The sequence below is a fragment of the Oryctolagus cuniculus genome, chromosome 19 (genome assembly GCF_964237555.1).
Source record: "Oryctolagus cuniculus chromosome 19, mOryCun1.1, whole genome shotgun sequence".
Classification (NCBI taxonomy): Eukaryota; Metazoa; Chordata; class Mammalia; order Lagomorpha; family Leporidae; genus Oryctolagus; species Oryctolagus cuniculus.
The window spans coordinates 5,494,433-5,621,993 of record NC_091450.1 but is presented as its reverse complement, the minus strand read 5'-3'; the positions used below and the strand labels follow the sequence as shown (position 1 = coordinate 5,621,993).

The window sequence follows — 127,561 nt, the reverse complement described above, 5'->3', positions numbered from 1 at the left end:
ACATTCACCTGCAGAATCTGTGGACCTATCTGTATTCTTCTGCCTTGGGCTTGTGGCTGCCAGTTATCAATCTCCACCACAAAGAGTTCGTACCCTGTGAGACTGAAATGAAATAGTGGTTGAAAACTCCTCAGGTATTTAAAGAGGTAGAGACATTCACATAAGGGAACTTCAAAGGACCCCAAGCTCATTCAAACAAAAAGACATTCTCTGACACTGCTATAGTTTAGTTGTTAACAGTTAAAGACATGGGGAAAATCTTAAAGACAGTAAGAGAGAAGTGTCAAATTACATATAAAAGAAAACCAGTTAGACTAACAGCAGTCTTCTCAGCAGAAACACTACAGTCCAGAAGAGAGTGAGATGACATATTTAAGGTCTTGAAAGAAAGTAAGAAAAAAAAAACCCTTCGAGCCAAGAATATTGCTTCACCTGGTAAAGCTATCCTTCAGAAATAAATGGGAAATAAAGCATGTCCCAGACAAGCAAACACTGAGAGAATTCATCACCACCAGACCAGCCTTACAAGAAATTCTGAAGAGAATTTAACTTTAGAAGCAAACACTATGAAAACACATGATACTACCAAATTCACTAACAAAGCAGATACAATCAGTAACCAACCAACAAGATGACAGAGTTCATTCTTATCTATCCACAGTCACCTTGAATATAAGTGGATTAAATTCCCCAGTCAAAATATTTAGGTTGGCTAAATGGATAAAAAAAACCAAGACCCCACTATATGCTCTCTATAAGAAAGTCACTTCACAAATAAAAATACACATAGACTGAACGTGAAGGACTAGAAAATGATATATCAGGCAAGCGGAAACCAAAAGTGAGCTGCAGTAACTATACTCCTATCAAATAAAAGTCTTTAAATAAAAAAAGTAAGAAGAGGGGCTGGCACTGTGGCACAACAGGTTAACACCCTGGCCTGAAGCACTGGCATCCCATATGAATGCCAGTTCCTGACCTGGCTGCTCCACTTCCATTCCAGCTCTCTGCTATGGCCTGGGAAAGCAGTACAAGATGGCACAAGTTCTTGGGCCTCTGCACCCATGTGGGAAACCCAGAAGAATCTCCTGGCTCCTGGCTTCAGATAGGCGCTCCTGTGGCGGTTGCAGCCAACTGGGGAGTGAAACATTGGATAGAAGACCAGTCTGTCTCTCTCTCTGTAACTCTGACTTTCAAATAAATAAATAAATCTTAAAAAAAGTAAGAAGAGACAAAAAAGGCATAATGTATTGATAAAAGGATTGATTCAGCAAGAAGATATAACAATCATAAATATAAATATATATGTACATAACAGAAGACTACCAAGAAATTACAGCAAATATTATTAGAACTAAAAGGAAAGATAGAACTCTAATAAAATAATAGTGGAGGACTTAAATATACCTCTGTTATCGATGGATAGATCATGCAGAAAGGAAATCAACATAGAAGCTGAACCATACTGTCAAGAAAATGGACCTAAAGGACATTAGCAGAACATTTCATTCAACAGCTACAGATTACACATTCTTTTCAACAGCACATGGAAAATTTCCTAGGATAGATCATATATTAGGCCACAAATCAAGTCAGTAAATTTTGAAAGACTGAAATCACACAATGTATCTTCTCAGACCACAAAGAAATAAAACTAGAAAGAACAAGAAGAGCAACACAACATTTACAAAAACATGGAAATTTAACAGCATGCAACTGAATGACCAATAGGTCATTGAAGAAATTAAAAAACAAACCAAAAGCTTTCTTGAAACAAATTAAAATGAAAATACAACATATAAAAATTTGTGTGATACAGTAAAAATAGCATTAGGAGGGAAGTTTAGGACCAGTGCTGTGGCATAGCAGGTAAAACCACTGCCTGTGGCCCTGGCATCCAACATGGGCACCAGTATATATCCCAGCTGTTCCACTTCTGATCCAGATCCCTGCTAATGTACCTTGGAAAGCAGTGGAAGATGGCCCAAGTACTTACCCTTTGAACTCACCTGGGAAACTCAGAAGAAGCTCCTGGCTTTGGATTGGCTCAGCTTTGGCTATTGAGACCACTGAAGGAGTGAACTGGAATATAGAAGATTCTCTCTGTAGCTCTGCCTATCAAATCAATGAATCAATCTTTAAAAAGAGGGAAGTTTATAGCATTAAGCATAGAGATCTTAAATTATCTAAAGATGCACCTTAAGGTCTCAGAAACATAAGAATGAGTCAAACCCAAAATTAGCAGGAGGTGAGATAATAAGAGTCAGAGTAGAAATAAATAAAATTGAAACAAAACTAGAAAAGATTAACAAAACAAAAAGATAAACAAAGTAGACAAACTTTAGTCAAACTAACAAAGAAAATAAAAAATTCAAACAAATAAAATGAGATATGAACATGGAGACATTACAACCAATACCAAAAAAAAAAAAAAAAAACGGAAGAAATTGCTATGAACAACTATATGCTACAAATTTGGAAAACCTTGAATCAATGAATATATTCTTGGATATATATAACCTACCAGGATTGAGTTAAGATAGAAAATCTAAACAGACTCATAATAAGCAATGGGACTGAAACAAAATTTACAAATATCCCATCAGAGAAAATGCCAGAACCTGGTGGTTTTACACCTGAATTATACAAATAATTAAAGAGGAACTAACTTCAATACTTTTCAAACTATTCTTAAATATTAAACAGGATGGAGTGTTGCCAAACTCCTTTTATAAGGCCAGCATCACCCTGACCCCGAAACCAAAGACACAACACAAAAAGAAAACTACAGATCAATATCCCTGGTGAACATATATGCAAAAATTCTCAATAAAATACTAGCAAACCAAATCAAACACTATATCAAAAAGATCATATATCATCATCAAATGGGATTTAGCCTTGGGATACAAGGCTGGTTCAACATGCGTAAGTCAATAAATGTCATAAATCACAGCTATAGAATGAAGAACAACAACCATATGATAATCTCAATATATGGGCAGAAAGAATTTGGTAAGAGTCAGCATCACTTCATGATAAAAAACCCTCCATAAATTAGGTATAGAAGGGAAATATGTCAATGTTTAAATGCTAGATATGACAAACCAACAGCCAATATCACACTGAATGGGGGAAAGCTGAAATAAATTCCTGTCAGATCTGGAAAACAACAAAGATGTCCACTTTCACTGCTCTTACTCAAGTAGTATTGTAAATACTGGCAGGATAAATTAGGGAGGAGAAAGAAATAAAAGACATCAGAATTGGAAAAGATGAAATAAAAATATCCATGTTTTCAGATGATATGATTTTGTAATGGAAAAACCTGCACACTTTGCCAAAAAGCTGTTAGAACTGATACATCAATTCAGTAAAGTTGCAGGATACAAAATCAGCATACAAAATACAGAAGCATTTTTATACACCAGTAATAATCTTGCTGACAGAGAAGTCAAGAAGGAAATTTCATTCATGATAGCTACAAAAATTTTAAATATTTAGGAATAAATTTAACCAAATAAGTAAAAAGATCTCTACAATGAAAATATGACACTAATGAAAAAATTGTAAATGTACAAAAAATGGAAAAATAGCCCCTGCTCATGGATTGGAAGAATCAATATCATGGCTGGCACCTTGGCTCACTTGGTTAATCCTCTGCCTGTGGCTCTGGCACCCCAGGTTCTAGTCCTGGTTGGGGCACTGGGTACTAGTCCTGGTTGCTCCTCTTCCAGTCCAGCTCTCTGCTGTGGCCCAGGAGGGCAGCGGAGGATGACCCAGGTGCTTGGGCCCCTGCACCCGCTTGGGAGACCGGGAGGAAGCACCTGGCTCCTGGCTTCAGATAGGCACAGCGCTGGCTGTGGTGGCCATTAGGGGAGTGAACCAATGGAAGGAAGATCTTTATCTCTCTCTCTCTCTCTCTCTCTCTCTCTCTCTCTCTCTGTCACTGTCTATAACTCTAGCTGTCAAATAAAAAAAAAGAATCAATATCATTAAAATGTGTATAATACCTAAAGCAGTCTACAGATTGAATGCAATCCTCATCAAAATAAGACAATCCTATAATTCATTTGGAATTACAAAAGGCTCAAAGTAGGTCCTGAGTGGGAAAAATCAAGTTGGAGATATCATAATACCTGACTTCAAAACATGCTACAAAGTTATAGTAATTAAAGCAGCATGATACTGGCAAAAACCCCAGCACATAGATCAATGGAACAGAATAGAGAGCACAGAAATTAGTCTACACACACACACTCAACTAATTTTTGATAAGAAAATATACTGGAAAAAAGATAGTCATTAATGAATGATGGCAAAACTAGATGCATATACGTAGAAAAACGAAATTAGATCTTTACCTCTCATCATATACAAAAATCAACTCAAAATGGATTAAAGACCAAAATACAAGACCTGAAACTATGAAATTGCTAGAAGATAACAGGTGAAAGACATTGGTATAGGCATTGATCTTTTTGTATAAGACCAGAAAGCACAGACAACAAAACAAAACTAGACAAACTAGACTATATCAAACTCAGATGTTTCTTTATGGCAAAGGAAACAGTCACTAGGGTGAAGAGACATCCGACAGAATGGGAGAAAATATTTGCAAAGAATATGACAAAGAATTAATATCCAGAATGTATTAGGAACTTAAAAATTTCGATGACAAAAAACCCACTAATCCAGTCAAGAAATGGGCAAAGGACTTGAACAGATAGTTTTTAAGAGAAGAAATACAAATGTCTAAAATATATATGAAAAAAAAATGCTTGGGGCTGGTGTTGTGGCACAGTATGTTAAGCCTTCTGCAACTCTGGCATTCAAATTGGAATGTGGTTTGAGTCCCAGCTGCTCTATTTCCAATATGCTTGGGAAAGCAGCAAAGACGGTCCAAGTACTTGGGCTCCTGCCACCCGTGTGTGAAACCCACCTGGAGTTTCAGGCTCCTGGCTTTGGTCTGGCCCAGTCCTGGCTGTTGTAGCCATTGAGGAGTGAACCAGTGGATGGAAGAGCTCTCTGTCACTCTGCCTTTCAAATGAATGAATGAATGAATGAATAAAGTATTCAAAAGTAGAAAAAATGCAATATGATCAGTTATCAGGGAGCTGCAAATGAAAACCACAACAAGGTCATTCCAATGGCTATTATAAAATATACAGAAAATAACAAATGCTGGTGAGAATATGGAGAAAGGGGAACACGTATACACTGTTGGTAGGAATGTAAATTAGTGTAGCCACTGTGGAAAACATTATGGAGATTTCTTAAGAAACTACAAATAGAACTGCTATATGACCCAGCAATCCCACTACTGGGTATATGTACCCAAAGGTCGTGAAGTCATTGTATTTAAGAGATATCTGCCCTAGCATGTTTATTGCAGCACTGTTTGCAGTGGCCAAGACATGGAATCAAGGAAGGTGTTCCATGAGATGAATGGATAAAGAAAATGTGGTGTATATACAGAATGGAATATTATCCAACCATAAAATGAAATCCTGCCATTTACAGCAAAATGGATTGAACTAGAGAACATATGTGAAGTGAAATAATTTTGACACAAAAGACAAACACCAGGGGGCTGGTGCTGTGGCTTAGTGGGTAATGCCACTGCCTGCAGGGCTGGCATCCAATATGGGCACCAGCTTGAATATTGATTGCTCCACTTCTGATCCCACTCTCTGCTATAGCCTGAGAAAGCAGTAGAAGATGGCCCAAGTCCTTGGGCCCCTGTACCCACGTGAGAGAACAGGAAGAAGCTCCAGGCTCTTGGCTTTGGGTTGGCCTAGCTCTGGCTGTTGCAGCCATTTTGGGGTGTGAACCAGCAGATAGAAGACCTCTCTCTCTCTCTCTTTCTCTCTCTCTCTCTCTTCCTTTTAAATACATAAATAAATATAAAAAAGAAAGACAAACACCATATGGTTTCCTTTACATGTGGTAACTAAAAAAAAAATCCCTAAATATGAAACACAGAATATTGATTCCTATAAGCTAGAAGGGATGGGAGCTACAGAGTAAAAAAATTAGGGAAAGTTGGGTATGGTTTATGGATTGTGACAAATGCACTCATATGAGTACTAATAACAGAGGAAGCTGGGTGTAGGGTCTATAGGAACTCTTTGTACAACACTACAAGTTTTGTTTTACAAATTGTAAACTACCTGAAAGAAAATATTTAAAAAAAACCTCATCTGTATAGAATAACTTCTTTCCAGTTTTGTTAGATCACAGAGGCATTACATCCATAACCAAACATGCTGATGTCCAACTCTGCTCAGCATACTGAAAAGAACCTAAATCGTAGTCATGCCCTAAAATGCTTCTGTGGGAAGAGCTGAATTATGTTCATCCCACACTTGGAACTGGCATCCCAAGCAGCGTGTCATCTTGTGGGCTCTGCACTAATAAAGGTTGGAAATGAATCAGATTTTAGGGCCCCCAGTTGGTGCCTTGAAGGACTGGAGTATGATTTAGTGTGCAAAACACATACATTTGATTTCAAAAGCTTTGTGAGGAAAGAACATTTTCTCTTAGAAGTAGAATAATTTAACAATTTCCCTACTGTGTATCATTTAGAATGTTACCATATTTTCACTGTAATATATACTTGTCCACTAAACATCTTCATACAGGTCTTTTTTTAAAAGATTTATTTATTTATTTGAAGGGCAGAGTTACAGAGAGGCAGAGGCAGAGGCAGAGGCAGAGAGAGAGAGAGAGAGAGAGAGAGGTCTTCCATTGGCTAGTTCACTCCCCAGATGGCCTCAATGGTCGGAGTGTGCCCATCTGAAGCCAGGAGCTTTTTCCAGGTCTCTCACGTGGGTGTAGGGGCCCAAGGACTTGGGCCATCTTTTACTGCTTTCCCAGGCCATAGCAGAGAGCTGGATCGGAAGTGGAGCAGCCAGGTTCTTGAAACAGCGCCCATATGGGATGCCCACACTGCAGGGGTGGCTTTATGTGCTATGCCACAGTGCCGGCTCAGTACAGTTTTTTTAGTACATGCATGGTTTTCTTACTAGATTACTAGCATAACTATATTGAAGGCTTCCTGAACTAGGATGTCTCTGTCCTTCTCCAAACCCGGAAAGTTCTCTGCTAGTATCTCACTAAAAAAGCCTTCTAATCCTTTCTCCCTCTCCATGCCTTCAGGAACTCCTAGAACCCGAATGTTGGGTTTTTTAATAGTATCCTGAAGATTCCCGACAATATTTTTTAGGTTTATAATTTCCTCTTCTTTTCTTTGGTTTGACTGTATATTTTCCTGTGCTCTGTCTTCTAAGTCCGATATTCTCTCTTCTGTTTCACTGACTCTGTTTTTAAGGTTCTCTAATGTGTTTGTCATTTGATCTATTGAGCTCTTCATTTCATTTTGATTTCTCTTCACTCTCACACTTTCCTGTTCTACTAGTTTCTGTGTTTCATTTTGGTTCCTCCTTAATATTTCATTTTCACAAGAGAGATTTTCTATCTTGTCCATTAAGGATTTCTGTAGTTCGAGAATTTGTTTTTGAGAACTTCTTAATGTTCTTATCATAAATTTTTGAGATCCGTATCTTGCATTTCTTCTATTTCATCATCTTCATAATCTTGAATTGGGGTGTCTATTTCATTTGGGGGCATCATAGCATCTTCCTTGTTCTTGTTACCTCGGTTTTTGCGTTTGTTGTTTGGCATATTGGAGATATGCTTTGGTTTCTTCGGTGTGGCGTTTTTTCTCGTTATACTGTGACTCTAGATTAAGTGGACTGTCTGCTTTTGATGGATCCTTAGAGGCTGTGATGGGTGTGGCTAGAGAGCTCTGTTTGGTTCTTCAGGGTTAAGGGTGTGCCAAAGGTGATTCACCCAGATTGTTCTCTCATTCGATCTCTCTCTCTTTTTTGACTCAGTTGGGAAGTAATTCCACACAACTGAGTGGAATTGAGAGTAATTGATGTATGAAATCTGGCCCCTGTGGGTATTCGTCTGCTTACCACTGGGACCACACAAAGAGTTTATGCAGCCCTCAGTGTGGTCTCAAATTTCTCTGCAGTCTCTCACCAGGTTGCCCAGGCTACCAAGTTTGTGTACTCGGTGAGTTCTCTCACCCTCCCTCAGTTTTTCACAGTCTCAGTTGGTTAACTCCACACTTTCATTAGGTGTTAACCTCCTGTTATTTCTCCCCATCAGAGTCAGGTTTTTCTGCTTGGCTAATGAGGGGCAGCCGTTTTACAAAGGCAAAATGGCACGCGCCACTCTACATACGTAAAATGGTGCCTGTCCTTTGTCTTTCTCGGCTTTGTAAGGTGAGTGGAGAGAGAGGCTAATGTCCATGCTGGTTCCCCTTATTTATTCGATTTTTTCTCTCCTCCAGTTAACCTGGTGAACTTTCCCCAGTGGGGTTTCAGGCTTCATTCTCTGCAGGCTCTTTCTGCCTTTCCCCGCCAATGTCTCGGGTTACCGAGAGGTTTTTGTCTCACTTCCCCTTCCAGCGCTGGTGCGCAGACTCTGTGGCTTGGCTCCCACGGCTCCCGCGGCTCGGCTCCTGCAGTGGCTTGGCTCTTGCAGCGGCTTGGCTCCCGCAGTGGCTCGGCTTCCACATGGTGGGCAACCTTGCTCTCCCTGTAGGTCCTCCATGTCACATCCACTAGATCCAGAAGAGTTTCCTCTGCAATTTTTTCTTGATCCTTTTCCTGAGGCTACCGTAACTCCACTTTTATTAAACTATCTTTTCCCGGACTATTGGTGCGCGCCCTCACTATTCCACCATCTTGGCTCCGCCCCCCGAGAATGGACATTTTGAAGATATGAATTCTTCCAATCCATGAACATGAGAGATTTTTCCATTTTTTGTGTCTTCTTCTATTTCTTTCTTTTGTAATTTTCATCATAGAGATCTTTGACATCCTTGGTTAAATTTATCCCAAGGTACTTCGTTGTTTTTGTGGCTGTTGTGAATGGGATTGATCTTAGAAGTTCTTCCTTGGCCACGGCATTGTCTGTGTATACAAAGGCTATTGATTTCTGAGCATTGACCTTGTATCCTGCTACTTTTCCAAACTCTTCTATGAGTTCAAATAGTCTCTTAGAGGAAATGTTTGGATCTCTTCTATATAGGATCATGTCATCTGCAAATAGGGATAATTTGACTTCCTCCTTTCCCATTTGTATTGCTTTGATTTTTTTTTCTTGCCTGATGGTTCTGGCTAAAACTTCTAGGACTATATTGAATAGCAACGGTGAAAGTGAGCATCAATGTCTGGTGCCAGTTTTCAATGGAAATGCCTCCAACTTTTCCCCATTCAATATAATGCTGGCAATGGATTTATAATAAATTGCCTCAATTGTGTTGAGGAATGTTCCTTCTAATTCTGATTTGCTTAGAGTTTTCATCATGAAAGAGTGTTGTATTTTGTCCAATGCTTTCTCTGCATCTGTTGAGATAACCATATGGTTTTTCTTCTGCAGTTTGTTAATGGGATGTATCACATTGATTGATTTTTGAATATTGAACCATCCTGCATATCAGGGATAAATCCCACTTGGTCCAGGTGAATGATCTTTCTGATGTGTAGTTGGGTTTGGTTGGCCAGGAATTTGTTGAGTATTTTTGCGTCTATCAGCATCAAGGAAATAGGTTTATAGTTTTCTTTCTCTGTTGCATCTTTTCCGTGCTTAGGAATTAAGGTGATATTGGCTTCATAGAAAGAATTTGGGAGGATTCCCTCCCTTTCAGTTGTTTTGAATAATTTGAGAAGAACTTGGATTAGTTGTTCTTTAAATGTCTGATAGAATTCAGCGGTGAAGCCTTCCGGTCCTGGTCTCTTCTTTTTCAGTAGTGCATTTATGACTGATTCAATTTCTTTCATCATTATGTGTCTGCTTAGGTTTTCTGTATCTTTATGGCTCAGTTTAGGAAGGTTGCATGTGTCCAGGAGTCTATCCATTTCTTCCAAGTTCCCCAATTTGTTGGTATACATCTCTTTTAGTGGTTTCTGATGATTCTTTTTATTTCTGTGGTGTCTGTTGTTACATTTCCATTACCATCTTTGATTTTACAGATTTGGGTCTTCTATCTCCTTTTTTGGTGTGTTGGGCCAATGGTGCATCTATTTTGTTTATTTTTTCAAAGAACCAACTCTTGGCTTTGCTGATCTTTTGTATTCTTTTTTTTGGTTTCAATTCTGTTTATTACTTCTCTAATCTTTAGTATTTCTTTTCTTCTGCTGGGTTTGGATTTGGATTGCTGCCATTTTTCTAAATCCTTAAAGTGCATGGAGAGGTCATTTGTTTGGTTCTTTTCCTGTTTCTTGATGTAGGCACCATTTGCTATAAGCTTGCCTCTTAGTACTGCTTTTGTTGTATCCCACAAGTTTTGATAAGTTGTATTGTCATTTTCATTTGTTTCTAGAAATTTTTTGATTTCTCTTTTGATTTCTTCTATGACCCACTGTTCATTCAGAATCATGTTGTTCATTCTCCATGTGTTTGCATATGATGCAGAGATTCTTGGGGTGTTGATTTTGAGTTTCATTGCATTATGATCTGAGAAGATGCATGGTATAATTTCAATTGTTTTGAATTTGCTTTATGGCCTAGTGTATGGTCAATCCTACCGTATGTTCCATGTCCTGGGGAGAAACATGTGAACTCTGTGGCTGTGGGGTGGAAGGCTCTGAAGATGTCTATTAGGTATATTTGGTCTATAGCATCAATTAGCTCTGTTGTTTCCTTGTTGGTTTTCTGTCTGGTTGACCTGTCCATTGGTGAAAGTGGGGTGTTGAAGTCCCCTGTTACTATTGTATTTGAGTCTATATCTCCCTTTAAGTCCTTTAGTAATTCTTTCAAGTAGCCAGGTGCCCTGTAATTAGGTACATATACATTTATAATAGTAATGTCTTCGTGTTGGCTTGGTCCTTTAATCATTATATAATGTCCTTCTTTGTCTCTTTTAATAGTTTTTGTGTTAGAGTCTGTTTTGTCTGATATTAGGATGGCCATACCAGCTCTTTTTTGGTTTCTGTTGGCTTGGAATATCTTTTTCCATCCTTTCACTTTCAGTCTGCATGCATCTTCGCTGATAAGGTGTATTTCCTGAAGGCAGCAAATAGATTTTCTTTTTTAATCCAATCAGCTAGTCTATGTCTCTTGGTTGTGAAGTTAAGGCCATTTACATTCAGTGTGACTATTGTTAAATACTGTCTTTTTCCAGTCATGCTTCCTTAAAAGAGCTGTTTATGTATTTTGAGATTTCTTTGTAGTTTAGCTGGGTCATTTTCTATATTCGTCTTTTGTTGTAGTAAAGTTCTTGTTTTTGTATTTCTTTCTTTCTTTTTTTTTTTTTTTTTGACAGGCAGACTGGTCAGTGAGAGAGAGAGACAGAGAGAAAGGTCTTCCTTTGCCGTTGGTTCACCCTCCAATGGCCATGCAGCTGGCGTGCTGTGGCTGGCACACCACACTGATCCGATGGCAGGAGCCAGGTGCTTCTCCTGGTCTCCCATGGGGTGCAGGGCCCAAGCACTTGGGCCATCCTCCACTGCACTCCTGGCCACAGCAGAGAGCTGGCCTGGAAGAGGGGCAACTGGGACAGAATCCAGTGCCCTGACCTGGACTAGAACCTGGTGTGCTGGTGCCGCAAGGCGGAGGATTAGCCTAGTGAGCCGCGGCACCGGCCCTTTGTTTTTGTATTTCTGTGTGTGCAGCACGTCTTTGAGCCAGTGTTGTAGGGCTGGATGCCAGGGTACAAATTCTTTCAGTTTCTGTTTGTCGTGGAAAAATCTTTATTTCCCCTTCATTCCTAAATGACAGCTTTGCAGGGTACAATATTCTGGGCTGGCACTGTTTATTTTTGAAAATTTGGAATATATCATGCCATTGTCTCCTTGCCTGTCGTGTTTGCAATGAGAAGTCTGGGGCGAATATGATTGAATCAACTCTGAATGTGATTTGTCATTTCTATCTGGCACATTTTAGGATTAGTATTCACTCTTCTATTTCATCTGTTTGATTTCTGAGGGATTCTTTCTTTTTTTTTTTTTTTTTTTTACAGGCAGAGTGGATAGTGAGAGAGAGAGACAGAGAGAAAGGTCTTCCTTTGCTGTTGGTTCACCCTCCGATGGCCGCTGCGGCTGGCGTGCTGCGGCCGGCGCACTGCGCTAAGCCGATGGCAGGAGCCAGGTACTTCTCCTGGTCTCCCATGGGGTGCAGGGCCCAAGCACTTGGGCCATCCTCCACTGCACTCCCGGGCCACAGCAGAGAGCTGGCCTGGAAGAGGGGCAACCAGGACAGAATCCGGCGCCCCGACCAGGACTAGAACCCGGTGTGCCGGCGCCGCAAGGCAGAGGATTAGCCTAGTGAGCCGCGGCGCCGGCCCAATTTCTGAGGGATTCTACAGTGGTTTTTATATGGTCAATTGAGTATTTCATTTCCCGTATTTCATTCTGGCTTCTCTTTAGGATTTCTAATCCTTGGGCATGCTTTTTGTTCAGATCTTGAATCTGTTTCTCATTATTTCAAAGTGAACTGATTATTAATTTTCTGAATTCTTTTTCTGGCATGACTTCAGATTCTTTCTTCAGCCTCTTTATGGATGGTTTAGCCTGATCCATTGGCGAGTTCATAGGTTCTTCTATCTTCTTATTCAGGATTTTTCCTTCGTTCTTTGGCATTTCTGTTTGGTTTAATTTTTAGGTTGATTTCCCTCTACTATGGACTGCTATGGGTCTGTACGGATAGCCAGTGTAAGCAGGCAGCTCCACCTTCTAGTGTTTGTTTATTTCTGGTAACTTGAGTAAGCTGGTACCAGGGCTTTGAGGTACCTAGATCCGGCCCCTGGGGCTGGTCTCCCTGTTCCTTTGTTCACCCAAAAGCACCTGGGCCTCCGTTGTTTGGCCCCCAACACTGTACCCCCTGTGCGACAAGTCACTGTACCCCCTACGCGATGAGTAGGGAGTTGCTTCGAACCCCTGTGGTCCTTGTTCCCTGGGTGGTATGGTCCCCACCACTGAAGTTCGAATTTTAAGGAGGCAGAAGCAGAGCCACCCTCTTTCACGCCCGAATGTAAGCAAACAAGATGGCTGCTCTCTGCCCACTGCAGTTCTGGTTTTAGGGGGGTGACTCCGAGGGATCCTGGTGTGTTCAATCTCTCTGTTTGTCCCCCTGGATTGCACCCTCTAACTGCGAGCGCTATCACTTTGTTTTGATTTTCTTCCCCATTCAACCATGCGTGTGCCTCACCTGTCCATCCCAGGGTGGGTCAGAGGTGGTGGCAGTGGTGGCGGTGGTGGCAGTGGTGGTGGTGGTGGTGGTATAGGCAGTGGCAGTTGTCATCCCACTGGTTCTCTGTTGCATTCTCTTTCTGCAGTTCTGGGCACCTCTACCTGCCCTAGTGTGGAACCCAGCACTCTCTGGCATGCTCCTGTGTCACTATGTGCCAACCTTTTTGGTTCTGTTGCCTGACTGTCCCCTCTATTCATCAATTTCTCTCTGTGCGGCTTGGCACACCTTGCTGCTATACCACCAGCTTGAGGCCCTCTGATTCTAGCATATTCAAAGATGGCATTTATATCACCAATTTTCATGGGTTTAGAGCCCCATGACAAGTTCTTTTTTTTTTCATGAGCTGCTTTTTTTTTAGAAAAGATTTATTTCACAAATATAAACTTCGAAAGTACAATTTTTGGATTGTAGTGGTTTTGACCCATAACCACCCTCCCACCCACAAATCATCCATCTCCTACTCCCTCTCCCATCCCATTCTTCATTAATATTCATTTTAAATTATCTTTGTATACAGAAGATCAACCCAGCATATACTTAGTAAACATTTCTACTGATTGCACCTACACAGACACACAAAGTATAAAGTACTGTTTTAAGACTAGTTTTACCATTAATTATCATAGTACAACACATTAAGGACAGAGATCCTACATGGGGAGTAAGTGCACAGTGACTCCTGTTGTTGATTTAACAATTGACACTCTTATTTATGACATCAGTGATCACCGGAGGCTCTCATGACAAGTTCTTAGGTTGTACCATTGGAGGTAGTTCTGTATGAGTGTATTCAGAATTCGGCTGTTTTGCAATTATGACTACCTCCTCCATCTTTTATTCTCCCTCTTATGTTTAACAGGAATCTTTTTCCAATTGCCTTAAAATACATATGTTTAACTATATGTTCCATACAGAGTTCAGCATATAGTATGAGGAAGAGAAATGAGAGAGAAGGAAAGAAAACAGAAGAAAAAACAAGCAAAACAAAACAAAAAGTAAAAAATCACAGTGGTAAACTGTCCGTCTACAGTCAGGTCAAGGACTATTGAAGACATTGATTCTAATAGTGACAATTTCACTTCTATAGCTTCCTTTTTAAGCAAGCTATCAATTCTCACAAACCAGGGAGAACATCTGGTGTGCGTTTGGGAATGGGTTATTTCACCCTAAGTATGAGGTTTTCCTGCTTGCTCCATTTTGTTGCAAAGGACCATAAAATTGCCTTAATTGTGTTGAGGAATGTTCCTTCCAACCCCAATTTGCTGAGTTTTCATCATGAAAGGGTGTTGTATTTTATGTAATGCTTTCTCTGCATTTAATGAGATAATCTTTTTTTAAACTTTTATTTAATGAATATAAATTTCCAAAGTACAGCTTATGGATTACAATGGCTTCCCCCCAATAATGTCCCTCCCACCCACAACCCTCCACTTTCCCACTCCCTCTCCCCTTCCATTCACATCAAGATTCATTTTTGATGCTCTTTATATACAGAAGATCAGTTTAGCATACATTAAGTAAAGATTTCAACAGTTTGCTCCCACACAGAAACATAAAGTGAAAAATACTGTTTGAGTACTAGTTATAGCATTAAATCTCAATGTACAGCACACTAAGGACAGAGATCCTACATGAGGAGTAAGTGCACAGTGACTCCTGTTGTTGACTTAACAAATTGACACTAATGAGATAATCTTACATATTTTGTATCTCAGTTTGTTAATGTGGTGTATCACATTGATTTATTTTTGAATATTGAACCATCCCTGCATACCAGGGATAAATACCACTTGGTCCGGGTGAATGATCTTTCTGCTGTGTAGTTGACTTTGATTGGCCAGGAGTTTGTTGAGTACTTTTGCATCTATGTTCATCAGGGAGATAGGTCTATCATTTTCTTTCTCTGTTGCATCTTTTCTGGGCTTAGGGATTAAGGCGATATTGGCTTCATAGAAAGAATTTGGGAGGATTTCCTCCCTTTCCATTGTTTGGAATAATTTGAGAAGAACTGGGGTTAGTTCTTCTTTAAATGTCTGGTAGCAGTAAAGCCATTTGGTCATGGGCTCTTCTTCATTGGGAGTGCATTTATGACTGATTCAATTTCTTTCATGGTTATGTGTCTGTTTAGGTTTTCTACGTATCTTTGCTGGTGTGGTGTGTTTCCTGAAGGCAACAGATAGATGGTTTTCTTTATTTAATTCATTCAGCTAGTCTGTGTCTTTTAACTCTGGAGTTGAGACCATTCACATTCAGTGTGACTATTGTTAAATACTGTCTTTTTCCTAGTTGGAAGCATTTCCACTGAAATCTGGCACCAGGCAGGGATGCCCACTCTCACCACTGCTATTTAACATAGTTCTGGAAGTTTTAGCCAGAGCCATCAGACAAGAAAAAGAAATCAAAGGAATACAAATCAAGAAGGAAGAAGTCAAACTATCCCTCTTTGCAGACGATATGATTCTGTACTTAGAGGATCCAAAGAACTCTACTAAGAGACTATTGGAACTCATAGAGGAGTTTGGCAAAGTGGCAGGATATAAAATCAATGCACAAAAATCAACAGCCTTTGTATACACAAGTAATGCCATGACTGAGAAAGAACTGCTAAGATCAATCCCATTCACAATAGCTACACAAACAATCAAATACCTTGGAATAAACTTAACCAAGGACATTAAAGATCTCTACGATGCAAATTACAAAACCTTAAAGAAAGAAATAGAAGAGGATACCAAAAAATGGAAAAATCTTCCATGCTCATGGATTGGAAGAATCAACATCATCAAAATGTCCATTCTCCCAAAAGCAATTTATAGATTCAATGCAATCCCAATCAAGATACCAAAGACATTCTTCGCAGATCTAGAAAAAATGATGCTGAAATTCATATGGAGGCACAAGAGACCTCGAATAGCTAAAGCAATCTTGTACAACAAAAACAAAGCCGGAGGCATCACAATACCAGACTTCAGGACATACTACAGGGCAGTTGTAATCAAAACAGCATGGTACTGGTACAGAAACAGATGGATAGACCAATGGAACAGAATTGAAACACCAGAAATCAACCCAAACATCTACAGCCAACTTATATTTGATCAAGGATCTAAAACTAATTCCTGGAGCAAGGACAGTCTATTCAATAAATGGTGCTGGGAAAACTGGATTTCCACGTGCAGAAGCATGAAGCAAGACCCCTACCTTACACCTTACACAAAAATCCACTCAACGTGGATTAAAGACCTAAATCTACGTCCTGACACCATTAAGTTATTAGAGAACATTGGAGAAACCCTTCAAGATATTGGCACAGGCAAAGAATTTCTGGAAAAGACCCGGGAGGCACAGACAGTCAAAGCCAAAATCAACTATTGGGATTGCATCAAATTGAGAAGTTTCTTTACTGCAAAAGAAACAGTCAGGAGAGTGAAGAGACAACCGACAGAATGGGAAAAAATATTTGCAAACTATGCAACAGATAAAGGGTTAATAACCAGAATCTACAAAGAGATCAAGAAACTCCACAAAAACAAAACCAACAACCCACTTAAGAGATGGGCCAAGGACTTCAATAGACATTTTTCAAAAGAGGAAATCCAAATGGCCAACAGGCACATGAAAAAATGTTCAAGGTCACTAGCAATCAGGGAAATGCAAATCAAAAGCACAATGAGGTTTCACCTCACCCCGGTTAGAATGGCTCACATACAGAAATCTACCAACAACAGATGCTGGCGAGGATGTGGGGAAAAAGGGACACTAACCCACTGTTGGTGGGAATGCAAACTGGTTAAGCCACTATGGAAATCAGTCTGGAGATTCCTCAGAAACCTGAATATAACCCTACCGTTCGACCCAGCCATCCCACTCCTTGGAATTTACCCAAAGGAGTTTAAATTGATAAAGAAAAAAGCGGTCTGCACCCTAATGTTTATTGCAGCACAATTCACAATAGCCAAGACCTGGAACCAACCTAAATGCCCATCAATGGTAGACTGGATAAAGAAATTATGGGATATGTATTCTTTAGAATACTATACCGCAGTAAGAAACAACGAAATCCAGTCATTTGCAACAAAATGGAGGAATCTGGAACACATCATGCTGAGTGAAGTAAGCCAGTCCCAAAGGGACAAATACCATATGTTCTCCCTGATCGGTGACAACTGACTGAACACCAAAAAGGAAACCTCCTGAAGTGAAATGGACACTATGAGAAATGGTGACTTGATCAGCATAGCCCTGACTGCTAATGGACAACTTAATACATTATCCCTCATAGTATTTTTTTTTTGTCTGTTCTACTTAATATGACTGGTTTAATTCTGTAATTATCACACAGTTATTCTTAAGTGTTGAAAATTAACTGAAATGTGATCCCTGTTAAACATAAAAGTGGGAATAAGAGAGGGAAGAGATGTATAATTTGGGACATGCTCGGGCTGACTTGCCCCAATTGGTAGAGTTGGAAACATACTAGGGGATTCCAATTCAATCCCATCAAGGTGGCATGTGCCAATGCCATCTCACTATTCCAAGTGATCAATTTCAGTTCACAATTGATCATAATGAAAGGACTAAGAGTCAAATGGAGCACATAAACAAGTCTAGTATCTGCTAACACTAACCGATAGAATAAATAAAGGGGAGAGTGATCCAACATGGGAAGTGAGATACTCAGCAGACTCATAGAATGGCAGATGTCCTAAATAGCACTCTGGCCTCAGAATCAGCCCTAAAGGCACTCGGATCTGGCTGAAAAGCCCATGAGAGTATTTCAGGCATGGAAAGCCAAGACACTCTGGCAAAAAGATCTCTGTGAGTGAGATCCCAGTGGAAAGAACAGGTCTTCAAAGAGGGAGGTGCCTTTCTCTGAAGGGAGGAGAGAACCTCCACTTTGACTATGACCTTGTCTAAACAAGATAAGAGTCGGAGAACTCAAGGGGCTTCCATAGCCTTGGAAACTCATGACTGGTGCATAGGGAGATTACTGATGCCATAAACAGGAGTGTCAATTTGTAAAGTCAACAACAGGAGTCACTGTGCACTTACTCCTCATGTAGGATCTCTGTCCTTAATGTGCTGTGCATTGAGATTTAATGCTATAACGAGTACTCAAACAGTATATTTCACTTTGTGTTTCTATGGGGGTGCAAACTGTTGAAATCTTTACTTAATGTACACTAAACTGATCTTCTGTTAAAAAAAAAAAAAAAAGAAAAGAAACTATCAATTCCCAACTTGACTCTCACTGGGATTAAACATGACAATAGGTCTGATCTGATTTCATCATCATTTAAAAAAATCATCTATTATTTTTCACTTTATGTTTCTGTGTGGGAACAAACTGTTGAAATCCTTACTTAAGGTATACTAAGCTGATCTTCTGTATACTAAGATAATCGAAAATGAATCTTGATGTGAATGGAAGGGGAGAGGGAGTGGGAAAGGGGAGGGTGGTGGGTGGGAGGGACGGTATGGGGGGGAAAGCCATTGTAACCCATGAGTCGTACTTTGGAAATTTATATTCATTAAATAAAAGATAAAAAAAAAAAAAAAAAAGACTCATGGTATAGCAAAACTATGTTTGACACTATGTTGATTTTCCAAAATTCAAAGAAGAAACTTTTTGAGATGTAAGTATATTCTTATGGAAATCAATAAACACGTTTAATAATCTCTGCAAAAAAAAAAAAAAATACTGTCTTTTTCCTGCCATGTTTCCTTAAGTAGAGCTGTTTATGTATTTTGGCTGGGTCATTTTCCTCATTTGTCTTCTTTTGTAGTGAAATTCTTGTTTATGTGTTTCTGCAGGTAGCACATCCTTGAGCCAGTGTTGTAGGGTTGGGCATGAAGACACAAATTCTTTCATTTATGCTTGTCATGGAAGATCGTTAGTTCCCCTTCATTCATAACTGATAGCTTTGCAGGGTACAGTGTTCTGATTGGACAGTGTTTTTCTTTTAGGACTTGGAATATATCTCGCCCTTATCTGCTTGCCTCTAGCGTTTGTGATGAGATGTTCGGGGTGAGTCTGATTGGATTACCTCTGAATGTGATTTTTTGTTTCTCTCCGGCACATTTTAAGATTTGTTCTTTGTGTGTCACTGAGCTGAGTGTTGCCACAGTATGTCATGTTGAATTTCTTTTCTGGTCCTGTCTGTTGGGAGCTCTGTGTATTTCTCCTATTTGGACGTCTCTTTCAATCTGCCTATTGTGGAAGTTTTCTGATAGTATTTCATTAAGAAGGCCTTCTAATCCATTCTCTCTTTCCACTCCTTCAGGGATTCCTATTATCTGTACGTTACAATGCTTGATTGAATCTTGTGAGTCTCCAACAGTGATTTTTAATTTTTGGATTTCTTCATATTGTGTGTGGTCTGGCTGTATTATTTCTAGAGTTTGTCTTCAAGTTCTGATATTTGCTCTTCTATGTTGTCTGATTTCTGAGATATTTCATGGCATTTTTTATTTGTTCAATTGAATTTTTCATGTCCTGTATTTCATTTTGGCTTCTCTTTAGAGTCTCTAATTCTTTTGTGTGCTTTCCATTCCGATCTTGCATCTGTTTCTGATTGCTTCTAAATAATCTGATTATTAATTTTCTGAATTCTTTTTCTGTCCTGACTTCAATTTCTTCTTCTTAAGCCTCTGTTTTTGAAGGTTTAGATTGCTGCATTGGTGAGTTCATAGGTTCTTCCATTTTCTTATCCAGGATTTTTCCTTTGTTTTTTGGCATTTGTGTTTGGTTTCTGTTTGGTTTAATTTTTAATTGATTTTCCTCTGCTGTGGGCTGCTATGGGTCTGTGCCAATTGCCAGTGCAAGCCAGCAGCTCCACGTGCTAGAGCTTTGTTTATTTCTGAGAGCTTAAGGTACCCGGGCTTTGATGTAGAAAGACCCACTCACCCACTCACTCGGACAAGTCTCCCTGTTCCTTTGTTCACCCAAAAGTACCTGGGCCTCCATTGTTCTGCTTTCTCCATCGCTGTGCCCCTTGTGCAATTAGGGGGAAGTCACTCTAAACCATTGTGATCAATGTTCTCAGATGGGATGGCCCTTGCTACTGATGTGTGTGTGGGGGAGGTGAAAGCACATTCCCTGCCTGTGCTGGATATTTTAAACGCTCAAGATGGGCACACCTCTCCTGCTTCAGCTCCAGTTGTGGGGGAAGACACCAAGGGATTGTGGTACGTTCAACTTCTCTGCTCATCCCCCAGGATCTCACTGTTTACTATGTTTCCCCACTCATCTGTGCCTGCATCTCCATGGGCTTGCACCCTCTCACCCGGTTCTCCCAGGGTGTGGTGGTGGTTGCCCCCTCACTGGTTCTCTGCTCCTTTCTCTTTCTGAAGTTCGGGCACCCCTCTGTTTTCCCTGGCGTGATCCCCGGCACACTCTGGTGAACTTCCAGGCCACTCTGTGTCAAATTTCCCTGGTTTGATCACTTATTGGTATCCCCTCTTTTCCTTACTCATATACCTTTCTCTATGTGGCTTGAAACATCTTGGTGGTATATTCCCGATTGTTGTTCTGCCCAGAACATTCAAGTCAGAATAAAAGCCAGTTCCTTCCTGGCTTTGACCAGAGGCACAACCTCATGCATTCCCATGAGCAGCAGAGTCTTGGTGCTTGGCAGGGATGCATGGAAGGACAAAGTCCATGCTGAGGTCATATTGATGGTAACAATTTCAGTTCTTGATCTTTACATGCAGTTGCCTCCCTTGGCCTTTTCTCTGCCTTGCACATTGTATGCTATCTTTGCTGTGTTTTCCATTTTTCAAAACCTACAGGTCTATCCCTTCCAAGCTCGGCATCTCTGGTGGTGCCTCCAAAAGCCCTCAGTACTTAGAGGAAGAAAGGCCTGAGGGTATCTAGGTTGGATTCTGGAAATCAGAGGAACTGGGTGGCACTGAATTCTGGGATTTAGTTCTGTGAGCTCCCATACTTGGGGAGGTGGCCAGGTTACATTTAATTGTTGGAATAAAATACTTCCTTTTCTATTTTACTTACATGGTTAAACTAATGAGAAATCTGTTGGAAGCATTATACCTGGGAAATGTGAAAGCTCATCCCTCCAGCATTGCTTTATGAGTCCTGTGAAAGTCTGAATGGTCTTGGGTACAGGAATTGTTTCAATGCATCACCTTTCTCTTGGTAAATTTGTGATGCAGATTCAGGGAGTGCCCCTGATAAATTATTTCCATTTATTTTGAATTTAATTTTCTGTTACAATAACTAGAAAGCTATCCTGCATTACATTGTTTCTATCTGAAAGCTCTTTGCAGTTCCCCTGCCCAGCCCTGGAATCTGTGTCATGCCAGATATCTCTGTCTGTGCTGGAAGGAAGAAGAGCATTTGTCAGGGTTGAAGGAGAAGGGAAGGGAAGGGCTAGTAGGAGGAGTGGTTGTCACCAGCTCTGCTTCCTGAACTGGCTACAGTGGATGAGGTTTCTTGTTACCCTGGACACCTCTGCTCTCTGAGATTGAAATTTTCTGCTAATATTTCACTAAACAGGCCTTCTAATCCTTTCTCTCTCTCCATGCTTTCGGGAACTCCTGGAATCCGAGTGTTGTTTTTTTTTTTTTTTATAGTTCCTGTAGGTTCTCAACAGTGTTTTTTAGATTTCTAATTTCCTCCTCTTGTCTTTGGTTTGACTGTGTGCTTTCCTGTGCTCTGTCTTCTAAGTCCAATATTCTCTCTTCTACCTCACTGATTCAGTGAGGTACCTCACTGCATTTTTATTTGTTCTACTGAATACTTCATTTCCTTTTGATTGCTCTTCAATATCTCAATTCCATGTTCTGCTGAATTCTGCATTTCCTTTTTATTCTTCCTTAAGATTTTAATTTCTGAAAGATGTTTTTTTATGTCCTGCATGGATTTCAGCAGTTCATGTATTTGCTTTTGATTCCTTTTATGTAATCTTATGATCAATGTTTTGAGTTCCATTTCCTGAATTTCTTCTATCTCATTCTCTTCATAAACTTGTATTGAAGTGTCATGTTCTTTTGGGAGGGTCATGTTGTCTTCAATCCTCTTGTTTCTTGGATTGTTGCATTTGTTGTTCAGCATTTGTGGAGATACCCATTGGTTTCTTCTTATTTTCTTCTTCTACTACTTCTCCTCCTCTTCTTTTTCTGATGTGACAGCTTTGATCATTTCACTACAACTCTGTAGATAAGTGGTCTATCTGTTTTCAGTGAATCTCTAGAGGCTTGTAGGTATGGCCAGAGAGCTCTGTTCAGTTCTCCAGGGTCAAGGGCATGCCTAAGGTGACACACCAAGGTTTGGTGTGGTAAATCTTCTCTCTCTCTCTTTTTAAACTGAATGGAAGTATATTCTGCTCAGCTGAGCTCTTCTCCTTGCTGGAGACCAGTGGCTGAGTGCTAGTCCCGGTGGGTATATTATTCATCTGCTCTGTCCCAAGGAACACACAAAGGATCTGTGCAGCCCTCAGTGTAAGTTCAGAATCCCTAGCAATGTCTCTCACCAGATAACCAGGACCTTGCAAACTTGTGTCATATCCCACTGAGGCTGCTCAAAGTCCCAGACACACCATACGTTCTCCCATACACCCTTAGTTGTTTTTTTTTTTTTTCCACAGTCTGGTTCAGAAGCTTCACACAGTCATAAGCTCCTAGCCCCTTGTTATTTCTCCTCTCCAGAGTCAGGAGTCTCTGCTCGTCCTGTTTCCAGGCACACACATGAGCTTGCACAGCTGTTATGTATGTCCAAAATGGTGCACTGTTATGTATGTCTAAAACTGTACGCCTTTGTAACATGATAAAAGAGAAATGTGTCTGTACCGTCCTTTTTATATCTCTCTGCTCTGGTTTGGCTGATACACTTTCCCTCACGGTGTTTTTTGACTCATTCGCTCTAGGCCCTTCCTGCCACTTGTTTTCTAGTGGCTCTGGCTACTGCAGTCTCATGTCACCTCACTTTCCAGGAATGGTGCATAGGCTCTAGGCTGTCAGAGTCCCAGGCTGTGTGTGCCCACACCCTCCATGTAGGTCCACTGTGTCCCTCTAATTTCAGTAGTGTTTCCTCTGCCATTTTTTCTCTAACTCTTCCCTGAGACTACACTATCTCCATTTTTTAAAACTCTCTTCTCCTCGCTAGAGCAATAAGCTCCCTCCTTATTCTGCCATTCTGGAATCACCCATCTGTCTTTTTCTTTCACTCTGCTATTCAAATAAAAATAAAGTTTATAAGAAGTTTGTGGTTTTTTTTTTGTTCCAGCAGTGTGTGTGAGGAACCTAATCTCTCAAGCTCTTGAGAAACTGCTGAGTTGATTTTTCTCTTCCTTAACAGGCAATATATCAGCCTCCACATTGTCCACAGTCTTAGTACCTGCCTGCCCTTTGGTTTACCAGGAGCCCCAGCAGCATTTCATGAATCCCCTGAGCTTGCCATGTGTTCACCCCTCTGGGCCTTTGCATCTGTTGTTCCTGGCATGCATTCTTGGCCTCACTGCCTGGAAAACTCCAACAATTGGTTTTTGTCACCACCCCTGTGAAGCCTACCCCTGCCCCCTGCATCCAGTCACGTCGGCATTGGTCCCCTGTGTCTCGACCTTGTGGTGTAGTCGGGACTTCCGCATCAGGGACAGCTGCCAGGGCTTCTAGTGCAAGTGGTTTGCTGAAGAGCTCAGGCTTTGAGTCGAGAGGTCTGGGTTTCCATCCAGTGTTGGTCCACATGTGCTTTGGTCCTTGGTTGGCAGCGTTACTTTTGGAGCCTGATTAATAATCTCTGAGTTGGGGTTTGTGATGTCTACTCCAGCTTCTGATGATCATTTAAGGACCTCAGGGACAGTCTGTGGCACAAATAATTGGTTCCTGCCACCCATAAGGGAGACCCAGATTGAGTTCCTAATCCCATGCTTTAGTGTTGTCCTGTTTTGGCCATTGAGGGCATTTGAAAAGTGAATCAGTTAATGGGAACCCCTGTGTCATGGTGGAGGGGGGTGGCGTTTTGGCATAGCAGGTAAAACTTCCACCTAGGAAATCAGCATCCACTAAGAGCATGGGTTTGAGACCCTCCTGATCCATTTTCAGTGCAACTCCCTATTAATGGCCTAGGAAAAAGAACAGAGGGTGGCCCAAGTGCTTGAACTCCTGTCCCCCATGAGGGAGACCCATATGATGCTCCTGGATGCTGGTTTTGGCATGGGCCAGCTCTGGCCATTTCATGCCTTCTGGGGAGTGAATCATCAGATGGAATCTCTTTCTGTACCACCCTTTCTCTTTGTACCTATGCCTTTCAACTAAATAAATAAATCTTTTAAAAAATAATGGGAAATACATATGATGAGTAAGGTATGCTGAGTTTTCAAATTGTTGCGCCAAACTTTGTTATTTTCTTTTTCCCTGAACTTTTCATACAACTTGCACTTTTTACAGATGCATTTATTTGAAAGGCAGTGTTACAGAGAGTGATATACTATGAGAAAGAGAGAGCAAGCACCCACTGTTTTGATCCCCAAACGGCCACAATGGCCAGGGCTGGGCCATGTTGAAATCATGAACCAGAAGCTCAATCCTATTTTCCCAGTTGACATCAAGGGCCCAAAGACTTAGGCCATGTGCTGCTTTCCCAGGCACATTAGCAGGTAGCTGAGTGAGTAAAAATCCTCACAAGAGTGACCATTCTGGACCCTGGCTAGGCCATGGATTTGTAGGACTCTTGTGCACTGTAAGTCATAAGCATGCTGACCTCTGGCTTGGGGACTTAGTGAGTGAGTGGTGTAGGGGCCTGCTTAGGGACTGTGCCCTGGAGGGCACATCACTGGGTGTTAGGAGTGTAGGCCGTTCAGTATGTATCAGGAGGCTGAAGGTGCTGGGCTGCCTGGAACTGCAGTATGGGATGGGAGCTTCTACGCTGAGGGGAGGGACAATTTGGACTAAATCCAGAGAGAGAGGGAGGCCTGCTGAAGACCCCTTCTCTAGCACACACAAGGCTGTCCCCTGGTTCCTGACAGGGTTGGGTGTTCTGAGAAAAGGTATTCTACAACTTCCCCAACCTATATTTGGTGGAATGGGGATGAGATGAGGAGGGTAGGAAGCTGTTGCTGCCCCTCAAGTGGAGATGACCTGACATTATGGGCCAGGTAGTCCTTTGCAGCCAGAGCTGAGGTGCTTGGGTATGACTTCCTGGCTGACATATAGCCATTGGGTATGGCTCACTTGTGCTGTTAGCCAAGGCCTCAGCAGGCAGATGAAAGGTAGCTTCCCAAGCAGTGGGTGGAAGCAGTTCACCCACCATGTGCTCAGGAGAGTGTGTGGGATCCCGTTCCCCACATCCAAGACAGCCAATGTCAGCCATACATCTATTCCTGTATCCTGCACACTGAGTTCCACATGCTCACACATGCTCACATTGTTGAGACATCTGCTGCTGGTTTCTCAGACACATTAGCAGGGAGCTTGGTTGGAAGTGGAGTAGCCAGGACTAAGATCAGCACTCATACAGGATGCTGGCCTCGCAGGTGGTAGCTTAACCCACCCACGACAGCAGCCCCAGGCATGCTGAGACGTCTTAAGAAGGCCCTTCCTTGTGAGAACACCTTAAGAAAGCACCATCTTATTCTGAAATTAACATCTGGATGTTGGACAAAGTTGTAATACTTGTGCAACCTTTTGACACCTACACCTAGGATGAATTGCCCACACTAGGCCATCAGCCTTTTCATTTCCTTATCCTTTTTTTTTTTTTTTTGAGAAGGCACCACCTTAAAAGCATAAAGTGAGACTTTCTCAGATAGTAAATCTGCTGGGCCTTGACCTTAGACTTCCCAGCCCTCAAAACAGTGAAGAATCAATATGTGTTCTTTTTTGGTTACCCAGGTCAGGGCCTTGTAACACTAACCTAAAAGGAATCATGGAATGACTTTGCTTTCTCCTTACGTTTTGAAGCACAGGTTTGGGGCCTATGAATTTCAGTTTGCTGTTTCTTGGCCTTCTACTCTGGACTACATCAGCCCACTCTAGGGTTTCTGAGGAGCAAAGTGATGATGAACTTCAGGGTAAATGATGAAAGACACTTCCCTCTCAACTCTATGATAGGAAGAATGCACCTGATGGTGCCTTGGGCAACGTGACATTTTGTTGAAATGTCATGATGCCCGTCTTGTGGTACCAACATGCTGAGACCGCTTGTGTAAGATATTTTGAGTATAGACTTAGGAGGTCTATAAAAGCCGAGAGTTATTACAAATTTTTAAACTAGAAAGGCAAAGTCCATTGAAACAGCCTATAGTTATTAATCTCTCCTAAACTAAATGTCAGCCTCTAGCACCGCTTTAAGCAAAAAGCTTTTGGGGTCCTTTCCCTTTAACCAGTGGTCAGTTCTTCAGAAAACCACCAAGGAGTGTTGCCAGCTGTGATTGGTCTATCTGTTGCCCTGACATCAGGAGAGCCATTGTGATGTCATTCCAACTGCCTAACAGCTCCCTGGCTTGGCCTAGGTTCTTGTTCAGTTGGCCCAGGAAGCTCTTTGGAGGCAGCCTGAAGGACTTGGACGACATTACTGGTTTTCTCTTGTCTTGTTTTTGTTTGCTTTGTTGTTTTGTCTGTCTGGTTTATTTGTTCTTTCTACTACGTTGGTTCTTATTTTCTATTTTGCTTTGTTCTTTTTTCTATTTTTCCATCTCTCTGCCCCTCCCATTTTTACTTTGTATTCTGTGTATTTATTTTCCTTAAATATTCATTCACTTATTTTTTTTTATTGTCACAGGCTAAATGCATTTTGTTGTTTTCATTTTGTCCTTTTTGCTGTGTTTCCCCCATTTTGTGATTATTTTCTCATTTTTGATCCTTTGATCTAAATAGGACCATTATAAGACTTATTGATTAGAATTGTTACCATAGTTAATATAGTTGGTATTGTTTTACTTTTTAGCATTTTTAGCATTCTGTGTGTTTTCTAACTTGTAATTCTTAATTTTGATACAATTGGTTTAGTGATTAATATACTGTAGTTCATATAGTTAGCATTCTTGGTTACAAATATTACCATACTGAATCTTGTTAATTTTAATTGTGTCAGTTTTGTTTGTTTGATTTTCATTTGTTTCCCAGTTTTCATTGTTACCTAAGGTGACTGTTAAGAGTTTCTAGTGTAACACTGCAGGGGTGGGTACCTCCCACAATGGAAGGCCTCACAGCCTTCAACAGTGAGGAGGAGGTCCTGGATGGGTACCAGGTCCTCAAGATCACCGGCAAGGGCAGTTTTGGGCAGGTGGCACTGGCCCATCATCTGGAAAGTGGGACCCAGGTGGCTGTGAAGATGATTGCGACAGGTGGCCAGAACTCCCGCAGGTTCCAGCAGTTCTGTGCAGAAGCAGAAATAATGAAGGGACTGCATCATCCTCACATTATAAAACTGTTGCAGCTAAGGCACACGGCACAGAGAGGCTACATTTTTATGGAGTATGCGATCAAGGGAGACCTTAGATGTTACCTGATAGAGCGAGGCTGCCTACAGGATGAGGAGATACGCCCGATATTTTACCAAACATTATCAGCTGTGCATTACTGCCACGAGCAGCGCATCGTGCACAGAGATTTAAAGCTAGAAAATCTCCTTCTAGATGACAATCTGAATATCAAGTTGACTGATTTTGGGCTCAGCTGCAAACTGGCTGATGGAGAACACCTGAAGTGTTTGCGTGGGACCCTTCATTATTGTGCCCCGGAAGAATTCCGAGCTGAGGCGTTCAATGGGTACAAGGCTGATGTGTGGAGCCTGGGCGTGGTCCTGTACACCATGGTGACCAAGTCACTACCTTTTGAAGGGAAGGATTTTGTACACCTGAAGGAAACCATCCTGTCCGCATACTACAGAATCCCCAGCTATGTCAACATTGAGCTTGAGAACCTGTTGGACAGGTTACTGACCCGAAACCCTGAGGAGAGGCCCACAGTGGCAGACATCATGGGCCACCAGTGGCTCCGTGTAGGACATAAAGCACCTGAAACAAGTGAAGAGTTTCTGTTTCCTCCCAAGGAACAGGAAATATGGGAATTCCCATGGGGCCCACGCTCTCAATCGTGCCTTAAGGAAAGGGATGACCCCTTGTCCTCTGTGCCACACTGTGTGAAATCCCCACAGAAGGGCTACAGCATGCAGGAACTATGGGGACACAGAGAAGTGGAGCCTGTGGTGTCTCCTCAGGGTCCCGAAGCTCTAAGCTGCCTTGAGGACCTTGGCTTCCAGCTGGACCATAAAGCAGGCTCCCTGCCACCCAGGCTCCAAGCCACTTCCTTGCCCGCTGTGCTGCAGAAGGGCCACACCAAAGTGAAGCCCATGCTTCAGGCCACCCCCGCTGCTCAAAGCTGTCCCATTCTCCAGTGCCTCCCTGGTCACTCAGACGGCAACATCAGAGCCCATGAGTGTGCCCTTTGCAACTCCCAACCACTGCTGCTTGAAGAGGAACAATCAGGGCAGAATGCCTGCCACCGTGCTCCCAGTATGTCTAGCAGTGTGTCCTGCAGACCAGACAGTCCCCAAATGGCCATGTTGCCAAGGATCCTCGCAGCCTGGGCAGCCCCCAGCAAGGACTCTCTGACCTCCCTCTCCATGCTGAACAGCAACAGCAGTGACGATCATTTCGAAGTCAGGAGCTGCTCCCGGGGAGCATCAGAGAAACAGAGCATCCCAGGAATGCAACAGGAGGAGGGGACCTCAGACACTCAGGCGAAAAAGAGCAAGAGTCGCCAGGGGATTGGCAGGAGGATTGTCAGATTCTTCACCTGGATATGTTGTATCCTGCCAGCCCCAGAGGAAAGCCCTTGAGTCCAGAGTGGAAAGTGGCATCTCTGTAGCCTCTTGGGAGATGCCCAAGAGGAGGAGCTCTTCCATGAGAAGTGAAACAATTAAGAGGTAGTCATGGAAACTTTTCTGGGAAGTGGGGAGGTGAGGAAAGCAGTAAGAGAAATGACAGGCATAGAGAGAATATACTGTCACAGCTTTCAGATAGTCAGCAAGGTAACGTGTTTTCATTGTTAGGCGCGATGGCCATTTCCCAAGAGAGAGAAGAAACGGACACGTGGTGTTCAAGTGTGTTTAGAAAATGAATCCATTAATGTCACTCCCTAATGAAACTCCCTGTACCCAGGCCTTATTAGAGCCCTTCCTTAGACCCCCTCCTGGCTAGCAGCAGGAGTATCAGTTTCTCAAGAATACCTGCTTTTGTTTTTGCTCCCCCACCCTCTTGATCCATGTTGTGATTATTTATTGCTGTGAGACAAGGAAAGGACTGAAAATTCCTGCAGCGTCGTTGATGCCATGACTTGGATCGACTCAAATCCATTGGAAGGGCGAGTAAAGCAGACTGATCGCTTCCCTGGTTTTTGGAAAAATTCTAATCTTCTACATAGTCAAATTTTCTTTTAAAACACCAGGTCTCTTTGATCCGGTTAAAAGCAATTTGTGTGGGCTGCTGATTTTAAGATACAGGGCCTAAGGTGGATGGCACTCCTTGTCTTCCTCCCACTTTATTCTTGGGTTATTGTCTGCATTATGTGCTCAGGTAGCTCTCTCTGCCCTGTGACCTCTCCTGTTTCTGAGTTTCATTCTGCAAGCCCAAGTTCCCAGTCCCGTGGATGAGAAACTTCTGAGACAATTCGTGGCTCCTGGATCAGAACTGAGGAGCCTGCCTTGCAGACCTAGGTGTCCTCTCCCATTGAGCTGCCTTCTTGGCTGCCCCAAAGTACTCATGACCCGCATGTATGGCAAGAAGTCATCTGGCACATTAACCAGTGCCCACAGTTTCCATTTTCCTGCCCAGGTTTTTCTTTGCCAAAGAACATGTTTGAAATAAATCTTTCCCAGAGCCATGCTCTTAAAGCTAACACATTGGAGAAAATTTCTATCATCATACCACCCCATTTCCCCCTCTGCACATTCAGCAGTCTTGGCAGCAAGGACCACTTGCCCTCCTTCTAAACTTTGGCACTGAAGGTGTTAATTGAGACCCCCGTTGTAGAAACTCATTTCCAAATTCAGACATCTAAGACAAGTCACTTACAAGTGGCTGTGCTTGGGCTGCCTTCTCAAGCACTGGGATTCCTTTGACTGCCAGAATTTTAAAAAAAGAAAAGTTTGTGCTATTTCTGTACCATGTTTGTACCATGATACAAGCTAAAGGATGAAGAAAATTGGTTTCCTAAGGAACCTATTTTGCCTAGCGTCTGTCTCACTTTCTGCTACAATATGCTCCCATCTCACATCTTTCCTCCTGAGGATTCCTTAAGAATCCATTACCAGGTTGTGGAGCCAAAGTTCGGTTGTCCTTATAAATGGTCCCACTCCACTGTGGTGGCTGGTTTCAAATTCGTTTGTGGTTTGTTAACTTCACCCTTTTCTCTAGTGTGAGATGGGAGGAGAAAGTGTTTCCCTCTCTCAATACAGTATTCCTCTATAGGAAGGAGTCTCCCTGACGACTCCCCTCCCTCACTATGGCATTTGGATGTTTAACACCTCATGCCATGATGATGCCAGACTAATGTATCTTGTAGTAATTTAGTTCAGCTGTACCTGGACATCGGCTTTAAAGTGATTGCTGCCTTTTGAAGCTTAAATATCACTGCCTTGAGAAAGTTACTTTGTAAGTTTCCAAACTGTTTTGCAATTTGGTGAAACTGGTTTGGATAACACAACAGTGAGTGACTGGAGTCAGATTTTATAACCTTTCAGCTGTATTTTACAAAATAGGAAATGTAAGTTTCAATCTGTGAAACAAAAACATGGTGTTTCCCTGTGACAGTGCTTGGCATTGGTACTCACTGAGATTGAATGCTCACTCAATGGATGCCTTGTCTACGTCATTGCTCTCCAGCTTAATGCTGTTTAATAGAAATAATGGGACTGGGTTCTACGTATCCAAGTTTTATGCTAGTAGACCAAAGTGAGCCAATACAGAGTGGCTTAAAACATAACTTATTTGATGTGATAAATCTTCTATTCAAGATTTTCACTTTGCTTTTTGTGACCAACAAAGAAAACAAAGAGTTTTTGAAACATTTATTTTTGAAATGTTATGCATGTTATACAATTTTCATATAGTTCCTATATACAGATTTATAGTGGGAACATAGTGAGACTCACATTCCAGGCTCCTCCCCCATCTTGGTTTCCTATTCTTAATTTTGACAGTGATCTATCATTGTTATAATTAGTGATCATATAGTTAACCCTAGTCTAAGTATAGGAGTTCAGCAAATAGTATGAAGAGAAAGAAAACAAAAGAAACTAAACAAAGATCACTCCTCAATGGAAGAGACAGCACTCTAAACAATCATCCACTCTCAAAATGTCAGGTAACCTGTGGGTCAGGCCAAAGTCAGGAGCTAGGATCTCTATCCAGGTGGCCCACACAGGCAACAAGGGTACAAGTGCTTGGCCCATCTTTTGCTACTCTCCTGCATATGTTAGCAGGAAGGTGGATCAGAAGTGGAGCAGCTGTGACACACACAGACACTCACATGGGATGATGACATTGCAGGCTGTCTTAACTCGTGTATCACAATGCCAGTCCCACGGGTTGTTCTTTATCTGGATTGTGATAGCAGGCCCACAACTGTATACATTCCTCAAAGCTTACAGAAGTATATGCTTGAGTTTGACTTGAATTGATAAAGAAAAAGGGAAAAATGAGGCCAGGCTCTGGGATTTCTGAGAGCTTTGCAATCCTTGACTTTTCATCTTTTTCATCTTCCAGATACGTGTTTCTTGTCAGGAGCTCCCCTCCTCTGATCCTGTTTCCCCTGAGGAGAGCTAGAAGAAGAGTCTGAAAAGCCTTTGTGACAAGTTGGAGTCTGGAGTTCCCAGGATGATGAAAGCCAACCGTGTGCCTGCCCAGAGAAATTGTGCTTGGATACATCCACCTCCTCGTAAGTGTTAGTGATAAAGCTGCTTTCAAGCCACTGGCTGTCCGGGGGATGACCGACAGGGCAAGCTGTCCCCTGTGTCCCATGTGGCTACAAGAAGTCTGGGAGCCACTGTCAAGCCCCACAAGCTAATATTAGCCACAGGAGCCATGCTCAGGAACTTTTCCCTTGCATTGAGAAAAATGTTTATTTTTTTCATTTTATAAAAATTTGCACTAACATACAAAACACAGAATTCACCACCTTAGCCCTTTTTAAGTGTACAGTTGAATGGCCTGAAGTATAGTGATATGGTTGTGTGACCATTGCTTTCCATCTCCTGAAGTTGTTCCTCCTACAACATTGCAACTATCTTCATGAAACACCCAGTCCCCATGCCATCACAGCACCTTGCTTACCCCTAGTTCCAGCCTCTATGAATGGGAGAAGTTTGCCTTCTACATATTAGACTGTATTTGTCTCTTTCAATCCCATTTTATTTAATTGTCTATTGGAAGTCAGAGAGAAAGACAGCGCCCATCTGCAGCTTCATTCCCCAGATGCCTGCAATGGCCAGGACTGGGTTGGGCTGCAGTCAGGAGCTTGAAGTTCAACCCATGTATCATATAGGTGAATGGAGCCCAGAAATTTGAGCCATCGCCTGCTGCCTCTCATAGTCTACAATAGAATAGAGTTGGGTCAGGAGATGGAGATTGGAGTCAAACCCAGTTTTTGTGATATAGGGCACAGGTATGCTAACTGGCCTATTAACTGACTGCTAAGCTAAACATCTGCCCTCAGTATTTATCTTGCTGTGGCTGAGTTTTACTATAGGAACTCAAGTTTATTCATGTATCGGCAAGTGTTAGACTGTCCTTCCTCTTAAAGGCTGGATAATACTCCATTGGTTAGGTGGATGACACTGCTTATCTAGTCACATTCTGCTAATGGACAATTGGAGTCTTTCTACATATGGGTTACTGTGAAATAATGGTACTGTGAACGTGTGCAGATAACTCATTGAGACCATGTTGTCAATTCAGTTTATAAGATCTGTATATTTGAAAGAGAGAGAGGGAGAGAGAGAGAGAGAGAGAGAGAGAGATTGATCTATCTTCCATCCAGTAGTTGGCTTCTCAAATGCTGATAAAAGCCAGTGCTTGGCCAGGCCAAACAGGACCCTATAACTCCATGCTGTTCCCCCATGTGGGTGGCAGGGACCTATGCATTTGAGTCATTATCTGATACCTCCCAGGGTGTGCCTTTGCAGGAAGCTGAAATGAGAAGCAGAGGTGGGACTTGAATCCAGGCACTTGGATATAGATGCAGGCATCCCAAGTGATGTCTTAGTGGCTGGGCCAAACAGCTTGCCCCATCGTTTCCCCTTTTGATAATCTACATCTCGGGGCTTTTGTTCTCTTACGTACATTAGGAGCACATTCCAGGTCTACTACACTAAAGGCTAGGGAGCTGCACAATGATGAACTACGATGGGGCTGGCACGGAAGTGCAGCTGTTTACGTTGCTGCTGGTAAATCCAGCATCCCATATCAGAATGCCATATTGAGTCCCAGCTACACTGCCTCATATACAGCTCCTTGTTAATGTATACTCTGGGAGTCAGAACGTGATGGCTGAAGTGCCTGGTCAATTGCAACCCATGTGGGAGGCCAGGATGGGGTTCAGGGCTCCTGGCTTTAACCTGGTTCAGTTCTGGCCATTGCAGACATGGGGAGTGATCCAGTGGATGGAAGGCCTCTCTGTCTCTCCAAATGTCTGTCTGCCTTTCTTTGTCTTTGTCATCCTTTCTGTCTGATGCTGTCACCCTGCCTTTCAAATTAATATGCCTTTAAGAAAAATTAGGAGGTACCAGAAAGTGGGGATCAACAGTGGCCAATATTGTGGCACAGCAAATTAAGGTGCTGCCTGCAACCATGGCATTTGATCCGAGTGCATGTTTGAGTCCCATTTTCTCCAGATATGATTTAGGTCCTTGCTGACATGCTTGGGAAAGCAGCAGAGGATGACCCAAGTCCTTATGCCTCTGGTTCCTTATAGGAGACCTGTTGAAGTTCCAGGCTCCTTGGTGTGACTGGCGCAGCTCCAATACTTGTGGCCATTTGTGAGAGTACCAGCAGACAGAATCTCTCTCTCTCTCTCTACCTCTGTCTCTGTCTCCCTCCATCTCTCTCTCTCTGCCCACTCCTCCCTCTCTCCCTCCCTCCCTCCCTCTCTCCTTCCCTCTTTCCCTCCATCCCTCCATCCCTCCCTCTTCCTTCTTTCTCTGTCTCTTTGTAAATCTGCTTGAGATTAAATAAAACTTAAAAACTTTTATTTTGTCACTTTGGTGTGTGTGTGTCTGTGTGTGTGACTGAGAGAAATCAAGAAGATCTTCCATCTTTTGGTTCACTCCCCAATTACCTGCAACTTCTGGAGTTTGTCCAGGTCTAAGCCAGTCACCTTGGAGCTCAATCCAAGGTGTCACATGTCAGTGACAGGAATCCCAGTTCTTGAACCGTCTCCTGCTGCCTAGCATGTTATAAATTACAAGACTTTGGATGGGAAATGAGCTGTGAGAAATCTAGGGAGTCTGGGGGCTGGCTTTTTTTTATATAACCATTTAAACTGCTGCTTGGGATGTGATATCTCATGTGAGTGCTTGTTCCTGTTCTGGCTGCTCCACTTGCAACACAGCTCCCCACTATTGCACCTCGGAAAGCAGTGTAATATGGTCCCCTGGGACCCTGCACCTAATTGGTAGACCCAGGTGAAGCTCCTGGTTCCTTATTTTGGCTTGGCCCAGTCGAAGCTGTTGTGGCCACTTGCAGAGTGAAACTGCAGATGAAAAAGACCTCTCTCTCTATGTCTCAGTCTCCCTCCCTCCCCCACCTCTTTATCGCTGTCTCTCTCTCTTTTTTTAGATTTATTTATTTGAAAGGCAGAATTAGAGAGAGAGTCAGAGAGTGGTTTTTATCTATTGGTTGCCTCCCAAGATGGTTGCAAAATCAGGGCTGGGCCAGGAACCCATGGGTGCTGGGGCCCAAGCACTGGGCCATCCTCTGCTGCATTTCCAGTACACTAGTAGAGAGCTGCATTGGAAGCAGAACATCCAGGACTCAAACCACTGCCCATTTTGGATGCTGACACCACACTATGGATGCAAACCTGTACCACTATGCCATGGCATCAGCCCAAAGTAAATAGATAAATCTTTATCTAAAAAACATTAGGCATTCCGCGATGGGATGTAGGCATCCAAAGCAGTGTTCTAAACATCGTGCAAGGACCCTTCCCCTGGAAGCTATATTTCTCTAAGTCGGCCACTCATTTTATGGTGTGTTTTTTGCTAGACACAGAAACCCATGTAATACCCAAATATTCTTGAAGAGGTGAATGGGGGCAGGCAGAAGCTGAAAGGGTTACACAATTGAATACCACTCAGCAGCAGAACAGAGAAAGCTTTGGGGCCATGCGATAATGTGGAGAATCTGAAAGTATTTTGCTGAATACCAGAAACCTCTCTCATAAGGTTTCCAGAGTACCGCTGGTACAGTGTTCTCCAATATGCAAACCTTTTGTGTTGTGTCCCATGGTATACCTATGCCATAATTTCTTTATCCTGTCTTTGGTTGACAGACATCTGTGTTGATTCTATATCTTAGCTACTGCGGATTGAGCAACAATAAACATAAACATAGTGGTACAGATAACTCTTTAATATGCTGATTTCATTTCCATTGGGTAAATTCCCAGGAGAGGGATGGCTGGGCCATGTGATAGGTCTATATGGAGATTTCTGAAGTGTCTCCTTACTGCCTTTTTTTTTCTCTTTTACAATGGCTGGCTGATTTTTCATTCCTCCACAGTGGATTAGGGCATTTTTTTCCCCACATCCTCACCAGCATTTGTCATTTGTTGATTTCTGCATGAAAGCCATTCTAACTGGGATGAGATGGAACCTCATTGTGATTTTGATTTGCATTTCCCAGATGGCTAATGATCCTGTGCCTTTTTCACGTGTCTGTTGGCGATTTGGATGTCCTCTTTTGAAAGTCTGTTCACATCCTTTGCCCATTTCTTAGCTAGATTGTTTTGTTGTGGTTGAGTCTTCAGCTCTTTATATATTCTGGATATTAATCCTTTATCAATTGTATAGTTTGCAGATATTTTCTCTCATTCTGTCAGTTGCCTCTTCACTTTGCTGAGTGTTTCTTTGGCAGTGCGGAAGTGTCTCAATTTGATGTAATCCCATTTGTCAAATCTGGCTTTGATTGCCTGTGATTCTGGGGTCTTTTCCAAGAAGCTTTTGCCTATGCCAGTGCCTTGCAAGGTTTCCCCAATGTTCTGTAATAATTTGATGGCTTCACTTCTTAGATTTATGTCTTTGATCAATCTTGAGTGGATTTTTGTGTAAGGTGTAAGGTAGTGGTCTTTCTTCATACTTGGCGAAAGTGGAGTTTGTAGTTCTCACCGCAGCATTTGTTGAAGAGACTGTCCTTGGTCCAGGGATTGATTTTAGTTCCTTTGTTAAAGGTAAGTTGGGTATAGAAGCATGGATTGATTTCTGGAGTTGCTCTTCTGTTCCCTTGGTCAGCCTATCTGGTTTTCTTTGCCAGTGCCAGGCTGTTTTGATTATAACTGCCCTTTAGTATGTCTTGAAATCTGGTATTGTGATGCCTCCAACTTTGTTTCCGTTGTACAAACTGTTTTAGCTATTCTGGTCTCCTGTGTTTCCCTATGAATTTCATGATTTTTTCTAGATCTGAGAAGAATGTCCTTCTAGATCTGAGAGGAATGGCTTTTGGTAGTTGGACATTTTAATGATATTGATTCCTCCAATCCAGGAACAAGGAAGATATTTCCATTTCTTGGAGTCATCTCCTATTTCTTTCTTTAATGTTTTGTAATTTTCATCATAGAGATCTTTGATATGCTTGGTTAAATGTATTCCAAGGTATATTTTTTTGTACCTATTTTGAAAAGGAATGATCTTAGAAGTTCTTTCTCAGCCATGGCTTGCCTGTGTATACAAAGGCTATTGATTTGTGTGCATTCATTTTCTATCCTGACATGTTGTGAAACATTTTCATGAGTTCCAGTAGTCTCTTAGTGAAGTCTTTTGGGTTGACTCTCTGTAGAACCATCTTATCTGCAATCAGGGACAGTTTAACTTCTTCCTTCCCAAGTTGTACCTCTTGGACATCTTTTTCTTCTTTAGTGGCTCTGGCTAAAACTTCCAGGAGTATATTGAATAGGCATGGTGAGAGAGTGCCTCCTTTTCTGGTTCTGGATCTTAGTGGGAATGCTTCCAACTTTTCCACATTGAATGAGATGCTGGCTACGTGCTTGTCCTAAGTTACCTTGGTGGTATTGAGGAATGTTCCTTCTATACCCAGTTTGCTTAAGGTTTTCATCATGAAAGGAGGCTGTATTTTATCACATGCTTTCTCTGCTTAAATTGAATAACCACATGGTTTTGGTTCTTCAATCTATTAATGTGATGCATCACACTTATTGACTTGTGGATGATTAATCACCCTTGCGTACCAGGAATAAATCCTACCTGGTCTGGTAGAATGATCTTTCTGATGTATTGCTGGATTTAATTGGCTATTAGTTTGTGGAGGATTTTTGCATCAATGTTCATTAGGAAAACTGGTCTACAGTTCTTTTATTCTGTTGTATCTTTTTCTTGTGTAGGAATTAAGGTGATGCTAGCTTCATAGATGGAGTTTGGGCGGATCCCCTCCATTTCATTGAAATGCCTGGTAGACGTAGCAGTAAAGCCCTCTGGTCTGAGCTTTTCCTGGTTGGGAGTGTCTGTATTAGTGAATCAATTTCCTTCTTGGTGATTGTTCGGTTTAGGTTTTCTATGTTTTCATGACTCAATTAGGTTGGTTGTATGTGTCCAGGAATCTATCCATTTCTTCTACAATCTTGATTTTTTGGCATACAGCTCTCTGTAGTAATTCTAGATGGTTCTTATTACTTCTGTGGTATATGTTGTTACATTTCTTTTTTCTTCTCTGTTTTATTAGCTTGGGATTTCCCCCCAGCCTTTTTTTTTGGTTACTTGGGGCAATGGTGTATCAATTTTGTTTATTTTTTTGAAAAGGCATCTCTTCATTTTGCTGATCTTTTGTAGTTTTCATTTCAATTTTGTATGTTTCTTCTCTGATTTTAATTATGTCTTTTCTCCTATGGATTTGGGGTTTGGTTTGTTGTTTTTCTAGGTCCTCGTAATGCCTTGATAACTCATTTATTTGGTGCCTTTCAAATTTCTTGATGTAGGCAGCAATCACTAATCACTTCCCTCCTTTTTTTTTTTGACAGGTAGAGTTATATGCAGTGAGAGAGAGGCAGAGAGAAAGGTCTTCCTTCCGTTGGTTCACTCCCCTAATGTCCGCTTCAGGTGGCGCTTTGCCGATCCAAACCCAGGAGCCGGATACTTCCTCCCGGTCCCCCATACGGGTGCAGGGACCCAAGCTCTTGGGTCATCCTCTGCTGCCTTCCCGGGCCACAGCAGAGAGCTGGACTGGAAGGGGAGCAATGGGGACTAGTACCCAGCACTCCAACCAGGTTAGAACCTGGGGCGCCAGTACCTCAGGTGGAGGATTAGCCAAGTGAGCCCCGGCCCCGGCCAATCACTTTCCTTTTCACATTGTTTTTGCTGTTTACCATAAGTTTGGATAGGATGTAATGTTGACTTCTTTGGTTTCCAGAAGTGTTTTTTAAAGGTTTGATTATTTTATTTGAGAGTTAGAGTTACAGACAATGAGAGGGCGAGACAGAGAGAAAGGTCCTTCCATTGGTTCACTCCCCAAATGGCTGCAATGGCTGGAGCTGTGCAGATCCACAGCCAGGAGCTAGGCGCTTCCTCCTGGTCTCCCACCTTTATGCAGGGGCGCAAGGACTTTGGACATCTTCTACTTCTTTCCAAGGCTATAGCAGAGAGCTGGACTGGAAGAGGGGCAGCTGGGACTAGGACCGGCACACATATGGGATGCCAGCGCCACAGGCAGAGGATTAACCTACTGTGCCATCACGCTGTCCTTTCCAGAAGTTTTTGACTTCTCTTTTTATTTCTCTTATGGTCCACTGTTCGTTCGGGAAAATGTTGTTCAGTCTTCATGTATTTGCATGCATTCTAGTTGTACTTCATTTGATGATTTCCAGCTTCCTTCCATTGTGGTCTTGTGATGCATGGTATGATTTTTTTAATTTACTGAGACTTGCTTTATGACCTAGCATGTGGTCTATCCTAGAGAAAATTCCATGCACTTGGGCCATCTTCTACAATTTTCCCAGGCCGTAGCAGAGAGCTGGATCAGAAGTGAAGCAGCTGGGACTTGAACTGGGGCCCACATGGGATGCTCTCACTGTAGGCAGTATCTGCTATGCTACTGATCCAGCGCCACTGAATAAAATAAATCTTTAGAAGAATAAATTACAATTTAGAATATTGCATACTTGAAAATTACTCAGAGAGAACTTAAGTGTTCTGACCATAACCAAGTGTGTATGGTGGTTAATATGCTAAGTTGATTGATGGCACCATTTCAGAAAGTGCTTCTGGTTCACTCCCCAATGGCCACAATGATCAGGGTTGGGCCAGGCCCAAGTCAGGAGCCAGGAGCTTCTTCCATGTTACCTACATGGGAAGTGGGTGCAGGAACTCAAACCATCTTCTTCTGCTTTTCCAGGAGAATTAGCAGGGGGCTGGATTGGAGGTGGGGCAGCCGGGCTAGGAATTTCCCCTAGATGGGTTGCCAGCTCTACAGGCTGTGGCTTAACCCCTTGTGCCATAGCTCTGGCCTTTGATGATTGTTTATCCCTCTTCTCTATACTCTTGCGGAACAGTGGTTTTTCTACTTAATACTTGTTGAATTCTTTATTTAGTGGAGGTTTAAGCTTGTGATTATAAAGTAATTTTAGGCATGTCATTGTAAGAATTAAAAGATAGATGGGGCTGGCACCGTGGCAAGTGGGTTAACGCCTTGGCTGGGAAGTGTCAGCATCCAGTACAGGTGCTGGTTTGAGTCCTGGCTGCTCCTCTTCTGGTAGAGCTCTCTGCCGTCACCTTGAAAGCAGTAGAAGATGGCCCAACTCCTTGGGCCCGTACACCCACGTGCAAGACCTAGAGGAAGCTCCTGTCTCCAGGCTTCGGATTGTGAAGGAAGAAGTGAAACTATCCCTCTTTGCAGATGATATGATTCATTATTTAGGGGATCCAAAGAACTCTACTAAGAGACTATTGAAACTCATAGAAGAGTTTGAAAAGTAGCAGGATATAAAATCAGTGCACAAAAATCAATAGAATTTGTATACACAGGCAATGCCATGGCTATTTACAGTAATAGTAAGCAGCAGAGGATAAAGTTTCCTCCAATGTCCTTGCTTTTATCTCCTCTTTATGTAATGCACGTCTTTGATATCCTTTAGCACATCATGCCTTAGAAACAGGGCTCAGCTGATGCCACATTTTGTATGGAGCAGCTCTGTGGTAGTGGTAAGTTGTGGGGAATGAAGTGACTAGTCTTAAATCTCAAGTGTTACTGAGCCTGTGTCCTTGGATTGTAACCTTCACCTGTGCTTTTCAGTGTTGTTTTGCTTTTTCATTGGGTGGAGGAAGAGGGGAGAAAGGTCAAGTCGCTATTTCCCACCACACAGGTTCATGTGATGGTAGAATACAAGTAGAAGACCTGGACGCACTCTGGAGTCTGAGGAGAGAACTGATTGTCAGAGAAATCAATTGGACTGCCTGAGGTGCTGGTGAGTGTTACCCACCTGAAAGATGTAGGCTTCCTGCATGTTGTTCATGTTTATGGTAGGTGGTAACATTCTCATATTAAGGAATATTCTTAAGGATGAAAAGGCCCATCCCAGATGAATTGTGAGGTCACCCAGATCTGCGAGATGCTAAGGGGCAAGTTGAGGAATGCACCCAATCATGCTTGATCTGATAAGTGTGTTTCCAGAGCCTCTTCCCTGCTTCTTGTGAAACAGGGTTCCTCTGAAGAAGGGCTGTCATCACAGGTTTTTGGAGTGGCCAAGCAATTGGCAAGTTTAACATTTCTTTTATGGAATTCCAAAGAGTGGCTGGGAGTGGGACACACCTAATGGGATAAAGGTCTTTTTGGAAGGGATGTATTTATTTGTCTTGGAAATGGAAGATAAACAATAAGTCTAGATGCTTGATATGTGTATGTTTCACCTCTGATGAAGATGAAATTATTGGAAATGGTAGAATTTTCCATGTGAAATAGTTCCTACTGATAGCAGGGAGGTTAGGCAAAGATAGTTTCACAATGTTGGAAAAATTCAGTAGGAACTTCATTGAAATCAGATACTTATTTTCCTATTTTGTTAGATTTAGAATGCCACCCACTAAAGACACTTTCTTTGAAACCTATTTTATGTGCATAGTGCCAGCTAGTGTACAGTTGTTTCTACTATATTGGAGTAATTTGGATTTGTGGAGTGCTCATCAGTATTAGAGATTGCTTTTATCTCCATCTAGTTAACCTTTGGAAGAATTTTGAAAATATCAAGAATTATATGATGTATTATGCAGAAGTTGTAAAAATCCCATTTTGGAAAATGGTATCATTTTCCTTTCAATTTTTATTTCATTTGTGTTTCCCTCTGAATCATATATACCACTTATAACTTGATTATTTTGCTATCACTTCTTGCTATCAAGTTAATTTGTATATGATCTATCAACAGCCTATCGGCAAAGCAAGCTGCTCAAGTATAACATATTGCTGTGTTCATTTATGTATTTCAGTCACAAAAATAAAGATAGGTTTTGGACAAAACGAAATAGTGGAGAACTATGTTCAGAGCAATGGAAGGATGCGATTTCAAGGAACGCATCAGGACACAGAAAGGTAAACTGCCTAAGCTTACTGTAGGATTCCCATTGTACACTTCAGATTAGAAGCAGGGCAGTAGGTTCTATCTTAGAAAGTCCAAATGCTGTGATGTGTACATGGGATTTCCTGTTGGGCCTTAAGTCATGAGTGTGCATGTTTGACACTAGCGGTTCACATGTCAGGCAAGTGAATGTGACGTCAGAAGACGAGGAGGTTTAGCAGGAAAATCTCAGCTGACTATCAAGAGGGAGGAACTAACAAATGTTCCTCCTCTAGTTGACATAAATCTGAGAACCGAATAAAATGCCTTCCCTTTCAAGGGTCTTAAAGACTCGTTTTCTAGTAGGAAATCCGTGATGTCTGATTAACCAACCACTTTAAGAAAAAGCAAATTGAGACACTCAGGATGTTGTACAATCAGAACTTGTCAAACCTCTCTTCTCACCTTTGTCTTAATGTCTTGAGACGTAAACGAAGCGGAGCCAGAGAAGCAGAGAACCTGAAATGCAGTGTGCGGAAACTGCAAGAAGGTATGCTGTTTTTAGGGAAGAAAGCGCACGATGGAAAAAATGATGTTTTTTGACACGGAGAAGGTGGAGTATAGTTTTCTGTCACCACTACTCACACCCTTCTCCTCAACTTATTCTATGCAAATCGTCAGGTCCAAGTTGACCCACAATCCAAACAGCTTCAATATGTTGACAACAAGTAAATAGAAGCCAGAGTACAAATATAATGCGCTAGCCAAACAGGAAGCTGTATTCAACATAGTGGAGGCAAGAGTGACACTCTTTGGGAAAACTACACAGAAAGAAAGATGGCCAGAGAAGCCTAAGTTTTTCCTATCTTCATTGATACCAGGCCATAGTATGAAGAATGTGTGCATCAAACTAGGCAAATTCTTGCCAAGAGCTTCTACCAAAGCCAGGGCCACTGCAGTTCCAAACGCTGTTTTATAGCCTTCCTGCTTCGATCCCCGTAACTTGCTTTGCTACTTCAATGCTAGAAGCTTTTTATACTTATTGGTGTATTGTGGAGACTGAGACAGGGTGATTCACTTCCTTATCTGGATAGGATAGGGTGCATGTTTATTTTCCCTTTAGCTTTCCATCCCAGCACACAGTGCCCCCCAGCCACATTAGCTTTCATGAAAGACAAAACATTGGCTAAAATGCCTAGAACAACCTAAGTCTGCTGTGGTACTATCCTCCTACAGAAAAGATGGGGACTTGGTTCAGGTAGATGGTCATTGGTGCTGGCAAGTGGGGATCTTCCTCACCCAGTGACAAAATGAGATCATCCCCTGCAGGCTCCAATGTAGTCCAGTGCATTTCCTCCTCTCCTTTGTTCCTAGTGTATTCTTGGTGCCCAGCAAAACCTATGCAACTCTCTACAGAGATTCAAGATTTATGGACTTGTATTGGTTATGCAGATTCAAGACTCAAGTTTCGTATTACTCCTTCTCCAGCCCGAGGCAAGAGTTGCTATGTCCTGTCTAGGATCGTAGCTTGTGCCCAACTGTGAGCTTGTTAGAGTAGGGATAGTGCCTCCCCCTGCTTTGTATTTTGCACCTTTTAGCACATCCTTGCACACAGGGCCTCAGTAGAATACAATGGCTGGCTGGCGGGCTTGCAAGGGTGGCCAGAAGGGAAGGCATTCGCTATCTCCTATGCCTCCTTGAATTTTGTAGGAAATCACTATTGGGGCAGCTAGCAAATTGGGAATCCTTTCAGTCCAAACCACGGACAATGGAGTTCAAGGGCAACCTAGCAAATGTCACCTTCTAGAAAGTGGATCTTTGCTGCCTGCCCTATTGTTGAGCTCTACCTTAAGAAAGTCGTGACACTGAGACGGTTTTCCAGACATAGATCCCGGTTTCCTGGAAATGACACCCTAACCATGAGACAGCTCAACGGTCGTACTAATTCTACAGTGCCTTTCTGAAGTCAGTGAACCGGGAAGTATGTGTCATTATCAAAACCTGGGTAATCAGCACAACACTCAGCACTGCCTGGCAGCCTGCATGTAGAGACTGTGAAACTACATGTGGAAGGAAGAGGAGATCAAGCCAAGTCGAGCAGCCCCTACTTCTCCTAATAGAGAATAGGAACTTCTCGATGTGAACGGAGAGGTTGCCTTTTTTTTTTCTTTGCCTTTTTGCACCTTTCGGACAGTTTACTTGCGTGATTGGACTTGGACAATGTTCCACCTTCTTTCCTTTGCCCATCATCGAGTCCTCTATCCCTTTCCATCCTAAGCAGAAACATGGAGGATGCACTAAAGGGTCATGGCTCAAGGTGGTGTCTTTTTGTTCCTCACTTCTTTACATGCTGGACAGTTCTCCTATCCCTGACCTGCATCAAGATCTTTCCCCTGAAATAGAAAGCTACTGAGGGCTAGGGATCCTTGACCTTTCACGTTTTCTGTTTATCACCACGTGTTTCAAAGGAAATTTTATTCCATGTTTTCTCTCTCTCTCCTGTAATCAGATGGTGGAGAACTATGTTCAGAGCAATGGAAGGATGCGATTTCAAGGAACGCATCAGGACACAGAAAGGTAAACTGCCTAAGCTTACTGTAGGATTCCCATTGTACACTTCAGATTAGAAGCAGGGCAGTAGGTTCTATCTTAGAAAGTCCAAATGCTGTGATGTGTACATGGGATTTCCTGTTGGGCCTTAAGTCATGAGTGTGCATGTTTGACACTAGCAGTTCACATGTCAGGCAAGTGAATGTGACGTCAGAAGACGAGGAGGTTTAGCAGGAAAATCTCAGCTGACTATCAAGAGGGAGGAACTAACAAATGTTCCTCCTCTAGTTGACATAAATCTGAGAACCGAATAAAATGCCTTCCCTTTCAAGGGTCTTAAAGACTCGTTTTCTAGTAGGAAATCCGTGATGTCTGATTAACCAACCACTTTAAGAAAAAGCAAATTGAGACACTCAGGATGTTGTACAATCAGAACTTGTCGAACCTCTCTTCTCACCTTTGTCTTAATGTCTTGAGACGTAAACGAAGCGGAGCCAGAGAAGCAGAGAACCTGAAATGCAGTGTGCGGAAACTGCAAGAAGGTATGCTGTTTTTAGGGAAGAAAGCGCATGATGGAAAAAATGATGTTTTTTGACACGGAGAAGGTGGAGTATAGCTTTCTGTCACCACGACCCTCACCCTTCTCCTCAACTTATTCTAAGCAAATCGTCAGGTCCAAGTTGACCCACAATCCAAACAGCTTCAATGTGTTGACAATAAGTAAACAGTATCCAGAGTACATTTTTATTGCATGAGTTCTGCAATAGGCTAACAAGAAGGTCATTTTACGTAGTTGAGACGAATCTGACACTCTTTGAGAAATTTAGAGTGCAAGAAAATGGATAAGGAAGTGCAAGTGCCTTCTATGAAGAATGTGTGGATCACATTCTTGAGAAGAGCTTCTACCACAATCAGGGCCACTTTTGGTCAACACACTGTTTTGCAATCTTCCTGCTTTGATCTCTGGATCTTGCTTTGCTATTTCAATTATAAAAGCTTGTTGTACTTATTTATGGATTTTTGAGACTGGGTGCATGTTTCTTTCTCTTTAGCTTTCCATCCTAGCACACTGTCCTCCCCAGCCACATTACCTTTCATAAAAGACACATCGTTGGCTAAAAAGCATAGAACAGCCTAAGTCTTTTGTGGTTCTCTCTCTACATACAGAAAAATGGGTACTTGGTGCAGGTGAATGGCCAATGGCAGTAGCAAGTTGGGATCATCCTCACCCAGTGACATACTGAGATGATATCCTGTAGGCCCAATGAAGTCACATTCCATGTCTCAGGCTGGATCTCTGTGGTTCTGGGTTGTCAGTGTTGTTGTGCCATCCTCTGTTTGAGTACCAGAACTCCCCAAGAGGAGTGAAAGAATAAAGACCCGTCATTCAAATGAGATTAATCAGTCAGGCCTTGTTTTCCACCTTGAAGGAGAGTGAGTGTTCCTTGCATGAGGGCCTCAGCTACCATGCATGTGATGACACTGTGCGTACTCATTGACTTCTTAACTCATGAGTAGCAGTGCAGAGTTTTGAGGCAACGTTTTGAATTGCAGAGAATTTGCCAGCAAGCCACACTCTGATTTTCCACTGTCCTTCAAAGCAAGGCTTCAATTCTTCCTTGCACTGTGTTTTTGTGATTGTGTGTTTCTAGGGAATGCAAGGATAGGGTCTTGGAATCAAAGCCTCAGACTAATTGAAGATCAGAGTGGCAGACTACCACATGGGTTTCTGGGAAGTACACACTTTCTTGTCATTGTAGGGAGCTGGCAAGGGAACAGCAGGAGCTGCTGGAAAGGAGAGCAGCTGTGAGATAAAGGAAAATCTGAAACTGGCAGAAGAAGAAATGACAAAATCCAAGTGGGTTCAGACTGAACACCCAGCACCACAGGTATCTGTATTGGATTCTGTTTTACCTCTGTATAATGCATAGGCCTGATAAACATAGAAATGCATACAAATGATCTGAAGACAGAGAGCAAGAACACACACCAGGAAAAACAACACTGCAAGTGAAATATTACTAATTGACAAAGGTTGTTGGTTACTTAGCACATGCTGATCCCTAATGCTGGCCAAATGCTGTGGAGGCTTGGCTCACGTGAATGTTGCTGGGGGTGGTGAAAGCTGCCATTGTCCTTAGGAAGGCAGTTTTCTGTAAGTCAGGTGACATCCATGAAAAACGAAGGTGTCATTCTGTTAATCTAGGTGTTGGCACTCCAAGAAATATGGGAAGATATCAGAAAAAGGAGAACAGGGCTTTATGCGAAAAGCTATATGAGGGAAGATGCATTAGGGAGATAGAACAGTTAGGGAGACTGCATCAACTCAGAACCCTTGGAGGTTTCTATTCTGGAAAGGGAAATGGTAGAGCCACGGCATAAATTCCACTGTGTCTTTGTAATCAATATATTTGATCTGTGTGCATGTATTGTGCACATGTGTGAGGATAATGGTTACATGGGCAGATGATGAGAAATCATAGTGAAAATGTTCTTTTTCTGATGAATGTGAATTTCATTCACAGGAGAAAAACTCAAGATCTGCAGGGACATTGGAGCAACAGTTGTCCATTGTCAGAGACCAGGTAATCTGCATCCTGCCCTGTCATTGCAGAGTCCTTCATCCCCTTATGCAGATGATTTAGGTGCCTGTTAGTATCCATCAACTTCCATTTTCTGATGTGTTTGCTTCTTCAGGTGGCTGTTTGGGAAAAGGCTCAAGGCAGTTGGGTAAGAATTTTCCTGTTCCTCCTTAATTGTGCCCAGCCTTCCACAAGTAAACCTGCACAGGCCTCCCCCTCACAGCTGAAGGCTTGTTCTTTAGAGAATGATGTATGGAACAAATGAAGGAGTAATTTCTCTTGAACCACCAGTACTGTATTTGGCAGATATTTGAAGGGTGTTTCTTTAGTTCTGAAGCTAAATTATTGAGTGAACAAAAAATTGCTCGCTGTTTTAATTGATACATAATGTGTTCATTTTCTGTCCTCAGGATTGGAAATAATGCAAATACAGAGGGAGGCCAAGACATCCAGGAGGCAGAAGGCAGGGTCTCACCAGGAGAGGACCCTGGGAAGGTAGGATGAGCGGGAAGGGTTGAGCTTCACTTCCATGGCAGAATCCACACCCCTGCCTGTTCTGTAGTGAATGTTAGGTTTACAGAGAACAGTCCTGTCCACTTACTGAAGATAAAGTGTTGTCCTGCCTGTGACGAAATGCTGTTTTCCTCAGGTACCCTGGTTCCAAGCCAGGGCTGCATCCCCATGTGTCAGGCTCCTTGTCTGACAGGGGAATTTCCCACATAGCAGACATCTTGGTGATTCTTAGCAGTAGAGAAAAGCCTAGAGGGGAAGTGGGCCAACACCTCCTTCCCACCTTGAGTCAATGGTGGATACACCGACAGGATTCCAGAACAAAAGCTGTGTGTTCTGATGAATGATCCAATTATTTTTATTGTCTTCCAAAAATAATGTTTTTCCAGGTATGATTTAATGCATTAGGTGTTTACTATTTTTGCCTCGTTTTGTTGAATTTTATTGTCAACTACAGAACTCTATGAGTAACTTAAATTTCTCTTGCAATTTCATTCCTGTAACATAAATGTAACCCTTAAATATTACCATGAACTCCCATAGCACTTTTTATTTGGGCATCACACCAAATATTTGTTTAAGTCCATTTCTGTTCATAAATATTTATGTAACACAAGGTCACATAGGAAAGTTGATTTCATGTAGATTCAGTTTCTCAAATTTCACCTGTGGTTCACAGGCCTGGCCCTTCATCTGCACTGGGATAATTGATTTTCTTTCTATTCAAGGCTGTTCTTACTGGAGTTTTTAATTGGTTCTTGAATTGTAGTATCCCCTTTTGTTTTGGGTACCCATTTTTTCATGTAGGCTTCCTGTTGCACTGAGTCTGGCCCTGTCATCATTGGGATAACTGGCTGGGAAAGCCCCTGGCTGGGTTCAGGTGCTTTTATTCCCAGGGGACAGGTTGTTCCCTTCCCGCATTAGCTCCAAAGCTGAATTGTAGTACTCAGTAAAGCCTGGGCCTCTGTAAAATGGTTCTGATGAAGGATTGAGGGTAAGTTTTTTTTTTTTTTAGTTTTTATTTTGAATGCATTTTTCATAGATACTATTTTAGGAATATAATGGTTCTTTTCCATTTACCAGCCCCATCCCAGCTCCCATCCCACCTGCCTCTCCGTCTCCCATCTCCTTCTTCATTATGGTTCATATTTAGTATTTAGTATGTCTTTATATACAGATGGCTAACTCCATGCTAAGCATAGGTTTGAACAATTTGCACTCAGGCACATATAGAACATACAGTGTTCAGTTTTGGGAAGAATGTCTGCAGCTGATTCTCATATTACAATTCATTAGGGACAGAGTTCCTACATGAGGAGCAAGTGCACAGTGACTACTGTTGCTTTTTTTTTTAACAGTTGACACTTTTTTTTATGATGTCAGTGATTGTCTGAGGCTCTTGCCATTGGCTAAAGCTATTTAAGCCTTCTGTGACCATGGACTCCATTAGTATTTGAACACAGCTATAAGCAAAGTGGATGTTCTCCCTTCAGATTATGGTATCTTTCGTTGAAGACCCTTTTTTTCCCCTGAGGTCTCACAGAGATCCTCCATGTAGGATAGTTTTGTCACAAGTCTTGGCTTTCCATGCCTGCACTGATCTCACAGGCCTTTCAACCCAACCAGGATGCCTTAAGGGTTGATTCTAAGGTCAGAGTGTTGTTTACATTGAATGTCATTCTAGGCATCTGCTGTGTGGACCGCTTTCCATGATGGACTGATCTATATGTTGTTTTTTAAATTTTATTTATTTATTTATTTATTTTGACAGGCAGAGTGGACAGTGAGAGAGAGAGACAGAGAGAAAGGTCTTCCTTTTACCGTTGGTTCACCCTGCAATGGCCGCTGTGGCCGTCGTGCTGCGGCTGGCGCACCGCGCTGATCCGATGGCAGGAGCCGGGTACTTCTCCTGGTCTCCCATGGGGTGCAGGGCCCAAGCACTTGGGCCATCCTCCACTGCCTTCCTGGGCCACAGCAGAGAGCTGGCGTGGAAGAGGGGCAACCAGGACAGAATCTGGCACCCCTACTGGGACTAGAACCCGGTGTGCTGGCACCGCAAGGTGGAGGATTAGCCTAGTGAGCCGCGGTGCTGGCTATATGTTGGTTTTAACATTTAATATGATAATTTTAACAGTGAAGATGGCATTTATGCCACTGATTCTCATTGGTTTGGAGACCCATGTCAAGTTTATTTTGTATCCTTAGAGGTAAGTCTGTATGACTGTGTGCAGAACTTTACTATTTTACAGTTATAGACTACCTCCTCCATCTCTTATTCCCCTCTAATTTTTAACTGAGGTCTTTTTCCAATTGTCTTAAAATACATATGATTAAATCTATATTACATAGAGAGTTCAGCATATAGTATAAAAAATAGAAATGAGATTGAAAGAAAGAAAACAGAGAAAAAAACCAAACCAAATGAAACAAAAAGGATATACACAGTAAAAAGTCACAATGGTAGTCTGTCCCTCAACAGTCAGGTCAAGGACCATTGAATTCCCTACTTGACTCTCACTGGGATTAAACATGACAATAGGTCTGATCTGATTTCATCATCATTTTAAAAAAATCATCTATTATTTTTCACTTTATGTTTCTGTGTGGGAGCAAACTGTTGAAATACTTACTTAAGGTATACTAAGCTGATCTTCTGTATATTAAGATAATCGAAAATGAATCTTGATGTGAATGGAAGGGGAGAGGGAGTGGGAAAGGGGAGGGTTGTGGGTGGGAGGGACGGTATGGGGGGGGAAGCCATTGTAACCCATGAGTCGTACTTTGGAAATTTATATTCATTAAATAAAAGATAAAAAAAAAAAAAAAGGACCATTGAAGACACTGATTATAAAAGTGACAATTTCGTCTCTATAGCTTTCATTTAAATATGCTATTAATTTTCACAAATCAGGGAGAACATATGGTGTTTGTCTCTTTGGGACTGGGTTATTTCACTAACTATGAGGTTTTCCTGCTTGCTCCATTTTGTTGCAAAGGACTGTATTTCATCCTATTTTTACTGCCATGTAATATTCCATAGTGTACATATTGAACAAATTCTTTATCCAATCTTTGGTTGATGGACATTTATGTTACTTCCATGTCTTAACTATTGTGAATTTAGCTGCAATAAACATGGAGATGCAGATAGATCTTTTGTTTCTTGATTTCATTTCCCTGGGATAAATTCTCAGGAGTGAAATGGTTAGGTCTATATTCAGATTTTTGAGGTATCTCCATACAGTTTTCCACAGTGGCTTTAAAGTTTACATTCCCAGCAACAGTGGGTTAGAATGCCCTTTTCCACACATTCTCTCCAGCACGTGTTGTTTGTTGATTTCTGTATGAGGGCCACTCTAACTGGCATGAGGTGAAAACTCATTGTGGTTTTGATTTGCATTTCCCTGATGGCTCCACCTTCTAGAGCTTTGTTTATTTCTGGAAGCTTAAGGAGGCAGGTACTTAGGGAGGTAGCTGCCTGGGCGTTGATATAATACTAAGACATACCCCTGGGGCCAGTTTCTCTGTTCCTTTGTCACCCCAAAGTGCCTGGGCCTGCATTGTTCAGCCTTCCTCATTGCTGTGCCTCATGCCCGATGAGGGGGAAGTCACTCTGAACCACTGTGTTTTTTGATCCTTGTTGGGGTGGCCCCCACAACTGATGTTTGTGTGTAGGTGTTGAAGCACATCCTGCGCCTGCATTGGAGATTGTAAACAATCAAGATTGCGGCTCCCCTCCCACTGCAGCTCTGCTTCATGAACTGGCTGACTGTGGATGAGATTTCTGTTTCCCTGGCTGTCTCTTCTCTCTGAGATTGAAAGCAGTTTTTCTGTGAGGAAGATGAGACCATATATCATGCCCAATGTTCTAAGAACTAGAGACAGACCAGGAAACACTTGAGAAAGTTCTCCCTAGAGTAGATGGCACTGTCTATGTGGAGGGTGCCTTTTTTCTCTTCTTTTTCTGCTCTTAATATGAAAATAAGGAGCTTCAGTGATGAGGGGCTGTGTTGGTCCTGGACATGGATACCCTATGTCTTGGGATTTCTCTTATTTAGTTCACTATGACTGTGAGTTTCCTAGTATTGGAATGTTCCTTTCCCACATTAGCAGACACAGGCAGTGAAGGGTAGTGACAGTATTTTTCTGCCCTGGCTTCCAGAACGCCCATGCGTGGTCAGGACCCAGTGAAAAGGGGCAGTGACTGGCAGTGATGCTGCGGCAGTGAACCTGGTTGAATGGAAGAGAGCAGGGGTGGGGTCTGCTTCACTGCACTCCAGCTCTGGGTTTTGGTATTGGAGTTTTGCTTGGTTATATCAGTATTACTTTGTGATATGCCCTAAAGTTCAACTTGGTTGCCACAGGGCACCCTCTTTCCTCGATGGACCTCCATGCCCTACTTCATGGACAGCCCTGCTGCAGCATTCATGGACAATGGCCCTGCTACATCTTTCATGAACCATCAGTCACCACCTCCATCCCAGGGGGCCTGCAGCTCCAGCATTTTGTAAGGTGATCTGGATAGAATTAAATTGCTTTGCAAAGCTTTTCTTTCAAAGTGAGTCAATTCAACAGTATCCAGATGATACTGTAGAATATTGTAACTCAGTGGTGAGGCTTGCAGAGGGTCCTGACCCTCAGCACAGGTTTCCAACCATGTAAATGGATACATTATTTCCTTTGTGTACAGGCTGTTTAGATGAGGCAAGGTGGTTTCTAAAAGTCAAAATATCAGATTCACAGATTCCTATGGACCAGTATAGGGCATGTGCTTGCCTGTGTGATGGGTGAGATCTATGCTTGTCCATGCAAAAGAAGGAGTGAATCAAAGGGAAGTCAGCTAGATGGTAGAGAAGAGGGGTGGACATAAGCGGGGGCTCACGGGAGACTTATGAGCTCCCTATATGGGCAAATTCTGCTTGGTCAGGGAAGGCAGCATGAGCAGAGCACATGCTGATTCCATGAAGCCACACAGTCTCTGCAGGAGTGTCCCCATGACTCAGTGTAGGCCAGGACATCATCCTACTTGGAATTATTTTCCTACCTTGAATCCATTCCAGCACAATCTGAAGGAAGGATGAGAGAACCCTGTGGGGGTGTCATGTTTGAGAGTCAGTGTGGAAGAATTCCCTGAAGGTCTAAGAAATTGCCTTGGTCCTTTCAGGAGTTTACGATGTGCCAAGGTCAGAAGAAGAAAAAAGGGGGCATCTGTCCTGGGAATGAAATGTAGTTGTTATCTGCTTATCTATGAATGCTTCAACTGCAGTCCCTATCTGCTTATATGTAACCATTTCAAGTTCTGATCATTAATACTGAGCAATGTACTTACCAGACAGCTTACTGTTCAGTGTGTGTGCAAAACAAAAATTTCCATAACTACATTGGCATGCATGTGCAGTATTGTATCAATCCTGAGGGTGCCATGTAACATTAGAATATCCAATCAAATGCAGAAAGGTAACCATATAAGGGAGACAAAGGGAAAACCCTTCTTTGTTCAGGGCTCAGTATTTTTGATAATGAAAAACTGCTTCCTATGAAGAAACTTTGGTGTTTTGTCTTGTTAGATGAATACTACTACTATTTTCTGGGGCTCTTCTGGGATCAGAAGGTGGGTTTTCTACCTCCTTTGTCTTCAGGGGCATGTTCCCTGTCACCAGTTGGTAGAGTGAAATTCCTTGGCACCAATGGACCACTGTTCCTTGGGTGGTGGCTCTCCTCTGAGGTGCAGGACCCCAACCCTGAAAGCACAACGGAACCTAGTGGAGCACAAGAACTAGTCTTAGGGGCCAGCAGCACAGCTCACTAGGCTAATCCTCCACCTGCGTCACCAGAACAACGGGTTCTAGTCCCGGTTGGGGCACCGGATTCTGTCCAGGTTGCTCCTCTTCCAGTCCACCTCTCTGCTGTGGCCCGGGAGTGCAGTGGAGGATGACCCAAGTCCTTGGGCCCTGCACCTGCATGGGAGACCAGGAGAAGCACCTGGTTCCTGGCTTCGGATCAGCGCGGTGCGCCGGCTGCAGTGCACTGGCTGCAGCGGCCATTGGGGGAGTGAACCAATGGAAAAAAGAAGATCTTTCTCTCTGTCTCTCTCTCTCACTGTCCACTCTCCCTGTCAAAAAAAAAAAAAAAAAAAAGAACTAGTCTTAGGAGTACTGACCATCAGAACTGGTAGGATCCCAGGTTCAATTGGTTTGGAGGACCTGCCATGGATGGCAACTCCCAGAGTTGCTGTAGTAATCTTGTGGGACATCAGAGTGGAGCATTGAGATCAAACCACAACTGTCAGATACTGAGCGGTGGCCTAGAGACTTTCCCTAGGTCCTTCAGCTCTGACTGGCAAGGCAGAGCTTGGCAAGGAAGCAGGTAGATCATGGGTATCCTGAGGGCCTTACTGGGGCTAGGGCCCTATGAGGGGCAGGGCATGAGCACAGCAGGCTCTCTGCATTTATGAGATACATAGATAAAATTCCCATCAGTCACTCAGACTGAGTGTGCTGGGGTCATAGGCATGGCACGCAGCAACAGGTGGGAGGGCAGATTCAGGAATCTGGGGGAGGCAGAGTCTTCCCTACTTGGAGCTTCTCTGGGGTGTCTATCTTAGTGCTGAGTTTTCACAGATACTCTCTTTATTGATTATCATAGCCTCCCATATGGGGTTGGGTTGGTCTTGTAGAGCTAAGAAGCCCATGCCCAAAGAGGTTTGGTGATAAAATACTGTTAGTAGAGATAGTGGAATAGGTTCTTGTCTCTATGCAAAAAAAAAAGAGTTCTGATGTAAGACAGAGAACAGAGAACTGTGGTAAACAAGGTTACATGGTTTACTGGAAAAAATATACCTGGCATGTCAGTTAAGCAGCTCAAAAAGCTAAGGGCTCAGCACACAGTCTGTATTCAGACTGGGGCTTATAAGGAGATGGAGTCCAGTCCTTCCCATTGTTTCTCCTTCTCCTCCTTCCTTTCCTCTAAAACAGAGTTTACTGGGGGTAAATTAAGTGAAATTACCTATAAAATATCAAAAGGACTATTTTGACTCAACTGAGTCTCTGACCTTGGGACTTTTAGTTTGATTCATAAAACTGTCAAATAATAAATGTAGTATAAAATTGATGTTTTTGATTGAATAAGATCCTAAAGGGTCAAACTCTACTCTTCTCCTTTCTAGCTGTAATATCTTGGGAAAAAATAGAGAGTGGCTGTCTAGACTGTTTTGATCTTTTTGATTTGTGGTGTGTTAATTCCACACCTTTGCTGGGAGTGGAGGAGGAAAGCCAACTTCCTAGGGCAGTGTTTCTTAAAAGTTTCCTAAATGTGAGTTAACAACCACCAGTGGGCTTCTTGCCCATGTAGCACACCCAATCTTAGCCCACAGTCATCCGTAAAACTTTATGTTTTATGAAACAATTTGAATTTGTTGGCAAATAAGTTTTAATAAACTGTTTATAAATAAAAATAATTCAAAACTGCTTAAATGTAACTAAGGTTGTAATTGGGTATGTTCTTTTATTTTAAAATGTTTTCTTGTTTGAGATTTTAAAAGGATTATTTCAATGTAAATCAAGAAAAACAGCAGATGGAAAAAAGTAGTCCAAGATAAATATGTGTTTCTTAGTGAAAAAAGTTAAGATAGAGACTTTTTAAAAAATAATAAGGAAATAATAAGGAAAATAATAAGGAAATAATAATAATAAGGAAATAATAAGGAAAACATGGCTTATAAGAACTACTTTGAATAATTCTTACAATTAATGGCTACTTTAGACTAAAATGAGAAAGATAAGAAGGTTTAAGTAAGTTGCAAAAGGTGTTAAAACTCATAAAATGCTGTAAAACAAAGATTTTTTTGGATACAAATGCTATCAATCAATTTTATTTGATTGATATGAAATTAAAATCCTCTGTTAAGGCAATGTGATTTAAAAACACCAGTAAGTTAGTAGATATTTGAAAACAGTATTTTGTAACCTATTGAGATAATCTTTGTGTTCTCTGTCTCATTAAGTTAATTTTTTTAAAAACAGCTGAGTGCTAAAAGAGTTAGGTTTTGTATAAATATATACTTATATTAAAGGTTTGTATGATCATTTTTTAGCTGATTAAAATCTGATCTATATTTTCATGATTTTTTAGAATATTTATTTTATTTCTAAGAGTTACACAGAGGAGGAGAAGCAGAGAGAGAGAGACAGAGGTCTTCCATCCATTGGATCACTCCCCAATTGGCCACAATGGCTGGAAGCTGGCTGATAGAAAGCCAACAGCCAGGAGATTCCTTTGGATCCCCCACGAGGGTTCAGTGGCCCAGGCCCAAGGACTTGGGCTGTCTTCTACTGATTTCCCAGGCCATAGCAGAGAGCTCGATCAGAACTGGAGCAGTCAGGACCAGCGCCCATATCAGATGCTGGCACTACAGGTGGTGGCTTTAACTGCTACATCACAGTGCCAGCTCCATGTCATGATATTAAGAGGTCCTGTTTCAACCTGATATTTTAAGCCGTGGCATCCTTAACATTCAAAAACTCTAAATTTTTTTTTGGACTTAGTAAAAAGACCCAAAGGCCTAAAAGGGATACATGTTTTACAAAATCATACAGGTGCCTTCTAAAATGCTACATGAGGCCAGTGCGGGAAGGGGAGTCGATGTGACACAGACACCAGCGAGGAGAGGAGAGACGCCCAGGGCTCCGAGTCCACACATCGGCGCTGGAAGTGGAGGTGAGCTCAGTAACCGGAGACATTGGCAGGGAAACGGCGGACAGAATTTTAAAGGGAAGCAGGCTTTGAAGCGGGAAAGTTCAACAGACTGACTACAGGAGAGAAAGAAAAAAAAAAAGGTGGGGGCGTACTGGTACAGACAAGTTCCTCTCTCCACCAACCTTGCAAAGGCGAGCAAGAGACAAAGAGCTGGGATATACATAATAAAAGGGGAGAGTTAAGGCTACAATTCAGTAGCCTAGGCAACCCAGTGGGAGTCCGCAGGAGAAACGGAGCCTGCACAGACTCTTTGGGTAGAAGCCAGAGATCTGAAGCTAAATACCATCCATTCTGCTCAGCCTTGCAGTATTACTTACCTCCTGAATAAAAATAAAATGAAATAAATAAATGAATTAATAAATAAAGAGAGATTTACCACGCATAACCTGAGGGTGTCAACTTTGCACACCTGTAACCCTGAAGAACCAAGCAGAGCTCTCAGGCCACACCCATCTCAAGCCTCCAAGGCTCCCCCAACAGCAGGCAGTCCACTTAACACGGACATAGTATAAAAAAAAACACCTCACAGTGAGGGAAAAAGAATTAACCATGCCAAGCAATAAACACAGAAATCGAGGGAACAAGATCAATGATGACACTATGACGCCTCCAAATAAACAAAACACCCCAAGCCAAGATTATGAAGATGATGAGATAGAAGAAATGCAAGATACGGATTTCAAAAAATTTATGATAAGAACATTTAGAAGTTTTCAAAAGCAAATCCTTGAACTACAGAAATCCTTATTGGACAGGATTGAAAATCTCTCTTGTGAAAATGAAATTTTATGGAAGAATCAAAATGAAACGCAGAAACTAGTAGAGCAGGAAAGTGTGATAGTGAAGAGAAATCAAAATGAAATGAAGAGCTCAAGAGATCAAATGACAAACACATTAGAAAGCCTTAAAAACAGAATGGGTGAAACAGAAGAGAGAATATCGGACTTAGAAGATAGAGAACAGGAAAGGATACAGTCAAACCAAAGAAAAGAAGAGGAAATTAGAAATCTAAAAAATATTGTTGGGAATCTACAGGATACTATTAAAAAAAAACCAACATTTGGGTTCTAGGAGTTCCTGAAGGCATGGAGAGAGAGAAAGGATTAGAAGGCCTTTTTAGTGAGATACTAGCAGAGAACTTTCCGGGTTTGGAGAAGGACAGAGACATCCTAGTACAGGAAGCTCATAGAACCCCCAATAAACCTGACCAAAAGAGATCCTCATCACGACATGTTGTAATTAAACTCACCACAGTGAAACATAAAGAAAAGATCCTAAAATGTGCAAGAGAGAAACGTCAGATTACTCTCAGAGGATCTCCAATCAGACTCACAGCAGACTTCTCATCAGAAACACTACAGGCTAGGAGGGAATGGTGAGACATAGCACAGGTGCTAAGAGAGAAAAATTGCCAGCCCAGAATATTATATCCTGCTAAGCTCTCATTTGTGAATGAAGGTGAAATAAAGACCTTTCATAGCAAACAGAAATTGAAAGACTTTGTGGCCACTCGTCCAGCCCAGCAAAAGATGCTTAAAGATGTGCTACACTCAGAAACACAGAAACATGGTCATCAATATGAAAGAAGGTAAATGAAGGAAATCTCACAGCAAAAGATCACAGGAAGTTCAAAACATATATCAGAAAATATCTTTGGCAAATGGCAGGGCAAAGCTACTACTTATCAATAGTCACATTGAACGTTAGTGGCCTGAACTGTCCAGTTAAAAGACACAGACTGGCTGACTGGCTTAAGGAACAACACCCAACTATTTGTTGCCTACAATAAACACATCTCTCTAACAAAGATGCATGCAGACTGAAAGTGAAAGGTTGGAAAAAGATATTCCATGCCAACAGAAACCAAAAAAAGCAGGTGTAGCATATTAATATCAGACAAAATAAACTTTAATACAAAAACTATTAAGAGAGACAAAGAGGGGCACTATATAGTGATTAAGGGTTCAATTCAACAGGAAGATGTAACTATTATAAATGTATATGCACCTAATTACAGGGCACCGGTCTATTTAAAAGATATGTTAAGGGACTTAAAGGGAGACTTAGATTCCAATACAATAGTACTGGGGGACTTCAATACTCCACTCTCAGAAATAGACAGATCATCTGGACAGAAGATCAACAAGGAAACAGCAGATTTAATCGACACTATTGCCCAAATGGATCTAACAGATATCTACAGAACTTTCAGTCCTACATCTAAAGACTTTACATTCTCCTCAGCAGTGCGTGGAACCTTCTCTAGGACTGATCACATACTAGGTCATAAAGCAAGTCTCAGCAAATTTAAAAGAATTAGAATCATACCATGCAGCTTCTCAGACCACAGCAGAATGAAGCTGGAAATTAGCAACCCAGGAAACCACAGAAAGTATGCAAACACATGGAGACTGAACAACATGCTCCTGAATGAACACTGGGTCATTCAAGAAATCAAAAGAGAAATCAGAAACTTTCTGGAAGTAAAGGAGGATAACAACACAACATATCAAAACTTATGGGATACAGCAAAAGCAGTATTGAGAGGCAAGTTTATAGCAATAGGGGCCTATATCAAGAATTGGAAAGACACCAAACAAATGAGCTTTCAGTGCATCTCAAGGACCTAGAAAAACTGCAACAAACCAGATCCAAATCTAGTAGGAGAAGAGAAATGATTAAAATCAGAGAAGAAATTAACAGGATTGAAGCCAAAAAAACATTACAAAAAATCAGCCAAGCGAAGAGCTGGTTTTTTGAAAAAATAAACAAAATTGACACCCCATTGGCCCAACTAACTAAAAAAAGAAGAGAAAAGACCCAAATCAACAAAATCAGAGATGAAAAAGGAAACATAACAACAGACACCACAGAAATAAAAAGAATCATCAGAAATTACTACAAGGACTTGTATGCCAGCAAACAGGGAAACCTATCAGAAATGGATAGATTCCTGGACACATGCAACCTACCTAAATTGAACCAGGAAGACATCGAAAACCTAAACAGACCCATAACTGAGACAGAAATTGAAACAGTAATAAAGGCCCTCCCAACAAAGAAAAGCCCAGGACCAGATGGATTCACTGCTGAATTCTACCAGACATTTAAAGAAGAACTGACTCCTATTCTTCTCAAACTATTCAGAACAATTGAAAAAGATGGAATCCTCCCAAATTCTTTCTATGAAGCCAGCATCACCTTAATCCCTAAGCCAGAGAAAGATGCAGCACTGAAAGAGAATTACAGACCAATATCCCTGATGAACATAGATGCAAAAATCCTCAATAAAATTCTCGCCAATAGAATACAACAACACATCAGGAAAATCATCCACCCAGACCAAGTGGGATTCATCCCTGGTATGCAGGGATGGTTCAACATTCGCAAATCAATCAATGTGATTCACCACATTAACAGACTGCAGAAGAAAAACCATATGATTATCTCAATAGATGCAGAGAAAGCATTCGATAAAATTCAACACCCTTTCATGATGAAAACTCTAAGCAAATTGGGTATAGAAGGAACATTCCTCAATATAATCAAAGCAATTTATGAAAAGTCCACAGCCAGCATCCTATTTAATGGGGAAAAGTTGGAAGAATTTCCACTGAGATCTGGTACCAGACAGGGATGCCCACTCTCACCACTGCTATTCAATATAGTTCTGGAAGTTAGCCAGAGCTATTAGGCAAGAAAAAGAAATTAAAGGGATACAAATTGGGAAGGAAGAACTCAAACTATCCCTCTTTGCAGACGATATGATTCTTTACTTAGGGGACCCAAAGAACTCTACTAAGAGACTATTGGAACTCATAGAGGAGTTTGGCAAAGTGGCAGGATATAAAATCAATGCACAAAAATCAACAGCCTTTGTATACACAAGCAATGCCATGGCTGAGAAAGAACTGCTAAGATCAATCCCATTCACAATAGCTACAAAAACAATCAAATACCTTGGAATAAACTTAACCAAGGACGTTAAAGATCTCTACGATGAGAATTACAAAACCTTAAAGAAAGAAATAGAAGAGGATACCAAAAAATGGAAAAATCTTCCATGCTCATGGATTGGAAGAATCAACATCATCAAAATGTCCATTCTCCCAAAAGAAATTTATAGATTCAATGCAATCCCAGTCAAGATATCAAAGACATTCTTCTGAGATCTAGAAAAAATGATGCCGAAATTCATATGGAGGCACAAGAGACCTCGAATAGCTAAAGCAATCTTGTACAACAAAAACAAAGCCGGAGGCATTAAAATACCAGATTTCAGGACATACTACAGGGCAGTTGTAATCAAAACAGCATAGTACTGGTACAGAAACAGATGGATAGACCAATGGAACAGAATTGAAACACCAGAAATCAACCCAAACATCTACAGCCAACTTATATTTGACCAAGGATCTAAAACTAATTCCTGGAGCAAGGACAGTCTATTCAATAAATGGTGCTGGGAAAACTGGATTTCCACGTGCAGAAGCATAAAGCAAGATCCCTACCTTACACCTTACACAAAAATCCACTCAAAATGGATTAAAGACCTAAATCTACGACCTGACACCATCAAGTTATTAGAGAACATTGGATAAACCCTTCAAGATATTGGCACAGGCAAAGAATTTCTGGAAGAGACCCAGGAGGCACAGGCAGTCAAAGCCAAAATTAACATTTTTTTGGGATTGCATCAAATTGAGAAGTTTCTGTACTGCAAAAGAAACAGGAGAGTGAAGAGACAACCGACAGAATGGGAAAAAATATTTGCAAACTATGCAACAGATAAAGGGTTAATAACCAGAATCTACAAAGAGATCAAGAAACTCCACAAAAACAAAACCAACAACCCACTTAAGAGATGGGCCAAGGACCTCAATAAACATTTTTCAAAAGAGGAAATCCAAGTGGCCAACAGGCACATGAAAAAATGTTCAAGGTCACTAGCAATCAGGGAAATGCAAATCAAAACCACAATGAGGTTTCACCTCACCCCGGTTAGAATGGCTCACATACAGAAATCTACCAACAACAGATGCTGGCGAGGATGTGGGGAAAAAGGGACACTAACCCACTGTTGGTGGGAATGCAAACTGGTCAATCCACTGTGGAAGTCAGTCTGGAGATTCCTCAGAAACCTGAATATAACCCTACCGTTCGACCCAGCCTTCCCACTCCTTGGGATTTACCCAAAGGAATTTAAATTGGCAAACAAAAAAGCGGTCTGCACCCTAATGTTTATCGCAGCACAATTCACAATAGCCATGACCTGGAACCAACCTAAATGCCCATCAACGGTAGACTGGATAAAGAAATTATGGGATATGTACTCTTTAGAATACTATACCGCAGTAAGAAACAACGAAATGCAGTCATTTGCAACACAATGGAGGAATCTGGAACACATCATGCTGAATGAAATAAGCCAGTCCCAAAGGGACAAATACCATATGTCCTCCCTGATTGGTGACAACTGACTGAACACCAAAAAGGAAACCTGTTGAAGTGAAATGGACACTATGAGAAATGGTGACTTGATCAGCATAGCCCTGACTGTTAATGAACAACTTAATACATTATCCCTCTTAGTAGTTTTTTTGTCTGTTCTACTTAATATGACTGGTTTAATTCTGTAATTAATACACAGTTCTTCTTAAGTGTTGAAATTTAACTGAAATGTGATTCCTGTTAAACATAAGAGTGGGAATAAGAGAGGGAAGAGATGTACAATTTGGGACATGCTCAAGCTGACTTGCCCCAAATGGTAGAGTTAGAAACATACCAGGGGACTCCAATTCAATCCCATCAAGGTGGCATGTACCAATGCCATCTCACCACTCCAAGTGATCAATTTCAGTTCACAATTGATCATAATGAAAGGACTAAGAGTCAAAGGGAGCACATAAACAAGTCTAGTACCTGCTAATACTAACCGATAGAATAAATAAAGGGGAGAGCGATCCAACATGGGAAGCGAGATACACAGCAGACTCATAGAATGGTGGATGTCCTAAACAGCACTCAGGACTCAGAATCAGCCCTAAAGACATTCGGATCTGGCTGAAAAGCCCATGAGAGTATTTCAGGCATGGAAAGCCAAGACACTCTGGCAAAAAGATCTCTGTGAGTGAGATCCCAGTGGAAAGAACAGGTCTTCAAAGAAGGAGGTACCTTTCTCTGAAGGGAGGAGAGAACCTCCACTTTGACTATGACCTTGTCTAAACAAGATAAGAGTCGGAGAACTCTGAGGGCTTCCATAGTCTTGGAAACTCATGACTGGAGCATAGGGAGATTACTGATGCCATAGACAGGAGTGTCAATTGGTAAAGTCAACAACAGGAGTCACTGTGCACTTACTCCTCATGTAGGATCTCTGTCCTTAATGTGCTGTGCATTGAGATTTAATGCTATAACGAGTACTCAAACAGTATATTTCACTTTGTGTTTCTATGGGGGTGCAAACTGTTCAAATCTTTACTCAATGTATACTAAACTGATCTTCTGTAAAAAAAAATTATCAATTCCCAACTTGACTCTCACTGGGATTAAACATGACAATACGTCTGATTTGATTTCATCATCATTTAAAAAATCATCTATTATTTTTCACTTTATGCTTTGGGAGCAAACTGTTGAAATCTTTACTTAATGTATGCTAAACTGATCTTCTGTATATAAAGATAATCGAAAATGAATCTTGATGTGAATGGAAGGGGAGAGGGAGTGGGAAAGGGGAGGGTTGCGGGTGGGAGGGACGTTATGGGGGGGAAGCCACTGTAATCCATAAGCCATACTTTGGAAATTTATATTCATTAAATAAAAGTTAAAAAAGAAGATTTATTTATTTATTTGAAAGGCAGAGCTACAGAGAGGCAGAGGCAGAGTGAGAGATGGCTTCCATCCATTGGTTCACTCCTGAAATGGCCACAGGAGCCAGGAGTCAAGAGCTTCCTCTGGTCTCAACACAAGTGCAGGGGCCCAAGGATTTGAGCCATCTTCTGCTGCTTTCCCAGGCCAGAGCAGAGAGCTGGATCAGAAGTGGAGCAGCCGGGACTTGATCTGGGGCCCATATGGGATGCCGACGCTGCATTCGGTGGCTTTACCCACACTGCCAGAGTGCCTACTCCAGTGTTTTTATTTTTAAATATATTTTAATATACCTTTTTTTGTGTAGGACATTTTAGCTAAGTATTCAATTCTAACCTTAATTATAATTCCTTTCTGAACTGGTAATATTTATTTCCATATTTTTGACTTTATACAAGCTGTAGAAATTTTGCCCTTATCTTTGTAGCCTGTCTTTATTATCTCATTGATTTTAAGTGTTCGTCTCTCTTTTAGAGTTGTACACTTTGGCTGTTTCTTTTAATTAATTTTCTGTGTTGACACACTGCACTTCTCAATTCAAAGATTCGTGTCAGCCATTCAATTATAGAAACTTTCTGTTTTATATATTCTACAGAAACATTTAGAAGTCTTTCACTCCTTCTCATTATAGTTTTCATGTGTGTATAATCCTATTTGTATTTATATTCCTTTTCTCCTTTTATATTTGATTGCATTAACTGTACTCAGTATTCCAGTTCCTTAGTCCTCTCATAAGCTTGGTTTAGTTTGATGTTCAATGTATAATATATATAACTTGTTAAGTCTCCTCTTTCTTATTCTTTTCACATATTTTCTCTGTTTTCTCCATTGGATTGAATTAAATCTTTTAAATATGATTCCTATATCTAAAGTTTATCTGACGTGGAATTTTCTCTGGCCCTGCCCCCGGTAGCTTGTTTTCTTGTGTGCAGCATAGCTAATCATTTGGGTCTCATAGATGGGAGATATATTTGAGAGCCTGTGGTCAGGTTATCTACTTTCTTATTCCATTTGCTCTGTGGAAAAGTGGACAAACCACAGGGAATTGAAGCCCTATTTTCACTCACTTTCTGAAGGGAGAGCTTGCTTCTTTGGTTAATCCTCTGGGTCATTCTCTTAGTTTTGCCCTGTACCTGGCACGTTTCATATTTCCCCTTCAACTTCTAGTCTTCATTTTAAAGATTTTGTAATTTTCTGAGTATTTGAGCTTTCTTCATTGAATTTTTATAATACATACTATTTTCCAAAATATTGCAAGTATCTACAGTGCACAGGAAAATATTTCACAGAGGTATTTTGGGACCAAAGGCAATATCTCATGAGAGAGCTCAGGTTTCTTCATATATAGCACACTTCTCTCCCCAGTGTGTCACAAGGTAGTAATAAATCTTAAGCTGTGTTTATTTTAATACCAGAAGGGTAGCTTTATATTTTGTACAATTTTCTGAAATAGGCCCACAAAGAGCATAAACTGTACATATAGCCAGAATTATTCTTTTTTTGAAAAATATATATTAATTTTAAAGGGAGAGTGACAGACAAAGAGGGGAGAGAGCGAGAGAGCAAGAGAGTGAGACAGTGAGAGAGAGAGAGAGAGAAAGAGAGAGAGAGAAATCTTCCATCCAATGAATCACTCCCAAATGGGCACAACAGCCAGGGCTGGGCTAGGATGAAGCCAGGAGCCTGGAACCCCAACTGGTCTCCCACATGGATAGCAGGGGCCCAGATATTTGGGCCATCTTGCACTGCTTTCTCAGGTGCATTAGCAAGGAACTGGATCAGAAGTGGAGCAGCTGGGATTTGAACCTCCAGTCATATGGTATACTGGCATCTCAAGTGGTGGCTTAACTCGCTGTGTTACATTGCCATATCTGAAGTTAATGTTTTTGTATAGCATTACATTATCATTGGTAGAATTATCTACCTGAATTCAGGTTTTTGGCTTAAATGATCATTCTTCCTCATTAACAATTCCTTGAATGTGTAATAATAATCTGTTTTGATTTCCACTTTGTTTAGAAATTAATCTAATAAACTTTAATAAAATTTTCACGTGACTAACATGATGTGTTGGTTAAACTTTAGTTCATGGATTCTACCATAATTTGCAGAATCCAGAACATATTATCTGCTAGATTTCTGCCATCTTGCCTTCTGCAACACATACGAGGTCTTAAACATTTTCACTTAAAACACTAGTGTCCAGTATTGCAAATAATAAATACCCTCTGCTTGCTGTTCAAAAATGATGCTCATTTTATTTCTATGATTAATTATTAAGCATTCCAATAAAATTGTTTACATAATTTGTGTTCACTTATTTGTCATATACGAAAACAACTGACTTCTAACATGATCATTAAATTTACCAAATATGAGTATATCGTTAGTCACCTAATGAAAGTAACAAATGTGCCATTTTTCCCAGTCATTTATTTTAAATTTTAGTTATTGAGTCTATAAATGTTTAATGGCTTTGAATAATGATTTGAATAATAATTTATTGCTAAGTAATAACCACTCTAATCAAAATCTTTATTCACATATTGTTCTTCAAATACAGTGTTATTTTTTGATTTTATTAAAGACATTTTATTCTCTTACCTAAACAGTGACAAAAGTAGGAAGTAGTCTTGGTTTTCCCTCTCCACACATTACAAAGTCGAGTGGTAGTTTCACTAATTTCATTTATGTTCATAAATCATTTGTCTCACAAGAAATATGGTTATTAGGAACCTCAGTTATGGTCACACCTCATCTATGTTGAGACCAGATTTTTCTTTTTAAGATTTTTTTTAAGAACCATTAACCCTTTGACTAAAATCCTAGCCACTAGACCACTAGGGAGATACAAGCCTTTGATGACAATATAAATTTAAATTGTTACCTCAAAAATAAACAACTAAGTTAAAAAATAAAAAATTAAAAAATGTATTTCTTTAATATATTATAAAATAGAAATAAATTTTTGATAGGCACAAACGAAAGTAATTGGCTCAGTGGTTAAGAGGCCACTTGGGATGCCTGCATTTCACATCAGAGTGTCTTGGTTTGAGTCTTGGTTCCATTTTTCATTCCAACTCTGCTAATGCAGAGCTGGGAGGTGGCAGCTGTTGGCTCAAGTAGTCAAGTCCCAGCCACCCATGAAGGAAACACTGCATTGAATTCAACAGTTCCTGACTGGCTTGTCCAAGTCTCCAGCTCTTGTGGGCATTTGGGAGATCTCGGTTTGTCTATCTCTCTGACTTTGTAATAAAAGAATTTAATAAAAATCAGTAAGCCTTTATTTACTGAGAAGATCTAAATAAATAAAATCAGAGATGAAAACAGAAACATTATGACTCACACTACGGAAATATGCAGGATCACTGGGAACTGTCATGAACAAGTATACACTGACAAATTAAAAAAAAAAACCTAGAGGGGCTTGTGCTGTGGTGTAGTAGGTAAAGCTGCCACTGGCAGTGCCAGCATCTCATATGGCCACTGGTTCAAGTCCTGGCTGCTCCACTTCCGATCCAGTTCTCTGCTATAGCCTAGGAAAGCAGTAAAATATTGCCCAAGTCCTTGGGCCCTTGTATGCATGTGGGAGATCTGGAAGAAGCTCCTGGCCCCTGGCTTCTAATCAGTGAGGCTTTGGCCACTGAGGCCATCTGGTGAGAGAACCAGTGGATAGAAGACCTCTCTCACGCTCTCTCCACCTCTGCAACTCCGCCTTTCAAATAAATAAACAAATCTTAAAAAACTAGAAAAATGGATTAATATATGTAAACATATAAACTCTCAATACTCAACCATAAAGATAGAATAACTGCACAGGCCAAGAAGAAGTAAAGAAATTTAATCATCAATAAAAAGTCATCCAAAAGGAAGCTCAGGACGAGATAGATTACTTCTTTTTTATGTTTAAATATATGTTTTATTTTAGACAGTTCTACGTTTACAGAAAACATGAAGATAGTGCAGATAGTTCTCATATATCCCTCATTCAGTTTCCCCAATTGTTCATATCCTAGATTACCATGGTAATATATATCACAGCTAAGAAAGCAACATTAGTACATTACTTAACTTTTTTTAGAAAACATTTATTTAATAAATATAAATTTTGAAAATACAACTTTTGATTTATAGCAGTTTTTACCCACATAACCACCCTCCCACCCACAAAACCATCCCATCTCCTACTCCCTCTCCCATCCCATTCTTCAGTAAGATTCATTTTTAATCATCTTTATATAGAGAAAGTCAACTTAGTATATACTAAGTAAAGATTTCAACAGTTTGTACAACACAAGCACACAAAGTATAAAATAATGTTTGAAGACTAGTTTTACCATTATTTCTCGTAGTAAAACATATTAAGTACAGAGATCTTACATGGGGAGTAAGTGCACAGTGACTCCTGTTTATGATTTAACAATTGACACTCATGTCTATGGCATCAGTAATCACCCAAGGCTCTAGTCATGAGTTGCCAAGGCTATGGAAGCCTCTTGAGTTCACAAACTCCAACTTTATTGAGACCAGGCCATAATCAAAGTGGAAGTTTTCTCCTCCCTTCAGAGAAAGGTACCTCCTTCTTTAATGGCCCCTTTTTTCCTCTGGGATCTCACTCAGAGAGATCTTTCATTTAGGTCATTTTTTTTGCCATAGTGTCTTGGCTTTCCATGCTTCAGAAATTTTCATGGGCTTTTTAGCCAGATCTGAACACCTTAAGGGCTGATGCCAGAGTGCTGTTTAGGGCATTTCCTATTTTATGAGTCTTCTGTGTATCTGCTTCCCATTTTGGACTGTTCTTTCCTTTTAAATTCTATCAATTATTATCAGGAGACAGTGGTCTTATTTATGTGATCCCATTGACACTTAATCCTATCTTTATGATCAATTATGAACTTAAACTAATCACTTTAACTGGTAAGATGCCATTGGTACCTGCCAACTTAATGGGATTTGCAGTACCATGGCACTTTTCTAGCTTTACTCTCAGGGATAAGTCCAAGTGAGCATGTGTGGAACTGTACATCTCCTCCCTCTCTTATTCCCACTCTTTATTTTTTAAAAGATTTATTTATTTATTCAAAAGTCAGAGTTACACAGAGAGAGGAGGGTGGTCTTTCATCCGGTGGTTCACCCCCAAGATGGCCACAATGGCCGCAGCTGCGCCAATCTGAAGCCAGGAGCCAGGAGCCTCCTCTTGGTCCCCCATGCGGGTGCAGGGGCCCAAGGACTTGGGCCATCCTCCACTGCTATCTCAGGTCACAGCAGAGAGCTGGATCTGAAGAGGAGCAGCTGGGACTAGAACTGGCACCCATATGGGATGCCAGCGCTCCAGGCCAAGGTGTTAACCCGTTGCGCCACAGCACTGTCCCCCCATCTTATTTTTAACAGAGATCAATTTTCAGCTGAATTTAAATACCTAAGAATAATTGTGTGTTAATTAAAAAGTTCAGGCAATGGTATTAAGTAGAAAGAGAAAATACTTAAAGAATAAAGTAGTAAGCTGCTCCTCGACATTCTGGACAAGGGCTTACCAAGTCATTGCTTCTCATGGTGTCAGTTTCACTTCTACAGGCTTCCTTTTAAGTGCTCAGTTAGTTGTCACAGATCCGGGAGAACATATAATATTTGTCCATTTGGGTCTGGCTTACTTCACTCAGCATGATGTTTTCCTGATACTTCAATTTTGTTGCAAATGACTGGATTTCATTTCTTTTTTACCGCTCTGGAGAATTCTATAGAGTACATATGCAACAATTTCTTTTTTTTTAGAAAACTTTTATTTAATAAATATTATAAATACACCTTTTGGATTATAGTAATTTTTCACCCCATAACCAGCCTCCCACCCACAAACCATCCCATCTTCTACTCACTTACCCATCCCATTCTTTATTAAGATTCATTTTAATTATCTTTATATAGAGAAGGTCAACTTAGTATATACTAAGTAAAGATTTCAATGGATTGCACCCACAGACACACAAAGTATAAAGTACTGTTTGAATACTAGTTTTACTGTTAATTTGCATAGTACAAAACATTAAGGACAGAGATCCTACATGGGGAGTAAGTGCACAGTGACTCCTGTTGTTGACTTAATAATTGACACTCTTATTTATGATGTCAGTAATCAGACAGTAGTCTTGATTATGTGATCCCTTTGACACTTAATCCTATCATTATGATCAGTTATGAACTGAAACTAATCACTTTGACTAGTGAGACGGCATTTGTACATGCATCCTTGATGGAATTGAATTCGAATCCCCTGGCATGATTCTAACTCTACCATTAGGGGTAAGTCCATTGTGCCGAACTGTACATCTCTTCCCTCTCTTATTCCCACTCTTATATTTAACAGGGATCACTTTTCAGTTAAATTTAAATTCCTAAGAATAATTGTGTGTTAATTAAAGAGTTCAACCAATGGTATTAAGTAGAACAAAAATACTAAAAGAATAATATAGTAAGTTGTTCCTCAATACTCAGAACAAGGGCTGATCAAGTCATTGTTTCTCATAGTGTCCATTTCACTTCTACAGTTAAATTTAAATGCCTAAGAATAATTGTGTGTGATATCTCAACTTTTTTAAAACTGTCTTCTCCTGGGCTAGAGCAATAAGCTCCCTTCCTAATCTGCCATCCTGGAATCACCCCTCTTTTTTTCGTTCGCTCTGACATTCATATAAAATATAAATAAATTTTACAAAAAGTTTGTTTTTTTCCTTTCCAGCCTGTTTGCCTTTTTTTGTTATCTAGAACCTCCATTGTGAGAGTGAATAGAAGAGTTGTCTATACATTGCCTTATTGTAACCTGTTCTAGGGTTTTGTCTGCTTTTTGTGATTAGAATTTCAAGTGGCCATACCCATGTATTGCTTGCTTCTTTGTAAGAACTGAAGATGAATTCCTGCATAGATGTCTCATTTTTCCTTATGATAAAATTAATATATTCTTACTAGAATACAAGCAAATATGAAGAATCCTTGAGAGTTCACAAAATATTCACATAGTGAAAAAATTATGAGTACATTTCAAAACATTTTTCTACCAATTCCATTTTTCGCAAACATTTTTTAATTTTTATTTATTTGAAGGCTGGAGTGAGGAGAAGACTCAAAAAGCATCAATCCACTGGCTCACTCCCTACAACAGATGTCTACAGCAGCCAGACTAACGCCTGGAGCCAGCAACTCAAACTGTGCATTAGCAGGAAGCTGGAATGGAGAGCAGGCTGCGAGTGGAACCCAGGTACTCTGATATGGAATGTGGGCATCTCAAGTGATGTCTTAACTACTGTGCCAAATGCCAGCCTTTGAAATACCAGTTACCAAAAGGTTGATAAGAAATCAGTCACATTTGATCTCCAATGTCAGAGATAACTGCCTGTAAGCTTTTTTTTTTTTTTTTTGACAGGCAGAGTGGACAGTGAGAGAGAGAGACAGAGAGAAAGGTCTTCCTTTGCCGTTGGTTCACCTTTCAATGGCCGCCACGGCCGGCACACTGCGGCCGGCACACCGTGCTGATCCGATGGCAGGAGCCAGGTACTCATCCTGGTGTCCCATGGGGTGCAGGGCCCAAGCACTTGGGCCATCCTCCACTGCACTCCCTGGCCACAGCAGAGAGCTGGCCTGGAAGAGGGGCAACTGGGACAGAATCCGGCACCCCGACCGGGACTAGAACCCGGTGTGCTGGTGCCACAAGGCGGAGGATTAGCCTAGTGAGCCGCAGTGATTTCTCATGTCCCGTATGTGCACAAGCCTCCTTTTTGAGAGCATTCACTTGTTCTGTACATATAAGATAAGATTCCAGGGCCGGCACCGTGGTTCACTTGGCTAATCCTCTGCCTCCTGTGCTGGCACCCCAGGTTCTAGTCCTGGTTGCTCCTCTTCCAGTCCAGCTCTCTGCTATGGTCCAGGAGGGCAGCGGAGGATGGCCCAAGTGCTTGGGTCCCTGCACCCCCATGGGAGACCGGGAGGAAGCACCAGGCTCCTGGCTTTGGATTGGCTCAGTGCCGGCCGTTGCAGCCATTAGGGGAGTGAACCAATGGAAGGAAGAACATTCTCTCTGTCTCTCTCTCACTGTCTATAATTCTCTCTCGGTCTCTCTCTCACTGTCTAACTCTGCCTCTCAAAAAAAAAAAAGATAAGATTCCAAAGCTGGTTAAGTGTCTCACCTCAAAACAAGTGCAGATACTTCACAGACCCTGCCAGGGCCTCTTGAGATAGGAAGATATCTTGTCCCAAGTGTCACATTTTTCCATAACATAGGAAATATAAATTTCAACCTGTGAAACAAAAACATGGTGTTTCCCTGTGACAGTGCTTGGCATTGGTACTCACTGAGATTGAATGCCCACTCAATGGATGCCTGGTCTATGTCATTGCTTTCCAGCGTAATGCTGTGTAATTTAAATAATAAGAGTGGATTCTACATATCCAAGTTTTATGCTAGTAGACCAAAGTGAGCCAATACAGAGTGGCTTATAACATAACTTATTTGATGTAATAAATCTTCTATTCAAGACTTTCATTTTGTTTTTGTGTCCAACAAAGAAACCAAAGAGTTTTTGAAACATTTATTTTTGAAATATATGTTATACAATTTTCATATAGTTCCTATATACAGATTTATTGTGGGAACATAGTGAGACTTCCCCTCCATTCCACTCACACTCTAACCCCCCTCCCCATCTTGGTTTCCTATTCTTAATTTTGACAGTGATCTATCATTGTTATATTAGTGATCATATGGTTAAACATAGTCTGAACTCCTTTACTTAGACTACGTTTAACTAAAACAAAAAGAAAACAAAAGAAAACTAAAAAAAGATCGCTCCTCAATGGAAGAGACAGTGCTCTAATCAATCATCCACTTTCTTTTTTTTTTGTGATATTATATTTGACCTCACAGGAAGCCTCCATTTTTCTTTTTTTTTTTAAAAAAACTTTTATTTAGTAAATATAAATTTCCAAAGTACAGCTTATGGATTACAATGGCTTTTCCCCCCCATAACTTCCCTCCCACCCGCAACCCTCCCATCAACCCGCTCCCCCTCCCATTCCATTCACATCAAGATTCATTTTTAATTTTCTTTATATATAGAGGATCAATTTAGTATCTGTTAAGTAAAGATTTCAACAGTTTGCACCCACACAGAACATAAAGTGTAAAATACTGTTTGAGTACTAGTTATAGCATTAATTCACATTGAACAACACATTAAGGACAGAGATCCTACCTGAGGAGTAAGTGCATAGTGACTCCTGTTGTTGACTTAACAAATTGACACTCTTGTTTATGCCATCAGTAATCTCCCTAGGCTCTTGTCATGAGTTGCCAAGGTTATGGAAGCCTTTTGAGTTTGCCGACGTCGATCTTATTCTGACAGGGTAATAGTCAAAGTGGAAGTTCTCTCCTCCCTTCAGAGAAAGGTACCTCCTTCTTTGATGGCCCCATTCTTTCCATTGGGATCTCACTCACAGAGTGCTGTTTAGGACATCGGCCATTCTATGAGTTTGCTGTGTATCCCGCTTTCCATGTTGGATCATTCTCTACCTTTTTTATTCTATCAGTTAGTTTTAGCAGACACTCGTCTTGGTTATGTGATCCCTTTGACTCTTAGACCTAACAGTATGATCAATTGTGAACTGAAATTGATCACTTTAATTAGTGAGATGGGGACTGCACTCTGGCCTGAGAATCAGCCCTTAAGGCATTTGGATCTGGCTGAAGAGCCCATGAGAGTATTTTAGGCATGGGAAGCCAAAGCACTCTGGCACACACACACACACACACACACACACACAAAAGGACCTAAATGAAAGATCTCTGTGAGCATTATTGTAGGATTCCTGTGGGTGCCATGTAACTTTAGAATATCCAATCAAATGCATGCAGGTAAATATATAAGGGAGATAAAAAGGCTAAAATCAAACATAAGGAAAATCTCTCTTTGTTTGGGGTTCAGGATTTTGGATAAAATTCTGCCTGGGCCTTATGTTGGCATAAAAGACTACTTGCTGTTGAGAGGCCTTGGTGTCTTGTCTCAGGACACAAATGCTACTACAGCACCTCTGTAAGCACTCCAGTCTCCTAAAGATACCCTCTGATAGCTCTATGTCAGACAATAAGGGGCCTTTTTTTGGGCCCTTGCTGTCACAACCCCTGCTATTCCTGTTTTGTGGGAACTCCTCAGTTCCTCAGCTTTGTCACCTGTGAAGCAAGGATCCTATTGGTTTCTGAGGACAGAGTGAGGGAGAGAAAACTAAGTTCATGGAAAAGGATCCAAGTGTCTGCACATACTGGCCACTCACCCTTCTCACTGCTCACGTGAAAAGTTTCCTTGGATAATGTCACCAAAATCTATTCACTGATGTACATTCAGTAAATCTCAGTGCAATAACTCACACTGGAACACTCGCAATCCCTACTTTAAAAGATAAGGCAAAGTTCAACTCTATACCATAAAAATTGTATCTTAAAATTTAAAGTAAAATAATCATAAGAATGTATACAACAATAAACTCAGAGATTCATCTGTGATATGCTGTCATTTTGTGTGAAATAAACACACAGATACAGCCACATGACAGGTATTAATCAGGAGTACCAATATTTTACAGAGGACAAAAAGGAGATTGGACACACGTAAGAGCTCGTGAAAGGAACCCTAAAACATTCTGGCTTTCTGGAGAGCAACTTTGAAAGTGGAATAGAAATCAGAGCCATCCTAAATATGCTTAACTGTTCTATACCTTGAGGCCAGGTTGAATGTTCATTTTCTTTGTATGATTTCCCCACTCCATGCTGCCTCTCTATTTTGCCTTCCTTAGAATTTCCGCTAATGAATTTTGATGTCCTGTGCATATTTCTGTGCTTTCTTTGTGCGAGACCACATGATCTTCCTGGGTTTGTACAATGTGATTCGTGTTCATAGGCAGAACATGGTGCTGCAGTTAGAAGCATGAATGCCCTTTCTTGGGGTACTGATCATGAGGGACATGAAAGAGCCTTATGGGCCTGGAAAAAGCTTAAATATAGTTATGGTGGTCATTATGCTAATTCATTCTAGAAATGATCACTGAGAACCTGGAGTCTCACACAGGTGCCTTTGATCTGACAGGTATCTTTCCTCAAGAGGTGGTTGATAGGGATGGTTTCCAACAGCTCTGCACCAGTGTCAATGGGAGGCCAGGAAGAAGGATCTCAGTCGTTCAGGCTTTGTCAAGGAATTCCCTGGTTCTGCCAGCTGTTCCTCACTAAAGCACATCTGGAAAAGAGAGAAGCTGGTCTCAGAATAGATATTTCTTGAAAATTCCCGTCAGCCACACAATCCTCCTTCAATATGTTTATTGGGATGATGGGAACCCATCATCTTTCTATCAGTGATGTTTGGAGTGTCCTCTATCACTGCCATGGTAGCATCCTCATGTCTCTTTTTTCGTGACCCTTTAGTCCAAGTTCTACTCCTTAAGTTCATTGCCTGAGGCTGAGTAGTTGGTCAATTCATGCTGTTGCCTGAGTGATTAAAAGAGTGAAGAATTAAATGCATCTTCATGATTTTTTTGTGACAGGCAGAGTGGACAGTGAGAGAGAGAGAGAGAGAGAGAGAGACAGAGAGAAAGGTCTTCCTTTGCCATTGGTTCACCCTCCAATGGCCGCCGCGGCTGGCGCCCTGCAGCCGGCCCACAGCGCTGATCTGATGGCAGGAGCCAGGTACTTCTCCTGGTGTCCCATGGGGTGCAGGGCCCAAGCACTTGGGCCATCCTCCACTGCACTCCCGGGCCACAGCAGAGAGCTGGCCTGGAAGAGGGGCAACTGGGACAGAATCTGGTGCCCCGACCGGGACTAGAACCCGGTGTGCTGGTGCCGCAAGGCGGAGGATTAGCCTAGTGAGCCGCGGCGCCGGCCATTCATGATTAACTTTCATTGCTTCAAACTAACAGTTTCCTGGCTCTGTATCTGCAAAGCCAGCTTTCTCCAGCATGAAATTGACATTGACAGCTGAAGGTTCCTGAACACTATAAAAGTCAAAGCTTTCCCAGTTGGGAATTGATCTTTCCACACTGACTTCCCTTTGGTTTCTGGTTTATAAACTGGTGCACCTGTCTCCAAGTGCAGAGGGCTGACAAGTGGAAAGAAAATTTTCCTCACTGATTACCTGCAGTTTCCTCCTTGCTCTCAAATTCTTCATACAAGATGTCTATGCTTTCTGCTATAATTGGTTTTGGAGGTTTTATTAACCAGATTTTCATTGCCTTACGACAATACATGAAAATAACTTTTTATTTGAAAAGAAAAATAGGTTCATCTTAGTTTTCCAACTGGAGGTCCTCAGTTCAACTTCAGCCTTCTCCGTTAGACTGGCATCTGGTGGAGAGCATGTGTGGAGGAATGATCACAGGCTGAGCCAGGAAGCAGACAGAGACCCACACCAGAAGCAGGCTCATCTTATGCAACCAATCCTCTTGCAAGATCCACTGTCTGAAAGCGAGACTCAATGCCCATAAGACCTCTGACCAGGCCAACTGCCCAGAGGCCAATATTAGAATCAGTTTCCACCATTAATCCATCACCTGTTAGCATAGACATCCGAGTTTAAGCATCTACATGAGTATGGGGGGCTAAGTCTTATTCAGGTCATGGCAGAGAAGTTGCATCAATTCAAGGTCAAACAATGATAAATCTACAGGCACTCAAATAGTGGAATAAAAGTATATATGCAGATAGGAAGGTAAATGTAATAGAACATGACATAGAGAAGTATCAGAAACTACAGGAGAAGACAGAATGTGATAAAGGATATCTCTCAGTACAGGTATTCAGACATCTGGGCAGTCATTGGAAATCTAGAAAGATAAGCTATCTCTTACTTCAAAGAATAAAAGAAATAACATCCATTACAAATGGACTATGATTTAAGGTTTATAGAGAAAGTATGAATAGGACTCTAATTTCTCCCTTTATGTTTATTCCATATGATATATGTAAGTCATACCTAAATAAAGTTCCATAAAAATATTAAAAGACCAGGAGAAAATGTGAGAAATTTTCTTTATATCCTTGATGTTGATGTGGGTGATAGTGCTTTTTACCTCTCTCAAAATCCGAAGATGATAAAAGAAGTTAATACATTTGACTACATGAATTCAAAGCCATGTGCCTCCATAAAACATCACTAGAAAATCCCAAAGACAATGTTATATTGACAAATATATGAAATTAAGAGCACACAGCAAAAAGATTGACTTCTTACATACAGAAAGAATTTGAAAATAAGAAGGAAATACCAAACAAATGGTCAATGAGCTCATGGAGTCTCACATGGGTGCCTTTTATCAGACAGGTATCTTTCCTCAAGAGGTGGCTGATAGGGATGGTGCCTGTGAAGAAAAAAATGTGCCAAAAGGATCCATATTACAGCATTGAAAGAAATACTAAATCTGCAGGAAAATGTAGTTTTCACCCTTAAGTAAGCAAAATAATTTGAAAATACAGTTTGCATAACTTAGGATCACAAACTCTCCTATTATTGCTACTGAGCATGTATATGTAAATTTTCCAATCTTTCTGAGAAGTAATTCATTAAAACAACATTGACACAGCAATGTCACAGAAACAAGGTGAAGACTGACAACATTTGGGGAAAGGAAGAAGAGAATGTCCTTGCTGATAAAGCACTACTGGAATGGAAGACTGAGTAAGGAAATGCTTTAATTTTTTAGTGCTAGAACTCTAAGAATTTTTTTATGTTTTTAAAATTATGTGTATTCTGCTGGGGGGAGAGAGAGAGAGAGAGAGAGAGAGAGAGAGAGAGAGAGAATGAATATCTTCCACTCGGGTGGATCACTCCCCAAATGCCCACAATATCCAGAGAATATCCAGAGCAAGCCAAGCTGAAGCTACAAGCCTGAACTCACCTTGAGTCTCCCATACAGATCACAATGACCCAAGAACTTGCTCCATCATTGCTGTCTTGAAAGTGTACACTGGAAGGAAGATGGAATCAGAAACAAAGCTGAGAGGAGACCAGGCACTCACATATGGGTTGTGGAATTCCCAAGATGTTCTCGACTGCAGCACCAGACACCTGCTGACTGCTTAGGTTCCTTCAGGCTGTGATATCTGCTCTGATCCTCTGTGTGCCTTTTTTTAAAACATTGGGAAATTGGAGGATGCTAATCAGGTATTTTGTAGAAATATTTTTTTTGTAAGAATTGGACAGGGTTGTGCATTTTTAGAAGTTAAGTCCTTAGACATAAACTGCCTTCCTCAACACATGATATCAAGAGTATGAAAGTTCTTCAAAATTTGTCAAAAATGAAGTTAGAATATGTTTATTTTAGTACAAAAATGTTTGAATTCCACAAAAGAGAGGTCTTCAAAAAGTGCACAATTCCTATTGTGAAAATACTGCATTTTGAAATGTGTTTTTACACAAAAATTAGTGTATCTTTCAATTCCACGAACTTTTTTATGTATACTCAAAATGATCCTAGGATGAATATCTCTATCTATCTGTATATGTGTGTCTCAAAATTAGTTTAAAATACTTACTTGCATATATTTCAAAAACTGAGATAGGGAGGGAGTGAGGGAAAGAGAGAAATAGGAAGAGATCTTCCATCTGTCTTAACTGCTTGCAACAGCTGAGAGTAGCCTAGGCTGAATTCAAGCACTCAGAACTCAACCTGGGTGTCCCACATGGGTGACAAAGGCCCAAGAAATTGAATAAGCTGAAGCCCCCCAGGATCATTAGTAGTAATGTGGATCATAAGCCAAGCAGTAGGGACTCAAACTGGTGGTCCAATATGAGATGTAGGCATCCCAAGCAATGGCTTACCCTGTTGAGATACTATGTCTGCCCCTCAGATAAAAATGAATTAAAAAAAAAAGACTTGCTGCCTAAATCTATGATTCAACATTGTCTTAGAAGTTACACCAGGGCCGGCACAATGGCTTAATAGGCTAATCCTCCGCCTGTGGCACCGGCATACCGGGTTCTAGTCCCGGTCAGGGCGCCGGATTCTGTCCTGGTTGCCCCTCTTCCAGGCCAGCTCTCTGCTGTGGCCCGGGAGTGCAGTGGAGGATGGCCCAAGTGCTTGGGCCCTGCACCCCATGGGACACCAGGAGAAGTACCTGGCTCCTGCCTTCGGATCAGCGTGGTGCCCCGGCTGCAGCGCGCTGGTTGTGGTGGCCATTGGAGGGTGAAACAACGGCAAAAGGAAGACGTTTCTCTCTGTCTCTCTCTCTCTCTTAGTGTCCACTCTGCCTGTCAAAAAAAAAAGAATTTATACCAGATGATATTTTTAGGATTCCCCAGGGATGACCAATTAATTATAATATATAAATATTTTGAAGGATTTTGTTGTGTCTTAAAAATTGCATCACATCAAAATATTTGACACTTTTATATCAGCGAATTTTATGTTGATCCTTACCTAATATTTTCCCTTACTGGAACCATTTTTAAGGATATTTGAACAACAAAAGTATGTACTTATTAAATGCAATTATATACCTATAATGCTGTGATACTTCTTTTTTATTTTTTAACTTTTATTTAATGAATATAAATTTCCAAAGTACAGCTTATGGATTACAATGGCTTCCCCCCCATAACTTCCCTCCCACCTGCAACCCTCCCATTTCCCTCTCCCTCCCCCCTTCCATTCACATCAAGATTCATTTTCAATTCTCTTTATATACAGAAGATCAGTTTAGCATACATTAAGTAAAGATTTCAACAGTTTGCACCCACACAGAAACACAAAGTGAAAAATACTGTTTGAGTACTCGTTATAGCATTAAATCTCAATGTACAGCACATTAAGGACAGAGATCCTACATGAGGAGTAAGTGCACAGTGACTCCTGTTGTTGACTTAACAAATTGACACTCTTGTTTATGGCATCAGTAATCACACTAGACTCTTGTCATGAGTCGCCAAGGCTATGGAAGCCTTTTGAGTTCACCGACTCTGATCATATTTAGACAAGGTCGTAGTCAAAGTGGAAGTTCTCTCCTCCCTTCAGAGAAAGGTTCCTCCTTCTTTGATGACCTGTTCTTTCCACTGGGATCTCATTCGCGGAGTTCTTTCATGTAGGGTGTTTTTTTTTTTTTTTTGCCAGAGTGTCTTGGCTTTCCATGCCTGTAATACTCTCATGGGCTTTTCAGCCAGATCCGTGTGCCTTGAGGGCTGATTCTGAGGCCAGAGTGCTGTTTAGGACATCTGCCATTCTATGGGTCTGCTGTGTATCTCGCTTCCCATGTTGGATCGTTTTCTCCCGTTTTTATTCTATCACCTAGTATTTGCAGACACTAGTCTTGTTTATGTGCTCTCTTTGGCTCTTAGTCCTATCATTATGATCAGTTATGAACAGAAATTGATCACTGGGACTAGTGAGATGGCATTGGTACATGCCACCTTGAGGGGATTGAATTGGAATCCCCTGGTATGTTTCTAACTCTACTGTTTGAGGTAAGTCAGCTTGAGCATGTCCCGAATTGCACATCTCTTCCCTCTCTTACTCCCACTCTTATATTTAACAGCGATCACTTTTCAGTTAAGTTTCAACACTTGAGAATAACTGTGTATTGATTACAGTATTCAACCAAAAGTATTAAGTAGAACAAATAAACAAAAAAACTACTAAGAGGGATAACGTATTAAGTTGTTCATCAACAATCAGGGCAAGGGCTGATCAAATCACCGTTACTCATAGTGTTCATTTCACTTTAACAGGTTTCCTTTTTGGTGCTCAGTTAGTTGTCACCGATCAGGGAGAACAAGTGGTATTTGTCCCTTTGGGACTGGCTTATTTCACTTAGCATAATGCTTTCCAGATTCCTAACAGGGATCACTTTTCAGTTAAAATTTAAACACCTAAGAATAATTGTGTGTTAATTACAGAGTTCCACCAATAGTACTAGAACAAAAAAATACTAAAATGGATAAAGTATTACATTGTACATCAACAGTCAGGACAAGAGCTGATCAGGTCACTGTTTCTCATAGTGTCCATTTCACTTCAACAAGTTTCCCCTTTGGTGCTCAGTTAGTTGTCGCTGATCAGGGAGAAAAAATTCTTTCAATTTCTGTTTGCTATGAAAGGTCTTTATTTCACCTTCATTCACAAATGAGAGCTTAGCAGGATATAATATTCTGGGCTGGCAGTTTTTCTCTTAGTACCTGAGCTATATCTCGCCATTCCCTCCTAGCTTGTAGTGTTTCTGATGAGAAGTCAGCTGTGAGTCTGATTGGAGATCCTCTGAGAGTAATCTGACGTTTCTCTCTTGCACAGTTTAGGATCTTTTCTTTATGTTTCACTGTGGTGAGTTTAATTACCACGTGTCGTGGTGAGGATCTCTTTTGGTCATGTTTATTAGGGGTTCTATGAGCTTCCTGTACTAGGATGTCTCTGTCCTCCAAACCTGGGAAATTTTCTGCTAATATCTCACTAAAAAGGCCTTCTAATCCTTTCTCTCTCTCCATGCCTTCAGGAACTCCTAGAACCTGAATGTTGGGTTTTTTAATAGTATCCTGAAGATTCCTGACAATATGTTTTAGATTTCTAATTTCCTCTTCTTTTCTTTGGTTTGATTGTATATTTTCCTGTGCTCTGTCTTCTAAGTCTGATATTCTCTCTTCTGCTTCACCCATTCTGTTTTTAAGGCTCTCTAATGTGTTTGTCATTTGATCTATTGAATTCTGCACTTCATTATGATTTCTCGTCACTTTCACAGTTTCATTTTCTACTAGTTGTTTCATTTCATTTTGATTCCTCCTTAATATTTCATTTTCATGAGAGAGATTTTCTATTTTGTCCATTAAGGATTTCTGTAGTTCGAGAATTTGTTTTTGAGAACTTCTTAATGTTCTTATCAATTTTTTGAGATCTGCTTCTTGCATTTCTTCTATCTCATCATCTTCATAATCTTTTTTTTAACTTTTATTTAATGAATATTAATTTCCTAAGTACGACCTATGGATTACAATGGCTTCCCCCCCATACCGTCCCTCCCACCCACAACCCTCCCCCCTCCCATTCCCTCTCCCCTTCCATTCACATCAAGATTCATTTTCGATTATCTTAATATACAAAGATCAGCTTAGTATACATTAAGTAAGGATTTCAACAGTTTGCTCCCACACAGAAACATAAAGTGAAAAATAATAGATGATTTTTTTAAATGATGATGAAATCAGAACAGACCTATTGTCATGTTTAATACCAGTGAGAGTCTAGTTGGGAATTGATAATTTCTTTTTCTTTTCTTTTCTTTTTTTTTTTTTTTTTTTACAGAAGATCAGTTTAGTATGCATTAAGTAAAGATTTCAACAGTTTGCACCCCCATAGAAACACAAAGTGAAATATATTTTTTGAGTACTTGTTATAGCATTAAATCTCAATGCACAGCACATTAAGGACAGAGATCCTACATGAGGAGTAAGTGCACAGTGACTCCTGTTGTTGACTTTACCAATTGACACTCATGTCTATGGCATCAGTAATCACCCTATGCTCTAGTCATGAGATTCCAAGTCTATGGAAGCCCTCTGAGTTCTCCGACTCTTATCTTGTTTAGACAAGGTCATAGTCAAAGTGGAGGTTCTCTCCTCCCTTCAGAGAAAGGTACCTCCTTCTTTGAAGACCTGTTCTTTCCACTGGGATCTCACTCAGAGAGATCTTTCATTTAGGTCATTTTTTTTTTCCCAGAGTGTCTTGGCTTTCCATGCCTGAAATCCTCTCATGGGCTTTTCGGCCAGATCCACATGCCTTAAGGGCTGATTCTGAGGCCAGAGTGCTGTTTAGGACATCTGCCATTCTATGAGTCTGCTGAGTATCTCACTTCCCATGTTGGATCACTCTCCCCTTTATTCTATCAGTTAGTAGTAGCAGGTACTAGACTTGTTTATGTGCTCCCTTTGACTCTTAGTCCTTTCATTATGATCAATTGTGAACTGAAATTGATCACTTGGAGTGGTGAGATGGCATTGGTACATGCCACCTTGATGGGATTAAATTGGAGTCCCCTGGTATGTTTCTAACTCTACCATTTGGGGCAAGTCAGCTTGAGCATGTCCCAAATTGTACATCTCTTCCCTCTCTTATTCCCACTCTTATGTTTAACAGGGATCACATTTCAGTTAAATTTCAACACTTAAGAATAACTGTGTATTAATTACAGAATTAAACCAGTCATATTAAGTAGAACAGACAAAAAATCTACTAAGAGGGATAGTGTATTAAGTTGTTCATTAACAGTCAGGGCTATGCTGATCAATCACCGTTTCTCATAGTGTCCATTTCACTTCAACAGGTTTCCTTTTTGGTGTTCAGTCAGTTGTCACCGATCAGGGAGAACATATGGTATTTGTCCCTTTGGGACTGGCTTATTTCACTCAGCATGATGTGTTCCAGATTCCTCCACTGTGTTGCAAATGACTGCATTTCGTTGTTTCTTACTGCGGTATAGTATTCTAAAGAGTACATATCCCATAATTTCTTTATCCAGTCTACCGTTGATGGGCATTTAGGTTGGTTCCAGGTCTTAGCTATTGTGAATTGAGCTGCAATGAACATTAGGATGCAGACCGCTTTTTGTTTGCCAATTTAAATTCCTTTGGGTAAATTCCAAGGAGTGGGATGGCTGGGTCGAACGGTAGGGTTATATTCAGGTTTCTGAGGCATCTCCAGACTGACTTCCATAGTGGCTTGACCAGTTTGCATTCCCACCAACAGTGGGTTAGTGTCCCTTTTTCTCCACATCCTCGCCAGCATCTGTTGTTGGTAGATTTGTGTATGTGAGCCATTCTAACCGGGATGAGGTGAAACCTCATTGTGGTTTTGATTTGCATTTCCCTGATTGCTAATGACCTTGAACATTTTTTCATGTGCCTGTTGGCCATTTGGATTTCCTCTTTTGAAAAATGTCTATTGAGGTCCTTGGCCCATCTCTTAAGTGGGTTGTTTGTTTTGTTTTTGTGGAGTTTCTTGATCTCTTTGTAGATTCTGGTTATTAACCCTTTATCTGTTGCATAGTTTGCAAATATTTTTTCCCATTCTGTCGGTTGTCTCTTCACTCTCCTGACTAGTTTCTTTTGCAGTACAGAAACTTCTCAATTTGATGCAATCCCAATAGTTGATTTTGGCTTTGACTGCCTGTGCCTCCCGGGTCTTTTCCAGAAATTCTTTGCCTGTGCCAATATCTTGAAGGGTTTCTCCAATGTTCTCTAGTAACTTGATGGTGTCAGGTCATAGATTTAGGTCTTTAATCCTTGTTGAGTGGATTTTTGTGTAAGGTGTAAGGTAGGGGTCTTGCTTCATGATTCTGATCGTGGAAATCCAGTTTTCCCAGCACCATTTATTGAATAAACTGTCCTTGCTCCAGGAATTAGTTTTAGATCCTTGATCAAATATAAGTTGGCTGTAGATGTTTGGGTTGATTTCTGGTGTTTCAATTCTGTTCCATTGGTCTATCCATCTGTTTCTGTACCAGTACTATGCTGTTTTGATTACAACTGCCCTGTAGTATGTCCTGAAATCTGGTATTGTGATGCCTCCGGCTTTGTTTTTGTTGTACAAGATTGCTTTAGCTATTCGAGGTCTCTTTTGCCTCCATATGAATTTCAGCATCATTTTTTCCAGATCTGCGAAGAATGTCTTTGGTATCTTGATTGGAATTGCATTGAATCTATAAATTGCTTTTGGGAGAATGGACATTTTGATGATGTTGATTCTTCCAATCCATGAGCATGGAAGATTTTTCCATTTCTTGGTATCCTCTTCTATTTCTTTCTTTAAGGTTTTGTAATTTTAATCGTAGAGATCTTTAACATCCTTGGTTAAGTTTCTTCCAAGGTATTTGATTGTTTTTGTAGCTATTGTGAATGGGATTGATCTTTTTTTTTTTTTTGGATTTTTTATTTTTTTTAATTTATTTTTATTTTTATTTTATTTTATTTATTTATTTATTTTTTTTATTTATTTAATGAATATAAGTTTCCAAAGTACGAATAATGGATTACAATGGCTTCCCCCCCATACCGTCCCTCCCACCCACAACCCTCCCCTTTCCCACTCCCTCTCCCCTTCCATTCACATCAAGATTCATTTTCGATTATCTTAATATACAGAAGATCAGCTTAGTATACATTAAGTAAGGATTTCAACAGTTTGCTCCCACACAGAAACATAAAGTGAAAAATAATAGATGATTTTTTTTTAATGATGATGAAATCAGATCAGACCTATTGTCATGTTTAATCCCAGTGAGAGTCAAGTTGGGAATTGATAGTTTCTTTTCTTTTTTTTACAAAGGATCAGTTTAGTATGCATTAAGTAAAGATTTCAACAGTTTGCACCCCCATAGAAACACAAAGTGAAATATACTGTTTGAGTACTCGTTATAGCATTAAATTTCTTTTTTTTTTTATCTTTTATTTAATGAATATAAATTTCCAAAGCACGTCTCATGGGTTACAATGGCTTTCCCCCCCATACCGTCCCTCCCATCCACCACCCTCCCCTTTCCCACTCCCTCTCCCCTTCCATCCACATCAAGATTCATTTTCGATTATCTTAGTATACAGAAGATCAGCTTAGTATACCTTAAGTAAGGATTTCAACAGTTTGTTCCCACACAGAAACATAAAGTGAAAAATAATAGATCATTTTTTTTTTAAATGATGATGAAATCAGATCAGACCTATTGTCATGTTTAATCCCAGTGAGAGTCAAGTTGGGAATTGATAGTTTCTTTTTTTTTTTTTTTTAACAGAAGATCAGTTTAGTGTACATTAAGTAAAGATTTCAATCATTTGCACCCCCATAGAAACACAAAGTGAAATATACTGTTTGAGTACTCGTTATAGCATCAAGCCTCAGTGTACAGCACATTAAGGACAGAGATCCTACATGAGGAGTAAGTGCACAGTGACTCCTGTTGTTGACTTTACCAATTGACACTCCTGTCTATGGCATCAGTAATCTCCCTATGCTCCAGTCATGAGTTTCCAAGGCTATGGAAGCCCTCTGAGTTCTCCGATTCTTATCTTGTTTAGACAAGGTCATAGTCAAAGTGGAGGTTCTCTCCTCCCTTCAGAGAAAGGTACCTCCTTCTTTGAAGACCTGTTCTTTCCACTGAGATCTCACTCACAGAGATCTTTTGCCAGAGTGTCTTGACTTTCCATGCCTGAAATACTCTCATGGGCTTTTCAGCCAGATCCGAATGCCTTTAGGGCTTATTCTGAGGCCAGAGTGCTATTTAGGACATCTGCCATTCTATGAGTCTGCTGAGTATCTCACTTCCCATGTTGGATCACTCTCCCCTTTATTTATTCTATCGGTTAGTGTTAGCAGGTACTAGACTTGTTTATGTGCTCCCTTTGACTCTTAGTCCTTTCATTATGATCAATTGTGAACTGAAATTGATCACTTGGAGTGGTGAGATGGCATTGGTACATGCCACCTTGATGGGATTAAATTGGAGTCCCCTGGTATGTTTCTAACTCTACCATTTGGGGCAAGTCAGCTTGAGCATGTCCCAAATTATACATCTCTTCCCTCTCTTATTCCCACTCTTATGTTTAACAGGGATCACATTTCAGTTAAATTTCAACACTTAAGAATAACTGTGAATTAATTACAGAATTAAACCAGTCATATTAAGTAGAACAGACAAAGAAACTACTAAGAGGGATAGTGTATTAAGTTGTTCATTAACAGTCAGGGCTATGCTGATCAAGTCACCATTTCCCATAGTGTCCATTCCACTTCAACAGGTTTCCTTTTTGGTGTTCAGTCAGTTGTCACCAATCAGGGAGAACATATGGTATTTGTCCCTTTGGGACTGGCTTATTTCACTCAGCATGATGTGTTCCAGATTCCTCCATTTTGTTGCAAATGACTGGATTTCGTTGTTTCTTACTGCGGTATAGTATTCTAAAGAGTACATATCCCATAATTTCTTTATCCAGTCTACCGTTGATGGGCATTTAGGTTGGTTCCAGGTCTTAGCTATTGTGAATTGTGCTGCAATAAACATTAGGCTGCAGACTGCTGTTTTGTTTGCCAATTTAAATTCCTCTGGGTAAATTCCAAGGAGTGGGATGGCTGGGTCGAACAGTAGGGTTATCTTCAGATTTCTGAGGCATCTCCAGACTGACTTCCATAGTGACTTGACCAGCTTGCATTCCCACCAACAGTGGGTTAGTGTCCCTTTTTCCCCACATCCTCGCCAGCATCTGTTGTTGGTGGATTTCTGTATGTGAGCCATTCTAACCGGGGTGAGGTGGAACCTCAATGTGGTTTTGATTTGCATTTCCCTGATTGCTAATGACCTTGAACATTTTTTCATGTGCCTGTTGGCCATTTGGATTTCCTCTTTTGAAAAATGTCTATTGAGGTCCTTGGCCCACCTCCTAATTGGGTTGTTGGTTTTGTTTTTGTGGAGTTTCTTGATCTCTTTGTAGATTCTGGTTATTAACCCTTTATCTGTTGCATAGTTTGCAAATATTTTTTCCCATTCTGTCGGTTGTCTCTTCACTCTCCTGACTGTTTCTTTTGCAGTACAGAAACTTCTCAATTTGATGCAATCCCAATAGTTGATTTTGGCTTTGACTGCCTGTGCCTCCCGGGTCTTTTCCAGAAACTCTTTGCCTGTGCCAATATCTTGAAGGGTTTCTCCAATGTTCTCTAGTAACTTGATGGTGTCAGGTCGTAGATTTAGGTCTTTAATCCATGTTGAGTGGATTTTTGTGTAAGGTGTAAGGTAGGGGTCTTGCTTCATGATTCTGCATGTGGAAATCCAATTTTCCCAGCACCATTTATTGAATAGACTGTCCTTGCTCCAGGAATTAGTTTTAGATCCTTGATCGAATATAAGTTGGCTGTAGATGTTTGGGTTGATTTCTGGTGTTTCAATTCTGTTCCATTGGTCTATCCATCTGTTTCTGTACCAGTACCATGCTGTTTTGATTACAACTGCCCTGTAGTATGTCCTGAAATCTGGTATTGTGATGCCTCCAGCTTTGTTTTTGTTGTACAAGATTGCTTTAGCTATTCGAGGTCTCTTGTGCCTCCATATAAATTTCAGCACCAATTTTTCCAGATCTGAGAAGAAGGTCTTCGGTATCTTGATTGGTATTGCATTGAATTTATAAATTACTTTTGGGAGAGTGGACATTTTGATGATATTGATTCTTCCAATCCATGAGCATGGAAGATTTTTCCATTTCTTGGTATCCTCTTCTATTTCTTTCTTTAAGGTTTTGTAATTTTCATCGTAGAGATCTTTAACGTCCTTGGTTAAGTTTATTCCAAGGTATTTGATTGTTTTTGTAGCTATTGTGAATGGGATTGATCTTAGAAGTTCTTCCTCAGCCATGGCATTGTCTGTGTATACAAAGCCTTTGATTTTTGTGCATTGATTTTATACCCTGCTACTTTGCCAAACTCTTCTATGAGTTCCAATAGTCTCTTAGTAGAGTTCTTTGGGTCCCCTAAATAAAGAATAATGTCATCTGCAAAGAGGGATAGTTTGAGTTCTTCCTTCCCAATTTGAATGCCTTTAATTTCTTTTTCTTGCCTAATAGCTCTGGCTAAAACTTCCAGAGCTATATTGAATAGCAGTGGTGAGAGTGGGCATCTATGTTCATCAGGGATATTGGTCTGTAATTCTCTTTCAGTGCTGCATCTTTTTCCGGCTTAGGAATTAAGGTGATGCTGGCTTCATAGAAAGAATTTGGGAGGATTCCCTCTTCTTCGATTGTTCTGAATAGTTTGAGAAGAATTGGCGTTAGTTCTTCTTTAAATGTCTGTTAGAATTCAGCAGTGAATCCATCTGGTCCTGGGCTTTTCTTTGTTGGGAGGGCCTTTATTACTGTTTCAATTTCTGTCTCAGTTATGGGTCTGTTTAGGTTTTCGATGTCTTCCTGGTTCAATTTAGGTAGGTTGCATGTGTCCAGGAATGTATCCATTTCTGATAGGTTTCCCTGTTTGCTGGCATTAAGTCCTTGTAGTAATTTCTGATGATTCTTTTTATTTCTGTGGTGTCTGTTGTTATGTTTCCTTTTTCATCTCTGATTTTATTGATTTGGGTCTTTTCTTTTTTTAGTTAGTTGGGCCAATGGGGTGTCAATTTTGTTTATTTTTTCAAAAAACCAGCTCTTCACTTGGCTGATTTTTTGTAGTGTTTTTTTGGATTCAATCCTGTTGATTTCTTCTCTGATTTTAATTATTTCTCTTCTCCTACTAGATTTGGGTCTGGTTTGCTGTAGGTTTTCTAGATCCTTGAGGTGCACTGAAAGCTCATCTATTTGGTGCCTTTCCAATTTCTTGATGTAGGCACCTATTGATAGAAACTTTCCTCTTAATACTGCTTTTGCTGTATCCCATAAGTTTTGGTATGTTGTGCAGTTACCCTCATTTACTTCCAGAAAGTTTTTGATTTCTCTTTTGATTTCTTCTATGACCCATTGTTCATTCAGGAGCATGTTGTTCAATCTCCATGTGTTTGCATATGCTCTAGGGATTCCTGAGTTGCTAATTTCCAACTTCATTCCTTTATGGTCTGAGAAGCTGCATGGTATGATTCTAATTCTTTTGAATTTGCTGAGACTTGCTTTATGGCCTAGTATGAGGTCAATCCTAGAGAAGGTTCCATGTACTGCTGAGAAGAATGTAAAATCTTTAGCTGTAGGATTGAAAGTTCTGTATATATCTGTTAGATCCATTTGGGCTATAGTGTCGTTTAAATCTACTGTCTCCTTGTTGATCTTCTGTTCTGTTGATCTGTCTATTTCTGAGAGTGGGGTATTGAAGTACCCAGTACTACTGTATTGGGGTCTAAGTCTCCCTTTAAGTCCCTTAACAAATCTTTTAAATAAACCGGTGTCCTATAATTACGTGCATATACATTGATAATTGTTATATCTTCTTGTTGTATTGATCCCTTAATCATGATATAGTGTCCCTCTTTGTCTCTCTTAACAGTTTTTGTGGTAAAGTTTATGTTGTCCGATATTAAGATGGCTACGCCCGCTCTTTTTTCATTTCTGTTGGCATGGTATATCTTTTTCCAGCCTTTCACTTTCAGTCTGTATGGATCTTTGTTGGAAAGATGTGTTTCTTCTAAGCAGCAAATAGATGGGTTTTGTTCCTTAACCCAATCAGCCAATCTGTGTCTTTTAATCTTGAATTGGGGTGTCTGTTTCATTTGGGGGCGTCGTAATGTCTTCCTTGTCCTTGTTACCTCGGCTTTTGTGTTTGTTTGTCGTCATATTGGAGATATTCTTTGTTTTTTTTTTTTTTTTTTTTTTTTTCTTGTTATACTGTGACTCTAGATTAAGAGGACTGTCTGCTTTTGATGGATCCTTAGAGGCTGTGATGGGTGTGGCCAGAGAGCTCTGGTTCTACAGGGTTAAGGGTGTGCCAAAGGTGATTCACCCTGATTGTTCTCTTGCTCTCTCTCTCTCTCTCTTTTTTTTGACTCAGTTGGGAAGTAATTCCACACAACTGAGTGGAATTGAGAGTAGTTGATGTATGAAATCTGGCCCCTGTGGGTATTCATTTGCTTACCAGAGTCAGGTTTTTCTGCTTGGCTAATGAGAGCCACCCACTTTACATATGCAAAATGGCGCACACTGCTTTACTTATGTAAAATGGCGCCTGACCTTTGTCTTGCTCGGCTTTGTAAGGTGAGTGGAGAGAGAGGCTAAATGTCCGTGCCGGTTCCCCTTATTTATTCGATTTTTTCTCTCCTCCAGGCAGCCTGGTGAACTTTCCCCAATGGGGTTTCAGGCCTCGTTCTCTGCAGGCTTTTTCTGCCTTTCCCTGCCAATGTCTCAGGTTACTGAGAGGTTTTTAGCTCAATTCCCTTTCCAGTGCTGGCACGCAGACTCTGCAGCTCCGGTGTGTCTGGCGGGTCCTGCGGCCCTGGTGGCTCCCGTGGCTCAGCTTCCATGCGGTGGGCGACCTTGCTCTCCCCTTAGGTCCTCCAAGTCACTGTCACTAGATCCGGAGGAGTTTCCTCTGCAGTTTTTCCCTGATCCTTTTCCTGAGGCTACCGTAACTCCACTTTTATTAAACTATCTTTTCCCGGACTGTCAGTGTGCGCCCTCACTATTCTGCCATCTTGGCTCCGTCCCCCAATGCGGTGATATTTCTTACAAAATTTTGACAAATCTGGCAATGCAAATCACTTGACTTTTACAGCTCAAAAATCATAAATAACTATATATATAATGCTATTTTATATATAAAACAAATCCTTGGAGGTAAAAATGACAGATTTTTAAGAATATACCTTTAAGAAAAATATCTGAGCACGCATTGTTTTCCTTTGCAAGCTCCTTCTCTTGGCCTCTGGGCAGATTTTTTTGAGCCCAACAAATGTAGGACTGGAATGTGCATAACAGTTAAACTTTAGAGAATGAATGAAGACCTGGAAAAGCCTTCAGTGATGTGCATAACATAATAATCAGAATCTCTAAGGAATAATGAGATTTATTTGGGGAACAGCAGAGCAATGCAAAGGGAATACCCATGTTGTAGTCAACTGTGGGTGTAGTCAAAGAGATTCAAGCATGTCAAAAGTTTAAAAGTAAACAGGAAGAAATTTATACAGGTTTGTGGGATACAAAGTTCATTCTTATTAGACACCCAAAGCTGGAGTTAGCCTCAGCTCCTTATTGGAGGAGCCCTTGCTGGGTAAATATTCTGTCCAGGACATGTCCTCTGAATTGTTGCAGTCTTGAAAAATGTGAAAGGTAAGTGTTGGTACAGAATTCTGTGCAGATGTGTGAGGCTTGCAAAGCATAGGGTGTACGTGAAATGAAGAGATTCAAGTTGGCCTTCTGTTCTTAAATATATGTAGTATAGATAGGATATAAGTGTCAGTGAGATTACAATATTGCTACTTCCTCCAAAAATGTTTTTATGACTATCAATTGTTTATTATAAAGTTGTAAATGGCTAATTTTAGTTACTTTTTAATTTTCCTTAAAATTTTTTTCAAATACAAATTTATACCATGAAATGTACATATATAAAGACAACCACAAAATCCTTGAAGAATTCACTTGTTTGATTCTTAAAACATAAAAAGAATAATTTTACATTAGGTACTTGAATTAAAAAGTGTTACTCCATTGACATAACAAGCTGGAAGCAGTCACCAGCTAAAGGCTTGATGCTCTACCCCCTACATGCACATACACACAGCCCTTCCACAATTATGACACACACTTTAATCCAGAATTATCCTTTGGAAATTGATATCTTATTATTTGTTCATATTATGGAAGTTATTATTTTCACTTTTATTTATTTTTCCATAAGTAATTTTATTTCAAAATCCTGCTAATCAACTGCTCTAGCCAAAACTGATATTTAATGCCTAAGTCATTTTCATAAAAAGCAGAAATTGCTAAATATAAGTCTCAAGTGAGAGGCAGGGTTGTTTTATAATGTATGTGGAAATAATTTGTATTCTGGTCAGAAGCGACATTCCTGAGCAAGTGTTGAAAGTTGGCATTCTTGACATCCCAGTGGAAAGAACAGGCCATCAAAGAAGGAGGTACATTTCTCTGAAGGGAGGAGAGAACTTCCACTTTGATTATGGCCCTGTCAAAAAAGGTCAGAGTTTGTGACTCCAGAAGCTTCCATAGCCTTGGAAGCTCATGACAAGAGCTTCAGGTGATTACTGACATCATAAATAAGAGTGTAAATTATTAAATCAACAACAGGAGTCACTGTGCACTTACTCACCATGTAGGATCTATATCCTTAATATGTTGTACTATGATAACTGATGGTAAAAGTAGTATTCAAACAGTGCTTTACACTTTGTGTTTCTGTGTGGGTGCAAATAGTTGAAATCTTTACTTAGTATATACTAAGTTGATCTTCTGTATATAAATATGATTAAAAATGAATCTTAATGAAGAATGGGATGGGAGAGGGAGTAGGAGATGGGATGGTTTGTGGGTGGGAGGGTGGTTATGTGGGTAAAAACTGCTATAAATCAAAAGTTGTATTTTCAAAATTTATATTTATTAAATAAAAGTTTTCTAAAAAATTAAGTTGGCAATTTCATGGGACTGGCATTGTGGCACTGCCTGCAATGCTGGTACAAGTCCTAGCCGCCTCATTTACAATCCAGCTCCTTGCTAATGATAAAGAACTAGAAGATGACCGAACTATTTGGGCCCCTGCCACCCACATTTGAGACCAGGATGGAATTCCATGCACTTGACTTTTACCTGGATCACCAGAGCAGTTGTCGCCATTTGGGGAGTGAACCAGCAGATGGAATATTTCTGTCTTTCCACCTCTTGTAATTCTGCCTTTTAGATAAATAGATAAATGAAACTTGACCTTCCTGATAACAACCCATTATGATGCTGTCCCTGGGTCTAGCATCATTTCTCAAAGATATGCACAAGTGTGGAAATATAGTCCCACTTAACAGGGAATAGTAGAACTGGTTGTTCCGGAGAGCTGACCAGAGGCAGGTAAAGCAGTCCCAGGAGCCTTGAACTTCTACAAAATCAGCAGAGTCCAGGCAGATGTGACCCTAGGACATGGGAGATGCCCCAGAGAGGGCCTTGGGGGATGCAGCTTCTGGGGTGCTGATGTGGGAGAAATGCTCCATTTGTTTGGATGATGAGCACTTGCCACCTGTTCGAGTCACTAAGGGGGAGCTGACTGTGGCCAGAGGGCCACCCCTCTGCTACATTAGTTTATCAGCCTGGCTCAGCACTCTTCCCCCTGGACAGTGTCCCTGGGGTCTTATGTCATGTGGAACTCGCGACACAGGGGCCTGGGTCTCACCCATGTGTGGCAGGGCCCAACCACTTGGGCTATCTTTTGATACTTTCTCATTGGGTTGTCTGGGAGCTGGATTATAAAAGGAGAATTTGGGCCACAAACCAGTGCCCAGCTGGATGCTTTTATGTGGTAAAGAGAACCATCATTCCCTTCCTACATCTTGACAGAAAGTGTATCTCCCAGACTGAAGTTGCTTATGTGCTGCATACACAAGCATGCCAGATTGTTTATGAATATAAACTGCTTCTTTCATTTGTGGTGTCTTAGTCATGCTAAATGCTGTAGTTGAGAGGACACTTTTGCATGGGTGTCACAAGCATCTACCTGTATTGATGCAATATTAATTAGCCATTTGAAAAGCTGTAATGGATTTATTGTCTCAACATACCCGTATGGTTCTTACAGGTGCTAATATATTTGAGTGATTGACATGAGGCTGAGAAAAGTGTAAAGATGGTTGTCAAGTGATTAGTTCTGGCAATGCATAAACATTTAAAAAGTTATTAGGAAATAGGATCTAAAAAAAATTTTTTTTGACAGGCAGAGTGGACAGTGAGAGAGAGACAGAGAGAAAGGTCTTCCTTTGCCGTTGGTTTACCCTCCAATGGCCGCCGCGGCTGGTGTGCTGCAGCCAGTGCACTGCGCTGATCCGATGGCAGGAGCCAGGTACTTCTCCTGGTGTCCCATGGGGTGCAGGGCCCAAGCACTTGGGCCATCCTCCACTGCACTCCCGGGCCACAGCAGAGAGCTGGCCTGGAAGAGGGGCAACCGGGACAGAATCCAGCGCCCCGACCGGGACTAGAACCTTGTGCTGGTGCCGCAAGGCAGAGGATTAGCCTAGTGAGCCACGGCGCTGGCAGGAAATAGGATTAATAACTGGATATTAATGGTTGAAACGGAGATCTTAAAGCAATGCTCTTGGAAGGTTAGTGGATTGATTTGAGTCTCTGTGCACCAACATTGAAGGTTCCTAAAATCATTACCTCTATTTCCTGTAGTTTGAGAGAATTTCCAGCCCAGAAGGGAAACATGACAATCAGAAAGTAGACATTAAATATCTAGGATATTTAATATTAAATATTAAACATATTAAACAGAATGAATATCCAGGAATGATATGAATGTCTCACCCTCATCCCTACCTGAGGGCTCAACGTCAACTGCAAAGTCCATGTTAGATGTCCCTGGAGATAGATGAGACATTTATGGCACTCCTTGACCAAAAGACTACTGTGCACTGTCACCACAAATTTGTTGATAAAGTTCTAACTGTAGCTATATTCTGACTGTGAGAATATGAAAATGAAACATTTTATGAGATTAGAGTGAAAATTTCAATTGATGTTGGAATGTTTTAATGGAATTTATGGTAAGTGACTTCATTTACTTTAGATAAATGTATTACGTAAATGTATTTGAAGCCCAACTGTGTAACATCTTTACTATCTAGTTTGTTAAAGAGCATATACGTGGGGCTGGCACTGTGGTGTTGTGGGTCCAGCTGCTGCCTGCAGTGCCAGCATCCCATATGGGGTCCGGTTTGAGTCCAGGCTGTCCCACTTCCAATCCAGTTCTCTGCTATGGCCTGGGAATGCAATAAAAGATGGCCCAAGTCCTTGGGCCCCTGCACCCATGTGAGAGACACACAAGAAGCTCCTGGATTCTGGCTTCGGATCAGCGCAATTGCCATCTATGGAGTGAACCAGCAGATGGAAAACATCTCTCTCTCTCTCTCTCTCTCTCTCTGCATCTGCCTCTCTGTAACTTTCAAATAAATAAATCTGTAAAATGAGAGAGAGAGTATGTACTCACACTTTGACCAGTAATGATTGGACATACCAAATGGGAGCCTGTAGAATTGCCTCAGGGAAATGGTTGCTAATTTGTATTTTTGAAAGTTTTATTTGATACATCCAGTAAAACCACTGCTTGGGATGCAACTCATATCAAACAGCTGGTTCAAGACCCAGCTACTCCATTTCTGATGCAGCTTGCTGTTAGTGCATTCCAGAAGGCAGTAGATGATGGTTCAAGTGCTTGGGCCTCTGCTATCTATGAGGGAGACCTGGATGGTGTTCCTGGCTCCTGCCTTTGACTTGCCTGCACTGGCCACTGTGAGATAATTGAACAGAGGATATATTAGTGCATGCATTCCAATTTCTACCATACCATTAATTAAACACTCATCCCTCTTCATCCTCAAGTTCATCTATCTCTTTCCAAACAGCAACCTTTGTGTTAGTGACCAAGTTAGCTATTGCTTTTATTTCAAAGTAGCAAATATTTAAGAGTTTGGTATTACACAGTTCTAGTGAGAAAATAAACAGCTACTCCAGTAAATCTGTTCATTAGATGGTATGTGAGTATACATTTTAAGAGTGCTATTATCAAAGAAATTTAAATTATTAAATGATGATCACACATGTATATTTTAAATATAAGATATACCTTTCAATTTTACATCAATATAATTACAACTATTTAAAAGAAAAACAAAATTGTTTCTTCATATCCAGGCTTTTCATAGCTGCAGAATCAACTACCTACTGATTAAAAATATTCAAAAAATATTGTGGACATACTCAAGATATACATCTTGGCTTTCTTTTCATTATTCCCAACAAAATATAGTACAAGGACTATTTACAAAGTTTTTACATTATACTAGGTATTTTTCTCACAAATTTATTTGAAAGTCAGAGTTACACACAGAGAGAAGGAGAGGCAGAGAGAGAGAAAGGTCTTCCATTTCCTTGTTTACTCCCCAGTTGGCTGAAATTGGCTGAAATTGGCTGTGCCAATCTGAAGCTAGGAGCCTCCTCTGGGTCTCCCAAGTGGGTGAAGGGGCTCAAGGACTTGGGTCATCTTCTACTGCTTTCCCAGGCCATAGAAAAGAGCTGGATCAGAAGTGGACCACCATTGCCCATATGGGATGCTGGCACTTTAGGAAGCGACTTTACCTACTACGCCACAGCACTGGCTTCTGCATTATACTAGGTATTATAGTTAACATAAGAATGTTATAAAATCTACTTTATAATAATGTTTCTGTATGTATGAAGAACTGGAATGCAGAAATTCATAGGCTCCAAATGCAAAGAAAGTGTAAGGGAATGTTACTGGGCACCGAGGGGAGGGTGGTTACCGGAGAGAGTTTGGTGGATTCTTCTCCTCAGCTTATTATAGAAATAAGAGGCCAGGAAACAATTTGCAAAGAAGCAGAAACTTTATTTTTTCTCTGTTTACAAAGACAGAAACACATGGTGGGCAGGGAGGCTGGGAATGGGAAGAGAGAAAGAGATCTATCTGCTGATTCATTCTGCAAATGCCCCTAATGGCTATTGGGAGGGAGGTGGATTTGAAGTGGGGCAGCCAGAACTCCAACCATTGCCTAGAAATGAGACCAGCATTGCAGGCTGAGCTTATTCCAATGTGACACAATGCAGCATTATATAATCAAGAATAATTAAAGTTTAATTATTTCACATGTCACATTTTATGTTTTTATCATGTACAACCTGATGTTTGATGGAAGAGATGTGAGGAGGTCACAGGGAATCTTCTAAAGAGACCAGAAAACATTGGCAATCTGCTGTGGCAATGACTCATTTTGCACCTGAGAAAATTACAAGATTTCTGTGTAACTGACAGGGATTGTCATCATGCAGTCCCTTCAGGCCAACACAGGATAGGAAAATCTGTTCCCATGTGGGGAAATTTGGAACCCAGATGTTCTTGCTACTGCTTCTCCACTTTTCCCCTGTAGTGTCTCTTGCTTGTTCCAATCTCAAAGCCCAAGCTTGCCCTGTTCCACGGGTGACATGAGAATTGTGGGTCAGGTGGGAGATGAGCTCACTGCATTTTTTTTTCTTATAACCACATACAGGGAGCCTCAACCCACATCCATGGACTCCCTATAGAGGTGGGTGAGTGCATGCTTCTCAGCTCTGGCCTTGTGATTGCTCCACAGAAAAGTGGGTTGCTGGATGTGGGAAGATCTCAATGACATGGGACTAAAGGACTGTTCTTATACTTTCAGCCTTCTTTATTACAAAATCAAAAAAATAAAACATTATAGATTTTTGCAGACACAATTCAATTTTTTGTCTTATGAGGCCATAATTCATAGATCCCAGAGAGAACATTCATAGTTACATGATTTTATATATAAATTGGAATTGCTTTTAATATTTATTTTGTTTCCTTTTGATGGTATATTTATTCCAACTTGTTTAGTTCATTTCAACCCTTTTTATAGTACTTTAATATTTTATTTTACTGTTTTTTTATTTTTCAGTTATTTCATTTCAATTGGTTTATTTAATTTTAATGCTTTATTTTGTTGGTATTTTCACTTTTATTACGTTTCTTTTATTTGAATTATTTTTATCACATTTTAATATTTTTCTGCTTCACTTAATATATTAATAATATAATATTTTATGTTTTGAAAAACAAGTCTAATTTATAATGCTTCACTCTTGCTTTTGCTTTCTTAAATTTAGGATTATGTTAAATTTGTTATTATGTTATATTTAAGTATTTTGAAACTGTTTAAATTGTTATTAATACTTTTTTAAAGAATTTTAATAATTTAGTTTTCCTTTTAGTAAATGAATCCTCTAATTTTAGTACATTTACTGTTTTAAAGTTGCAATTATTTATTTTTCATAATCTGAAATTCCAACTTAATATTAACTTCATTAATATAATGCTAAATTTCATAGCAATGCATAAATTCAACAGACATATCAGGTGGTTTTAAATGACAGCATAATGTACAGTTAAGTTTGAAAAAACACAGGTGCTACAGATTAGTTTCAGAGCCTGGTGACTCTGTTACAGCTAATGTGCTGTGTATTCCAAAATTACTAATGGAATAAGTTTGAAATGTCCTCACCACAAAGAGGAGTAAAAGTGAGGTAGATGTTAAGCAATATGATTGAATCATTCTGTGATGTTATTTGTTTCTTAGCACTGCATTGTACCTCATAAATAAAAGTGCACATTATTTATCAATTAAAATATAACAAATGAAATGACACAAAGCAAACATAGAATTAGTAACTCTTCTCCTGGAAATATAGTGTACAAAATAATCATAATTGTTCATCCCTTTCTGATGAGCACAGAACGCCTCAAGACAATCAGTAGACACCCTTGACTTCTCTATGTAGACACTGGAGATGGCTCAGTCTATCTTAGTAGTCTTAATGCATTTTCTACAATTTGTCAGGGGAACTATTGAGAGCAGGATGCTCCACTGTCCAAGGCAGGGAACTGCAGCACAGGAAGAGCAGGTTCTCCAGTCCCTTCTAAACCCGTACCTTACACTGCTGCTGTGACTCACTCTCTCCTCATTATGACAAACAAGGAGGCAGTGATATCATTATGTTCCTGAATCTGTATATAGGAAATACATAATATTTGTATACCTTAAATAATTTAAAAAAATAATTTTGAAAAGAAAGTAAATTATCAATCTGAACCATTTTTCTTGGAATATTGATTGTTTTCTCTTTTAACTTTTATGGCTTTCATGAAATGATAATACAATTGTTATGGATTGCTAACTACAGATGCATGCCAAACTAGACAGCAAGGGAAAAATCTAGTATAAAAACATCATCTATACACTTCAGGGCAGCATGCACAAAAGTATACCAACCAATGATACATTTTCTTGGTGCTGATTATCACCATTTAATAAAAGTCATGGAAATTAAAAAAAAACTTTGAAGACTTTACATAAAGAGAGTTATACTTTGTACATCTCCTCTCAAATTCTCAAAAGATCTTTGTGCTGTGGATGACCAGTTTTAGGTTTCACAATTGTTCACAAAGTAAGTTCAAATTGATGAAAAAAATTTTGTCGATTTAATAATAAAGCATAATGTAGTTTTCTGTAATATAGATTATGTAATTTTATCTAAACCAAGCAAAATACAAAAATCTATATGGAAATTATATCCTTCCTGAAGTAATAATTCCCTGAATATAATAAATTACTGTAAGGGTGAGGATCTTACAGAGTTTCTCTAAAATGACAAATCATTGTATCTAAAATGTCCCCTCAGTTCCTGTAAAAGGCTTCTTCATTGCTCTCCTCTTTGATTCTGATCTCTGGCTGCACACTTCATGGTAAGTCTTCTTATAAGAGTTATTTATTTGAAAGAATTATAGAAAGACCATAATATCTGCATCTAGGCAATAGCATACTAAAGTAATGGCAAAAATTTAGCAGTGAACTTTCCTTAATTAAGACTTGAAAGGGGCGCCATGGCACAGTAGGTTAATCTTCCACCTGCGGCGCCAGCATCCCTTATGAGTGCCAGTTCTAGTCCCAGCTGCTCCTCTTTTGATCCAGCTCTCTGGTATGGCCTGAGAAAGCAGTGTAAGATGGCCCAAGTCCTTGAGCTCCTACACCTGCATGGGAGACCAGGAAGAAGCTCCTGGTTCCTGGCTTTGGATTGGTGCAGCTCTGGCCATTGTGGCCATTTGGGGAGTGAACCAACGGAAGGCTTTCTCTTTCTCTCCTTCTCATTGTCTGTAATTCTACCTCTCAAGTAAATAAATAAAAAAAACTTGAAGGGAATTATTTTAACTATTGAGCATTTAAGAATTAAATATTAAGTATTTAGTACTAATTAGCAATAAAAGCATTACCATGAAATGATTGTTTTGCAAATTCTTGTACATCTCAAGGTGGAAAATTTATGTGTTTTCCTTCTGATACTTGAAGTTGGACTTTGACAATATTCTCCTGAATAGAAGAAAGTTCACCTAAGGGATTTCTGAAGTGGAAACTAAGAAAAAATCCCAGATCACTGTGAAGATAAGACGTTAGAATGGAAACATCTACTAGTTAGAATAATGCTTGCTGATAATGTGAAACCTCCAATATTTGTTCGCTTTTTCAGACACCCATGTGTTTTATCCTGATATTAAGATGAGTATACCTTCTGTTTATGTCTCTATTAATAAATATCTTCTTTCACAAACTGGCTTTGGAATCTCAGCCAATACCTTCCTCTTCCTCTTCCACACCTTCACATTCTTGCTGAATCGCAGGCCTAAGCCCACTGACCTCACCATCTGTCACCAGGCTTTTGTCCACATTGCATTGCTCATCACTGTGTTGTTTTTGTTCTCTCCAGAACTGTTTGAGTTGCTAAGTTTTTGGAATGACTTCAAGTGTAAGGCTTTGTTCTACATCAACAGAGTAATGAGGGGCCTCTCCATCTGCACCACCTGTCTCCTGAGCATCATCCAGGCCATCACAATCAGCCCCAGCACCTCCTGGCTGGCACAGTTTAAGTATAAATCCACACATTTCATCCTATATTTCTTCTTCTTCATATGGCTGATATGTTTGTCTTTCAGTACTAGCACACTCTTCCACACTGTGGCATCTTCCAATGTGACCCAGACCAATCTGATGGCTATCACTAAATACTGCTCATTTTACCCCATGAGCCATGATATCAGGGGTTTAATGTTCACACTGTTAACATCCAGGGACGTCTTCCTTGTGGGTGTCATGCTGCTCTCAAGTGTGTACATGGTGACTCTCCTGTCCAGGCATCAGCGGAGGTCCCAGCACCTTCACAGCACCAGCCTCTCCCCAAGGTCCTCCCCAGAGAAAAGGGCCACCCAGACCATCTTGCTGCTGGTTAGTTTCTTTGTGGTCATGTACTGGGTGGACTTCATCATCTCCTCTTCCTCCATGGTACTGTGGACATATGACTCAGTTATCTTGGGTGCTCAGTGTATTGTGGTCAATGTCTATGCCACTGTTAGTCCGTTGGTGCTTATCAGTTCTGATAAGAGGATACTTAATATTTTGCATAATGTACTATGGAAAAGCTTTTGATTTTAACAGGTTGGTGATAAAAATGGTTGTCTTGTAGTGATCATGTGGTGCAGTAGTTAAGACACTGCTTGAGATGCTCACAGCCAATACTGCAGTGCCTGGGCTTGGATTTTGGCTCTGATTCTCATCCATCTTACTGATAATGCACACCCTGAGTGTCATCAGGTGTTGGTTCAAGTACTTGCATTGCTATCCTCCATGTACAATGCAATGTGCCACATTGAGTTATAGGCCCCTGGCTTTGGCACAGCCCTCTGCTGGCTGTGGGAATTTGGGCATTTAACCAAAGATATATGATATATCTTTTTCTCTCAGTGTCATCTCTTTCTCTCTCTCTCTTTCTGCCTTTCAAATAAAGTTCAAATACATAATCAAAATAGTTGTACTGAAATAGATGTTTTTGTGAACATATAAATAATTCTAGTAAAATAGATGCCTATCTGATTAATTCAACTGTATGGAATTATACTTTTCTTATATCTAAATAATTCGATATCTATCTTGTGCAGAACTTATAATCCTTTTAATTCAACATCTACTATAGTTCAAGATGTCCATAGGTTTACTAGTTTCTTCTTTCAGTCTGATTTGACAAACTTCACACAGGAGACCTTTAGTTACTATTATCATGACATTATAGAAATACACACAGCTAATCAAACCTTTCATGATTTTTACATTCAAAAATATTTTTACTTTTATTCTTATTAATTAAAAAGAAGTAAATATTCAAGTGTAGCTTGGATACTAATTTCTGTCAGCAATGTTAATATATTTCTTCTCTATATTGTTGTTTAAATAAAGGCTGTGTCGATTGTACTGTCACTATTTTTATTTTTTTTATTTTTTATTTATTTTTATCTTTTATTTAATGAATATAAATTTCCAAAGTACGACTCATGGATTACAATGGCTTCCCCCCCATACCGTCCCTCCCACCCACAACCCTCCCCTTTCCCACTCCCTCTCCCCTTCCATTCACATCAAGATTCATTTTCGATTATCTTAATATACAGAAGATCAGCTTAGTATACCTTAAGTAAGGATTTCAACAGTTTGCTCCCACACAGAGACATAAACTGAAAAATAATAGATGATTTTTTTTAAATGATGATGAAATCAGATCAGACCTACTGTCATGTTTAATCCCAGTGAGAGTCAAGTTGGGAAGTGATAATTTCTTTTTTTTTTTTTTTTTTTTTTTACAGAAGATCAGTTTAGTGTACATTAAGTAAAGATTTCAACCGTTTGCACCCCCATAGAAACACAAAGTGAAATATACTGTTTGAGTACTCGTTATAGCATTAAGCCTCAATGTACAGCACATTAAGGACAGAGATCCTACATGAGGAGTAAGTGCACAGTGACTCCTGTTGTTGACTTTACAAATTGACACTACTGTTTATGGCATCAGTAATCTCCCTATGCACCAGTCATGAGTTTCCAAGGCTATGGAAGCCCTCTGAGTTCTCCGACTCTTATCTTGTTTAGACAAGGTCATAGTCAAGGTGGAGGTTCTCTCCTCCCTTCAGAGAAAGGCACCTCCCTCTTTGAAGACCTGTTCTTTCCACTGGGATCTCACTCACAGAGATCTTTTTGCCAGAGTGTCTTGGCTTTCCATGCCTGAAATACTCTCATGGGCTTTTCAGCCAGATCCGAGTGCCTTTAGGGCTGATTCTGAGGCCAGAGTGCTATTTAGGACATCCGCCATTCTATGAGTCTGCTGAGTATCTCACTTCCCATGTTGGATCACTCTCCCCTTTATTTATTCTATCGGTTAGTGTTAGCAGGTACTAGACTTGTTTATGTGCTCCCTTTGACTCTTAGTCCTTTCATTATGATCAATTGTGAACTGAAATTGATCACTTGGAGTGGTGAGATGGCATTGGCACATGCCACCTTGATGGGATTGAACTGGAATCCCTGGTATGTTTCCAACTCTACCAATTGGGGCAAGTCAGCCCGAGCATGCCACAAATTATACATCTCTTCCCTCTCTTATTCCCACTCTTATGTTTAACAGGGATCACATTTCAGTTAATTTGCAACACTTAAGAATAACTGTGTGATAATTACAGAATTAAACCAGTCATATTAAGTAGAACAGACAAAAAAAATCTACTAAGAGGGATAATGTATTAAGTTGTCCATTAACAGTCAGGTCTATGCTGATCAAGTCAACATTTCTCATAGTGTCCATTTCACTTCAGGAGGTTTCCTTTTTGGTGTTGAGTCAGTTGTCACCGATCAGGGAGAACATATGGTATTTGTCCCTTTGGGACTGGCTTACTTCACTCAGCATGATGTGTTCCAGATTCCTCCATTTTGTTGCAAATGACTGGATTTCCTTGTTTCTTACTGCGGTATAGTATTCTAAAGAATACATATCCCATAATTTCTTTATCCAGTCTACCGTTGATGGGCATTTAGGTTGGTTCCAGGTCTTGGCTATTGTGAATTGTGCTGCAATAAACATTAGGGTGTAGACCGCTTTTTTGTTTATCAATTTAAACTCCTTTGGGTAAATTCCAAGGAGTGGGATGGCTGGGTCGAACGGTAGGGTTATATTCAGGTTTCTGAGGAATCTCCAGACTGACTTCCATAGTGGCTTGACCAGTTTGCATTCCCACCAACAGTGGGTTAGTGTCCCTTTTTCCCCACATCCTCGCCAGCATCTGTTGTTGGTAGATTTCTGTATGTGAGCCATTCTAACTGGGGTAAGGTGAAACCTCATTGTGGTTTTGATTTGCATTTCCCTGATTGCTAGTGACCTTGAACATTTTTTCATGTGCCTGTTGGCCATTTGGATTTCCTCTTTTGAAAAATGTCTATTGAAGTCCTTGGCCCATCTCTTAAGTGGGTTGTTGGTTTTGTTTTTGTGGAGTTTCTTGATCTCTTTGTAGATTCTGGTTATTAACCCTTTATCTGTTGCATAGTTTGCAAATATTTTTTCCCATTCTGTCGGTTGTCTCTTCACTCTCCTGACTGTTTCTTTTGCAGTACAGAAACTTCTCAATTTGATGCAATCCCAATAGTTGATTTTGGCTTTGACTGTCTGTGCCTCCCGGGTCTTTTCCAGAAACTCTTTGTCTGTGCCAATATCTTGAAGGGTTTCTCCAATGTTCTCTAATAACTTAATGGTGTCAGGACATAGATTTAGGTCTTTAATCCACGTTGAGTGGATTTTTGTGTAAGGTGTAAGGTAGGGGTCTTGCTTCATGCTTCTGCACGTGGAAATCCAGTTTTCCCAGCACCATTTATTGAATAGACTGTCCTTGCTCCAGGAATTGGTTTTAGATCCTTGATTAAATATAAGTTGGCTGTAGATGTTTGGGTTGATTTCTGGTGTTTCAATTCTGTTCCATTGGTCTATCCATCTGTTTCTGTACCAGTACTATGCTGTTTTGATTACAACTGCCCTGTAGTATGTCCTGAAGTCTGGTATTGTGATGCCTCCGGCTTTGTTTTTGTTGTACAAGATTGCTTTAGCCATTCGAGGTCTCTTGTGCCTCCATATGAATTTCAGCATCATTTTTTCTAGATCTGTGAAGAATGTCTTTGGTATCTTGATTGGAATTGCATTGAATCTATAAATTACTTTTGGGAGAATGGACATTTTGATGATGTTGATTCTTCCAATCCATGAGCATGGAAGATTTTTCCATTTTTTGGTATCCTCTTCTCTCTCTCTCTATTTATTTATTTATTTATTTTTATTTTATTTTATTTCATTTATTTATTCAGGAGGTAAATAATACCGCACCGCATGGCTGTGCAGAATTGATGGTGTTTAGCTTCCAGTCTCTGGCTTCTACCCAAAGAGTCTGTGCAGGCTCTGTTTCTCCTCTGGACTCCCACTGGGTTGCTTGGGCTACTGAATTGTAGTGACTCAGTTCCTTAGCTCTCCCCTGTTGTTATGTAAATCCAGAGGGGGCCTGCTCTTTGTCTCTTGCAAACTCTTGCAAACTCTTGCAAGCCTCTCAGCCTTGCAACCTTTGCAAGGTTGTCGGAGAGAGAAACCCTCCACATTTTTTCCTTCTCTACGGTAGTGAGTCCGGTGCACTTTCCCGCTCCCCCTAGATTCTGACCGCCGTTTCCCCGCCAATGTCTCGGGTTATTGAGCTCACCTCCCCTTCCAGCGCCGAAGTGTGGACTCGGAGCCCTGGGCATCCCAACTCTCCCCGCTGGTGTCTGTGTGACATGCACTCCCCTTCCTGCACTGGCGCGCAGACCCTGTGGCTCCCGCGGCTCGGCTTCCGCGCGGTGGGTGACCTTGTTCTCCCAGTAGGTCCTCTGAGTCACAGCCACTAGATCCAGAAGGGTTTCCTCTGCAATTTTTTCCTGGTCCTTTTTCTGAGGCTACCGTAACTCCACTTTTATTAAACTAAATTTTCCCAGACTATCGGTGCGCGCCCTCACTATTCTGCCATCTTGCCCCCCCCCCCACATACAATAATAAAAGGCACAATGGTTAAAATAGATGGTAAGCATCACTGAAAGAAATCAACACCATCACAATATCTCAATTGGCTTACCATGTAGATAGAAATTTTCAAAAAGCAATTTCATAGAAATTAAGCCAGAGTTCTTTCTTATGAAAAAAATCACCATTTCTTGGTTCAAAACTAACATCTGTTATAAAAATTACCATATCACATATCTGTAACCAAGAGAAAGAGTAACTCATCTTCAAAGTGCATGTAAACCTATTTATAATCACAAAAAGATGATTATGAGGAAAAATAATTTTTAAATACACAGATTAAAATTATGTGGGATGCAAGAATAAACAATTTTTGGTTAGTGGATAAAAGTGAAATACTGATGGAATTATAGCTGCTGATTTCAGCTACTCATTCTATATAATGGGATCCAAGATCTTTAAAAGCTTGCTTATATTTTTTTCTACTTACATGTTGCTTTGAAAATTTCTGGTGGAAATTAAAGTTTCTCAAAGAGATCAATACACACTATGTATATCTCGCTATTACTGTGTCCTAAGAACATTTATGGATTAGAGTTGGTGTAAAAAGCCATTGCTTTAAATAGAAAACTGAGTAGTATAACAAAACAAAAAAATACTAAAATGGATAAAGTATTACATTGTACATCAACAGTCAGGACAAGAGCTGATCAAATCACTGTTTCTCATAGTGTCCATTTCACTTCAACATGTTTCCCCTTTGGTGCTCAGTTAGTTGTCACTGATCAGGGAGAACATATAATATTTGTCCCTTTGGGACTGGCTTAATTCACTCAGCATAATGTTTTCCAGATTCCTCCATCTTGTTGCAAATGACTGGGTTTCATTGTTTTTGACTGCTGTATAGTATTCTATAGAGTACATTTCCCATAATTTCTTTATCCAGTCTACTGTTGATGGGCATTTGGGTTGGTTGCAGGTCTTAGCTATTGTGAATTGAGCTGCAATAAACATTAAGGTGCAGACAGCTTTTTTGTTTGCCAATTTCATTTCCTTTGTGTAAATTCCAAGGAGTGGGATGACTGGGTTGTATGCTATGGTTATATTCAGGTTTCTGAGGAATCTCCAGATTGACTTCCATAGTGGCTTAACCAGTTTGCATTCCCACCAACAGTGGGTTAGTGTCCCTTTTTCCCCATATCCTCTCCAGCATCTATTGTTGGTAGATTTCTGAATGTGAGCCATTCTAACCGGGGTGAGGTGAAACCTCATTGTGGTTTTGATTTGCATTTCCCTGATGGCTAGTGATCTTGAACATTATTAATCTTAGGTGTTTAAATTTTAACTGAAAAGTGATCCCTGTTAAATATAAGAGTGGAAATAAGAGAGGGAGGAGATGTAAAATTTGGGACATGCTCAATTGGACTTGCCCCAAATGGTGGAGTTAGAAACGTGTCAGGGAATTCCAATACAATCCCATCAAGGTGGCATGTACCAATGCCATCTCACTAGTCCAAGTGATCAATTTCAGTTCACAATTGATCACACTGATAGGTTTAAGAGTCAAAGGGATCACATAAACTAGACTAGTGTCTGCTAATACTAACTGATAGAATCAAAAAGGGAGAGAACGATCCATCATGGGAAGCGGGATACACAGCAGACTCATAGAATAGCAGATATCCTAAATAGCATGCTGGCCTCAGAATCAGCCCTTAAGGCATTCGGTTATGGCTGAAGAGCCCAGGAGAGTATTTTAGGCATGGAAAGCAAAGACACTCTGGAAAAAAATAGAAGACCTAAATGAAAGATCTTTGTGAGTGATATCGCAGTGGAAAGAAGAGGGTCATCAAAGAAGGAGGTACCTTTCTCTGACGGGAGGAGAGAACTTCCACTTTGACTATGACCCTGTCAGAATAAGATCAAAATCGGCAAACTCAAAAGGCTTCCATAGCTTTGGCAACTCATGACTAGTTCCTAGGGAGATTACTGACGCCATAAATAAGAGTGTCAAATTGTCAAGTCAACAACAGGAGTCACTGTGTACTTACTCCTCATGTAGGATCTCTGTCCTTAATGTGCTGTCCAATGTGAAGCGATGCTATAACTAGCACTCAAACAGTATTTTACACTTTGTGTTTCTGTGTGGGTGCAAACTGATGAACTCTTTACTTAATATATACTAAATCAATCTTCTGTATATAAAGATAATTGAAAATGAATCTAGGCTGGCACCGCGGCTCACTAGGCTAATCCTTCGCCTTGTGACGCTGGCACACCGGGTTCTAGTCCTGGTCGGGGTGCCGGATTCTGTCCCAGTTGCCCCTCTTCCAGGCCAGCTCTCTGCTGTGGCCAGGGAGTGCAGTGGAGGATGGCCCAGGTTCTTGGGCCCTGCACCCCATGGGAGACCAGGATAAGTACCTGGCTCCTGCCATCGGATCAGCGCAGTGCGCCGGCCACAGCGCGCCAGCCGCGGCAGCCATTGGAGGGTGAACCAATGGCAAAGGAAGACCTTTCTCTCTGTCTCTTACTGTCCACTCTGCCTGTCAAAAAAAAAAGAGAAAGAAAATGAATCTTGATGTGAATGGAATGGGAGAGGGAGCGGGAGATGGGATGGGTGCGAGTGGTAGGGAAGTTATGGGGGGGGGACCATTGTAATCCATAAACTGTACTTTGGAAATTTATATTTACTAAATAAAAAAAGAAAAAAGAAAACTGAGTACTGTAAATCTCAATGCAAATCCTCCAAACATGCGAACTTCTAAATTTTTTGGCAATTACATTCATATTTAAGCATGATCAAAACTTAAAAATCAAACATTTCCCTTTTCACTATTCCCTAATAGGCTGTCCAGATGACAGGGTTATTTTTTAGAGTTGAAATATTCTTCAAAATAGAGTCTAGTCCACCATCCTCATTCAAGGTAAAACATTTTTACCAAGACTATATAGCACATTAATGGCAAAACCAAAACTAAGAAGTAGGTTTACACTCCTAGCCTAATATGTTTTTCCATCATATCATGCAACTTCTGTTTTTTAAGATTTATTTATTTATTTATTTGAAAGCAGAATTACAGACAGGGAGAGAGACAGATAGAAATGTCTTCCATCTTCTGGTTCACTCTCCAGATGGTTGCAAGGCCAGAGCTGAGCAGATCTGAAGACAGGAGCCATGAGCTTCTTCTGGGTCTCCTGAAGGGGCCCAAGTACTTGGGCTATCTTTCACTGCTTTCCCAGGATATCGTAGAGAGCTGGATCAGAAGAGGAGTAGCCAGGACTTGAACCGGTACCCATATGGGATTCTGACATCTCAGACAGAGGCTTATCCCACTATGCCAGAGCACCAGCCTGGCAACCTCTTTTTACAGTATGATTGCTTTAAATACCTGAAGAATTAATAATGTCCAGTTACACATGCTGACAGAGACAATTTGTTTCTAACACTTGCAGAGAATTGTTGGAGAGAAAAGATCTCTCCCACCCCAAAGAATATCAGGCATCACCATCTAAATGTTTCTCTACTGGGTCAGTATTTTCATGTAATAGTCCTCATAAACTCTATTTCTGCCTGAGAATCCAATTGGCTTAGTAATGGGCCTACAAACATGAATAATCACTACATCCAATTCTTTGTAGGTTTTCTACCTTTTTGTATAATCTCATTTTATCTAATCTGTTATTTGGCCACTTCATCAAAAATGTTTCAAAAACAATGGTGAAGATTAATTTTTGAAACTGTGAGATTATTTTACATAAACTAAATTCTATGAAGAAAATGTTAAATGGCAAGATTGAGATAATTAATCTGTTTCTATTAATTTTCCAACAAGGAATTGCAGCATTATATCATGGGGCTGTAACCATCTTGAAATTTATTCCAATCATGGTTTTACTCATTAACATTTTGTATTTTTATCTATTAAAATTTTTCAAAACACAAAGGGGCCCACTTGCTGTGTGAAGGTCTCTATTTATTAGGAATATCAATGCAGTTCACTCACAGTTCACCAAGACATTACTGATCTAAACCTTTAGATAAAAACATAAAGGACTAAGGCTGTCTTGTAGTTTCATACTTTTTTTTTAAACTTTTATTTAATGAATATAAATTTCCAAAGTACGACTTATGGATTACAATGGCTTCCCCCCCATACCGTCCCTCCCACCCACAACCCTCCCCTTTCCCACTCCCTCTCCCCTTCCATTCACATCAAGATTCATTTTCGATTATCTTAATATACAGAAGATCAGCTTAGTGTACATTAAGTATGGATTTCAACAGTTTGCTCCCACACAGAAACATAAAGTGAAAAATAATAGATGATTTTTTTTAAATGATGATGAAATCAGAGCAGACCTATATTTAATTAGATTTTCTGAAATAACAAAAGCATTCCAAGAATCTCTCATTATGTAGTTGATGTGCTGCAATCTACTAAATTCTGAACTAAAAGTGATTAGCAAGTTTTCAAAATTTTTAAAAATTAAACAGCTGCTTCAAATCTTTAAGTAGTAAATGTATTTAATAAACTAATTAGAAGCCCTTCTTTCCTAGAATGAAAGGAAGCAACCTCCAGTGACAGAGCCCTGCTCTCTGGCGCTGCAGGAGAACCAATACGGACTTCGTTTTTGACTCATTGGCGCTTCAATGCCGCCCTCTGCCTCTAAGCCCCGCCGCATTTCTTACAGCTTAAAGTGGCAGTATAAAGGCGATTTAAATATCATGTCAAGCTCAACTGAACAGAAAAAAGGGCCTACAAGACAGCAAAAATGTGGCATTTGTAAATCAAATAGAGACAAGGAATGTGGACAGTTATTGATATCTGAAAACCAGAAGGTTGAAGCAAACCATAAGTGCATGCTATTTTCATCTGCTTTGGTATCATCACACTCTGATAAGGAAAGTCTTGGTGGATTTTCTATTGAAGATGTCCAAAAGGAAAAAAGAGGCACAAAGCTGATGTGTTCTTTGTGCCACTGTCATTGGAGCCAGAATTGGCTGTGATGAGGAAACATGTCATATGACATACCACTAGTACTGTGCATTGCATGATAAAGCTCAAATCTGAAAGAACACTTCACAAAGAATTTACATGGTTTATTGCCAAAAACATAAGAGAACTGCACATAATTCTGAAGCAGCTGATTTAGAAGAAAGTTTTAATGAGCATGAACTGGAGCCTTCGTCACCTAAAAATAAAATGAAAAGTCACAAAGGAAGGCCACAAAAAAAGGGCTGTCAGAAGATACAAGGTCTATATCCTCCCATGGAACAGAGGAAATGGAAGGTAGTTTGTACAGAGATATATCTTCAAATAGAAGCAGTCCTAGTGATACAAGGCCCAATTGTGGATTTTGTCATGTAGGGCAGGAAGAAAATGAAGCAACAGGAAAACTGCATATATTTAACACTAAGAAGGCAGCTGCACATTATAAGTGTATGTTATTTTCTTCTGGAACAGTTCAACTCACAACATCAAGAGCAGAATTTGGAGACTTTTGATATCAAAACTGTTCTTCAAGAGATTAAGTGAGGGTAAATAATGAAATGTACACTTTGCAGTCAGGCTGGTGCTACTACTGGAAGTGAAATAAAAGCCTGTGTGAAGACTTACCTTTACCACTGTGGAGTACAAGACAAAGCTAAATACATTGAAAATATGTCATGAGGAATTTACAAACTGTACTGTAAAAATCATAGTGGAAATGATGAGAGAGATAAAGAAGATGAAAAATGAGAGAATAAAAGCCAGAGAAAAATAGAAATTGGTCAGCAACAACTAACTCAGCAGCAACTTAATGGAAACTAGATCCATGGGACAGAGTTAGAAAACTTGGAATGAATAAGACACCCATAACTACTATTCTTTTTATTTCATTGTTTTCTAAAATAAAGAATGGTTTGTAAGTTTTTACTACCCAACTCTTAGATCCTTCATTGAACTACCCAAAATCATCTTGTTCATTTTATGGGCCTTTGCTAAACAGCTGAGTTTGATGTGTTGATAATACAAAGCTGTAGCTTGCAGTTTGTAAGACACAATTGAAACACTATTAACTCTGTTTATAGTGTCAATGGTTAAAGCAGGGCTCAAAATGAAGTAAGCTATATTTCTGGACTGAACAAAGTTCACTGTTTAGAGTGTTTGAGGTTGTTTAGTGGATTGATGCTCAAAGGAAAGCATAAGCATATTTTACTTTGCAATGTAGGCATGCATTAGGGGCAACACATAGTGATTTATGAAATTTTTTTTTCACATTCAAGTAATGGAGGCTAAACCTGAAAAGAACTTTTCTTTTTCTCTTGGCTTTGCCAGCGCATACTTAAAATCTCATCCAAGAAGTGTGCTGAAGCTTTTCATTGGACCCCTGTTAAAGTTGTTCTCCCTGATCAGCTTGGACATGGGCAACTGCTGATTATAAGGTATTAGCTCCAGTGCTAATGCCAAAATTCTCTTGACTGTACACTTCTCTCTTTCCATGTCTTGTAGAGAGCTTCTGGCAAAATTATTGAATCCTTTCAACTATAAAGTAATGTTTGGCATCAGCAAATTAAATTTCTTTAAGATTTAAAGGGTTATCACTCTCTAAGAACTCAAGACAACATGTCTGAAACCTGTTCCTCTGAACTACCCTGTTGTGTGGAGCACTTCACATATTGGCCCAAAGTGTGTAAGGAGGTGCTGTGTGCTGTAGGAGTGAAAAACAGTCTTCGCATAGAACAGTATTTATTTTTTAACTTTGTGACCACTATTTTAGAAACCTTATTTAATATTTGTAATGTTTTCAGTGATTGCTTTGGTTATCTATTAAACAGGCTTTTGTGCCCTGCTTCTCTCCTGGTAGGGCTTAGTATTTTATTGATCATCAGAATTGTTCATGAAAGCCTAAGAACCCAGCTTTTTAGAAAGGATTTTCAAACCAGAATTTCTAGGTTGTGATATTTTCTTCTACTTACATGCTGAAGTGCATTTATATATTTCTTTATGGTAAAACAAAACAAAAAAACTTCAGTTATGATCTGCCTGATAGTACCATAGCACCTCAATGCCAAGGGTAGAATTTGATTTATGAATTGTTAGTTACCCTTCTACAATAAAGCAGGTTTGCAAATAAATAACCATGTTAACTAGACAGTACATTGAAATAGTCTGCTGTGATAGAACAGCATTTTTAAAATGTAACAGGTGGAAAGTTATACTGTGATTAATGACTGCATTTTTAAACTGCTAGTCCCTTAAAATTGTGTTTGTCAAGTGTGTATTTAAATGAAACAAGGGACTCAATGCTTGCTTTATTTTAGTCACCTTATATTATGATTTTTAGAAGGAAACTAGCTTTTAGTAGTGGGTTTCCCTGTATGTTTTATCCTTTTGCTCTTACTATCCTGTCATGTATATGTAATTAATTCTCAAAATTCATCATGACTGGAAGTGCAAGAACAGATCTAGATGTTTGTTTACCAAGCTATGTGACTTCCCAAAGGATCTGTACTTTATTTCCTTACAACAGCTTGAAAACCATTGTTTTTTAAATCTTTAGATCACCTATGTCTACATCTTTTTATACTGAGTGCTGTAGAATTTACCCATGGAGAAACAAAGCTCCTTCATTTTTGGACAACTACTGTAATAACTTTTTTAGGGAAAATGGAAGGTGCCAGTCAATAATTATGTAAAGGACTATAAGTATGATAAGCTGTCAGTTGATGGATTTGTTATGTAGTAAATGTATGACTTTGTGTGGTTTTCTTCAGCCCTTTCTCTGCCACTAGCAACCAGAAAAGCACTTTACCTTTTGGTTGGCTAGACAAGTGGTTGACTATCTGTTTTTCTCACTGTGGTGTGATTGGCTAAACCATCTTTCATTACAAAATTGAAATGTAAAATGGAAGTCACATGAAAAATCTTTGGTTACAAATCTCCAATATATTTATTATCTATCCATGGTTTCATCACAGTTGAGTAAAAGTGCCTTACAATGTAAAAATTGTACAATACTTCTGTTCCCAAGTAGCATCATCATCTGGGTAGTAAGTACATTGTGGTATTAATAATTAGAAAAATGGACCTCAGCAGTGTATTTACTGTACATCTCTAAAGTCCTTAACTATAGTTTTAATAAGCATGAGGTTTGATAAGTATATAACATTTATATCATTTCAGAAATACTGCCATTAATGTCTTTTAAGCATAATTTAGCCTGAAATTTGAACTTCTTTTTTTCCTTTTTTGTTTTGTAATTTTTTTGTTATTGATATTAAACAGTGTAATCTTTCAAGTGTATATTGAAGATTATTCTGGAACTTTTTGCCTCACCAGAAATGTTAGTAAGAAATATTCTTTACAGTAGAAAGGTAGACTTGAGTTTCTATTCTTTAATAAGAGCTTTTTGTCTCTGGAAGGAGAGTTGGTGGGGAATTTTACTTTCATCTCAGTTAATTAAAAACCCAAAACTGAAATAAATTTTATTTCAAGGACAGCGATTTTAGAGTTTCAGACAGCACTTGCTCTGAAATATGTGCTACTCAAGACATTAAAGGGGCAATAAATTTTATAGGTCTGCTATTTTTATTCTGTGTACTTGAACAGATGTGTGAATCTCAAATATCTCAAAGTAAAAGACAAAGTGTTCTAGAGTGTTGCTTTTTTTTAAAAGCTCTAAAATTTGACCAAGGTATACAGTTTTGTCCCAACAGACATTCAGGTTAATTGTAAAGATGAGAATGCATCATGGGTCAAATATCAAACATTCCTCTCATGTTTGTATATTTTGTTCTTGTTACATTGGCTTTATTTTCAAGATTGTAGTTTGTAGTATCTGTTTTTTTATTGGTATTCTTGCATATACTATTCATTCAAAAAAATGAGTTAACACTTTCACAAAAAATAAGCTAATTAAGACAGAGGCTATAACTTCATTAGAACACCAGTGCTCATTTTTTTGTTTTGTTAAACAAAATGATAGTGTTATTTATGTGGCTACTATTACTAGCAAATTATCTACAATATTTAAAAGTAAAATATAAGCAAAAGTTTAATACAGTTTCAGTAGAAACACCCTTTTCCTGAAAATACAGCAGTATTTGAAGGACTAACTTTCTCTGAATCAGTTATAAGAAAACTTCCCATCTATGAACAAAACCAAAAAAATCTGCAAACCTTGTGAACAGATTAGTGTTACTTATAAACATAAATCATCCAAATTACTAACCACCACGAGTAGAAATTAAAATGTTACTCAATGATCCAGGGCCCTTTGTCTTGCCCAGCTTCCCCCCCGCCCCTTCCATCAGGCACTGAGATAAACCAAAGCCCTGCTAATATACGGTTCAAGACCATTCTTGGGTAGTACTGATGATCCACCATTTATGCTGTTACTGTGTAACCGTCAGTTCATTTCTTCCACCTCTCAAGAAGCACGCTCAGTCTGGCAGAAGGCTTTGCTGAATAAATAAAGGGCTGGCACTAGCATAATGTGAAGGCCACCACTTGCAGCACAAGCATCCCATATGGGCACCGATTTGAACCCCAGCTTCTGTACTTTCAATCCATCTCTCTACTAATGTACTTGGGAAAGTAGCAGGGGACAGTCCAACCTGCACCCACACAGGAGACCAAGATGAAGCTCCTGGTCTTTGGGTTCAGACTGACCCAGCCCTGGCTGTTGTGGCCATTCGGGAAGTGAATCAGCAGATGGAAGACTTTCTCTCTCTCTCTCTCTCTCTTTCTCTCTCTAACTCTGCCTCTCCCTCTCTGTAACTCTGCCTATCAAATGAATAAACAAATCTAAATAAATAAATAATCTACATTTGTACAAGCGTGTCTTCTATTGAAGTCCAAAGACAAGAATACTAGCTCATCCTTCACAACATGTGAAATGACTAATTTTTATTGGGTTCTTTATAATGCAGCTAGTGTATGAACATTCAGCTTACAATCAGAGTGAGGTTTCCAAACTATGTAGTGATCTTCCTGGGGGTGAAGCAGTAGCAGACTTGTTCATTTCTATTGTAAGCAGAATTCTGCTGTCAACAGCATTGTTGTGTGTGTGTGTGTGTGTGTGTGTGTGTTGGGAGAGGGTGGAGGGCTAGAGTTACATCTTGTAGAGGCATCAGATTGAAGAAACTCTGAGACCTGGGGTGCCAAGTACAATGAAGAAATGTCATAGTGCTGGGATTTTGTGCAGATGCTCACTGGTGATTATAATAATCCTGCTTGGGAGATTGCTACAAAATATGGTATTTTACATCTAGGGGAAAATTTCCTATGCCTAGAAGGTAAAGATTTTAACACAAGAATATGGAATGATAAAGGAGAGATTGAGAAAGTGTGGATAGACAAGATTTTGCCAAATTGTGAGAACTTGCAAGATCATCTTCTACTGTAAAATATATGCTAGCTAATTGTATAACTGACCAAACTGAACTGTCTGAAAACAGTGCCAGGTAGTAGCTGTCATTGGTGATGTTAGAAATGGTGGCCCAGATGTTGGATTTGACATGGTTACTGCTGGAACTGATGTAGCTAAAGAAACATCTGGTGTTATTTTCACACAGGACAACTTTACAAGCATTATGAAAGTGGTTATGTGGGATGAAATGACAGCATCTCAAAACTTTTTCATTTCCATCTTGCTACTATCACAGTAGCAGTGATTGCTGCTTTCACAGGTGATTGTATTAATCAAGATCTACCACTTAAGGTTGTGCAGTTGCTCTGGATAAACCTCATAATGGATACACTCTCTTCCCTGGCTCTGGCAACAGAACCACCCATAGTCTCTTATGCTTCAGAAACCTTGTAGTTGAAAGAAGCCTCTCTCCCCTGGCGTAATGTAGAATATCTCCGGTCATGCATTCTATGAACTTGTAGCAGTCTTTACATTCTTATTTGCTGAAGCAAAGAATTATGATATTGGTAGCAGAAAAAATGATCTTTTGCGCACGCTCCTCCTTCAGAACATTATACCCTAATTTTAATACATTTGTACTGATGCAATTTTTCAGTAAAATGAATTCCTGGACAGCTCATTGTGAAATGTGTTTTAAAGAGTCTTTTAAATGTTTTTTTTTAAATTTTGTATTTATTTGAGAGAGAGAGTTACAGAGATAGAGAGAAATAAAGAGAAAGGTCTTTCATCCATTGGTTCACTCCTCAAATGGCTGCATCAGCTGGAACTGGACCAATCCTAACCCAGGAGCCAGGAGCTGCTTCCAGGTCTCCCATGTGGGTATAGGGTCCAAGCACTTGGGCCATCTTCTGCTTTCCCAGGCCATAGCAGACAGCTGAATGAGAAGAGGAGCAGTCAGTATCGGAACTGGTGCCCATATGGGATACAGGCACTGAGGGGAGGCCTGGCCCACTATGCCAGAGCACCGGTCCCAGGAATCTTTAATAATGCTACCTTTGGCACTATTGTTTTAGACACCTTTGTGCAGTTTAGTAGGAAACCTTTCAGATGTTCAGGACTTTCACTACAGGAATATCACTCTGGGGCCAGCTTATTTCAACAATTCCTACTGATCATTTAAAATCCCTAAAACAAAATGGTTATGGAAATAAGAAGAAAGAAATAGCTGAGAAAGTGTTAACAGAGACTGTTGCAAGGTTGATCATACTGAAAGGACTTGCCACAAGGCCAGCTCTTGTGGTTTAGAGGTCTGAACAGAATCCAAACACAGATGCAATTGGTGACTGCATTTCTTAATTCTTTATAAGATTTAGAGAAACAGAATCAAGAAGTTTGATCCCTGCTCGCTCTCTGTAGATGAGGATGAAATGTTGAAAATTAACTGAAATGTGATCCCTGTTGAACATGGTGGTGGGAATGGGAGAGGGAAGAGATGTATAATTTGGGACATGCTCAGGCTGACTTGCCCCAAGTGGTGGAGTTGGAAGCATACCAGGGGATTCCAATTCAATCCCATCGAGGTGGCATGTACCAATGCCATCTCACTGTTCCAGGTGATCAGTTTCAATTCACAGTTGGTCATGGTGGAGGGACTGGGAGTCAAAGGGAGCACATAGACAAGTCTAGTACCTGCTAACTCTAACCGATGGAGTAAATAAAGGGGAGAGTGATCCAACATGGGAAGTGAGATACTCAGCAGACTCATAGAATGGCAGATGTCCTAAATAGCACTCTGGCCTCAGAATCAGCCCTAAAGGCATTCGGAGCTGGCTGAAAAGCTCATGAGAGTATTTCAGGCATGGAAAGCCAAGACACTCTGGCAAAAGATCTCTGCGAGTGAGATCCCAGTGGAAAGAACAGGTCATCAAAGAAGGAGGTACCTTTCTCTGAAGGGAGGAGAGAACCTCCACTTTGACTATGACCTTGTCTAAACAAGATAAGAGTCGGAGAACTCAGAGGGCTTCCATAGCCTTGGAAACTCATGACTGGAGCATAGGGAGATTACTGATGCCATAGACATGAGTGTCAATTGGTAAAGTCAACAACAGGAGTCACTGTGCACTTACTCCTCATGTAGGATCTCTATCCTTAATGTGCTGTACATTGAGATTTAATGCTATAACGAGTACTCAAACAATATATTTCACTTTGTGTTTCTATGGGGGTGCAAACTGTTGAAATCCTTACTTAATGCATACTATACTGATCCTCTGTAAAAAAAAAAAAAAGAAATTATCAATTCCCAACTTGTCTCTCACTGGGATTAAACATGACAATAGGTCTGCTCTGATTTCATCATCATTTAAAAAAAATCATCTATTATTTTTCACTTTATGTTTCTGTGTGGGAGCAAACTGTTGAAATCCATACTTGATGTATACTAAGCTGATCTTCTGTATATTAAGATAATCAAAAATGAATCTTGATGTGAATGGAAGGGGAGAGGGAGTGGGAAAGGGGAGGGTTGTGGGTGGGAGGGACGGTATGGGGGGGAAGCCATTGTAATCCATAAGTCGTACTTTGGAAATCTATATGCATTAAATAAAAGTTTAAAAAAAAAAAGAAAGAAGGATGCTTCAGCATTGCCTCTCTACATCCTTCCTTGTTGCCCTTGCTGCTTGCTGCTTGGATAACTAAATCACCAGAGGCAAATGCTGAGACAGTCAGATGACCTTTGTGTCTGGGATGAAAGGGTCCTGGCCCAAAGCTTCCCATCAGCCTTGAATACACCTCTTTGTATCTGTGGACCATGTTAAGTATTTTCTATTCTAAGATGCATCAGAAGATGAGAGCAACCCAGAGTACCACAATGAGAGGAAGACGAATAATCTGGAAATTACAGTAGATGAAGACAGGCAAAACAGAAATGACAAGCTGCTTCTGATCAGGGACAAATAGCAAAAGAAAAGCAGAGGAAGTGAATTCCCAGGGGATAACTGGAGTGAAGTGTGCAGTGGAATTCTACAGAAGGAAAGAGAGATGATGAGTGGCAGTGTGGAAGGTGCAGAAGTGCAGCAGCGAGCTGAGGCACTACACACCAGACTCCCACAGCTGGGGGCTGGAGGACACAACAGCTTCTGAGACCTAGGTAAGTGTAGACTGTGGCAGCCCTTGACAACAGTGGTATTGCCCAAGGGAGAACATCGCAAACCACACAGACACTTTGCCGGGTCTGGAATGCTAACAGGGAGAGGGTACCACATAATCCAGGTAAAGAAAAGCATGTTTATTTCTCACCATCCTGCCTGACAACAGCACACAGCAGTAGGCAGGGTGAAGTCATCATTTGACAGCAGTAATGGCTGCAGGAGGCTCTCATGCACAGGTGTGATCATGGGATTTTACCAGAGGGAAAAATCCACATTCCTCAGTGACTTTGAATTTGGCTCAGAGGGTTGACAGTGGGCTAGGCACTCATTTAGAACTGTGAGGTGCTGTTATCCTCTCCGCATATCCTAGGTTCTAGATTCAAACTGCCAAGGTGGATCACCAATGGGGAGCTGGCTCTGGGAATAACCCTAGTCTCTCCATAGAAGGAATGTGCTTGTGTGAATGAGTGGATCATCTGCACCCATAACTGTGGGGGACTTGTGCACTGACTGTAGGAAATTCTGCACAATAAGATGTGGGGTGAAGCTTGGTTTTGGGTAATCACTTTGGCAACAGAGGTTCAATCTCCCTGGTATCCAGTGGTGGGTCATTGAGAGCATTCTGTGCTCACACAAAGCACAGTGATTCAGTTTTGCTGAGTCAATAAAGTAAAAATGCAAAAATCTTCTGGGAAACTCATTATATCTGCAGAATTCAGTAATGGGGCTAAATCCCAGCAATTCTGTCTGGAGGATGTTGCCATATAATAATTTGAGGATTAAAAAAAGAAGAAAATTTGTATTTTTATGAAATACTATGGATGCATAAGAGCTACAAATGTTTCTAGTAAAATGGCTAGAAGTGTGGTCATAAATTTAAGTGTGTAAGCCTATATGAAATGCACTAATGCTTCCATTAAAAAAATAAACTTTTATGGATCCAATAAAATACTAATAAATATGTACTCATTTCTCAAAGAAGACATATTTTCCCATTTCTGCTCAGACCTAGCAGTGGGCAGATAAAATTCCCTTAAAACAAAAAGTATTCCACAAGCTTAATTTTTGAAACTTTAAAACTGGAAACTTCAAAATGCCCAAGAACTGATATAGAAATAGGAGAATGATGATTTTGGGGACAGTCACATTTTATTTACTTTATTTGAAAGTAAAAAAAGTCAGAGAGGGCAAGAGAGGAGAGATCATCCATTTGTTCACTATCCAGATCCTCATGACAACGAGGACTGGGCCAGGCAGAGACCATGAGCCAAGAACTCAATCTGGATCCATCACAGGCATGAGAGGGACCCAAGTACTTGAGCCATCACCTGCTGACAACCTTGGGTGCATTTCCACAGAGCTGGAATCAGGAGCATAGTGAGGACCCTGAATCCAAGGACTCAAGTAAGGTAGTGTCCTAGCAGTACCTTAATCACTGCGATAAATATCTGCCCATTTTTAAGAAATTAATTTGAAAATGTCAAAATGTATTTTCACATTTAGTGAATTACTTAACAGTTCATATATTTGCCAAAACATCTTTTGAAATGCATTACATCTCTCTACCAGTAGGAACCAACTTGCTTATTACTTATACTTATTGTTATAGTATTTTAACTATTTGGCACTCACTTGGCTTTGACCAACCAATCCCAGATCCAAGTCCAGTGTCATGGGCAGGGCGGCCAACAACAGCCAGAGCAGCCATGGACGGGGGCAAAGTCCCCAGCTGCCGTGCCCATCCTGCATGGCCACACACAGCTTCATCCTCAGCAGCTCTGTGAGGACCTCCAGGTCGGTGTTTAGGCCAAACATGGCTGGCCGGGCTGCAGGAGGCAGGTAGTATCTCCCCACAAGAGAAGGGAATGGCCAAATTACTTTTCCTCTAGGAATCCCACTTCCTCTGATGGTTTTTTTCTTTGAGTTATGACTCTGTGGCTTATTAGCGTGTCTGTGTTTTCAGTGAATACCAAGAGCTGTGTGGTGGGTGTGGCCTGGGAGCTCTGGTCAGTGCTCCACAGTGGGGCGAGTATCCAGGGTAACAACCAAGTTGAACATGGTAGATTTCAATACCTGGAAATACCTTCCACCTTCTCATGTAACAACTGAGTCCCCACAGACTCAGCACACAAGGTTCCCACAGTCACCAAGTCCAAAGTTTTCTCTCTCTTCAAGCCTGTCCTGCCAACTAGAGGCAGATGTTCCCTGAGATAGTTCCACCTAGGTCTCTTGACCCTGAGAAGCTGTGGGTGTTCAACCATCCCACGTGGCTCCCCAGATACCTCTCAGCCAGACTCAAGTCAGTGGGGACTGTAGACTGCTTCTTCTACTAGAACCTCTGGATCACATGTGCACACAAAAGCCACTGGCCAAACATTGCTGTCTGCCCTCTACTGCTGCTGGCACTGCTGGTTAAGTGTCCTATCTCAGCTGCTGTGCTAGTGCACAAAGTCTTCCGCCCAAAACCAAAATGGTGCCCAACCCCTCTCAGGCAGGCAGAGGTACTGTTGGGGGGGTATTGGGATGAGACAAATGTGCCCCATCCACTTACACTGGGTCTGCGGGCAACACTGCAACCGCCAGCCCCCTCCACCCCTCAGGCTCCAGTCCAGACCCACACCACACTGTCCCTCAGTATAAGTCACCACAGTTTGCTGAAGTCTGGTCTCATCTCCATCTCCAAACTGACACTGCTTTGGCTCTTGGTCACAGCAGCTGTGCTTGTGCTCATGTTGAGATACGTGCCCCTACCCCACAGGTCCATGGCTTTTTAGTAGGACTAAAAAGTAGGACTCCTGTAGGACTTCCAGTCTGGTTTTCTCTCCAACTCTTTGCCAATAGTGCACTTCCTACACTTTTTTCTTCACTGTTTATCCTTAGCCCAGTGCACCATGGCCCTCCCTAATACACCACCCTAAGCACAACTTTGACCACATTTTAATAATGCCTGTGGGATCACAGTGGTCTGGTTCACCACATCTTTCACTGTGATGCCCACAGTATCCTCCTCCATAGGCTGTGGAGACCTCTCCAATATATTACTTCCACCTAAGTGATACTAGTAGTCCAACGTTGAAGAACACAAATCTTTTTAACATTGAGATTAAACACTGAGTCCCAATAGCGTAAGAGTGTGGGAGAGAGAAAGGAAAACGTTTCCAAGCAAAAAAGGAAATGTGGTTACATGGTCATGTATAAGTCAGTTTGCCTGAAATGACCACTGTTGAGGTCTCAATACAGTTTAACCTTTACTCCTGAAATTGCAGCTATATGGCAAGGTATAGCTCTTAAATAGTCTTTCTACAATTTGCTCTGAGATTTGCCGAGCCCAATGACTGGCCATCTTTCTAATGCTTTGTTTTCCTCCAACAGGTAGTGTCCTCCTTTCATCAACATTTGGATTCCATAGCACATGGTGTACTTACATGGACCTTGAACTCCAAGAAGAAGGTGTTCAACTTGCTACAATTTTAGGGTTTGAATTTGTTTTCATTGCCTGAGAGAAACCTCCTCTTTATGTAACTAATTTTTCTTCTCTTTTAGAATCTGCTCAAAGATCAAGATCCTGTAATTTGTGTTAAATGCTGCATCCTCTTCATGTAATAACTGAGAAATGTGTTCATACACCCATACTTTCAAGGCTGATTATTTATTTCCTCCTCTGTAATGGTTGTTTTAAGAATAATGTTGTCATAAACAAGAGTGCAGGCGTACACCTTCCGGATAGGTTAACGCCGGCGAGACCTCGGAGACACCAGACGCGTTTATCGGCTTTTCAGCTTTCACTTTATTTTTCAGCAGACTCGCGTTACATGTCGCGAACGCCCGCCCTGTTACTGGCATTCATTCACAACTCCTTCATTCACCACTCCCGCTTACTACTGGCGTTCATTCACAGCTCCCGCCTGTTACCGGCGTTCATTCATAACTCCCGCCTGTTTCCGGAGTTCATTCACAACTCCGCCTGTTACCGGCGTTCATTCATTACTCCGTCTTTTACTAGCGTTCATTCATTCACTCCGCCTTTTATCAGTGTTCATTCATTACTCCGTCTTTTACCAGCGTTCATTCATTCCTCCGTCTTTTACCAGCGTTCATTCACTACCCCGTCTTTTACCAGCGTTCATTCACTACCCCCGCCCACCGTCCACCTATTTATATATATCATTCACGGAAAACATGTTACCAACTAAGTGTGGGAAACATGCAATAACAGGATGCTTAAAGTCAAAACAGGATCTTGCAATTAGCAACGGGCAGGGTGGAAAAAGCCCAGCACTAAACTTCTTGTGCTTGTACATGTCGGGAGGGTCACAGCTGGCCAGGCTGTCCCGTTCCCCGACATCTCCCCCTTATTTCTTTGCAAAATGGAGTGGTACTGTGCCTGTCTTAGGTGACCAAGAGCATCTATCAGGCTTACCCGTCATTGGCACATGAACATGAGGTGTGGAGGGAGCGTTCATGCCCTGTCTTAGGTTGCCTTGAAGACCTCTCAGAACTTACCCGTCTTTGACTACCATTCCAGCAGATTCAGCCACACCTGAATCTGTCCATTTTGCATGGGGTACTGGTTATTGAATATTAGCTGGCTTGTTTAACCACCATTTGCGTATTAACAGCCCTTGCAAGATCCGAACAATAATTGATCCTGTTATTAACATGCTACCCAAAAGACGGGACTGATTAGCGGCAAATGAAAAGTGGTTGTAACACAAACTGCAGTAGATCGAATAACACAGGGTATGCCAACCAGGCCTAATCTTGCAATAAATCCGTTCATTAACAGCTGAATAGCAGTATATCATCAAGTGCCTGGGCGGTAAATCTTGTGATGCTATCAAGTATGGACAGTGTGGAGGTTTGGCTCACGGCCATGCCAATAGCGGCCTAACAAGCTGATAACGCCGCAATTACTGCAACAACGACCACGGTGACTCCAAAGTCTCTCCTGTGTTGAACAGCCATAGAGAAGTCCTTCTCAGGCAAATACACAACTGGAGAGGGAGAGGTAGGGCTCTCAAGAGACCCCAATACTCATCCAGCTTGGCCATCGTCGGTGACAGTGGCGTCATTATTAGTAGGAGTAGGATCACGATCATCTTGCCACTCTATTGTTCTTGTCCGTCTTTCTGGAGTCCAGATTGGATTTTTTTTTTCCTGTGGGAGAAAACAAACAGCGCCTCGTACCCTTCTTATTAAAGGGTATGGGCCTTTCCATTTGTTATCTTGTGGGTCTTTCCACATAATCATTTTTCTAACGTGTGGCTGAACTTCTGTCGGTTCATAGGGTTTATTACTATTGGGGGTCTGTTCTGAGATTACATGACGTTCTGCCGGGGTGAGACCATCAGCTTTTTTATTTAAAAAATTTATGGTAAGTAAGGCAAGGTTGAGAATGTCTTTAGGGGAACGGGATAGTGCCCCTATTCCCCCTTTTTGTTTTAATACAAAGTTTTTCAGATACAGATTAGTGCGTTCCACAACGGCTTGTCCAGTAGGGTTATATGGGATGCCAGTTAAATGAGAGATATGAAAAGTTGCTAAAAACTCAGCAAAAACCTTAGAAGTATAAGCAGGTCCATTATCAGTTTTTATTATATTAGAAATTCCCCAAGAAGCAAAACATTGTAGCATATGTTGCATTACATGGGAAGTGGACTCTTTGGCGGCGGCGGTAGCCATAACTACTCCTGAGTAAGTATCCACCGTAACATGGACACAGGATAGCTTGCCAAAGGCAGGGATATGAGTTACATCCATTTGCCAAATGTGACATGGATAAAGGCCCCGGGGATTAGCTCCAGTGGGCATAGTAACAGGCTGATGAATAACACATTTTTCGCAATTTTGGACAATAGATTTAGCTTTACGAATAGGGATATTAAACCTCATACTTAAGGTCTTACTATTAACATGCCAAAGTTTGTGATATGCTGTTGCCTGTTCCATGGCAGTGCAAGCTAAAAGGAAGCGGGAATGTTGATCGGCAAGGGCATTTCCCGCGGTGAGAGGACCTGGCAGGGAGGTATGTGCTCTAATATGGGTGATAAAAATGGGATCTGATCTCCTAAAGCGTGCTGAACAAGCTCAAATAAGGAAACACTGTAGAACTTTTGGATATTAATGAAGGGGAGCCTAGCCTCTTAACAGCATTAACAACATATAAGCTATCAGAAATGATATTAAGAGGACCCTCAACCATATTTAATAACTTAGCCACTACAGCTAGCTCTGCATGTTGAGGTGAGGGAGATGCAGTAACTGCATGATGCACCTGATGGGATAATGGTTATCTACACTTATGTCAAGGGTGATGGTGATGTGGGACCATTGCCAAGTTTCCTTAGCCCACTCCTGAATGACTACAGACTCTAACGGAAGAATGCAGGACTGTGGTCTTCTCCCTGCAATTTCTACGACTCGGTGGATGGCCTGTAAAACTAAATTTCCCATAGCCTCCGCATAGGAGGTAATAGATCTGGGCATATGGTTATGTGGGTATATAAACAACAATGGTCCTTCTTGCCAGAGTAAAGCATAGGGATAATGACTTTGTGTGAACACCAAAATACTTAAGGGCATAGTGGGGTCACACCGCTGCATAGCGGTGCTCTTAAGGCGCTGTTCAAATTTTTTTAATACTGCTTTTGCCTCCTTTGTAAGTTGTCTGGGTGAATTTAGGCATGCATCGCCTTCCAGAAGTCGGAACAAAGGGTGCATTTCTTCAGTAGTCATTTTACAATAAGGCCGAATCCAGTTTAAATTTCCACACAATTTTTGTAAGTCATTTAAGGTTTTAACATGATGAGTGGAGATGATGGGGGTTAAAGAACTCTGCCCAATTTGGTTTCAGGCGCCGCGGTGGGTGGGGAGTTGAATCCCCAGTATTTATAAAAAAAGCGGCTTCATCGTCATTACGAGCACTTTCGTTTTCAAGCATTTGCCTTCTAGTCTGTTTCTCTGGCCCAGACTCTAAAACTATGGGCCTCATCTCGCTGGAAGCATTGCCGGCAAAACAGCAACAGCGCATAGGATGACAGGGTGGTTCGTAAGGAGGAGCAGAGGGCATTAAGGGCAACTCCGGGTATAGTGGAAGCGATCCCAGCGTCTGCGGATGTTTCGCTTTTGGTCGGGCTCCTCCACTTGCTTCCATCCTTTGTTCCTCTATACTATCTCCTTTTTCGCTACTATCATGGGAGTCTTCGCTGAGCTCCTCCAGTAGTTCGGAGCCTTCATCTAAGAGTTCCCCGATCTGGTCATCCTCCGACCGTAAAGCAGTATCTATCAGATACCACAAGCGGATCACTCCCTCCTCGACTCCAGCGTTTCGCAATTCACGTCCCACCCGTCTCCACCGAACCTGTGATAAATCTCCTTCTTCAACAAACCAAGGACAAGTTTTATATAGTATCCTCGTAAAATTGCACACAGCTACACTCTTTACGGGCGTCCCCGTTGCCTTTAAAAGGCGGCTAATCAATAGGTGCATTTTCGTGGTGGACTGTGTGTTCCCCATTGTACCGCGGTATTCCTAGGCTTTTTCCCCTAGACTCCCGTCTATAGACGTTTTTTTTCTTACCTTCTTTCCGCGTCGCAGCGATCCGAGTCACGGCACCAGTTGCAGGCGTACACCTTCCGGATAGGTTAACGCCGGCGAGACCTCGGAGACACCAGATGCGTTTATCGGCTTTTCAGCTTTCACTTTATTTTTCAGCAGACTCGCGTTACATGTCGCGAACGCCCGCCCTGTTACTGGCATTCATTCACAACTCCTTCATTCACCACTCCCGCTTACTACTGGCGTTCATTCACAGCTCCCGCCTGTTACCGGCGTTCATTCATAACTCCCGCCTGTTTCCGGAGTTCATTCACAACTCCGCCTGTTACCGGCGTTCATTCATTACTCCGTCTTTTACTAGCGTTCATTCATTCACTCCGCCTTTTACCAGTGTTCATTCATTACTCCGTCTTTTACCAGCGTTCATTCATTCCTCCGTCTTTTACCAGCGTTCATTCACTACCCCCGCCCACCGTCCACCTATTTATATATATCATTCACGGAAAACATGTTACCAACTAAGTGTGGGAAACATGCAATAACAGGATGCTTAAAGTCAAAACAGGATCTTGCAATTAGCAACGGGCAGGGTGGAAAAAGCCCAGCACTAAACTTCTTGTGCTTGTACATGTCGGGAGGGTCACAGCTGGCCAGGCTGTCCCGTTCCCCGACACAAGAGTGTCAAATTGTTAAGTCAACAACAAGAGTCACTGTGTACTTACTCTTCATGTGGGATCTCTGTCCTTAATGTGTTGTCCAATGTGAATTAATGCTATAACTAGTACTCAAACAGTATTTTATACTTTATGTTCTGTGTGGGTGAAAACTGATGAAATCTTTACTTAATATATACTAAATTGATCTTCTGTATATAAAGATAATTGAAAATGAATCTTGATGTGAATGGAATGAGAGGGGGAGTGGGAGATGGGAGGGGTACGGGTGGGAGGGAAGTTATGGGGGGAAAAAGTCATTGTAATCCATAAACTGTACTTTGGAAATTATATTTACTAAATAAAAGTTTTAAAAAAAGAATAATGTTGTCTGGAAAACCCATCTGTTCACCTGACACTTTCCATTCTAATTGTGGTATATGTGTCTCTA

General features: G+C 40.7%; 2 protein-coding genes and 2 pseudogenes across 5 annotated transcripts; all 4 read left to right on the top strand.

Moving 5' to 3' along the window:
• Positions 1-26,675: 26,675 nt before the first annotated feature.
• Positions 26,676-46,434, top strand: LOC138842995 (MAP/microtubule affinity-regulating kinase 3-like). Of its 4 annotated transcripts, none has more exons than XM_070064838.1 (7): positions 26,676-29,149; positions 31,989-32,160; positions 40,807-40,908; positions 41,927-42,029; positions 44,504-44,571; positions 45,022-45,086; positions 46,305-46,434. In XM_070064838.1, exon 1 carries the CDS (start codon positions 27,416-27,418, stop codon positions 29,060-29,062), a length of 1,647 nt encoding a protein of 548 aa, XP_069920939.1. In that variant the 5' UTR covers positions 26,676-27,415; the 3' UTR covers positions 29,063-29,149; positions 31,989-32,160; positions 40,807-40,908; positions 41,927-42,029; positions 44,504-44,571; positions 45,022-45,086; positions 46,305-46,434. The 4 variants fall into 4 exon arrangements, with proteins under 4 accessions (XP_069920939.1, XP_069920938.1, XP_069920940.1 ...); XM_070064837.1 differs by having other exon boundaries at positions 44,903-45,086; XM_070064839.1 differs by lacking the exon at positions 45,022-45,086.
• A 5,566-nt stretch (positions 46,435-52,000) lies between these two features.
• On the top strand, positions 52,001-111,706 carry LOC127487913 (PHD finger protein 6 pseudogene; annotated as a pseudogene).
• On the top strand, positions 100,048-100,971 carry ORYCUNV1R1645 (vomeronasal 1 receptor oryCunV1R1645). Its single transcript, NM_001167328.1, has one exon. The coding sequence runs from the start codon at positions 100,048-100,050 to the stop codon at positions 100,969-100,971; it is 924 nt and encodes a 307-aa protein (NP_001160800.1).
• A 296-nt stretch (positions 111,707-112,002) lies between the features above and the next one.
• LOC103345206 (plasma membrane calcium-transporting ATPase 1-like) lies at positions 112,003-118,269 on the top strand (annotated as a pseudogene).
• The last annotated feature ends 9,292 nt before the right edge of the window (positions 118,270-127,561 follow it).

Excerpts from the sequence above, each read along its gene's own strand:
- LOC138842995 (XM_070064839.1), top strand. The coding sequence starts at position 27,416 with ATGGAAGGCCTCACAGCCTTCAACAGTGAGGAGGAGGTCCTGGATGGG.
- ORYCUNV1R1645 (NM_001167328.1), top strand. The coding sequence starts at position 100,048 with ATGAGTATACCTTCTGTTTATGTCTCTATTAATAAATATCTTCTTTCA.